The following is a 144,179-nucleotide window of genomic DNA, read 5'->3' as shown; positions in this document are numbered from 1 at the left end:
AGTTTAATCTCCAGGCTTTAAGCAAAAGTGGCTAGCATATCGCTTACAGTGAAAAATTAGCAAACAAGAAAATATTTGGCATTTAAAGACATTTGTTGTCTATTCTTTTCTCAAGCCCAGTGAGTATTCTTATGATTGTTGCTTTGAATTTTCCATGAGGCATGTTACTTATACCTATTTCACGTAGCTCTCTGGACATGGCCTTATCTTGTTCTTCAATTTGGGATAAATTCCTCTATCTTGGCATTTTTGTCTAAGTCTCTACCTTCTTCTTTGTGTTAGAAAAGCCAGTTATGTCTCCTGCTCCTAAAAGTAATGGTCTTATGAAGAAGTTATGTAGTGCCCATAGCCTGGTGCTTCAGGAAATGTCTCCAGTGTGTACTGTATATGCTCTGCTGTTGTGTTTTGGCAGCTCTATCCTTCTGGCCAGTTGTCCAAAGATGCTCTCCTTGCCTGCTCTGTGAAGTGCTTCATCCCTGGCCTGAATATGGTGAGTTTTAACTAGGTGTTCTCCGGTCTGCTTGTGAAATGAGACCTGACACCACCTCCACTAGGGGCCCTGTAGAACTTAGGCCCTGTACAACTCTCTGTTTGGTAGATGTGGTATGGGCAGGGGCTTGTGCTGGCTTTCTGGGAAAGGACCACCATGCTAGGACTAAGGCAAGTGTGACTGAGAAGGGCAGTTTCACTGGAGAACAGGGGAATGGTGATTGATGTAAGCAAGTTAGGCAGCCAGTGTCAGCACTGGGCAACTTCTTGCAGGTGACTCTGTGTTTATAGCTAGGGGCAGGGGAAGGAAATGGTCTAGCCAGCTCCTTTGTTGCTGGAGAGGTGTCTCCATAAATGCTGCCTCTCAGGGAAGCCCTCCTAGAATACCGAATTATCTTCCCCTGTGTGCGCCAGGCATTTTTCATATCGCCGTTACCACACTTTCTATCCTCAGATTGTTTGCCTGCTTTCTCTCTAAGAGCAGGGCAGTGCCCTCCAGGTTCTATATCAGCAAAGCCTGATGACCTTAAAAACTCCAGGCTTTGAGCCCAACTGGTTGCAAGAATTCACAAAATATGTTTTCCAAGCCTCTTTCATTTTCCAAGCCAATGGTTTTGGAGAAACATTCTTCTTATGAATTTTCCTGTGTGCTCCTCCCTCTCTCACCCTACTCCATGCCCATGGCTCCCTCCCCTCCACTGCACCCGTGATCCATTTATCCCCTAAACCATGTTTCTACACTTCCTACCTTCTTCAATGTCGCCTCTTCTCTCCCTTTAGTTGTGGAGTTTGTTCTGTCAGTCTTCAGGTCAATTTCTGGGCTATTTAGGATGATTTTATGGTTATCTAGTTGTGTTCATCGTATGAGATGGGCCAAAGGTTTTTCTACTCCACTGCCATCTCAGTGATACCCTTACCACAGAGATAAAAGAGTTAAAAAACGAATCAATCAGAGATGAAGAATGCAATAAACAAGATTGGAAATAGGTTTGTTACAATGAATAACAGGCTGGAAGAAGTAAAGGAATGAATTAGTGATCTAGAAAACAAAATAATGGAAAAGAATGAAGCTGAGTAAAAGAGAAAGAGAGTATTATGCAACATAAGAATATACTAAGGTGCCTCAGTTGCCTCTATCAAATGTAATAACATTCATATTATAGGAGTCCCAGAAGAAGAAAGAGAGACTGAGGCAGAAATGTATTTCAAGAAATAATAGCAGAAAACTTTCCTAATCTGGGGAAGGATACAGACATCCAGATCCAGGAGGCATAGAGAACTCGCATCAAAATCAACAAAAGCAGGCCAATAACAAGACATATTGTAATTAAATTTGCATAATGTAGTGGTAAAGAAAAAATCATAAAAGCATCCAAAGAAGTCTTTAACTAACAAAGGAAAAGCTGTAAGGCTAGCTGGGGATTTCTCAACAGAAATTTAGCAAGGGAGTGGCATGGCATATTCAAATCAAATAGTTTTACTGGATAGAGTATTCTTGGCTACAGATTGAATGGGAAAAATCTGCAGCCAATAATACTCTTTCCAGTAGAACTATCATTCAGAATAGTAGGAGAGAGAGAGTTTCCCCAGACAAAAACTAAAGGAGTTCATTACCACTAAACCAGCCCTGACAGAAATATTGACAGGGACTCTTTAAGTGCAAAGGAGAGATCAAAACTAACAGAGAAGAATCAGAGAAAATCTCTAGAAACAATAAAAAACAAGTAATAAAATGGTAATAAGGACATATCTATCAATAATTACTTTGAAAGTAAATGGGCTAAATGTTCCAATTAAAAGAAAGGGTGTCAGAATGGATTAAAAAAATTAGTTCCATCTATAAACTGCCTACAGGAGTCTCATTTTAGACCTAAAGACACATGGAGATTGAAAGTGAGGGGAGGGAGAAACATTTGTCATGCAAATTGGCATCAAAAGAAACTTGGAGTAACAATACTTATATTGGACAGACTAGACACTTTTGTTCTTGTATTGTTTTTAACCTGCTTTGGTATTAGGTAATACTGGCCTCATAGAATGATTTTTTTTAATTTAATTTTTTTTATTTTTTTTAATTATTTATTTATTTATTTATTTATTTATTTATTTATTTATTTATTTATTTGAAATTTATTGTCAAATTGCTTTCCATACAACACCCAGTGCTCATCCCAATAGGTGCCCTCCTCAATGCCCATCACCCACGCTCCTCTCCCTCCCACCCCCCATCAACCCTCAGTTTCTTCTCATTTTTTAAGAGTCTCTTATGTTTTGGCTCCCTCCCTCTCTAACCTTTTTTTCCTTCCCCTCCCCTATGGTCTTCTGTTAAGTTTCTCAGGATCCACATAGGAGTGAAAACTTATGGTATCTGTCTTTCTCTGTATGACTTATTCCACTTAGTATAACACTCTCCAGTTCCATCCACGTTGCTACAAAAGGCCATATTTCATTCTTTCTCATTGCAACGTAGTATTCCATTGTGTATATAAACCACAATTTCTTTATCCATTCATCACTTGATGGACATTTAGGCTCTTTCTATAATTTGCTTATTATTGAAAGTGCTGCTATAAACATTGGGGAACAAGTGCCCCTATGCATCAGCACTCCTGTATCCCTTGGGTAAATTCCTAGCAGTGCTATTGCTGGGTCATAGGGTAGATCTATTTTTAATTTTTTGAGAAAACTCCATACTGTTTTCCAGAGTGGCTGCAACAGCTTGCATTCCCACCAACAATGCAAAAGAGTTCCTATTTCTCCGCATCCTCACCAACATCTGTTGTTGCCCGAGTTGTTAATGTTAGCCATTCTGACAGGTGTGAGGTGATATCTCATTATGGTTTTGATTTGTATTTCCCTGATGATGAGTGAAGCTGAACATTTTTCATGTGTCAGTTGGCCATCTGGATGTCTTCTTTGGAGAAGTGTCTGTTGATGTCTTTTCCTCATTTCTTCACTGGATTCTTAGTTTTTTGGGTGTTGAGATTGATAAGTTCTTTGTAGATTTTGGATACTAACCCTTTATCTGATATGTCATTTGCAAATACCTTCTCCCATTCTGTTGGTTGCCTTTTAGTTTTGCTGATTGTTTACTTCGCTGTGCAGAAGTTTTTTTTATTTTGATGAGGTCCCAATAGTTCATTTTTGCTTTTGCTTCCCTTGCCTCCAGAGACATGTTGAGTAAGAAGTTGCTGCGGCTAAGATCAAAGAGGTTTTTGCCTGCTTTCTCCTCGAGGATTTTGATGGCTTCCTGTCTTACATTGAGGTCTTTCATCCAGTTTAAGTTTATTTTTGTGTATAGTGTAAGAAAGTGGTCCAGGTTCATTCTTCTGCATGTTGCTGTCCAGTTTTCCCAGCACCACTTGCTGAAGAGACTGTCTTTATTCCATTGGGTATTCTTTCCCCCTTTGTCAAAGATTAGTTGGCCATACATCTGTGGGTCCATTTCTGAGTTTTGTATTCTGTTCCATTGATCTGAGTGTCTGTTCTTGTGCTGGTACCATACTGTCTTGATGATTACAGCTTTGTAATATAGCTTGAAGTCTGGGATTGTGATGCCTCCTGCTTTGGTTTTCTTTCTCAAGATTGCTTTGGCTATTCGGGGTCTTTTCTGGTTCCAAACAAATTTTGGGATTATTTGTTCTAGCTCTGTGAAGAATGCTGGTGTTATTTTGATAGGGATTGCATTGAATATGTAGATTGCTTTGCGTAGTATTGACATTTTAACAATATTTGTTCTACCTATCCAGGAGCATGGAATATTTCTCCATTTTTGTGTCTTCTTCAATTTCTTTCATAAGCTTTCTATAATTTTCAGTGTATAGATTTTTCACCTCTTTGGTTAGATTTATTCCTAGGTGTTTTATGGTTTTTGGTGGAGCTGTAAATGGGATCAATTCCTTGATTTCTCTTTCTGTCACTTCATTGTTGGTGTATAGGAATGCAACTGATTTCTGTGTGTTGATTTTGTATCCTGCAACTTTGCTGAATTCATGAATCAGTTCTAGCAGTTTTTTGGTGGAATCTTTTGGATTTTCCATATAGAGTATCATGTCATCTGCGAAGGGTGAAAGTTTTATCTCCTCCTGGCCGATTTGGATGCCTTTTATTTCTCTGTGTTGTCTGATTGCAGAGGCTAAGACTTCCAATACTATGTTGAATAACAGTGGTGAGAGGGGATATCCCTGTCTTGTTCCCGACCTTAGGGGGAAAGCTCTCAGTTTTTCCCCATTGAGGATGATATTAGCATTGGGTTGTTCATATATGGCTTTTATGATCGCGAGGTATGCTCCTTCTATCCCTACTTTCTTGAGAGTTTTTATCAAGAAAGGATGCTGTATTTTGTCAAATGCTTTCTCTGAATCTATTGAGAGGATCATATGGTTCTTGTCCTATCTTTTACTGATGTGATGAATCATGCTAATTGTTTTGTGGATATTGAACCAGCCCTGTATCCCAGGTATAAATCCCACTTGGTCCTGGTGAATAATTTTTTTAATGTATTCTTGGCTCTGGTTGGCTACTATCTTGTTGAGGATTTTTGCATCCATGTTCATCAGGGAAACTTGTCTATAGTTCTCCTTTTTTGTGGGGTCTCTGTTTGGTTTTGGAATCAAGGTAATGTTGGCTTCATAGAAAGAGTTTGGAAGTTTTCCTTTCGTTTCTATTTTTTGGAACAGTTTCAAGAGAATAGGTGTTAATTCTTCCTTAAATGTTGGGTAGAATTCCCCTGGAAAGCCATCTGGCCCTGGACTCTTGTTTTTAGGCAGATTTTTGATTACTAACTCGATTTCCTTGCTGGTTATGGGTCTGTTCAAATTTTCTATTTCTTCCTGTTTCAGTTGTGGTAGTGTATATGTTTCCAGGAATTTGTCCATTTCTTCCAGATTGCCCATTTTATTGGCATATAATTGCTCATAATAGTCTCTTATTATTGTTTGTATTTCTGCTGTGTTGGTTGTGATCTCTCCTCTTTCATTCTGGATTTTATTTATTGCAGTCCTTTCCTTTTTCTTTTTGATCAAACTGGCTGGTGGTTTATCAATTTTGTTAATACTTTCAAAGAACCAGCTCTGGTTTCATTGATCTGTACTACTGTTTTGTTGTTGTTGTTGTTGTTTTGATAGCATTAATTTCTGCTCTAATCTTTATTTCCTGTCTTCTGCTGGTTTTGGGTTTTATTTGCAGTTCTTTTTCCAGCTCCTTAAGGCATAAGATTAGGTTGTGTATCTGAGATTTTTCTTACTTTTTAGGAAGGCCTGGATTGCTATATACATTCCTCTTATGACCACCTTTGCTGCATCCCAGAGGTTTTGGGTTATGGTGTTATCATGTTCATTGACTTCCATATACTTTTTAATTTCCTCTTTAACTTCTTGGTTAGCCCATTCATTTTTTAGTAGGATGTTCTTCAGTCTCCAAGTATTTGTTACCTTTCCAAATTTTTTCTTGTGGTTGATTTCGAGTTTCATAGCATTGTGGTCTGAAAATATGCATGGTATGATCTCAATCTTTTTCTACTTACTTAGGGCTGATTTGTGTCCCAGTATATGGTCTATTCTGGAGAACGTTCCATGTGCACTGGAGAAGAATGTATGTTCTGCTGCTATAGGATGAAATGTTCTGAATGTATCTGTTAAGTCCATTTGGTCCAGTGTGTCATTCAAAGCCATTGTTTCCTTGTTGATTTTTTGATTAGATGATCTGTCCATTGCTGTGAGTGGGGTGTTGAAGTCTCCTACTATTATGGTATTACTAGCGATGATTTTCTTTATGTTTGTGATTAGTTGATTTACATATTTGGATGCTGCCACATTTGGCACATAAATGTTTACAATTTTTAAGTCTTCTTCGTGGATCCCTTGATTATGATATAATGCCCATCTGGATCTCTTGAAAAAGTCTTTATTTTTAAGTCTAGATTGTCTGACATAAGTATGTCTACTCCAGCTTTCTTTAGTTGACCATTAGCATGATAGATGGTTCTCCATCCCCTTATTTTCAATCTGAAGGTGTCTTTAGGTCTAAAGTGGGTCTCTTGTAAACAGCATATAGATGGATCTTGTTTTCTTATCCATTCTGTTACCCTATGTCTTTCATTGGAGCATTGGGTCCATTGACGTTTAGAGTGAGTAGTGAAAGTTATGAATTTATTGCCATTATGATGTTTGTAGTGTTGGAGTTTCTGGTGGTGTTCTCTGGTCCTTTCTAATCTTTGTTGCTTTTGGTATATATATATATATTCATTCATCTTTTCTCCCCTCAGTGAGTCCCTCTTAAAATTTCTTGCAGGGCTGGTTTAGTGGTCACAAACTCCTTTAATTTTTGTTTGTCTGGGAAACTTTTAATCTCTCCTTCTATTTTGAATGAGAGCCTTGCTGGATAAAGAAATCTTGGCTGCATATTTTTCTGATTCAGCACACTGAATATATCCTGCCACTCCTTTCTGGCCTGCCAAGTTTCTGTGGATAGGTCTGCTGCAAACGTGATCTGTCTTCCCTTGTAGGGTAGGGACTTTTTTTCCCTTGCTGCTTTCATGATTCTCTCCTTGCCTGAGTGTTTTGTGAATTTGACCATGATGTGCCTTGCTGATGGTCGTTTTTTTTTTAATCTAATGGGGATCCTCTGTGCTTCCTGGATTTTGATGTCTGTGTCTTTCCCCAGGTTAGGAAAGTTTTCCACTATAATTTGCTCACATAACCCTTTTACCCCTATTTCTCTCTCTTCCTCTCCTGGGATCCCTATGATTCTCATCTTGTTCTTTTTTAATGAGTCACTGATTTCTCTGATTCTTAAATCATGCTCTTTTGCCTTAATCTCCCTCTTTTTTTTCTAGGCGAAGTTGGCCTAGTTTGGCGGGGCTCAGTGTAACGGCTCCGTTCTCCACCAGATGGCTCTACTAGCCTACTGGGGTGGATGGTTGCAGAGCTGGTAGATGCGTCTGTGCCTGCGCTGGAGTGGTGCTTCAGCTTTCGTCCACTCTCCGCTTTTTCACTCTCCGTGACCAGGCCCCAGGCAGTACCTCTTTCCTGAGTTTTGTCTCAGATGCAGCTGTTTTCCCCAGCCCTTTACTTCTGAAGGACTGTGGCTTTGACCTGTTTCACACCTCTGTGGAAGGGTCTTAACGAGCAATGGCCGAATGTCGGCTGCACCCAGGAACGCTTGCTGGACCTTGCTGCTGCCGGAGCCCTGAGACTATAGCCAGGTGCCAGCCCGCCCCAGAAAAAGCTCGCGAGATAGTGTAGCAGCAGCATTTCAGGGACTATGGAAAATCACAACACATATCTGGCACCAGGCTTTACCCTTAAGGACCTTGTTTCAGCACCAGCGAATGTGGCCGTTTTCTGGGGTCTGCTGGGACCAGGTGGCTTCAACAGTCTCTACCAAATATCCTTCCAGCAGTGGAACCGCTTTTCCCTGTGTGGCCCGAGAACCTTCTGGACCCCACTGAGTTCCTGGGGATTCGCCCTTCCCACCAGAGCACCGTCAGGTATCAAGCTGCAGAGTTGCAGATTGTGCTCCCCTTGTTTACAATCTTAATGGAATTTAAACCCTCTCCTTTCTCCTTTCTTCCTTTTTAATTTAGTTCCTGTAGCTGTTTCCAGTTTTCCACTTCCTCTCCAGCTGCTTTTGGGGAGGGGTGCTTTTCCTGTATTCTCCCCCTCCTCTCAGTCTCAGTCCTCTCTCTGGTCACAAAAGCACCTCCCTTCCTGCACCTTCTCGCTCCCCAAGTTCACTTCTCTGTGTCGCGTACCTGCTGAATTCTATGGTTCAGGTTGTGCATACTTTGTGTTAATCCTCCAGACAGTTTTCTGGGTGTGCAGGATGGTTTACTGTTGGTCTGGATATATTTCACGGATGCGAGACACACAAATAACTTCCATGCTGTTCCTCCATCTTGGCTACTCTCATAGAATGATTTTGAGTGTGTTCCTTCTATTGTGTTATTTTTGAGATTTTGGTAAAGATTTTCATTAAATATTGTTTTTAAATGTTTGATAGTATTCACCAATGAAACCATGTATTCTTAGGCTTTTCGGTGCTGGAAGATTTTTGATTCCTAATTCAACTTTAATTCTTTTAAAGAATTCTTGGTCTAAGATTTCCCATTACTTAGATTCAAGATTCATGATTCAATCTTGGTAACTTGTATGTTTGTAGGAATTACCTGTTTTTTTTTTCTATAAGTTATCTGATTTGTTAGTATATAATTGTTAATATTAATCTGTTATCACCCTATGTATTTCTGTGGTTATCTGTTGTATTGCTTTCTCTTCCATTTCTCATTTTGGTTTTTGAGTCTTTTCTCTTTTTTTTCTTAGTTAATGTAATTAAAGCATTGTCAATTTTGTTTATTTTTTGAGGGGAAAACTGGCCATTACTTTCAATGTTATGTTATTGTTTGTTATGGTATCTATTTTGTGTATTTAAAAATTTTTCTCTGTGACTTCTTTTACTGAATTTCAGGTAAGTTTCTTCTTTTTCTAGTTTCTTTTGGTGTAATTTTAAGTTTTTTATTTGAAGTTTTTCCTAATACAAGCATTTATAGCACAAATTTCATTCTAATATCTGCTTTTGCTGCATCTCATGGGTTTTGAATATTGTGTTTTATTTTTCTTTTGCTTTGAGACATATTTTGATTTACCATTTGATTTCTTACTTGGTCCATTGTTTGTACAGTACTGTGTTATTTAACATTTACATATTAAATATTTATAGTGTAGATTTTCCAGCTTTGTTTTATTGTTGATCTTTAGTTTTGTACTATTGTGATTGGAAAATATACTTGATATATCAGTCTTCTTAAATTTGTAATATTTGTTATGTCTCTTTTTATGTGATTTAACAAGGGGATTTTTCTGTGTACTTGAGGAAAATGTGTATTCTATTTTTCTTGGATGGAATGTTTTATATATATATATATATATATATATATATATATATATATTAGAACCTTGTATTCTGAAGTATGCTTCAAGTAAAACAATGTTTTTGTTTAAAAAAATAAAATAAAGTAAATTAGGTATTATAAAAAAAATAAAGACATTTGTTGAATGTCAATCTAAAACAGACATTATTGACCATGTTCAAGCCTCATAGTCAAAGGTAGCTTTTAAGCTTTCAACTTATCTTTTTTTTTTTTAACGTTTATTTATTTTTGAGACAGAGAGAGACAGAGCATGAACGGGGGAGGGTCAGAGAGAGGGAGACACAGAATCTGAAACAGGCTCTGAGCTGTCAGCACAGAGCCCTACGCGGGGCTCAAACTCACGGACCGCAAGATCATGACCTGAGCTGAAGTCGGCCGCTCAACTGACTGAGCCACCCAGGCGCCCCTCAACTTATCTTTTAATTGAAGTTTGCTATGGACTGAATTGTGTCATGTCCCACCCCCAATTTATATGTTGAAGCCTTAACGTTTAATATGACTCTATCCGTAAATAGGGCCTTTAAAGATGTGATTAAGATTGAGTCAGGTCATAAAGGTGAATCTCTAATCCAACAGGACTGGTGTTCTTATAACAAGAGACATCTGGAATATGTGTGCACAGAGGAAAGTTATTGTGAAGACACAGTGCGAAGGTAGCTTTCTGCAAACCATGAGGTAAGGTCCACCAGACCTGCTATCACCTTTATATTGCACTTCGAGCCTCCAGAACTGAGAAAATTTTTATTGTATAAACCACTCAGTCTGTGGTATTTTGTTATGGCAGCCCAAGAAGACTGGTATGAATTTCTTACTTTACATTTACTTAAGAACCGCATTATATGGTTCTTCAAGTGCCAGAATTTTTCTCTACACTGATCTGATGTAACCAGGGAGGAGGGGGCATGAAAATACTAAAATGTTATTATTATCTCCAGTTTACCACTGAGGACACCAAGGCTCAGAGACATTATATGAACCCGGTCTTCTGATGCTATGTTAGGAGGTTTTACTACTATAGACATGCTGCTTCCTCATCTTTCTCTCTGATTTAAATGTTTTCATCATTCACGTGTTTTGTAATTTTGATGTGTCTGTATAATTATCTCTGCCCATGTTAATATTATTTTTCTGGTTTAGAATTTTACATTAAAAAAAATTTTGCCCAGGGGACACCTAGGTGGCTCATTGGTTAAACATTAGACTTCAGCTCAGGTCATGATCTCACAGTTCATGAGTTTGAGCTCTGCATCGTGTTATCTGCTGTCAGCACAGAGCCCACTTTGGATCCTCTGTGCCCCCTCTCTCTGCCCCTCTCCCACTCGCACTGTCTCTCAAAAATGAATAAACATTTTAAAAAAATTGCTCAGTAAACAAAGGTCCACTTTCTTAACAATTGAGTGAAGGTATATACTGGAGGGGTGACATGGGGTGGTTTATATATGAAGGTCAGAAAGACTCTTTCAGGAGATGACATTTGACTAGAGGACATCAGATATTTGGCCTTACTTGAATGAAAAGAAGAGGAGAGCCAGGTGAAGATGTGGGCAAATTGATTCTAAACTGAGACAAGGGAACATTCTGTAGAGTGGCGTTTTTCAAACTTGTTAAGCCCATTACAATCCCCTGGAGAAGAAAGAAAAGAAAGAAAGACAAAAAAGAAGGAGGGAGGGAGAGAGGAAGGACAGAAGGAAGGAAGGGGAAAAAAGAAAGATCCTGATACCCATGCTGCATGTCTGACTGATTACATCCAAAGCTCCAGGGAGTAGAACCCAGGCATCAGTATTTTAATAGCCGTGTAGTTGCTTCCAATGCCCAGCAAGGTTGAGAAACACTGCATCAGATGACAATGAACTTGTATTCTGGAAGTTGAAAGAAAGTCAAGGAGGCTAGAGTGGATAAAAGATGACAGGGAAAGAAAGAAAAATAAACGGTAGATTACAGGTCATGATGCATTCTTTGGATTTTATTTTGAATGTTATCAAGGTTTTGAGCAGGGGTCATTACATCATCTTTTTTGGAAAAGATAACTTCATCTGCAGAGTCAAGAACTGATTAAAGGGGGGGGTTGAGAAGTGTGGAAAGTGGGAATCAAATCTGGATGCTATTACAATAATTATCCTTAAGTGATCATAATAAAGGTAGAAGTGAATTTCAAATGAAATCTGATATTAAGTTGACAGTTATTCTTTTGTTATGTGATCTGTGTTTCCCTACAAGAAATTTTTAGAATAATTTTTTTTCCATCTTTGGTTTGTTAATTTGCTAGGACTGCCACAAGAATATACCACAGATTGACTGGTTTAAACAACAGAATTTTTTTTTTTCTCATGGTTTTGGAGGAAAGAGGTCCAAGATCAAGGTCTCAGCAAATCTGGTTTCTTCTGGGGCCTCTCTCCTTGTCTTGCAGATGGTTACCTTCTTGCTGTGTGTTCACATGGTCTTTCCTCTCTGCACATGCAGTCCTGATGTCTCTTTCCTACAAGGACACCAGCCCTATGGATCAGGGCCCATCCCCAACAACTTCATTGTAACTTAATGCTTTAAAAGCCCTATATCCAAATATAGTTATATTTTGAGGTATTGGGGAATAAGCTTTTGAGATATAAATTTTTTTGGTGAGGAGACACAGTTCAGGTAATAACATTTAGTGTTCTGAGATTTCATGATTGTTTCACTTTTTTTTTCACGTTTTTGTTTAGATTCAGTTAGTTAACATACAGTGTAATATTAGTGTCATGTGGAGGATTTAGTGATTGATCAATTACATATAACACTCAGAGATCATCAGAGGTGCCCTCCTTAATACCTATCATGCTTCATTAATTTTACTTCAACCTTTAGAAACTCAGATGTGCTCACCTTTGCAACAGTGTGCTTTTGCATCTATTTTAGAGTAAATTTTTCTCTTATGTTCTTTCCTTTGGATCTGATGTTATTTACTTTCTATCTTTTAGGTATTCCTCACAAAACTGGACTATCATGGCACTTTTAATTTTGTTCTTTTCCACTTTGGGTTTATTCTCCATTATGCATATGCATATATATATATATATATGCATATATATATATATATATATATATGGGTTTAGAAAATTACATGTATATGATCTCATATAAAATATTTTCCTCTTCTTTCATGAAATCTTGGATGAGTGGGGATGTTGTAGCATTTTCTAAGCCTATAACCTTGATTCAATCTCTATTATTTTGGAATATGTTTATATTTTTATTGCTTTTTGTACTTATTTGTGTTTTATGAGCTATTTAATTATAGAAACGATCTTGTTTTCTGACTAAATACTTCTAATTTTTATTCTGAAACCATATTTATTTTTCTAAGTTTATTTTCAATATATGTATCTTTTAAAGAAAGGATATCGATATTTTGTTTCATCAAGATAAATTTTCTATACACAAGTGTTTTGTCACGATTAGTAAGATAATCACTACTCCTTTCCCTAATGAAATTTAATGTCTTAGTAGAAAATTATGCAAGGAATTTTGGGTATGTTGAGTAAAATGTAAGGTAAATATTCTTAAGATAAGAATAAATTCATTAAGGGGCACCTAGGTGGCTCAGTCAGTTAAGCAGCTGACTCTTGATTTTGGCTCAGGTCAGAATCACAATTTGTGAGGTTGAGCCCCACATTGGGCTCTGCACTGACAGCATAGAACCTGCTTGGGATTCTCTCTCTCCCCCTCTTTCTGTCCCTCCCCTGTTCATGCTCTCTATCTCTCAAAATAAATAAATAAACTTTAAAAAAAGAATGAATTCATTCAAATTACTTTGAATATTTATAGAATAAATAGCAATAAAATTTGAAATACAATTAAACAATAAATAGGTTAGACAATAAATGTTGCATTGATATTTTTAAAATATAGATTTAGTAATTTTATTAAATTAATTTTGCAGAATATACAGATTATCTTAAGTAGAAACTATAATAATGAAATAGAGATTTAAATATTGCACAGGAAGAACATAGGAGATGTGGCTTACCTTCAGATATTTGAATAAAACCTTTCATAGATTAAATATGAGTTCACTAGAAAAGTGAAAGGAAATAAGAATACTTAAAATTTCGAGTCTCAATTCAAAGTAAATAAAAGAGTTAGGAAGATCTTTCAGTGACTTGCAAATGAAAATTTGGAAAGAGGCCATCCACAGTGGAAGGTTATGACAAAGAACCTATAAACTAGAGTTCTAGTCCTGGCTATGCTCTTTGCTAACTTGAAGAATGGAAGGTGAATCCTTAAACATCTTTGGAGTTTTCTCTCTTATTTCTCTTTATAATTCCCGTCTATCTTTCAGGATTGCAGGAGATTGAAATGAGATAATAATGTATGCTAAATTGCTTGGTAAATTTTAGAGAATAATAAGGATCAATGAGTTTTTTATTCATTTACTTAATAATTTTAATTTGTTTTATGATTCTGTACTAAATGCTTAAGCCTCAGACAAACAAGCACAGTCTTTTTACTCTCTGTCTCTGTCTCTGTCTCTGTCTCTTTCTCTCTCTAGGAAGTTATAGTCTTTAGGAGAGTTATAGATGTAAACCAATGTCCCTGGGTGTTAGGAGTCTTCCTTTCCATAACTTGTCATCTATCTATAAATACTCTTTGTGAATAGAGAGGAAAAGAGTTGGAAGACCCATTTAACTGAATGTTTCTCCAGCTTGATTAGTAGGTTAGATACACTGCATCTTTTTTGTCCAGTCAGCTAAGTACAGGCACTGCTGAAACCCTGTACTCTACAGTGATGGTGGTACTGCTGCTACTCATGGATTTTACAAGGGTCGAGGGCTTCTACTCCTTCTAACATACTTCAGTGTTTAAAATTTATTTATTTGTGTGTTTATTTATTTATAATAGACATGTATTTCTCATAGTCTTAGAGGCTGAAAGTTCAATATCAATACACCAGTCTATTTAGTTCCCTGGTGATGGCTCTCTTCCTGGCTTATAGAGAGCTGCATCCTCACATTGTGAAGTAAAAAAGAGCTCTGGTCTCTTCCACTACTCTCCTTTATTCCTCCAGCTTTATTGAGGCTTAATTGACAATTAAAAATAAAATTCCATATAAGTAAGTATACAACTGGATAATTTGATATATGTATACATCGTGAAATAATAATCACAATCAAGGTAATTAATATATCATCTTACATAATTACCTTTTTCATTTGTGTATGTGTCTGCATGTGCATACTTAAGATTTACCCTCTCAGCAAATTTTATTGCTAATTATAGTCATACTATTGTACATTAGGTCTCCATAACTTATTCATCTTGCATAACTGAAACTTTGCACCCCTTGACCAACTTCTCCATTTCCCCTTTCCCCCACCTCCTGGAAACCACCATTCTACTCTATGTTTCTATGAGTTGGACTATTTTAGATTCCATATGTAAATTAGATTATATATTTTTATTCATAAATATAATGTATCTAAAGTACTCAGACTGAGAGAAACAGAAAGTAGAATGGTAATTTCCAGGGGCTGGAGGGAGGGGGAAATGGAAATTGTTGTTCAATGGATATAGGGTTTCAGTTTTGTAAGATGAAAAGTTCTGGAGATCTGTTGCATAACCATGGGAATATACTTAACACTCTTGATTTAACATTGTTTTAAGCTCATTTTTTCTGAAATTAATATGCTCCTGATATTTTTGAAGGCTTAAGTAGTTATTCATTAAAGGAATTTAGGATTTTGGATGAATTTTTAAAAACTATGGATATATGAGATATATGACATATAGAATGGATATATGAGAGGTGGTAGGGAATTGAGTGTCATATGCCCAAGACTCTATTTTCTCTTAATGCAGAAGGCACAAAGCATCACCGCTTATCCCTGGTGACAACAGAAGGCTTGATATAGAGACCACTCAGGAAACTGAATCTTTCCTTCTCTATCACTACCCTCTTAGCATACATGCCCCTCTGTCATATACTGAGAGATTTTTTTCCCTTTTTTCCTTACGTAGGCTCCATGACCAATGTAGGGCTTGAACTCATGACCCTGAGATCAAAAGTCACATGCTTTATCAGCTGAGCCAGTGAGGCACCCCCTGGAATCTCTTGAAGGAAGAAATACCTCAATTTTTTTCCACATTCTTCCAGAGAGGGATTACTTCAGTCTACTGGCTTATCTAGTAATGTGTGTGTGTGTGTGTGTGTGTGTGTGTGTGTGTGTACATGTGTATGGACATGCTTTAAGCTATGGTGTCATGGGTGGAGAGATTTGTAGAGGGGACAAGAAAGACTAGATGAGTTATTTGATTTTATATCAAAGTTTCTTCCACTCTGGTCCATCAAAAATCAGACATATCTAATTAAGGATGAATGGAATTCCTTCCCATATATCTCATTTTGTTTCCCTAAAAAATTTTTTATTTCTCTAATTAATGTGACTTTGGCTTTATTTCTTATGAACCATTATTTTGGCCTTATATTGTTAAAGCAGCATTTAATCCTCTCTATTAGAAAACATTTTTATGATTAATAATAATTTCAAGTCTTCTCTCCTGACTCAGGGTGAGGACATGGAAGGCATAAGGAAAATCTTAGCTCACCATGTCAGTCAAATAATGATAAGATATATTAAGTTTAGCAATGTAACTTTATAGTAGGCACAGAAGTAGCAAAAATTCTACTTGTGAGAGTCAGGGAATGCTTAACAAGTGAGGGAGTTGAACTAAATTTTGAAATATGTATAGACCTTTTTCAGGAGGTAAAGGCACAGTCAAGGAAGGTGGTAATTAAGGATTCTCTCTGCTAACAGTGACAAAAATCTAACTCAGACCAGTTTAAGATAAAAAGAATGCTCTGACTCACATAACTGAAAAGTCCAGGATTGAAATAATGCCACCAGAGCTTTCTCTCTTGGATGTGCCTTCTTGTATTGATTAGATTCTTGGAATACTGAATTCCATCTGCTACTTTAATTCTCTTCATGTGGTGGCCTAGGATTACTCTGTCACTAGGGCTGCATTCCTTTCTGGAAGCTCAAGGGAAGAATCTATCCCCTTGAATTTTCCAGCTTCCAGAGGCTACCTGCATTTCTTGGCTCATGGCCCCTTTATTCATCTTCAAAGCTTGTAATGGCTAGTTGAGTATTACTCATATTACATCACTGACACTTCTGTCTCCTTCCATATTTAAGGACCCTTGTGATTACATTGGCCTCACCTGGATAATCCAGGATAATCTCTCTATATCTGCTACCTTAATTCCCCTTTGCTACATTATATAACATATCCACAGGTTCCAGGAATTAGGAAATGGGCATTTTTTGGAGGCCATCATACTACACGCCACACATGGCCATCTCTTATGCAAAGAAGGATGAAGTACCTTGTGGGACCAAGTCTCAGACCAGTGTCTATACCTGCTATAGAAGGGCAGTAGCAGGATTACAGAAATTAAGAAGAGATTAAAAAGAACTTTATATTCATTTTCATAGAGAAAGAGAATATATAATATAGATGTTAAGTAAAATAAATCAGGAAATCAAGAATGTTGAGGGTAGAATTGGGATGAGAGAGTTGCCCCTCTGCCTACATAGATATCATGTTGTTTAGAATCCAGAGAGTGAAATACAAATGAAGAGTTCTGGAAATCTTGTCATGCTTGACTTGAAATGGATAAATTACAAAATGAAATGGTGGCCTCAAATAAGCGGGGAGGGGGGTGGGCAGGGAGTGAAGCTGTGAGTATTGGCTGGGAGGGAGTGAATCTTGCAAGGATCATAGAGTTCCATGGTCTCTTGTTCACTCTTGCCAGTGGGTATGTGGAATTTGTAGGAAAGAAGGTTTTATTTAGAGTACATGGAGTTCTTGGATTCCTCTTAATTTCTCCCCATGGATATGCAGAAGCTAGGGAAAGGTGGTCTTGTCTGAGGCATCTTGACACTAGATGGTCTCTGCTGACACGCAGAGAATGTACTTTAATATAATCTTTTTCTCCTCAATATCACTCTGGTGACATTAGATTGAAACAAAGGGTTAGGCTAAGGAGCAAGAAATTCTATTCATAGGCTATTTTGAAAACCCATCTGAGAAACTAAAATAAGACAGAAGTCACCATAATGTGAAAAAAAAATAGTTATAAAAAAGTTGAGAAAATAGAATCATTAATACTAGATTTTTATGTTATTTCCATAAAGTGGAGAAATAATGTATGTATTACTCAGGTTCTTTCAGTGTCTAGTGACAGAAACTCTCCTCAAACTACATTCATTCATTTGTTCATTCATTCATTCATTCATTCATTCATTCATTTATTCATCCACTCAACAACTATTTATTGAAAGCCAGTCATGGTTCCAGGCTCTGGGGCTATTATAGTGAACAACACAAAGATTCTGCCGTAATGGATCTTATATTATTATGAGAGAAAAAGACTGTAAACCATAAATGAGAGAATACAGATTGTTATTTTTATTATGAAAGTGGGCAGTGAAAGAGTAACTGGTGGGTTGTTAAAGAAGATGGTACTTTAGTTACTGTGAGAAAGTAAGTCCTCTCTGCAAAACTGATATTTGAGCTGAACTTGAGAAGAATGGCTTATATTAGGACATGTCACTTAAATACTCATGTATGACGTTGCTTTCAGATATACATAAAGCTGTCTTTATGTCTTTAGCTCTTGTGGTTCAGCTCATCTCTATCTGGCACCATCCTATAGACAAGCACTCCATGCGAGAAAGCTGAGACTGCATGTGCTTCATATCTATATTCTCTTTGCAGAAAGAGATCTTTCCCCCTAAGAATTTCCTACCTCTGAAGGGATAATATGGTCAACCCTGAAGCAATCATTGGGGTCAGAGGGATAGTACTTTTGGCCAACCTGGGTTGGAGGACTCTTCCTAGAGCTGGGAATGGGTATCATAATGGAGATATGCTTCAGGAATAGAAATAGAGGGATTCCACAGAGCAACTAGATAAAGGAGGGTAAGGAAATCATAAAAGGCAGAGAAAAACCCTGTGGTCCCACAATACACAATATTGATTATCTATAAATATCAAAAGAATGTTGTATGTTCTACGCACCTGGATGGGGGAAAATGTCTACCTTTTTAAAAACAAAAATTTAATGTGTGAGACCTATGGCAATAATGTGGTAGAAATTACTAACTAGACAATGCTGACTATAGTCTTGTAATTAAATATAATCAGAAAATAGTATTATTAAATCTTAAAAAATATTGCCAAGCTTTTGCCTTGCAAACTTTGCTTAAATGCATGGAATATCTATTGTAAATTATGTGCAAAAGTCATTTTTTGAACTATAAGCAATAGAATTAACAAATTTCCTTTAAATGGAATTCCAAACCAAAATAATCTGATGAACAAATACTATTGGGCACCACTGGCTATCAGATGCAAATAAATATGATAGAATGGAACTTGATAAATCATAAATAGGTAGGTAATATGAAAAGAAAAAAAAATATTTGTTTTTGGCAGGCAAGTTCAGTTAAAAAACTAATCCATCCTTTGTCAGGAATAATTACATTTAGACAATTGGAAGGATTGATAACTGCTACACATAAGTAAGAGGAGACTGTAAGCTAAAGTGTTTATGTACCAAGTAAATCAATTTACCTATAATTGTAAATCTATATGCTCTTTTGATTTTTTTTCTTTTACACCTTAATGATAGGTAACTTTAAACAGGGCATGCATTTAGAGTCGGTCTGACAACCAAGTTAATTGAAATGTTAAAAGTCCAATGTTTTCAATGGGAAAAAAAATCTTTTAAAAGGTGCTGTGTCCTTCTCAAAAGAGAGATCACAAAGCAAGTGAGACATATGATGGTGGCCATTAGAGAGAAAGATGAATGCCAGTTTGTGAAGTGCTGCTTCAGCTGTCTCAGGAGAGTAACTGCCAAGCACACTCAAGAAGAAAATACAAAATCAGACATCTGTATGTGTGCAGCATCCACCATGTTTGCTCTGAGGAGAGAGAACCATATAAAGCAAGACAGCAAAGGTGAAATCTAGCAAGATAGCCTACTTTATTGCCATGGCAACCTAACCCTGATGAAAAGTAGAAAAACAATAAAATACCTCTGGAAAAAAAAATCTGTGCTATGAATACCTACTGGGTTGAAGAAAGATGCACTCACGGAAAAAGTACTTGACGTTTTTACCATTTGGTGGTTCCTTGTAACAAAGCTATGGGTGCTGCTTTGGGGAAATGCTGACTTAAAAAGAATCACATTTGCTAAATTATTTAATTTGTCCTGTTGCTAAATTCAGATTTAGAAGTGAAAGCTGTAGTTTCAAATTAAAATCTTTAGTGCCATTGCAGAGGTCAAAACGTTAACATTGTCACTTTTTTGATGCCTTTTGACAATCTTTTGCCATCATATTTCACATAAACCATGTGTTCAGGAATAAATAGGAATTCTGCTATTTTGGTTAAAATTAAAGTTATATTTTATTTGCCTAGATTGAATTAATCAAATTCCACCCATTATTTTTTTAAAAATGCTCTTTCTTCATCTTGCTCTTTCTTGGTATGCATGCAGTTCAGTATGGAAAGAAGACATTTTCTTTTTTTCTGCTCTGAAATTGTTTAACTCACAGCTTTCTAAAAATTTCCAGACTGTAAGAAGTTTTTAGTTGTTCCTATGATTATTTTTATTCAAATAAGACTTTCTGGGCACCAGGGTGTCTCAGTCGGTTAAGTGTCAGACTCTTGATTTCAACTCAGGTCATGATCTCACAGTTACTGAGACTGAGCCCCATGTCTGGCTCTGTACTGGTGGCACAGAGGCTGCTTGGGATTCTCTGTCCCTCTTTCTCTGCCCCTCTCCCCCACCCATTCTCTCTCTCTAAATAAATAAATAATAAATAAATTAAATAAGACTGCCTGTTTTGTGGAAACGTCTGGGAAAGCTTGTTTTGATTTTATTTTTTTTAAGTAAGCTTCACTGAGTTAATTTACACACAATACAATCTACCTTGTTAAAGTGTACAGTTAGTTGAGTTTTAGCAAATGTATGCAGTCATCTAACTACCACCATAATCAATTTCTTTACAATATTATTTTAGTGTATATCAATACCACTTCAAGCTTGTACTGACTTGCTCTTTGTAAAATATAGAAATTTTGTATTCTATCCTACTCCGTTAAGCTATTTTTGTCATACGCATTATATCCATATGTTACACTCAACAATAGGGTGTTATAATTTTTGACAATAGGGTGTTATAACAATAGGGTGTTATAACTTTAGCAATAAATGCCATTAAAAAATTAAGAGTAAAAACACACAAATCTTTCATTTATCTTATATTTACCTTATATTTCCAGTGCCTTCATCACCCCTTCCTTTGGATTTTAATTACAATTTGATAAGATTTTCTTTCAATCTAATGGACTTCTTTTAATATTTCTTATAGTGCACTTGTCTTATTATTGATTTTTTCAATTTTTGTTAATTGGAAATACCTTTATTTTATATCCATTTTTAAAACATAATTTCAGTATATATTGAATCTTATTTGGTAGTCTTTTCCCCTAAACATTTTAAATATGTTTTTTCAAAGTCTTTCTGCTTCCATTGTTCCTGATGACAAGTCAGTCATTAACTATATCATTTTATTTATTTTTTATTTTTTTGACAAATCTCATTTTTTATTATTGTTTTATTTTAATTTTAATTTTTTTACATGCAAATTAGTTAGCATATAGTGCATCAATGATTTCAAGAGTAGATTCCCTAGTGCCCCTTACCCATTTAGCCCATTCCCCCTCCCATTCCCCCTCCCATAACCCTCAGTTTGTTCTCCACATTTATGAGTCTCTTCTGTTTTGTCCCCCTCCCTGTTTTTATATTATTTTTGTTTCCCTTCCCTTATGTTCATCTGTTTTATCTCTTAAAGTCCTCGTATGAGTGAAGTCATATGATATTTGTCTTTCTCTGACTAATTTCATTTAGCATAATACCCTCCAGTTCCATCCACATAGTTGCAAATGGCAAGATTTCATTCTTTTTGATTGCTGAGTAATACTCCATTGTATTTTTATACCACATCTTCTTTATGCATTCATCCATCGATGGACATTTGGGCTCTTTCCATACTTTGGCTATTGTTGATAGTGCTGCTATAAACATGGGGTGCACGTTTCCCTTTGAAACAGCACACCTGTATCCCTTGGATAAATGCCTAGTAGTACCATTGCTGGGTCGTAGGGTAGTTCTATTTTAAGTTTTTTGAGGAACCTCCATACTGTTTTCCAGAGTGGCTGCACCAGCTTGCATTCCCACCAACAATGCAAAAGAGATCCTATTTCTCCGCATCCTTGTCAACATCTGTTGTTGCCTGAGTTGTTAATGTTAGCCATTCTGACAAGTGTAAGGTGATATCTCATTGTGGTTTTGATTTGTATTTCCCTGATGATGAGTGATGTTGAGCATTTTTCATGTGCCTGTTGGCCATCTGGATGTCTTCTTTGGAGAAGTGTCTATTCATTTCTTTTGCCCATTTCTTCACTGGATTCCTTGTTTTTTGGGTGTTGAGTTTGATCAGTTCTTTATAGATTTTGGATACTAACCCTTTATCTGATATGTCATTTGCAAATATCTTGTCCCATTCTATCGGTTGCCTTTTAGTTTTGCTGATTGTTTCCTTCGCTGTGCAGAAGCTTTTTATTTTGATGAGGTTCCGGTAGTTCATTTTGACAAGTCAGGCAAAATGGAGTCTCCTTGCCTCTGAGTGTGTAGAGTAAGAAGTTGCTGCAGCCATGATCAAAGAGGTTTTTGCTTTCTCCTCAGGATTTTGATGCCTTCCTGTCTTACATTGAGGTCTTTCATCCACTTTGAGTTTATTTTTATGTAAGAAAGTGGTCCAGGTTCATGCTTCTGCATGTTGCTGCCCAGTTTTCCCAGCACCACTTGCTGAAGAGACTGTCTTTATTCCATTGGATATTCTTTCCCGCTTTGTCAAAGATTAGCTGCCCATACATTTGTGGGTCCAGTTCTGGGTTCTCTATTCTGTTCCACTGATCTGAGTGTCTGTTCTTGTGCCAGAACCATACTGTCTTGATGACTACAGCTTTGTAATATAGCTTGAAGTCTGGGATTGTGATGCCTCCTGCTTTGGTTTTCTTTTTCAAGATTGCTTTGGCTATTTGGGGTCTTTTCTGGTTCCATACAAATTTTGGGATTATTTGTTCTAGCTATCTGAAGAATGCTGGTGTTATTTTGATAGGGATTGCATTGATTGTAGATTGGGGATTGTAGATTAGGGATTGTAGATTGCTTTGGGTAGTATTGACATTTTAACAATATTTGTTCTTCCTATCCAGGAGCATGGAATCTTTTTCCATTTTTTTTGTGTCTTCTTCAATGTCTTTCATAAGCTTTCTATAGTTTCAGTGTATAGATATTTCACCTCTTTGGTTAGATTTATTCCTAGGTGTTTTATGGTTTTTGGTGGAGCTGTAAATGGGATCAATTCCTTGATTTCTCTTTCTGTCACTTCATTGTTGGTGTATAGGAATGCAACTGATTTCTGTGTGTTGATTTTGTATCCTGCAACTTTGCTGAATTCATGAATCAGTTCTAGCAGTTTTTTGGTGGAATCTTTTGGATTTTCCATATAGAGTATCATGTCATCTGCGAAGGGTGAAAGTTTTATCTCCTCCTGGCCGATTTGGATGCCTTTTATTTCTCTGTGTTGTCTGATTGCAGAGGCTAAGACTTCCAATACTATGTTGAATAACAGTGGTGAGAGGGGATATCCCTGTCTTGTTCCCGACCTTAGGGGGAAAGCTCTCAGTTTTTCCCCATTGAGGATGATATTAGCATTGGGTTGTTGATATATGGCTTTTATGATCGTGAGGTATGCTCCTTCTATCCCTACTTCTTGAGAGTTTTTATCAAGAAAGGATGCTGTATTTTGTCAAATGCTTTCTCTGAATCTATTGAGAGGATCATATGGTTCTTGTCCTATCTTTTACTGATGTGATGAATCATGCTAATTGTTTTGTGGATATTGAACCAGCCCTGTATCCCAGGTATAAATCCCACTTGGTCCTGGTGAATAATTTTTTTAATGTATTCTTGGCTCTGGTTGGCTACTATCTTGTTGAGGATTTTTGCATCCATGTTCATCAGGGAAACTTGTCTATAGTTCTCCTTTTTTGTGGGGTCTCTGTTTGGTTTTGGAATCAAGGTAATGTTGGCTTCATAGAAAGAGTTTGGAAGTTTTCCTTTCGTTTCTATTTTTTGGAACAGTTTCAAGAGAATAGGTGTTAATTCTTCCTTAAATGTTGGGTAGAATTCCCCTGGAAAACCATCTGGCCCTGGACTCCTGTTTTTAGGCAGATTTTTGATTACTAACTCGATTTCCTTGCTGGTTATGGGTCTGTTCAAATTTTCTATTTCTTCCTGTTTCAGTTGTGGTAGTGTATATGTTTCCAGGAATTTGTCCATTTCTTCCAGATTGCCCATTTTATTGGCATATAATTGCTCATAATAGTCTCTTATTATTGTTTGTATTTCTGCTGTGTTGGTTGTGATCTCTCCTCTTTCATTCTGGATTTTATTTATTGCAGTCCTTTCCTTTTTCTTTTTGATCAAACTGGCTGGTGGTTTATCAATTTTGTTAATACTTTCAAAGAACCAGCTCTGGTTTCACTGATCTGTTCTACTGTTTTTTATTGTTGTTGTTGTTTTGATAGCATTAATTTCTGCTCTAATCTTTATTTCCTGTCTTCTTCTGGTTTGGGGTTTTATTTGCAGTTCTTTTTCCAGCTCCTTAAGGCATAAGGTTAGGTTGTGTATCTGAGATTTTTCTTACTTTTTAGGAAGGCCTGGATTATGACCGCCTTTGCTGCATCCCAGAGGTTTTGGGTTATGGTGTTATCATGTTCATTGACTTCCATATACTTTTTAATTTCCTCTTTAACTTCTTGGTTAGCCCATTCATTTTTTAGTAGGATGTTCTTCAGTCTCCAAGTATTTGTTACCTTTCCAAATTTTTTCTTGTGGTTGATTTCGAGTTTCATAGCATTGTGGTCTGAAAATATGCATGGTATGATCTCAATCTTTTTCTACTTACTTAGGGCTGATTTGTGTCCCAGTATATGGTCTATTCTGGAGAACGTTCCATGTGCACTGGAGAAGAATGTATGTTCTGCTGCTATAGGATGAAATGTTCTGAATGTATCTGTTAAGTCCATTTGGTCCAGTGTGTCATTCAAAGCCATTGTTTCCTTGTTGATTTTTTGATTAGATGATCTGTCCATTGCTGTGAGTGGGGTGTTGAAGTCTCCTACTATTATGGTATTACTAGCGATGATTTTCTTTATGTTTGTGATTAGTTGATTTACATATTTGGATGCTGCCACATTTGGCACATAAATGTTTACAATTTTTAAGTCTTCTTCGTGGATCCCTTGATTATGATATAATGCCCATCTGGATCTCTTGAAACAGTCTTTATTTTTAAGTCTAGATTGTCTGACATAAGTATGTCTACTCCAGCTTTCTTTAGTTGACCATTAGCATGATAGATGGTTCTCCATCCCCTTATTTTCAATCTGAAGGTGTCTTTAGGTCTAAAGTGAGTCTCTTGTAAACAGCATATAGATGGATCTTGTTTTCTTATCCATTCTGTTACCCTATGTCTTTCATTGGAGCATTGGGTCCATTGACGTTTAGAGTGAGTAGTGAAAGTTATGAATTTATTGCCATTATGATGTTTGTAGTGTTGGAGTTTCTGGTGGTGTTCTCTGGTCCTTTCTAATCTTTGTTGCTTTTGGTATATATACATTCATTCATCTTTTCTCCCCTCAGTGAGTCCCTCTTAAAATTTCTTGCAGGGCTGGTTTAGTGGTCACAAACTCCTTTAATTTTTGTTTGTCGTGGAAACCTTTAATCTCTCCTTCTATTTTGAATGAGAGCCTTGCTGGATAAAGAAATCTTGGCTGCATATTTTTCTGATTCAGCACACTGAATATATCCTGCCACTCCTTTCTGGCCTGCCAAGTTTCTGTGGATAGGTCTGCTGCAAATGTGATCTGTCTTCCCTTGTAGGGTAGGGACTTTTTTCCCTTGCTGCTTTCATGATTCTCTCCTTGCCTGAGTGTTTTGTGAACTTGACCATGATGTGCCTTGCTGATGGTCGGTTTTTTTTTAATATAATGGGGGTCCTCTGTGCTTCCTGGATTTTAATGTCTGTGTCTTTCCCCAGGTTAGGAAAGTTTTCCACTATGATTTGCTCACATAACCCTTCTACCCCTATTTCTCTCTCTTCCTTTTCTGGGACCCCTATGTTTGTGATGTTCCTTTTTAATGAGTCGCTCGTTTCTCTAATTCTTAAATCATGCTCTTTTGCCCTAATCTCTCCTTTTTTTCTGCTTCGTTATTCTCCTCTATATCGCTGATACTCTGTTCTGCCTCATCCATCCTTGCTGCCACTGCATCCATACATAATTGCAGTTCAGTTATAGCATTTGTAATTTCATTGTGGCCATTTTTTACCTCTTTTATCTCTGCAGAAAGGGATTCTAATGTTTTTCGACTCCAGCTAGTATTCTTATTATCATGATTCTAAATTCTGGTTCAGACATCTTGCCTGTATCTGTGTCGGATAAATCCCTGCTGTCATTTCTTTGTGATCTTTCTCTTGGGGTGAATTCCTTCATTTTGTCATTTTGAAGGGAGAAAAGGAATTAATGAGGTAGAAAAATTAAAATAAAAAAAATCAAAATTAAAAAAAATTACAAAATTAAACACACACACACACAAATGAATAAATGATGCTAGATCTAGATCCTACATGTGTTTTGGTCTAGGTGGTGAAAGTGGTTTGACAGATAAGAAAAAAAAAACAAGCGGGGTTGCAGGTGTAAGGAAATAATTTGAGAATTTGAAAAAATGAATTCACTGAAGTCGACTAAAATGACATCATGGGAGTAAAATAGAATAAAAAAAATACACAAAAGTAAAGAATATACTAGAAAAAAAATAAAGAAAAATATTTTAATAATAATAAAAATGATTTTTTTCTGTATTCAAGAAAAGAAACGAAAAAGAGAAAAAAGAAAAAAAGGAAATCATTGAAAAATTGAAAAAGTGAATACATTGTAGTAGACTAAAATAAAATGATTGAAGTAAAATAGAATTTGAAAAATTTACCCCAGAAATACAGTAAAAAATGAAAGAAAAATATATTTAATAAAAATTGAAAATAAAAATGAATTTTTTTCTTTCTGTATTCAAGAAAAAGAGAAAAAAAAGAAATAAAGTTGAATAGATGGGCCTGCTATCAGATTGATTAGGACTGAAATTACTGATTTCCCCTAGTAGTCAGACTATGAAGCGCTTTATAGTCCACAAACTAAGCAGGTGGTGAAACTTGTGTTTTTGAAGAGCGAGGTTGTCCCAGTTGGGTGGGGCTCAGTATAATGGCTCTGTTATCCACTAGATTGCGCTGCTAGCCTATTGGGGTGGATAGTTGTGGGGTTAGTAGGTCCATATGCACATGCGCAGGAGCGGTGAAAATGGCATCACCCAGCTACCCAGTCTCTAGTATCAGAACTCTGTTCTCCCTGATCAGCAATTGTGCACCTGTCCTCTTTCTTTAGCTTTCATCCACTCCCCGCTTTTTCGCTGTCAGTGACCAAACCCCAGGCAGTACCTCTCCCCTGAGTTTTGTCTCAGATGTGGCTGTTCTCCCCGGCCCCTTACTTCTGAGGGACTGTGGTTTTGACCTGTTCCGCTCCTCTGTGGGAGGGTCTCACTGAACAATGGCCAATGTTGGCTGCACCCAGGAATGCTTGCTGGACCCTTGCCAGTGCCCCAAGACTACTGCCAGGTGCCAGCCCTCCCCAGAAAAATATAGTCAATATATTGTAGCAGCAGAGTTTCAGGGATTATGGAAAACCACAACACACATCTGGCACCAGGCTTCATCCTTAAGGACCTTGTTCCAGCACCAGCGAATGTGGTTGTTCTCTGGGGTCTGCTGGGACCAGGGGGCCTCAATAGTCTCCACCAAATGTCCTTCCAGCAGTGGAACTGCTTTTCCCCATATGGCCCAAGAACCTCCCTGACCCCACTCTGTTCCTGGGAATTCGCCCTTCCCACCAGAGCACCACCAGGTATGGAGCTGCAGAGTTACAGACTTTGCGCTCCCCTTGTTTACAGTCTTAATGGAATTTAAACCCTCTCCTTTCTCCTTTCTCCCTTATAGGTTTAGTCCCTGTGGTTGTTCCAATTTTCCACTTTCTCTCCAACTGTTTGGGGAGGGGTGCTTTTCCCGTATTCTCCCCCACCCCCCAGTCTCCATCCTCTCTCCACCTGCACAAGTGGTTCCCTGCCAGCCGCCGCTTCTCACTCCCCAAGTTCATCTCTCTGTGCCACGTACCTGCTGAATTCTGTTGTTCAGGGTGTGCAGATTGTTGTGTTAATCTTCCAATCTGTTTTCTAGGTGTGCAGGATGGTTTACTAGGTTTCTAGGTTGTGCAGGATGGTCTGACTGTATTTCATGGGCACGAGACACACAAAAAACTTCTATGCTGTTCCGTCATCTTGGCTCCTATGACCTTAACTATATCATTTTAATATATATGATACATACTTTCAAGACTTCTCTGTTTTTGGCTTTCAGCTGTTTGACTCTTGGGTATCTAAGTGTGGTTCTTTTTGTATTTATACTAACTGAAGATTCAAAAGATTGTTGAATGTAGAAATTAATATTTGTTGACATATTTTGACAGTTTGGAGCGACTATTCCTTCAAATATATTTCTACCCCTTTATATTTTTATTTTCTTCCTGAAAGTCCAATTATGCATGTGTTAGAATACTTGCTATTATCCCACATACTTCCAAATAGCTGTTATTTTCAATCTTTTTTCCTCTTTATGGTTCAGATTTGAACAGTTCTATGGCTTTATCTCAAAGTTCACCAATTTTTTCTTCTGACATCTCAAATTTGCCGTTGAACAGAGAAATTTTAATTTTACCTGTTATACTTTTCAGTCCTAGAATTTCCATTAAGCGTTTTCCCCTTTTTTTTTTTTTACAATTTCCAGGCCTCTATTGAGATTCCTTATTTGTATGATTGTTTTGATTATACTTAGCATATTTTCTTTTATTTACTTGAAATAAATAATGTAATATTTAATTGAATATGCATTCTTTTAATTCTTTGATTCACACACACACACATATATATGTGTGTGTGTGTGTGTGTGTGTGTGTGTGTGTGTATATATATATATATATATATATGTATATATATATATATATATATATAAAATCCCATGACCCTGATACCTGAGCTGATATCAAGAATCAGATGCTCAACTAACTGAGTCACCCAGGTGCCCCTCATTATAGCTTTAAAACCATGTTACCAAAAGATGGATACACATGAAACTTTGATTTGTGGTAAGGAAGGAAATATAGAACAATCACCTCAAAAAATATATATATATATAATATATACATATTATATTTATAATAGTATGTATAATATATATACATATATATTATATATACATTATATATATGTGTGTGTGTATATGTGTGTATATATATATAATTTGCCTCAAAGTCTTTATTAACATCAGAACCCACTTTAAGTCAGTTTCTGTATTGGCTATTTTAAAATCCTGACTATTTCTCACAGTTTCCTATTTTTTTGTCTAGTTTTTTTTTTACTTAAATTTTTTTTAACGTTTATTTATTTTTGAGAGAGAGAGACAGAGTGTGAGCCGGGGAAGGGCAGAGAGAGAGACACACACAGAATCTGAAACAGTCTCCTGGCTCTGAGCTGTTAGCACAGAGCCCAATGTGGGGCTCAAACCCACAAACCATGGATCATGACCTGAGCCAAAGTCAGACGCCTAACTGACTGAGCCACCCAGGCACCCCTCTTTGTCTAGTTTTAAAAGAACAATTTGGTTGCTAACTATATATAGTAGATAATACACTGTGGCTATTCTGGACTCTCTTTTGTTCTCTGGAGGCTGTTTGTTTTAGTAGTCAATTATCTCACCTATACTCACATCATAAAATATTCTTCACGTGGTATGCAGCTCCTGATGTCTCGGCGGAGTTGTTTTGTTTAGTTCTGTTTTGTTTTGTTTTGGCTTTTTTTGTTTTGGCTCAATTTCCTTGTGATCTTCCTGTGTATTCCTAGTTTAGACATTAGTCAATGATTCCAAAAGAGGTCATCCTCAGAATTTAGAATCATGATAATAAGAATACTAGCTGGAGTCGAAAATACATTAGAATCCCTTTCTGCAGAGATAAAAGAAGTAAAAAATGGCCACAATGAAATTACAAATGCTATAACTGAACTGCAATTATGTATGGATGCAATGGCAGCAAGGATGGATGAGGCAGAACAGAGTATCAGCGATATAGAGATTTCATTGAGCACTCCAGGGTCTCTTGCATATTCGTAGGTTAGCAGCCAGTGAAGGATATGTGAAGAGTTTATCATCTCTGTTCTTCTCTGGCTCTCTTGCTTCCAAGAGATATTCCCGTTGAATTTCTCCTTGTTCTTCTAGCCACCTTGGTATTAATCCACCACATGAAACAAGTAAAACTGTGTTTTCACTGAGATGGGAATACCTCTAGGCTAGAATCTCACAGACTAATTTTTTCTATTGCAGGAAGAATTTTTTTCTGAGTAAATACTTCTGGAATAGCTGTAAGCTTTTTAGTCATTTTTCAGCATTCCTTAAATTTTTTTAATCATTTGACCTGTTTTAAACATTTTTTTTCCTGATGAAGGGAATTGTTCAACCTCCTTATAGCAAAGAAAGGCCTTTATTTACAATAAACTAGAAAACATATTTGATACAGTTAATACATCAAGGGAAAAAAAAACCTCTTATAGTGCCATATACAAACTAATGTAATTCTCTAGGGAAATACTTAATATAAGCTATCAGAACAGTTAAAAGTCTTTTAAAGAAAACTTCATTTTTGAATCCAAGTCTTTCATAGTTTAGCACAATATCTATTAATGAAATATATTCACCTTAAATAGTCCATACAACACTCTTAATATTATGGAATGCCCTATCCTATAGCACAATGCAATCATTATAGCTTTTTCTATATATTTTTTTTATTTTAGAGAAAGAGAGCATGTGAGCAGAGGAGAGGGGCAGAGGGAGAAAGAATCTTAAGAAGGCTCCATGCTGAGTATGGAGCCTGACACAGGGCTCGACATGGGGCTCAATTCCATGACCCTGGGATCATGACCTGAAGTGAAATCAAGAGTCAGACACTCAACCAACTGAGTCACCCAGGTGCCCCTCATTATAGCTTTAAAAACATGTTACCAAAATGTAGATACACATGCACACTCATTTGTGGTAAGGAGGGAAATATAAAATAATCAACTCTAGAAAATATTGAAATACACAGACATCAAATTTCCTTCTCATATTAACGAATCATGTCTGGGCACAAAACTATCATAATTTTTGAGGGAAATAAAAATATGTTTTAGGAAAACAATATATCTTGATAAGAATCGTTATGATCAACTTTTATTGGGTGCTTACTATAGAAAAATTCTATACTAATCTCCTTTACTGTTTGATCCTCACGATAACCCCGTGGTGGGTTCCATTAATAGAAACGCTAATTTAGACCTTTGGAACAGCAGCATTGCCTTCCTGTTGCACAGTGGTAATGTTATTTTCTGCGGGGAGAGGTCTGTTATGTCTCATTTTTCTCTCTGTACATTGGGGATAATTTAAATTACTAACTAAATGTTCTTGACATTTGATGTTAATATATCCTTAAATGTTAGTCTTTGTTTCGCTTAAGATTAGTAATTCTAGAGTAATCATCATTGTGAGGGAAAAACAGTGCAGGGACCTTAGAATATGAACAGTAATCACTTGGTGATTGATTTGAGTAATCATGCAAACTTTAGCAGGAGACATGCAGTTCAAATCTTTTATTTGAAATGCATACGACTGTGTCTGATCTAAATTTCATAATACTGAAAGTTAACAGTAAAGACAACTCCAGAAATTGCTAGCTTTTGTATTTTGTTTCCTGAGTTCTTACTGTATTCCATTTATGCCTTAAACTAATGGAAAGCCTCAGGCAATCTCCTTCCTCTTCTCCATCCTCTGAATTTTTTTATATAAAAATTTTTTAATGTTTTATTTATTTTTTGAGAGACAGCACATGTAAATGGTGGGGTGGGGTGCAGAGAGATGGGCGGGGCAGAGGATCTGAAGAGGGCTCTGCACTGACAGGTTGACAGCAGCAAGCCAGATGTGGGGCTCGAACTCACAAACAAACCACAAGAATGTCACCTGAGCTGAAGTCAGAGGATCAACTGACTGAGTCACCCATGTGTCCCCTCCATCCTCTGAATTTAATCTGTACTGCTCTGGGCTCCACTTTTCTGGACACTGAGACTTTCTTTGTGATTATGGGCACTCTTAAGTTTTATTTACTTTATTTTATGTAAGATGGGGTTTGGATGTTGTTTGTTTGGGTTTTTGTTGTGTTTTTTTTGTTTTTTGTTTTTGTTTTTGTTTTTTTTTACAAAAAGTATCTGCTAGGACTCAGATATGCAGAGAAGTTACTTCAAATCTCCACACTGTGTTTCACTTGAATGAAAACTCTGTAGGAAGTAAGATCTCTAAAGGAAGAATGCTAAGTAAGAAACTAAAAGAAATAGTATTTTCTAATGAGAATATAAAGAATTGCCAGCTTGATGGATAGCTGACTAAATCTCTATAATCTACCTCATCATTTTTGATTTATTACTCTTTCATATGGCCCTTGCTTCCTTTTACCTGTATTAGTCTAACGTATGCACCATTGACCTCTATTCCTTCAGTCTATTATTAGCTAATTTTCCAGGAATGACATCTGGATCCTAACTGTTGTGTCTCCTCCTCCATCTCTGCGTTTCTCAAATATTCAAAATAAAGACCTCGGTCTGACTTTCAATGCTTTTCTTTATTACTTTTCCCTTTCACCTTTGATGCTCATACATACAGTTTTCTCTAGTGTGTCACGTGATTGCTTTCGTGATGGCTCCTATGTTTGAATCACTTCTTCATCTGTCTGTCAATTTTCAGTCTTTAGTAAAAATCAAACTCCAGGCTCATTAATTTTAAGAATACTTCTCCAACTGAGGAAGAGATTTTCACCAGGTTTTTGATATTCTTTTTGAACTGTTGTAGAATGTAAAAAAAAAATTTATATTCAGGATCTTATTTAATCACCTTAGCAACACTGTGTAGTGGAGATATCATTAAATCCGTTTTATATGTGAAGAATTGAAGTAATAACTGAGTTTTTTTAAACCACATTGTTAGTAATTGACAAAGAGTTATCTCAAATCTAAGTCCTCTTTCATGGCAGCAACTTTTCCATTATGCTACTCTACCCTCACTGTAAGGTATATTGGAAACTTATTTAGTATAATACACCTGAGACATTCATTTAATTAATTAATTAATTAATTTTTATTTAAATCCAAGTTAGTTAACGTATAGTATAATAATGATTTGAGGAATAGAATTTAGTGATTCATCACTTACATATAACACCCAGTGCTCATCCCAACAAGTGCCCTCCTTAATTCCCATTGCCCATTTAGCCCACCACCCCCACCCAACACCTCACCAGCAACCCTCAGTTTGTTCTCTGTATTTAAGAGTCTTTTATGGTTTGTCCCTCTCCCTGTTTTTATTTATTTTTGCTTCCCTTCCTGTATGTTCATCTGTTTTGTTTCTTAAATTCCACATATGAGTGAAATCATATGTTTGTCTTTCTCTAACTTGCTTTGCTTAGCATAATACACTCTAGTTCCATCCATGTTGTTCCAAATGGCAAGATTTCATTCTTTTTGATCATCGAGTAATATTCCAGTGTGTGTGTGTGTGTGTGTGTGTGTGTGTGTATCACTTCTTCTTTATCCATTCATCAGTCAATGGATATTCAGGCTTTTTCCATATTTTGGCTATTGTCGATAGTGCTGCTATAAACATTAGAGTGCACGTGCCCCTTTGAATCAACATTTTTGTATCCTTTGGATAAATACCTAGTAGTGCAATTGCTGGGTTGTAGGGTAATCCTATTTTTAATTTTTTGAGGAACCTCCATACCGTTTTCCAGAGTGGCTGCACCAGGTTGCATTCCCACCAGTAGTGCAAAAGTGTTCCTCTTTCTCCACATCCTTGCCAATATCTAATATTATGTGAGTTGGAAATTCATCTAATTAAAATAGAAGTCAGTTTCTTTTTTTGTAAACTAGACACCACATTAACACAACTCATTTGTTTATGGGAAGGATACTTATGTTAATAATAATATCTACATCTCATTGGGTAGCTATTTTGTACAAACAAGTGGGAATTTTATTTTTATTAGATCTTTAATCCTTATAATAACATTTAAACTGCCCATATTCTTACCTAAGGTCCATCCTTTGACTTGTACACTGGATTCCATTCCATTTTGCATACTTAGGATATTGTGTCCTGACCAGTGCCTCCATTTTCTCTCCACCTATTTTTTTACCTGAGCCCAAGTCAATTTGACTTTTCTCCTTACCTTCACCCAAATAGGTCTTAAAATTACAGTTTTAGTGCTTATCAAATATATGATTGATCCCCATATTGCTACATTGATTGGTCAATTTTCAGTCCTTGCTTTAACCTATCAGCAACATTTAACACAACTAATTACTCCCCTTTCCTTGCGATATTTTCTCCATCTGGCCTTCAGAGCACTAGTCTTTTGTCCTCTGCCTACTTCTTTGGCTACTGCTTTTTTGAATTTCCCTGAGTTTTCTTTCTGTAAACTTTGAAGAATCTCTGGATTCAGTATTTTGATATCTTTTCTCCAACTCTACTTATAACCTGGGTGATTTTCCTCAAACCTATGGATTAATTATCAAACATATATGCCGATTACTTCCAAATTTATTTCTCCAGCAAGGAACATTCTATTGTATATATATTAACTAACATCTTACTTGACATTTCTACTTTGATATCTAGAAGTCATCTAGATGTAACATGGTCAAACCCAGACTCACTGATTTCCTAACACAGGTAGAAACCTGGTTCTTCCTGTCTTCCTCCACCATCTCTATACTTTCAGTTCCTTAGGCCACATATTAGTGTCCTGTTGTCACTCTATCAAATTACTATGAATTCTTGGCTTAAAATAGCACACATTTATTCTTTTATAGTTCTAGATCTGAAAATGAGTCTTAACAATTTTAAAATCTGCAAAGTGTTGGCAGGACTGGTTTTTCTTTGGAAGCTCTAAGAGGTAAGACATTCCCTTGCCTTTTCCACTTTTTATAGGTCTCTCTTCATTCCTTGGTTCCTGACCCTGCATTATATAGCATTTTCTCCTTCTGCTTCTGTCATCACATGTACTTCTTCCTCTCTTTGATTTCTCTTGAGTCTCTCTTCAAAGAACCTTTCTGATTACATTAAGCCTCCCCAGATAATCTAGGGTAATTCCCTCATCTCAAGATCATTAACTTAATGTCATCTGCAGAGTGCTTTTTGGTCTATAAAATAACAGTTCACAGGCTACAGGGATTAGGACATATTTGGGATGTCATTCATTCAGCCTACAGCTGATCATAAGCTTTGGAATCATTCCTGACTCCTCTCTTTCACAATTTATATACAAATTCATCAGAAAATCCTGAGAATTCGTCTTTTGAAATATATCTATAAGCTATCTATCACTTACCACCTTTTCTGATCCCAAACTTGTAGAAATCACTATCATATGGATTAGAACAATACCTCCAACTAGTCCCCCTGCTTCTAAACTTGCCACAGCTATTAAGTTTGTTCTTCACCCACCACTAGAGTGCTGAAGTGCTCCTGTTACAACTGAAGTCTTACCAAATCATTTTTCTGCTTACTTGCTCTAAGGGTTTCCAACTTCACTTAAAATATATATCCAAAATTCTTATTATGGTTTACATGTCTAGGAATCATCTGCCTCCAGGTTGACTATCTGTTCTTATCTTTTGCCCCCTGCCCTTTGCTTGTGCTTAGAACAGTTTTCAGTGGATCTCTCATTACCTCTAGGTTTCTCTCTTCTAGTCAGACAGGCTTCCCTGACAACATTACCTTGAATAGTTGAATGCCCCAAATGTTTTGTCCTATCCTGTTTTCTTTTTCTTTTTCTTTTTAGCACATATTACCAATTGACACATTACAAATTTTTATTTTAATGATTTTCTGGTGATCTTTCTCCAAAGTCCATGACAGCATTTCTCCTTACATGTTTAGAACTGTCAAGTGAATATCTTTTTACAAGCATTACACCAATTTATGAAGAGGCAAGAACAAAGAATATAATCTTATTCCCAGATCCAGGATGATGCTTGTTGTGCTAGAAGCAATTACTACATATGTGTGAAATGATTAAATAAATGTATGCATGAATGAATGAATGCATAAACAAACAAACAAAGGTAAAGATCATTTTCCTTGCCTTACAGGTCAAGAAACTGAAGTCATATTAAATTAGGTTACTTACTCTTATGAGAAGACACACAACAAAGCTTGGATTTGAGTTCACATTTGTCTGACTCAAAACTCTTAACAAGCTGTATATTATACCAAAATGCCCAGTGAGTGATGCAATCACTTTATATGTAAAGCATTTTGTATACTCTAAAACAGTGTACAGATTTCAGGTTTTGGTACTATTTACTGCATATGTGCTATATATATGGTTGATCTTTACACCAAATCTTTGATTTGTACTGACTTTTTTTATTCATCATAAATTGTTTTTATTTAACTAACATATGGCTCTAAGAGGCCACTAGAATATTTAATTGAAGTTTGGTATACATCAGGCTTATTTACTCTTGACTTCAAGACTGCCTGTCATGTTCTTCTCCAGATATGTCCATGGGTCCTTTCTCTACCTTAAATGTCTGCTCCACTGTGTCTCCTCTATCCCATGTAAAATAGCACTCATATAGTCTCTCTTTCTATCCCTTATCCTACTTTATGTTTCTTCATAGATTTATTTCTACTAATTGGTATTGATTTATGACATATTTACTTATTAATTTGTTTAGTGTTTATCTCTATCACCAGCCTGTAAGCCCAGAAAAGGCAGGGATTAACAATGTTTTTGAATTATTAAATACTGTTTTACATTATTTTTTTCATTGTATGAGTTGACCAAGAGCATTGATTAAAAAAAATTGAGAAATCATCTTATTATAAGTGAATATAAGATAATTTATTTAATAGTTTATTGGCCATAAATTAGCAGACATTTTGTACTTTGTTAGAGATGTATTAATTTATTTCACATAGTGTTACTTAGAGCTAATATATGCTAGGAACTAAAATATATTTTGGAAAACTGGCATGAATTAAGTGACAAATGGATGCTGATACCATGGAGCCTTTTTCTTATCTGTGGAGCTTCATCCCCAAGTTTTATGAAATTGCCCTCAGTCTGTGCAGTATTAACAGCAATGTAGACTGTATTTCAAGGACATGTTTTTGTATCTGGGAACATTGATTATGCCTGGGAAATACTAATGCCTAATGGGTTTTGAGCTTGGTTTTTAAAAATTGTCTGTGTGTGTTTTTTCCACATTAAGTATCATTTTAAAAATTAGGTTTACCCATGACATATTGTATCTTTGTTTGATCTACTTGTCAAATTTGCATTTTGTAGGTCTCAATGGTAGCTCATGGATGTTGAGTATAAAGCCTTTAAAAATGTACTTAAAAAATGCCATTTACTTGAACAACAGCTTTCAGGTTAAAGCGCCTCTTTTACCCATTCCATATATTTAGATAATGCATAGACTAGACGAATAATGAAGTCATATATCATGGAAGTAGAGATATATCATTTAAGATAAAATAAGATTGGACTGATGAGTGGTCAATTAATTTTATTAACTTGGAAAAAGCAAGCTAATATTCCTTAGCCAATTCACCATTATACTAAGGAATGTATCTCTGGAGATTATCTCTGAGCTGAAATAATTTTATAAGTCTGTGGTTAATTAGCTTCATTCCTGAATATACCAACCATGAAGGAGGGGCTGAATGGCCTCTGAACTGTGTGAGCATCTCACTTTACAAGTGGTCCAATAGGAGCAGTGTTTAGCATGCACACAGCTGATATGAGGCTGTTGGCATCTCCTTTGCATTCCATGCTTGCTTTCTGGGTTAATGGAGGGCTTACATGTTTAGAACTGTCAAGTGAATATCTTTTTACAAGCATTACACCAATTTCAGAAGAGGGTAAAAGAACAAAGAATGTAATCTTATTCCACATAACTCAAGAGCACTCAATTATTTGGGCACTCAGAGATCATTATTTTATCATTTTGAAGAGCATGAAATTAATTGAAGGATAAAATGGATCTGAGTTAGGCAAACTACATAATTTTATTTTAAATTGCTTCTCAGTGGAGATTCCTGTTGCTACTCCAGGTTTTCCAAATAGCTTCTTTTTTTCTTAAGACTATTACTCTAACTTTCACTTTTAAGTCTTATTGATACATGCTTTCTCTAGTTTTCTCACTTAAACAAATACATTAGTTGATATATTTGGTATATTTAGTAGCTGCTTTATTCAATATTTGAACATTCCTTCAATGCCTTCTCTCTTCCATCAGAATGACTATAATTTATTTTTCCCAATGGAATACTGTATTCTTCACTGCTCCATGTCTCACTGACTCTTTCTTGGTAGTTTTATAATTGAATTGGGGATTATAAAACAAAAATGTTGCCAAAAACTTCCATATTTTGTCGAGAATGGTGAGGGTTTTTTTTTTAAAGCAGTTAAGAGCTTTGCGGTTTTCCTAATGTTGTATTGTGAAGGTAACATTTAGAACAGTGTCTATTCACGGGGAAATTACACTCTTAAATGAATAGTTAGAAGGGATTTATGACATGAGTATGTAACTATAATAATAGAAAATGTGAGCTAGTGGAGAAAGTACAGTTTTTACTACAAGCAAAAACATTTTTTAAGTTGTAAATGGTTGATAATAGATTGTTAGGGGTGGGTTACTTTTGAGATCATCTGGTTTCACCTCTTTATTCTCAATAGGACATATATCCAGAGAATTTAAGCAATACATCAAAGTCCCACAATTCCAACAATCTTTTGACTTTGTCCTGCTCCTGCTGAGATCTTCCTTTCTATGAATTCTTATTCATCGGGAGAAGACACATTATTTGTTTTACTACTTGAGCTCTGAATATTTTTTTTGTATGTATACTCTGTAGTGTCCACAAGAAAGAGGTTCTCATAGTCCTTAATGATAGGGGTCATCATTTATATGTTAATCTTTTGGAAGGTGTTTAACTACTACTTTTAAACTAATATGACAAGTCAAAGCCATCAGTAAAATGTGATAAATTAGCCTTCTGTGACTTGGGAATAACTACAATTTAAAATAGGGTGGGGGCAGCTGGGTGGTTCAGTCAGTTAAGCCTCCAACTTTGGCTCATGTCATAATCTTGTGGTTAGTGAGTTCGAGCCCCACATAAGGCTCTGTGCTGACAACTCAGAGCCTGAAGCCAGTTTCAGATGCTGTGGCTCCCTCTCTCTCTACCCCTCCCCCACTCACTCTCTGTCTCTCTCTCCTTCAAAATAAATAAACATTAAAAAATTAAAAATAATAAAAATAAAAATAAAATAGGGCAATAATTGTTCAATTTTATTGAGACTCTTCTAGTTGGTCACTGGCTTGAAACAGGTAAGGCAAGGGAATTAGCTATGCAGACACCTAACAGAAAAGCCTTCCAGGAAGATGTTTCAGGCGGTACAATTGGCCTAAGGTGCCATCATTCCTGTTGTATATAAGAAGTAGTAAAGAGGCTGGATAACTAGAACAGAGTAGCCAAGAGAAAAAACCAGCAAGAAATAAGGTTGGGGGAATGGGAAGTGCACATTACACAGGGCCCTTAAGGTATTCATTTTCTAGGGCTGCTGTAACAAATTACTGCAACTGGGTGGCTTAAAATACAAAATTTAATCTCTCACAGTTATGGAGGCAGGAAGTGCAAAATCAAGGTGTCAGAAAAACCATGCTTTTTCTCAAGGCTGTAGGGAAGAATCCTCCTCTGCCTCTTCCTAGCTTCTGGCGGTTGCTAGTAGTCCTTGACATTCTTTGGCTTATAACTAAGTCACTGTAGTCTCTGCCTCCACAGTCATATGGTGTTCTCCCTGTGTATCTTTGTGTTCAAATTCTTATGATAACAATTATTGAATCTAACCCAGTATAACCTTATCTTAACTTGATTTCGTCTGCAAAGGCATTTTCCAAATAAGCCACATTTTTTGGTTCCAAATAGACATTGTTTTGAAGACGCTATTTAATCCAATACATACATGATTCAGAGACCTCTGGGGGTTTTTACAATGAAGAGAGTGAAGCTACAGTAGGATTTTGAGCAGACAAGTCACATGATGTGACTTTTAAAAGGACATCTCTGCTTAGCAGAGGAGGCCATATCAAAAGACAATATACTGAATGGAATCATATATATCTGATAAAGTGTTAATATCCAAAATATATAAAGAACTCATACAACTCAATAGCAAACAAAACAAAACCAAAAACAAACAAATAGAAACCTCACAACAATAAAACATTCTGATTGAGAAATGGGCAGAGGATCTGAATAAACATTTTCCAAAGAAGACATACAGAAAGTCAACAGGTACATGAAAAGATGCTCAACATTACCTATCATCACGGAAATGCAAATCAAAACCACAATGAGATATCACTTCACATTTGTTAAGATGGTAATCATAAAAAAGATAAGAAATAATATGTGTTGGCAAGGATGTGGAGAAAAAGAAAACATTGTGCACTGTTTGTGGGAAGTAAATTGGAGCAGCCACTATAGAAAAAATTATGAAGTTTCTTCAGAAAATTAAAAATAGAACTACCACACGATCCAGCAATTCCACTTCTAAGTATTTGTCCAAAGAAAACAAAACACTAACTCAAAAAGATAATCTGTACTCCCATGTTCATTGCAGTACTATTTGCAATAGCCAAGATATAGAAACAACCTAAGTGTTCACTGACAGATGATTGGTTAAAGAAAATGTGATATATACACATAAGGGAATATTGTTCAGCCATTAAAACAGAATGAAAATTTGCCATTTGCAACAACATGGAAGGGCCTTGTAGACATTATGCTAAGTGAAGTTAAGTCAGACTGAGAAAAGCAAGTACCATGTGATCTTAATTATATGTGGAATCTAAAAAACAAAAACAAAACTAAAAACCAACTTCACAGATACAGAGAACAGACTAGGGGTTTCCAGAGGTGTAGAGGATGGGGTACGGGCAAAATGGGTGAAGGGCATCAAAAGGTACAAACTTCCAGCTAGAAAATAAATAAGTCATGGGGATATAATGTATTGCATGGCAACTATAGTTAATAAAGCTATAGTACCTACTGGAAAGTTGCTAAGAGAGTAAATCTTAAAAGTTCTCATTACAATGTATGTATGTATGTATGTATGTATGTATGTATGGTGGCAGAAGTTAACTAGACTAATTGTGGTGATTACTTCACAATATATACAAATACAAAATCATAAAAAAAGATATCTTTTCTGGTGAGAATGGACTATAAGGGAGCAATGGTAGGTTAAGGAAAAACTTCCAATTAGGAAGCTATTAACCATATTCAAGGTAAGAAATAAAGATGGTTCAGACCAAGGTTGTGGCTGTGCAGAGGGTGAGAAACAGTCAGATTCTGGATAACTTTTGAAGATTAAACCAATAGGATTTTATGACAACATTGGACATAGAGTATGAGAGTTAAGAAAGAAGCCAAAGATGATCCGAAGTCTTTATGCTGAACCACTGGAAGGGGAGAGTACCATCAATTGAGATGGGAAAAGCTGTCAATGAAGCAAGTTTCAGAGAATATTAACACTTCATTTGGGTCATAGGAGATGTCCAATAGGTACCAATATATAGAAGTTTGGAATTTGTGTGAGAAGTCTGAGAAGCAGATATGCATTTGGAGTCACAGCATGTAAAAGTATTTAGTCATTAAAAAGAATAAGATCATCTTGGGTATAAGTGTAGATGAAGAGAAGAGGACTAAAGATGGAGTCTTATCTCATTTTAAACTTAAGCAGTAGGGGAGAAGAAGATAAATAAAAAAGGAGACAATAAGAATAATTATCATCATAAGCTTGTTAAGAGGGTTAAATAAGATGAAGCAAGAAATGAATTCAGTTCCATGACTGATTTATAAATGCTAGCTGTTTTTACCATTTAACCACTATTCCTATTTGAGTTTCCCATGATATTGTATTTCTTGAAGACAGATCCAAACATGTACTTAGTAATGTATGAAACAAAGGAAAAAGAAAAGAATTAAAATTCCTTACAGGTTACAGCCCATTGACAAGTCCTTGAAAGAGGCAGAACGACCTTCCTTTGGGAGCTCAGCTGCCTTGATGTTGACCCTTTGCTAAGAGCAAAAGGCAATCAGTTTAACATTATGCTGACCCTACAACATCCTGTGGATCTACTTTAAACATATAAAAATTCTTTTGGAAACTTCCTTTATCTCTAGCCCCCCAAATATATGTTAGCAATCACCCTCCAAGCATATGGCCCACTGATATACATCTGAAGGGTCTCATGATGGAGGGTTTACTAAACAGTAGTAAATGACCTTTCCCTAACAATAGCTAGCTCCCTCAGTATCCTGAAAACCTTGTTTCCAAAATACCTTGGAGGTTTGTGCTGTTCCTGACCCCCTCCCAACTTGAAGGTATGTAATCGGTCATCTGTCACAACCCCAGCACAGCTCTTTCTGCCCATGGGTCCTGGCCCTGTGCTTTAATAAAACGACCCTTTTTGCACTGAAGACATCTCAAGAATTCTTTCTTGGCTGTTGGCTCTTTACCCCAACATTTCCATATTACTCAATGGGTATCAATGATGGCTTTCAATCAATATCTGTTGAACAAATGAACAAATGAATTAGGTTCCTTATGCCTCTGTGTTTTTTGTACTTTGTTATAGCTTTTAGACTATGGTACTGTAATAATTTGTTATTATGTTTGTGAGCTTCTCTACATCCTCTGAGCTTAAATTAGATATTCAGGATATTTTTATTGTATAGAGAGACTGACCAAGGCAGAATCAAAGTAGGGATATTTGTCTTTTTTGCCTTTTTCTTTAATTTAGCATTCCAAATATTTCCAGAATCCATCCTCTACTTTTCATATTTACTACTATACCTTAGACTAGGCCACCATTATCATCATGAAGATTATTGCAACAGTTTTCTAACTGGTGTCTTTTCCTTCTGGTAAGATGTCCTCCAAATTCTTCTTTACTCTCCAGCCAGAGTGCTCGTCCCAAACTGCCAATTGTAATCATCTTAGTGCTTCCCATAAAATAATTCAATAGCTATCCCATAAATTAGAATAAACATCTGGCCTCTGGCCATATTTCCAATATCATTTCTCTCCAAGATACTTTTAGTGCTTTCACATCTAACTCACTAAATTTCTTTCATTAACTCATTGTATTTAGCCTTTATTTATTGGGCTTTTTTATACAGCCATTTCTGTATTAAGAGATGGAATACAGTGATGAATGGGGTAGTTTTCCTGCCCTTATGGAGATTCCAAAATGTTTGATAAGATAGGCATTAAAATATAATTATAAATATGAGGAGTGTTACAGAAGTACAGAGTGCTATGGTGGTGTTTAATAAAGAAACTCTCAGTTATATATGGAAGGGGGAGGTGGAGTCCTTCCAACTTGTCTGTATATAATTACACAGAAATGTTCTCTTCTTAGGACAATCTTACCTTTCATTTTATTTTATTTTTTTTAAATTTTTTTTTCAACATTTTTAATTTATTTTTGGGACAGAGAGAGACAGAGCATGAACGGGGGAGGGGCAGAGAGAGAGGGAGACACAGAATCGGAAACAGGCTCCAGGCTCTGAGCCATCAGCCCAGAGCCTGACGCGGGGCTCGAACTCACGGACCGTGAGATCGTGACCTGGCTGAAGTCGGACGCTTAACCGACTGCGCCACCCAGGCGCCCCTTACCTTTCATTTTAATGAATCACTCTTCAGGTGTCAATTTATGTTTTAGTTCTTCTTTTCACCTTCTCTGACTCTTAAATTTAGGTTTATGTTCCCATATTATTCTGCATTTCCCAATCGTAACAGTCAGATTTTTAAAAAAAAATATTTTTAAACATGTACTTAATGATCACTTTATAAGTCCTGAGATAGCAAATGTAATGCTAATCTTATTCATTGCTATGTCTCCTTTGCCTAGAATGGTTCAGGGTACAATTAATTTTCATTGAATGAATACATATAAATGTGCTTTCTATGTTTTTCCACTTTCTCATACTTTTCAGATATGGAGCATTCTATCAGGGCTACCACATGCCTAGCAATAAAAAGGAACTCAATAAATAATTTGTTGAATTGATAAATGAGGAGAGACGTGTGAATATGACTTCTACCTTCTTTAAAAGGACTTTTCCTCTTTAGGCAGAGATTTTTTTTTGCCAATCCTTTTAAGCAAGAGCATGACAAGATAACAATACATTATCACTAAAGGGCTAAGTATATAATATGTCATTTATTAATTCTCCCACGAGTTTATTATATACTAGGAGGTAAGCATTAGGCATATATTACACATAATTCAGACTTTGTTCCCACCAACCCTGACTCTCATCTACCCAGTTCTCTTTTCAAAAAAAATTTTAAAAAAAGAGTACAAATTTTTACTTGGGTTATTGTAACATTTTAAATGATTTTATAGATTGTTGTGACATCCCTGTAGGTCAGACAAAAAGAAATAAAAAATTTTTCTTTGAGCATTTATAATCTATTTTGATACTCTACAATCAATGTTTTTAATAGTGGAAGTAATAATATACCTTACATTTAGAAACAACTTACTGTTCTCAAGGTTCTTGTAATTGCATGCTCTCATTCAACTCATATTAATAGTGCTACACAGGGGGAAATGTTATTATCAGTACTTTTATTTTGCAGAGTAGGAGCTACTCAGCTTAATGTTACCTCATTACCTAAATTTACACGCTCAGAAATTGAGGACCCTAGGTATTCTGATTTCACGAATTTCCTTCTATTCCAAAGCATTGCCCTTCACTGAAATGATTGTCTTAGCTCTATCAACACCAACCAGGAAGTTGAACAATCATTGAATAGATTCAACTAGTGAAGACAGCCCTTCTGAATGATTTACTAACTCAAACTAACTTCCTCAGTGGGGGATTTTTATAGGACAAAATAGCATCCATAATTATTTCAGGTTGTGGTTTAGCTATGTAGATGTTTACTTTTGCTTGCCTTTAAAATTCCTGTTTCCTAATAGAATATGTTTCATGCTAACAAAATAAAAACCAATTTGGAAGATAAAATCACTCCCTCATGTATGGCGTAATTGGGCTGTCAAGAACTAGTCCCAGTGCTGGCCCAGAAATCAGTGAAAGAGCTTGCATATTTTTATTTCCCTGTTCTGAGAAAACTAAATTGTGTTGTTTCAAGAGGTTCGGAGTTATACGGGATTGTCACCAGAGTAAGTTCACACAAACTATCTGGAGTGATGATTATGTTAAACAAAATGCTCACTTAGCTCGTGAGTAGCTATTGGTTTCAATGAGGCTCAATACTCTTATTAGTATTCATTTTTCAGCTAAAGCCTGGACTTTTCTGGATTCCAGATAATGGGCATGGATTCTGCTTTCTGTACCCTTATAAAACTCTAACACAGGTAACCTCCCTGATTCCTATCAGAAAAGTTAGACAGAAAGTTTGAGACTTAGATTGGGAATGACCAATTATTCCTGTTTTTCCTACCTTGGAAAAAATCACCCAAGATATTTTACTTTTTCTTCTTTTTTAACTCTTCTCCCCTCAATAAAAAAAAAAGCTACAAAAGGCACCATATAAATAGTGGGGACACAAACTTTAATAAACAATTTTAGAGCTTGTTTTTAGTATTTTGGTATCATTGTCATTATTTATTATCATGTACATATATGGTTTCATATATTTTAGCATTAAATATGCTATTCATAATGGTGAAGTTTAGACTTTGATTTGATAACCTATAAAAATACTCCCCCAAATTATTTAAAAGTGAATAAATCAGCTTTGCATCTTTTATACTAACTGAAAACCTAGGAGAATTATGAAACATGTAATTTGAATTATCAGAAAAATTTTAAAAGACTTTCAAATTTGATAAATAGCATCAGTATTATTTATTTTAACTTGTTAGGGTCTATGCTTATGTCTGGAAGACAGGAAAGAACATTTAGTTGAATGAATACAAGAATGAAAGAAAGAATGAATAATTTTGGTTTACATTTTAGTCTTCACTACTGCACATTCTGTAAGCCATCATCACCTATCTCAGAATACCAAAATAAGTTCATAACTATTTTCTTTGATTCTATCCTTGCCCTTGTCTGGGATATTTAATTAAAACACAAAACATCTTTTTTACCTAGAAAGTCTCTTCACAAAGATAGAAGAGAAAGAAAACAATTTTATTATTGAATAAGCATTAAACCAGAGTTTGATGAACATAACAGGCAATTCACTGAGGGATTGCAAAGAAAGAAAGAAATCTCCCCTTTTATATAGCTAAGCAAATTACATACATGTTTCCAAGATAAACAACAAGGAGTTCTCAAGAGGACTTGACAGCACCATTTGTCACATAGTTCATCCTAAATTCACTTGGTAGTTGGGGTGACCATCTGTGTTAGTTAATTGGCTTTATCCAAAGAGGGTTAAGGAAACCTTCTCATACCTTTATTTCCAGAGGTTGTTTAACAGCTCAGAGCAAGGAGCCTGCTGAAGTTAGGCTCCTGCGCCCTCCCCTCCCATGGCAGAGACTGGGAGTAGGGATACTATCGTTCTTGATGATTACTTTTCAAAGAGATGGTTCCCAGGCCCTTGAGAAAGACATTCCTGGGTTATAAAGCTGGAAGGAGGTTTATTAACCTTTTGAAAAGATTCACATAAATTTCAAAAAGACAATGAAAGAACTTACCAGTTTTCTAAGAAAAATGCTCTAAGAAAAGGGATGAGGGGACTCCCTTCCCTGATTTTCAAGGGAGAGTCTTAAGCTTCTTATTTTAAATTTGTATCTGTCCTTATACCCCTTCTAATCTTCATGCAGAAGCCAGAAAGATGCTTTAAGAAAAATCCTTTTCGAAACCATTCTAAACCTTCCCATCTCACCCAGAGTGAAAATAAAAGTTCTTAGAACAGCCTATAGTAGTCCACATTATTTAGGTTTCTTTTTCCTCTTCTCCATCCTCTCTTTTCTGTGATCTCTTCTCCATCACCTTCTCTCTCATTCTGTCTGTTCTCATGTCCTGAACACATACCAAGCATTCCGGACTTACTTCAGTCTTCCTATCTACTGTTTCTGATTTCTGCAATGCTTTCTCCACTTTCCTGCAGGGCTGCTCCTTTACTTTCTTACCTCTGCTCAAACATCACTCATCAGTAAGACCTCCTCTGACCAGCTTACATAGTACAGTACTTTTCTCCCCTACAATTCCTAACCCTCTTAGCTCTACCCTCGTTTATGTTTTTCCTTAGTACTTTATCATTGACTAACTGTATATTTATTTGTTTGTCATTGTTCCCTTTGTCTATTGCTGCATAACAAATCACACCAAAATCTAGAGGCTCAAAAGAAGGATGATGATTTTATTAACTCTCATGGTGTCTATGCATCAGGATTTCAGAAAGGCTTTCCTGGGTCATTCTGGCTCTGGGTTTCTCATATAGTTGCAGGAACATAGTGGATGCAGCTCTAAGAGTGGGGCTGAAACATCTTGGAATTGGCCAGGTATCTCTCTCTCTCTCTGTTTTCCATGTAGTTTCATGGTGTTTCCACATGAGCTCTCAGCAAGGGCTAATTTGGGATTCCTTACATATGAGTGCTTCAGGGCAGCCTGATCCTTTACAGTGTGCTTGAAAACCTCAAGAAGTTTTTCCAGCATACTTAATTGACCAACATAATCACAAAGCATGCCCGTTTTCAAGGGCAATGGACATAGATCCCACTACTTGACAGGCAGAGTAACAGAGTAACACTGTTGGAAGAGCCTAAGACATGGAGGTGTTGTTGCTGCCATCTTTCTAAAATGCAAATTATTACATAGTTTACTATCCTGTGCACTTTGACTAGACTATAAGCCTAATAAGGGCAGGGACTTTTTTTCATTCACTGCTGTGTTTTCAGCACCTACAAATGTGCCTAAAATAATGTATGTACTGGATACATAGCTAAGTAAATGAATGAATGAAATATTGCATAAAGAAAGATCCTCATGGAAACTTGGTTTTTTTTCTACTTTAAAAAACATGCACATTCATTTGCATGTCAAATGACCGGATTTTACTTTAAATATATTCAAGTGAGGCTTATAGATCTGCCTACAAACAATTTGTGGAAGAGGCTTTCTGCCCTGTAGGCCTTTTAACAGATAAATCTGAAATTCAATCTGATCCTGCCATTCATATGCTTAAAAATCCTTCAATGGTACCACCTAGCCTAAGGCAGTGATTTTCAAACTTTTAAACCATGGCTCACAGCAAAAAAAAAAAAAAATACATTTTATATCTTCCTGTTACCTCCCAGAACACCAGCCTACACAAATACATACTCATTTATTTATAAACATACTTATTGGAATCAAAGTCATGTACCTTGCAATGCATTTTTATATTCTCTTTTCTGTCTTCTCTCTTCTCCTCTCCTTTTGTTCCCTCCATTCTCTCCCCCTTTTATCTCACACTCTTTTTTTTTCCTCCTCTACTATGTATTTAATTAAAAATAAACAAACAAAAAACCTCAAACACTGGTATGTGAGGGCCACTGGACTGATTTTCAGATCCATTAATAGACCACAGTTTGCACCAGGTCCATGGTTCTTATCCTAATCCTGAAGAAGTAGAATGCTGAGAAAAGCATCCTGAGATGCTACTTTAAAAGGATCCCAGGTGTTTCTTATAATTAAAGATCTCAGCTAAATCTAAGGGTTAGTTAGTAGATACACTAGACTCTCCATGATACGATGCTTGTCATCCTCTTTAGCCTCATTTCTCACCACTACTCTTTTCCCCATTTACTGCTATAAAGTTGTAATCTTATTTATGATTTTTGCACCATACTAACTTTGCCTTCATTTGTGCTTGTGTCACCACCTGGATCAGTTTACCCTTTTACTCACCTGCCTCTTATTGTTCATCCAGACCTGCAAAAGATGCAGAGAAGTCACACAGGAGAGAAACAAATGTGACTTACACATATGAAAATGTGATCTATGTGACTCATAATATGGGAAGTATGCATTGAAACTACAACAAGATTCAATTTTCTACTTCGAGAAAGAGAAATTTTCATCACATTGCATGGGCCAAGATGAAGGAAAGTGGATATTTCTGTACTTTGCACATGACCATGTAAAAGGGTAAAACTAATGACAAGAACAACTTGGAAATATATATCAGAATTCTAAAGTCACATTCCCTCTGACCCAGTAATTCTACTAAAATCAATATATTACTTCCTATTGCATTGATTAATTCCAATTAATTAATTATAATGTGTGAAATGATTTTTATACAGTGTTGTTTGTTGCAACATTATCTTTACTGTTTTTAAACCTCCTAAAATCTATCAATAGGTATTGTTATGTGTAGTACATCTGTACAATGCAATATTATGCAACGCATAAAAAGAATAAGACCAATTATGTACTGATAATGGAAAACTATCACAGATGTCCTGAAATGTTAACGGAAAGTAGGATTCAGAACACTGTGTATAGTATATGATCATTTGTTTAAAATGATTTAAAATGATTTATTTGATTGTGTATGCATGGAATCTCTCTAGAACTATAGCCACTGGTGGGAGAGAAGTGTAGGTGATAAGGGACACTGGTTAAGAAGACACACTTTTCATTATGCCTTTTGTCATGTCTACCGAATTTTGCACATTTAAAAAAATTATTAAAATATATGTAATACATTTAAGTCCTTTTGTGTTACCTATTTTATTAAAGAACTGATCTGATTCCTTGATAAAAAAAAATATCCTAGTTTAGCCTAGTTAGGCAAGAATAAAGATGTTGCTGTCATCTTGTAATTGTGATATCCAGAAGTAAAACCAATTGCCATTTAAACTGCAACAGGGTAGAGTAAGTCCAATAATTTCCTAAGTTGTTCTAAGCTTAGAAGAAGAGTGCGTGTGTGTGTGTGTGTGTGTGTGTGAGTGCATTTAAATAAAATAATGTTTACTTAGATTGAGATTATTGGTCTGCTGAAAGCACTAAGCTTTTTTTCCTACATATAAACTGCCCATTGCTTTGATCCTAACAATTTAGGATAATAATTAAGGTGTTCTAAATATAGACTTAATATTTGTGAAATTTAAATTTTTATTTTTCTAGTTTTCATGCACTGATTATTGAAATCTCTTTATATAGTGATTTTACTCTGATAATTGATATTTTGGGGTAAGTTCCTCTTCCAACTATAAATCAACCTAATCATCTCATCTATTTTTCTCCATCTTGCTTATAATTGTTCCAGATAACACAACATCAAATTTCTCGTTGAAACTAGAAAAGCTCATGTGTATGAGCTCCTCTGATCTATTTGTAGGATAGAGCTGATTTGTAGCTGGGCTGGAAAATTCTAGCCTTATCTTTGGAGATGCCTAGATGTCTGATTTTAATTCTTAGTTGAGTTAAGGGCAGTGGGATTTAAAGTCTGAAACTACTCTGGTAACTTCCAGGACCAGTATGTTTACTGACTGGTTTCATTTGACACAATCTGTTAGCCCACCTTGCTTGTCTCTGTGACCAGAGAGGCCTAAAAGAATCTACTGGGAATTTATCTCTTAATAAATTGAGATCTCCTGAGGTCAAGATTCATTACTCAGATCTTGAAGGTTCAATCTGGACAGGAAGCCCCTTGGTATCTTAATAAGGAACTTTAGGAGCTTGCACATGGGATGTCTCAAGGATCTCCAGTGCCTGCCTGCACTCTTTCTTGTCTGCACTGCATAAAACCTTTGCCTTTATATTAAAGCCTTATGTGAATACTCCTTTTGTATTCTGGTGAGTTCTTTCAAATATCCAAATTTATAAAATCTTTGTGAACTTTCTGGACAACTTTCCTAAAAACCTCAAATTATGTTAGTCTGGGATTTGCTTACTGAATCTACACAGGCTCCTAATGTTCACATCTTTTTATAGGTTTAATAATTCTCTATTTAATTGCTTTTGTAAAAGTTCCTGAGGATAAACACCAAATTTATAGGCTTATAGCTCTCAAATTACAATATTCTTCCTCTTTGACAATTTGTATGTTTGTCTATCATTTGTTGTTGAACTTTTGTACAACTGACCATGATTTTCAAAGATTTCTCCAATCTCAGAACAATGTTGAGTTCTTATTTTAAAGCTCTGATGGTGAAACCTGGGTTAGATGTAATATCATCTGTGGCCTGGTGATTCACAAATTTATATGGCATTTCAAGGCACCAGGGACTCACCCAACAGGTCCAGGTTTGGTCTCAGAGACTAGAAAATGGGGCTTCTATTATTCTTTTCTTAACTCTAAGAGTTTCAAGTATTTATGGGCTTAAACAACAACATCCTGTATCACCTGCCTGCTTCCCACCAGAGTTCTGATCACTATTCTAATTGCCTATTTGATGTTAATATTACCCCAAACTCAACATATATAAAAGTAATCCCCTGTGCTTGAAATATTGTAACATTACTAATAATAATAGTGTTTTATATTTATCATATGCAAGGCAACACTTATTTGCATCCATAATATCATTTTGTGTTCATGCCATCCCTCTGCAGTAGATACTTAATGAGCTCTCTTACAGATGGGGAGATTGAAGCACAGAGATGTCTGTTCTTTAAGATCACAAATTTGATCAGTAGTGGAGCTGCAATTTAAATTCAAATAATTTACATTCCAGTGCTTACAATTGTAAACACTATTTTACATAGCTTTTTCTAAAGTATTTTTCTTTTTTAAGTTTATTTTATTTATTTTGTGAAGAGAGAGACTGTGAGCAGGGGCAGGAGCAGAGAGAGAGGGAGAGATTGAATTCCAAGCAGGCTCTGTGTCGTCAGCACAGAGCCCAGTGTGGGGCGTGATCTCATGAACCGTGAGATCATAACCTAAGCTGAAATCAAGAGTCTGACGCTCAACCCAATGAGCCACCCAGGCACTGTGGGGTTTCTTTTTTGAATTATGTTTTCTCTAAATTTGTAAGATTTAATATCCCATTGTCATCTTCAATTTAAATTTTCCCTGGTTTCTCACAATGCCATTAGCCAACAACTTTGGGTGTCTTCACACACGCCTCATCCGTGCTCCTGATTTCACTGTTGCTGGTTTAGACCCTTGTTCCTGGGGAGCTAGGCAGCTGCAAGGGCTTCTAGATGGACTTCCTCTTTTTATTCTTTCCTGTCACCTCCTCTCTGTACAGAACTAATAGTATGATCATGTCTTAAATTTTCTTTGGAAACCTTTTAATGGTGTCACATTACCTGCCAAAAGATGTCCAAACCTCTGTGTGTGGCCGGAACATGCCAATACAGATCACAGCTCCTTTTTGCTCTTATCTTGTACTGTTACAACACTTGGAGGCTCAGGTCCTCTCCCTCTTGACTGTTCACTTTACCTTTCCTTCATTCTCTGACCATCAAAAAAACCCCTTGTATTTTCTCACGTCTGCTTCCCTTGTTAATGGTATTCTTCCTCTGTGGAAAGCACAACTCAAGTCCTTTATCCCATCCAATCTTTTAGACTGCTTCTTTTCTGTCTTCTTTTACTGAGCAACTACCACCCACTTAATGCCTTTAAGGCCTTGTGATATTAATTCTATTTTCCTTTGTCTATATCCCTTAAATGGCACTTCATCCTGCTCAGAGTCTAGTTGAACAATTTGTATATGACATTTAACTAACAAATTCACTAACATTTATGGATTGATTGTTGTGTGTTTCATAAACTATGATACTTTATCATAAGATAAGGACAGATATCTCAAAACTTTCAGTGTGGCAAAAAGCAATTTAAAAGGCACTTGTCAACTGTTTCTTAGCTATCACAATGGAAACATCTGGGGTATTTTTACTATGTGTTCAATCAACCTAAGACTGTATTCTAGGGGCATAAAATGACTCTGATTGCAGCTGAGGCACAAAGAAGGGTACTCAAGCATTCATTTCTGAAAGCCATGGAGTTAAGAAACTAGATAGAAGTCCTTTGTGTCTGTGGAATTAAAGGTCACTAAGCTCCTGCATCATGCTGACTTGGAATCTACCAACCTGTCAGCCATGAGGGCTTGACTTTGTGGAGTGCACTCAAGGGATTCACTTCTCAGTGTGTAATGGTCTTTACTCTAAAGTGAGTGGTTTTGCTTTTACAAACAAATTGAAGCCTCCTCATTCTATGCCTAGGTAGCCTGGAGTGAATAAACATTCTCTGAGATACTTCTTTCCTCAAAAATATCATCACATTGATTTATTAATCCAACTTCATCAGAACTTATTTTTCTTTGTATGAATATGGTATATATATATATATATATGTATATATATACATATTTATATATATATATAGTATATATGTTTGTGTGCTGTAGCAATATTTGCCTTAAAGTAGCATTACTATGAGTACATTTATGCTGTATAGGTATAAAGAACATATTTCATTATATAGGTATAATATAAATTTATTATGATGGTTTAAATATAAAATAAGTAGATGCTAGAGTAATATATCTGTAAATACATCTTAATGAAGCATCAGTGAAGAACACATTCTTATATTTTTTCTAAGCTTTGAAAATATTTATTTACACTATAACATTATTTGAAAAATTAATAAATTAGAAAGTGACCTAGGGACTGTCTAATTCCAATTCACTACACCAGTGTCAGTGTATCCTGTACAACACTCCTCCTTGATAGTATGTGTTTGTCTGTACATTAATGAAGTTACTATTTGGGGCACTGAAGCATCTCTCTGAATGGTGACATACTTTTGTTCCTGTGACCATCCAACAATGTATAAAGTACTAGAAAATGATCTTAAGAAGACAGATGAATATTATGTAGTATAAAACTTACTGACTTAAAGATTACAAGAGAAAAGCAGAATAGTCTTACCTAAATCTTCAATCAGACCAAATTGCAGTAAAATTCTATGTATATGTAATGTATAGCATAACTTTCAACATTTGGCCATTTTCACTAAGGATGAGTAATTTTTAAACAGGCATTTGCACTTTGGCTAATACAGCAGGACTTGTGCTATTACAGTACTGACTGCAGGAGCTTAGAGGCCAATGCATTTAGAGTGGGTTCAAAATTGATTTGATAACTCACTTGAACATAAGGATTATATTTTACCCAAGATGCTAGCTAATATACCATAGGCAATTGATTTTCTAGTTTAATGTAGAAATTTCCCAAATTACTCCATTGACTCTCAATTTGGGTTGCCCAGAGTAGAAATCCCCTAGGACACTTCATTAATCCCCAATAAGGGTGCAGCTCTTTGAATCATTAAACCATTCAGTGTTTCAGTTTTTTACCTACAGAATGAAGAGTACATAGTCCCTGAGGTCCCTCTGGCTCTAATGCTTAGATGCACTTGTCTCCAATTAATTCTTAGCTTTATGGTAATTCATTCACTTGCTAATATATGAAATAACCCTGTGAATTATGAAGACCCAATGCAATGCTTTCCATATAGAAAACCTTAAGTAAATATTTGCTGAATTAGTGATTTTCTTTGAGATAATCACCTGATTATAGATATAACAGCATTCTTAAAATAAGCAAAGATCTTTTCTCTAGTCTAAGCTGTGTTTATCCTAAAATCTGACAAGACTGGAGGATGTGTGAGGTACACCTATAAAAGGATGGCTTGATCAAGATGTCAGATAAATACTTGAGAAAGGACTGCTTTTAAAAGGAGGGCAAAATGGGTCCAAAAGAAATGCCTTAAGGTCAAAGGGTTATGAATATTTTAATAAGGAATTCTACTCTGTTTCTTAGTCAGATTGCCGTCTGTTCTATCTCTCTCAAATTTATATCCAGAGTCTGAGAAGTAGAGACAGCAGCAAAAATAAAAAGAACATTTTGAAATTAATGTCATAGACTGAATACACATAAAATTTTTCTCCCTCTTAAAACTACACTAAAACTACAGTGAAGACATTTTTTAAACACATAAAGTAACAAGTACAAAAGTATAGGGGCAGAGACAAAATTTTGAAATCTAGAAAATGTAGATGGAGGAGTGTCAATTTACCTAGCATCCAAATAAAACCAAATCCCGTGATGGCAATAAAGAAAAGTAAAATCACCCTGATTCACACTAAAGAATAATCAAAAGCCTCAGCTACTGAGACAGCAAGTCCTGTGGGACTGGGAATTAATTGGACATGAGTTAAAATATGGAAAACTGGGGTGAAAACTACTTGAAAAGTTAGATACATATATTCTCCCACTTAACACAGCCAAACAGAAATCTGATGCTTCACTAGAGAAAATTCAACAGACATGATTTGAGCTGAGTATTAGGGCATGATACAGAATTGAGGTTGTGGGTCCCATTTCAAAAACAGGGAAATTAATTTTTTTAAACATACTGAATGGGAATATAGAGAATCCTCAGTCCACTTTTCTTACCTCTATCTTTGAATACAGGCAAAAAGTTTTAAAGATTGTGGTGTAGGGAATTTCACCAGTCTCGAAAAAGGTACTTAAAGATGTAGAGTTCTCTAATAAATGGATCAACATACATCTTGATTTGTCTGGCACAATCTTAATTTATATTTGTAATATTGGTATAGTATAAACAGTGCCTCCTTAATCTCAAAAGTTTAGACAATGACTTACATGCTTATCTACACTTTATTAAAGCTCAAAAGTTGACAGATGACAAAACCACCAATCAGCTTTCAACTCTCTCATTTTTTGTTATAAGCCAAGTATTATAATATCTCTGAATTAAGGCTTCTCGTAGAATATTGAAATATGTGCATACACACACACATACATGCATACACATCAAATTAGCAGGGGGAAGAAAACTGAAAAAGAACAACTATTTGCAATATTTTTAGAGAGACAAGACAATTTAATACATTGATGGACCAAATAAAGATGGCTTAAAAAATCCAAAGGGAAAAAAAAACCCTTGGGTATTAATTTTTAAAATAGTAGAAATGAAAATGATGCAAAAGAAGAGCTCAAAAAAGAAAGTTAAAGACATTTCCCCGAGCATACATAAGAAGAAAGAAATTATACCCCTACATTCCCCCACTTTACATATTCAACTGAAATCTGAAGCTCTACTAACTGAAGAAATTTCAACAGATGGTCTCTGGAATGGGATGGGGATTGAAACTACAGAAAAAATAAGAAAACTATGAGAACTACTCAGGATGTCAATATCTGAGTAATGGATAATTCAAAAAAAAGAAAACATAGAAACGAGAAGATTTTGTTATAAAAAATTATTCAAGAAAACTTTCAGAATGGAATGCTATGAATTTCCATACTGAAATGGCTACTGAGTACTCAGAATAATGGATGACATATGAAAGTCATTGGGAAATTTCAGAACAAAGGGGACATCTGCTTTTGGTCACAGAAATTTAGCTTTCAATAGACCAATCCTCCGGCTGAGCGCAATTAGAACATCTAGAGAAAATCTAGATACAACACAAAACATAACAAAAGTATGTCTTCAGTTTGGAAACACTGGCAAACTATTAAGGTAGTGAGGACTTGATGGTTCAGGATTCTCAAAAGAAGGCAAGCACAGTGAGATGTTTCTGATGTTTGCCATCATCTTTCTCCTGACAAATTGTGAATTCTTAAGCCAAGGGACTAAGAAACTGAGCAAAGCTTTTCTTGTTCCTTCAGGCTAAGGAGTCAATATTCATAAGTTAGAGTTCACTAAGGAATAAAGGCCTTGATAAGCTTCCCAGGCATTTAAATGAGACCCCTAAAAGTTTGTTCTCAAAGAGTAAGAGCAAACCAGAAATAGATCAAAACCAACTTCTGATCAGCTCAAATTCAGATTGGGTTAAGGAGGTATTCCCCTAGCCTAAATATCTCTGGAAGAATTTAACACTCAGAGTCCTAATTTATCTCTAAAATTTTTCATGTGCCACATATAGAATTTGAGCAACAGTCATCAGGAATATAATGGATAAAGAAGTATAAAATTTTAAGATTTTTATGCTATATATCAAGTAGTATAATATCACTAGAGTGTGATCAGTTAATGATATATCCAATAAACCTTAAAGGATTCACAAATTAACAAAACAAAGATACTAAGTTATAAACTAACAGACAAAATACAGTAATACAAATATTTAATTAATCTGAAAGCAGGCAGAAAAAGAGAAAAGGTAAATTAAAAATATATAGTACAAATAGAAAACAAAGAGCAATATGATAGATTTAACTCTAATCATGTCAATAACAACATACCAAATATACCAAATGGTCTAAATATTCCAACTAGGAGACAGAGATTGTCAGATCAGATTTTGCTTTTTAATTTTTTCAATGTTTATTTATTTTTGAGAGACAGAGAGGGACAGAGCATGAGCAGGAGAGGGGCAGAGAGAGAGGGAGACACAGAATCAGAAGCAGGCTCCAGGCTTCGAGCTGTCAGCACAGAGCCCGATGCGGGGCTCAAACACATGAACTGTGATATCATGACCTGAAGTGAAGTCAGACTCTTAACCAACTTAGCCACCCAGGCACCCCAGATTGGATTTTTTTAAAGAGCATAATTAGGTGCTATAAGAAATGTACTTACATGCTTCAAATAAAAAGAAACCAAATACATTAAAAGTAAAAGGATAAGACCTATATATACTTCATATTTCATATATATATATATATATATATATATATATATATATATAAAGCTTAAGTGGCAAAATTAAATATTGGGAAAAGTATATTTCAAAGCATTAGTATTACCAAGGATTAAAACAGCCATTCAACAATGATAAAGGGATGACTTCATCAGGAGGTTTTTAACAATTCTAAACTTTTATGGACAAAAACAAACAAGAAAACAGATTTCAAAAAAATGAAGAAAAAGCTAACAGGACTACAAAAATAAATACACAAATCTACAATTCTAAAGATATATTTCAATACTCCATTATCAATAATTGGTAGGATAAGGAGAACAAAAATCACTAGGCATATAGAATATTTGAATGGCACTATCGGCCATTTTGACCTAATGTAACATGATGGAACACTCTACATAACAACAGAATACACACTTTTTTCTGTGTGTGGACACAGAACTTTTTAAGAAGATACATTTTATTCTGGACCATAATAAAAATCTAAATAAAAGCAAAATGATTCACCACTTTTTCTCAGTGTTGTACCATGTGCAGAGATACTCAACATCATTAGTAATTAGAGAAATTCAAATTAAAACCACAACAACATCCCATTACACATCTAGTAAAATAACTAAAATGAAATGATTAGTCATGCCAAATGTTGTCAAGGACATGAAAGAACTGGCATTAGAACTTTTATACACTGCTAGTGGGGACACGAAATGATACAACTACTTTGGGAAACAACATGGCATTTTCTCAAAAACTTAACACATACATGCCAGATGATCCAGCCATTCCACTACTAGGAATTCACTCAAGAAAAATGAAAGCCTAGAATTTTAAATAAATGGGGTCATACAGTATCTATTCATTTTGTTTACCTGGCATTTTCAGCCAGCTTAATTATTAAGAGACTCATCCATGTTTAGTAAACATCAATTGTGCATGCCTATTTATTTCCTAACAGTATCAAGATTATCAAACCATTAAGCAAAATTGCTGCTTATTCCTAACTTGAAAGATATATCTTCTTCATGATCCAAAAGGAAGGTTTGAATTTAGGAATTCTATGCTCTAACATAATGATGTAGAAAAAGTTAGACTGTAGACCCATGGCCTCTGGCTCATCCCAATAGTGGCCCACTCAATTCTGGTCCCCCCTAAGGTCTGTGCATTGCAAAGGGTATCACAACACTTCTAGTTAAGCTTTGCCCACACCTCCCCTAAGTATCTGTCTCTTGAACACTCCTGGGGTTTAGAGTGACATATCCTGGTAGTATCTGACCTGGGAGAGAGTCAGATCAGGCTTCAGAAGCAAGGTCAGGGACATCTGGGCAAGGAATTGTGGGGTCCTGGGTGCTCAGAGAAGTGGGCACTAGGGCTTCATGTGCTCGTGCTCCCGTGGTTCCTGGAACTCCTCTCCTAATGGGGAGGGGAGTAGCCAGAGCAGGCCCAACAGATTCCATAACTGGAAACCAGCCCAGTGGGCAACTGGTATATATACTTTTTATTTTCAAACTGCTCATATATGCTGTGTACACCTTTCTGTACGTGTAATATAATATATAATGATATATTAATTTATAATGAGCTGCTTTGTTAATGTTCTGAAGACTTTGGCTGAGTAGAAAGCCATGTTTGGGGGGGCCCAAGTAACTGGTAGATCAGAGTGGGGTGGGATTCACCTCATTTTGTGAGAACACAATGGGGCTCTGGTGAGCTGACATGGTAACAGGAGCCTTGTGAGTATCAGGAGATGATGTCAACAGATGAAAGTCAAAAAACAGGGGTGGTGACTTTGTGTGCATAAGATACTTCAACAGCACCTCACCAGAGTGAACTGTAACTGTAGGGGAGAAAAAGGAGACAGTCCTGGAATCTAAAGACTCTTGTTTCTGCATACATGTCAGAAACAGGGACAGAAGGAGGGAGCAGGAAATGTATTTATGCTTTCCTTGGCTTCAACTGGCAACCAAGCTTCACAGAATATAGCAAGTGTTTTAAGGTTGTTGGCCATATTGTTACATATGTTTTGTGCAATATTAATTATATAATTTTGAATCAGAATTGATGCAAAATTCTTCTTAAATCTTATCACATTTCATCCATCTAAATACCTGAAATATAATTTTCTTCAGATAATCTTGAGGATAGAAATTATGTCATTGCACTCTATATGTATATCTGCATCTTGTTTCTGAATGAATGAGTGAATCCTATTTCTATTTTTCAAATAGACAACCTGAAGTTCACTGATTTTAAACATATATGATTGAGTGTTTGACTGAGACTTAAGCTATTTTTGAGGGCAAACATGGAAAAGAATTAAAATAACTTTAAGCTGTCAGTTTTTAAAAATTAAGCATTTTCCATGAATTAAAATTGGAAACGGTTATAAGTACAAATGTAACGTAAACAGAAATATTAGATGAACCCTCACCAGGGAGGAATGAGAGTTGAAATAGATTGTTGTTCTCATGGGTTTGACACAGACCAGAGCCTATCTATTAGGAAGTTTTTGTTCCTCTGTGGTGAAATGAGTAGAAAATAAAAAGAATGCAGGGAGTTTTAAAAGAAGATCATTTTATATAATATCATATAATGTTCTTAATTTAAGATCACATACTTTCAACTTTTTTGTCAAAATTTGTCAAAAATTCCTTCATTTTATAAAATCATGGCCAGCGTATTGACTGATTGATCTGTTTATCTATCATCTATCTACCCTGCATGTATCTTATCTATTATATTATTTTGGCAACAAAAAAAGAAGGAAATCTCTTGTCAGCTCCTTTAAAAAAAAATTACCGCACTAAAACATTCACATTTGAAACCACATATGCAATCACCCATTCAATCCTGAAACTATGATTTCTCACTAGAAAAGTGATAGATGTTATTGTGAAGATGTTTTTTGTATTTTCTGGTTCAAAAAAACCCCCAGATGTTTAAGGTTAAATTGTTTGCATTTTTTGTCATAAAGAACTGGGGCACAACCTATCTCCATGATGAATGTTTGTGGAAGGAAAGATGTGGCTACATAGAAGACAACTATATCCAGGAGAAAAAGTACCTCGGGAGGAGAATTGTTTGCTGACATGTGCAACTAAAATTTTTTGTGAGAGTATTAGAACTCAAATAAAGTTTGGTAAGTTATTTAAAAATAACCGGTTCCTGTGTTCTCATTAGCACACCTGGGTGATCTTTTATCAGGAAAGATATGAACAATTTTATTCATATTTTTTAAATTCAGATTTTGATTTTTTTTCTGTTATTCTACAAAAATGAGACATTATTCAACACTGTACCCTGTTTTTTTTTCTGTTTCAAATTTAAACTTGAGTATAAATTGCTTTTACTTGGGGTCTTTGTTTTCTATAGTCAGTTTAAGTTCCTATCTGTCAATGTAATGCCTTCAATCAACATTGCTATTTCATTTTCTCTGATTGAAATAATCCCATTTCCAATAGTAGTAGTGATAATAATAATTTTTATTTAAAAATCCTACAGTGGCATTTTTAAGAAATTATTACAGTCAAGAGCAGACCAAAATCCTCCTTGGGTAATGGAGATATAGGAAATTTTCAGGTAGAGCACATCCGACCGGCTTCATAGGCCTCATAATCTTACTGCCTTACAGACACATCTCATATATGCATATGTATAACAACAGTAACACACTTAAATTGAAAGCTGTTTCAGGAGCGACTGGATGGCTCAGTTGGTTAAGTATCCGATTCTTGATATCGGCTCAGGTCATGATCTCAGTTAGTGAGTTTGAGCCCAGCATCAGGCTCTGCACTGACAGTGTGGAACCTACTTGGAATTCTTTCTGTCTCTCTCTCTCTCTGCTCCTACCCACCTCAAAAATAAAAATAAATTTAAGAAAAGTTGTTTCAGAGGACATTTATGTGGAAAACTGGGACAGTAGGAATGGAAATATTAAACTGATTGAAAAAGTTTTTCTTATAATGGGAAGGAACACTGACACCATACTGCATTTTCTTTTTCTTTTTTTTTTTCTGTTCATGGAGCATTTGAAAAAGACTGTATCTGCCAATCAATAACACAACTACCTGCAATCCTGTTGTATTGCTCACACCTAGAATATGAGCAGGAGAAATGACATAATATTTACCCCCCCAGAATTGCTCCATGAAGACTCAGAAATTTCTTAAAGAGTAAAAAAAGGAAATTAAAACGTAAGAATATCTATGCGACTTATGAAACAATATTTCAGCAAATAATCTCCATTTTCTGTATATACCAGTAGACATGATATTTGTTCTGTTCTTAAGAATTCTTTCTTTTTGGGGCACTTAGGTGGCTCAGTTGGTTAAGAGTCTGACTCGATTTCAGCTCAGATCATGATCTTGCAGTTCCTGTGACTGAGCCCCATATCAGGCTCTGTGCTTGGGATTCTCTTTCTCCCTCTCTCTCTGCCTCTCTCCCGCTCTCTCTCTCCCTTTATCTCAAAATAAACAAACATTTTTTATAAAGATTCATTTCTCTTTCTCCCTTTGTTTTAATAGAAAGAAGAAAAGGGGAAACAATCTAAATTATTTCAAAGTTATTATGATAACAGACTAAGCTCAGTCATCACCTCCATCCATGCCTTTCTCACTGGCTCTTTTTTATCCTCTGGAGTGAGGGGCATTTAGTTTATCTTTTTCTGTAACAGTCTGTTTACATTCCATCAGAACAGTTACCACAAATTGGAATATCCAATTTTTATATTGACTCCCCTTCCAGAATGTGGGCTCCTTGAGTGTAGCTGATATGTCTTAGTCATTCTTTTTAATCTTTAACATCTAGCACAGTGTCTAAGACATAGTAATAATCAACCAGTGTTTCTTAAATATCTGTCAGTGGGTGATTATTGGAAGGGTATGTTCTAGTTGAAATCTTGGGCCATTTGAATATGAGAATAACTTAAAAGTCAGATGTTCAGATGCCTTAAAATGTCTAAGTAGTCAACCTTGCATCATTGTTGTAGGCCGAATATTTGTTTATTCATGGAAAGAATATCTTTAATCCTACCCTCTTCATTGCTATTTTAAATATGTCCTGAAGGTGGCAACATTGAATAATGTTCTGCAAATGATTCTAAGTAAAGCTTTTATGGTCACCTTTAATTAAAGTTTTATATTTTAAAATAAATATCCTTCCCCCAACACCCTATTTATTCTAGTGTAGAAGAAAATATAATACTGATGTTTTACTTTTGTATCCGGTAACCTTGAATGTACATGTTGAAAGAAACCATTTACAACTTTGAAGAATAAAAGTTAACCTAGATAAAAGGTTCAGGGTAGCTCAGCTCAAATTTCTAAATGTAAGATCAGTTTTAAACACAACATATGTTTCCTGCTAAGCAATTTATATCAATAGATGGGTTTAACTACAAAAGTAAATCAATGCTTGTTCTTTGAGGTAAAAATTTATATTCCTGCTATATTTATTTAAATTCAACATTTTTAGTATTTAATGTGAAATGTTAATAAAGGTACAGTTATTTTTAAAAGAGCTGCTCTAACAAATAACAAAAACAACAAAACAAAAAAGCACAACAAATAAAAGAAATTCTGCAATCAATAAATACCCTTAAAAAATACCAATGGTGCCATATGTTTGATTATCATACCTGGGCATGCATTGTTATATATTTTTAAATTTTTTTAATGTTTATTTATTTTTTGAGAGAGAGGGAGAGACAGAGCGTGAACAGGGAAGGGGCAGAGAGAGAAGGAGACACGGAATCTGAAACAGGCTCCAAGCTCCCAGCTGTTAGCACAGAGCCCGATGCGGGGCTCAAACTCGTGAACCACGAGATCATGACCTGAGCTGAAGTTGGACGACTGAGCCACTCAGCCACCCTAACATTGTTACATTTTCTATTCTCAATTTTTTTTTGGTTCTTAGCCACTTAATAAACAAAGCTATACTAATTCATATTCATCCAAATTTTCAAAACCCTGGTGTGAAATAGAAAGGTAGCAAGTCATGTTTTACAGAGGTTAATTGACTTGTATATGATCTGTTAGTAGCAAAGCCAAAAATGGAACTCTGTATTTTATCTCCAGATAATGACAACTGCTCATGATTATAATTCTGTCATTTCATTTATAGACTGTTCATCCGCTTTACATAGCTTTTGGGAGACAGGCTAATACCTGCTTTCATGCTATTTTATATTAAGATTTCGTTATATGTACAATTTATGTTTTGGCTTATAGCTTTTCGGGCTCTATGCACTAGTGAAGCATGCGGTAAGAGAGTTCTAACGCATTACTTGTCAAAGCTAATATGCATATTCCTTCCTATTCCGTTCTGTAAAACACATTTAGAAAATTGTCTTAAATTCTTTAATGAGGCTATTCTGAGTCAAATGGGATTTTCCAAAGATAATTTTAGGATTAGCAAGTAGAGAAGCTACACGGTCAGATGAAGACAATGTGGAGGAATCATCAGAGCCACGTGGAATTAATTAGGTGTGTGTGGTGGGGCGGGGGGGGGGGGGGGTGGCGAAATGCCGAAAGGCAGGCAAGAAGAAACTGGTGTGTAGGGAGGGAGCTGAGCGGGAACTGGACAGTGCCTGTGGCAGCGTGAAACAGATGGAGCTTTCTGACAGATGCGGGAAGAATGTACCCCAGACAGTATATTCACAGGTTTTAAAGATTCTGCACACTGATATTCTATTAGCAAGGAGAACATATTCCAACATCATAATTTGCCAAAATAGAGTTGCCAGATGAAGAAATCAAATAGGCGGCATGTTCGGGGTATAAATTTCCCCACCACTGAATCTTGGAGGGGCCGTTTCCTCTTTTCTTGGCCTCATGTCAGGCTTACCGATGCTTGCTGGCATTCTTGCTGCATGCAAGAAGCTCTTCTACCTCTTTCAGGAAAAGTAGAAACTGCGTGTGACAAAGAGGTCATCGATGGTTTTCCTTTGTGCATGTTCCTCTAATTTCAATGATCAGGACACTGACCACATTTCTACATTGGGAAATCCACAGACTTTCCAGTGGGCCACAGGTCTTCAACCAGCCCCCTTTGTTAGACATGTGCTAATAGTTCTTTAATTCTCCTAGGATTTGTCCCATTCTGTTTTGATGTTGAGATAAAAATAGTGCTTGAAATATATTTCTTTCTTCAAATATTGCTTCTAAGGGGGAAATTTAACTTCTAAAAATAAGACTACTGGGGGTATTTGGTAAAAATAGTAGCTATAATTTTTAATTTTCCACAGAAATAACCGCTCAATACTTATATATTTGTTCTACTACACTTAAAATTCTAAAAATAATATTGAATCTCAGCCAATTAATTTAACTTAAATAGACAATAAAAGGAACCTAGGGAATAAGCAGGTTTGTAAACACATGTTCTCTGGTTATCTTTGGACTTCTGGGTCCTCAAGAAATAATCATTTAGTGATCAAGTATAAATAAAATTGCCAGACATGCTTTATGTATAACCATGAAGCAACTTGTATATGCGAAGACTGGCTTATTCCTTAAACACACACACACACACACACACACACACACACACACACACACACAGAGTACTGCAGGATGGTGAAACACTTTCCTATGAAGTGCCCTCTGGATTTTCATAAAAATCCCTCTCATACTGTATTATAATTGTTTATTTACTTGCTTTATCTTTAAAAAAATTTTTAACATTTATTTATTTTTGAGACAGAGAGAAAAAGACAGAGTACAAGTGAGGGAGGGGCAGAGAGAGAGAGGGAGACACAGAATTCCCTACGCAGGCCCAGGCAGTGAGCTGTCAGCACAGAGCCTGATGAAGGGCTTGAGCCACAAACTGTGAGATCATATCCTGAGCCAAAGTCGGAGGCTTAACTGACTGAGCCACCCAGGTGCTCCAACTTGCTTTATCTTTTTCATTTTACTGCAAGTTCCCTGGGCCAGGGTTTTATTTTCTTCTTTTATCCTCAAAACCTCATGGTATATGGCACATAGCTGAACTAATGAATCTTCATAAGAGAAGTTGGCATGTGAATTCAACAAGGTGGCTCTTTATAAAAGGAGACTTTTGAGATGATAATCTGGTTGATAGAGTGGGCTATATATTTGTTCTATAGGTTAGCAAGTCCAACTCTTCTCCTTTGAATGCATGCTTGTTTGGAGTGGCTACACAAGGAAACAGGACTGATGTTTCAAGTCTTGAATCAGCCCTTTTCTCCTGGAACTAATGGATGAAAAATTTGACTAAATACTTCAGCATTCTAAATACTTCGGAAATTTTATCTGGGTTTTGTTTGTTTGTTTTGTTTTATTTTATTTTGTTTTTTGAATCAAAGGGGAATAAGTTTTGAATAATAAACAACATTTGCATAGACCTTTCTACATTTCTTGAAATAATTTTTGTATAATAAGGTGTAATTTATTGCAAATGACAGGCACTGAACTCAACCAGTTTAAGTTGAAAGTGAAACCATTGATTCATACCAGATAACAAATCTACTTTTAGAAACAGCTAAATTCAGGGATTCAAATGAAGAGGTTTCTTTCTGTATCATTTTGTCCAACTTCACACTGTATTGGCTTAATTCACAGACTGGCTGTACATGCAGTAAAGATTAATTCTGGTAGCTCCATTCTAATATCCTTATGGCTCTCCATCCATGTATTTTTTAAATTGTTTATTTTTTGAGAGAGAGAGCTCAAGCAGAGGAGGGGCAGAGAGAGGGGGACAGAGGATCCAAAGCAGGCTCTGTGCTGACAGCAGTGAGCCGGATGTGGGTCTTGAACACAAACTGTGAGATCATGACCTAAGTTGAAGTTGGACACTCAACTGACTGAACCACTCAGGCACCCCTCCTTCCATGTATTAATTAGTGAATACTCTACTTTTGCTTGGCTTAGTTTGTATTCTGCACCATTCCTGAACCCAGAACCATCCCTGAGTAAGAATTATTGTTTATGGTGAAAGGAATCTTCTCATTAACTTGGCCCAGGTCAGGTGCTTTCTGGCAGTGAAGGGGCAATGTCAACCATCTCTAAAAATATGGAATGGGTTCTATACAGGAGGTGTTCAGGTTTTTTCTGTTGTTGTTTTAGTTTGTTTTGGGAGGAAGCAACAGAGAGAGATCGTGCTGAGATAAAACAAAAATTATGCACTTGAAATTTTGAATCTATCATCTAATTTATATCACTCATTGATTTATAATACATATGTTGCTTGTCTACTTAGGTCCAGTTATTGGGATAGACCTTGAGGTGACAAAGATCTTTTATTCTTCAGCACTTACTTCTCTACTTCACTGGATTCCTCTCATTTCTCTCACTTTCTTTGCTTAGTTGTCTCTGTCCTTTCTGGACTAAAGGCTAAAGCTTAACTTTTAACAGCTACTGATGTTTACTGAAAGGGAGATGTTCTTTTCTCTCCCAATTTCAGAACCCTGGTGAAGGGATTCATCAACTCAGTGTGTTCTTGTGCCCATCCTTGAACCAGGCCTGTGTCTTGGGGAGCAGGATAATACTATACAAAATGGTTAGGCCATCTGTAACTATGATTCCTAGAAAATCAGGAGGTTAGGCAAACAAAACAATGTGTGCCTTACAAAAGAATCAGAGCACCTTTTAGCAGGTGGTGTAGTTATCCTTGGTTCCTAATGTTCTTGCATTGACCAGATGTATCCACTCTCCAAGACTTCTTACCTTGTGTTCATTATCCTCAGAGTAATTATTTGTTTCTCGAAAGAAGAAAAAAAATCAAAACAGTTTATCTTAATATATAGAGCAGATGATTCCCATTTACCACATGACAAAACTGATGTAGAGTTCCCCAAGCATATACAGTAAAATCTTGGTTTGCGATCATAATTCATTCCAGAAACATGCTTGTATTCCAAAGCACTTGTATATCAAAGCAAATTTCAAGAATCATTGGCTCAGTTGTGATCACGTGATGCTTGGCTTCACATACTAGTATTGCAAGACATTGCTTGTTTATCCAAGTTAAAATTTTTTAGAAATGTTTGATCACTGGGTGGCTCAGTCAGTTAAGTGTATGACTTTGGCTCAGGTCATGATCTTCCAGTTCATGAGTTAGAGCCCTGTGTCAGACTCTGTGCTGACAGCTCAGAGCCTGGAACCTGCTTCAGATTCTGTGTCTCCCTCCCTCTCTGCCATTCCCTGCTCATGCTCTGTCTCTCTCTGTCTCTTTCAAAAATAAATAAACATTAACAAAAATTTTAAAAAAATTAAAAAAAAGAAATGTTTGTTCATCTTGTGGAACACTTACAGGACAAGTTTCTATCAATTCTGTGGCAAAGCCAGTATCCAAAGTAAGGGTTTTCCTCCCCAAAACGTGTCATTTCCTCTAAATCAGAGATTATAAACTAGCAGCTCACAAATGATTCTGAATCACAAAAATATTTTGTTTGGTTTGCACCAAACTGCACTGCAGTGTTTATACGGAGTTAATTTATTTTTAAAATTTAATTTCCAGCTTTTAAAAACCAGGATATTGGTGTAGTGAAAGTGGGACCACGACAAAGGCATCCTTCCCTGCAAGGGTTGGCAGCCATTCAAAGAATCTCTGTTTAGAGATGGTATAGCACAGGGGGTGGAACATTTGACTGCAAAGACCTTAAGTCTACTTTGCCAGGGCTCCATAGTAAGGTTTTAACCATTTATCTATTCACCCATTCAAAATGCAGAAGATCTGGCTTGTGGAAAATCCATGAGCTCAGGCTAACACTGAGGAGCAGAGATCAAGATAAAGAAAGGATTCTACAAAGATTTGCAGAGAGAAACTTCAGTTACCCTTTGGTCATTATCAGCTTACAGTGAAATCCAAAGCAGCTTCCTGTTGGGTCCTAAAGAAACCCTGTGCTTACAACATACACTAGATGAGGGGAGTTTATGGCAACATAAATGCTGAACCCTCTTCACAGGCTATCAACGACTACTAAAGTTATGACACAAGCTGTTTTCTACTAGGTTATGTGACTTGCTGACCCCACTAAATTAAAATTCTTCACCATTTGTTGGAAATGATTTTCAAAGTATGGGTCAATCAGCTAGACTTCATCTGCTCAAACTACCTACTACAAATGTTAATCCAACTTCAAATATAAATCTTATTACTTTGCTCCTGTGATACATTGAAAACAGTAAAAATGACTAGGTAGCTTCATAAGTCCTACACCATAAAGAATTTTTAGTGAAGGATAATAAGGGAAAAACTTAGTTTGTCTAAAAGTAAAGAGGAAATATTACAAATAATAACAACAGACCCAATTTTAAGAGCCTTCAGCACTCAAACAATATTTCCATGGTTAAAGTAAGCATTTTACTTCAAAAAAATTCTGGAAGAGTATGGTAAACCTTGCCTATAAATTAATGTTGATTCAGATTTCAATACTCGCTGGCATTCCTATTCTAAAAACACATAGTATTGATGAAGTCAAGCTTTCGCTTTTTGCAGATGACATGATATTATACATGGAAAATCCGATAGACTCCACCAAAAGTCTGCTAGAACTGATACATGAATTCAGCAAAGTTGCAGGATACAAAATCAATGTACAGAAATCAGTTGCATTCTTATACACTAACAATGAAGCAACAGAAAGACAAATAAAGAAACTGATCCCATTCACAATTGCACCAAGAAGCATAAAATACCTAGGAATAAATCTAACCAAAGATGTAAAGGATCTCTATGCTGAAAACTATAGAAAGCTTATGAAGGAAATTGAAGAAGATTTAAAGAAATGGAAAGACATTCCCTGCTCATGGATTGGAAGAATAAATATTGTCAAAATGTCAATACTACCCAAAGCTATCTACACATTCAATGCAATCCCAATCAAAATTGCACCAGCATTCTTCTCGAAACTAGAACAAGCAATCTTAAAATTCATATGGAACCACAAAAGGCCCCGAATAGCCAAAGGAATTTTGAAGAAGAAGACCAAAGCAGGAGGCATCACAATCCCAGACTTTAGCCTCTACTACAAAGCTGTCATCATCAAGACAGCATGGTATTGGCACCAAAACAGACACATAGACCAATGGAATAGAATAGAAACCCCAGAACTAGACCCACAAACGTATGGCCAACTCATCTTTGACAAAGCAGGAAAGAACATCCAATGGAAAAAAGACAGCCTCTTTAACAAATGGTGCTGGGAGAACTGGACAGCAACATGCAGAAGGTTGAAACTAGACCACTTTCTCACACCATTCACAAAAATAAACTCAAAATGGATAAAGGACCTAAATGTGAGACAGGAAACCATCCAAACCTTAGAGGAGAAAGCAGGAAAAGACCTCTCTGACCTCAGCCGTAGCAATCTCTTACTCGACACATCCCCAAAGGCAAGGGAATTAAAAGCAAAAGTGAATTACTGGGACCTTATGAAGATTAAAAGCTTCTGCACAGCAAAGGAAACAACCAACAAAACTAAAAGGCGACCAACGGAATGGGAAAAGATATTCGCAAATGACATATCGGACAAAGGGCTAGTATCCAAAATCTATAAAGAGCTCACCAAACTCCACACCCGAAAAACAAATAACCCAGTGAAGAAATGGGCAGAAAACATGAATAGACACTTCTCTAAAGAAGACATCCGGATGGCCAACAGGCACATGAAAAGATGTTCAGCGTCGCTCCTTATCAGGGAAATACAAATCAAAACCACACTCAGGTATCACCTCACGCCAGTCAGAGTGGCCAAAATGAACAAATCAGGAGACTATAGATGCTGGAGAGGATGTGGAGAAACGGGAACCCTCTTGCACTGTTGGTGGGAATGCAAATTGGTGCAGCCGCTCTGGAAAGCAGTGTGGAGGTTCCTCAGAAAATTAAAAATAGACCTACCCTATGACCCAGCAATAGCACTGCTAGGAATTTATCCAAGGGATACAGGAGCACTGATGCATAGGGCCACTTGTACCCCAATGTTCATAGCAGCACTCTCAACAAGAGCCAAATTATGGAAAGAGCCTAAATGTCCATCCACTGATGAATGGATAAAGAAATTGTGGTTTATATACACAATGGAATATTACGTGGCAATGAGAAAAAATGAAATATGGCCTTTTGTAGCAACGTGGATGGAACTGGAGAGTGTGATGCTAAGTGAAATAAGCCATACAGAGAAAGACAGATACCATATGGTTTCACTCTTATGTGGATCCTGAGAAACTGAACAGGAACCCATGGGGGAGGGGAAGGAAAAAAAAAAAAAAAGAGGGTAGAATGGGAGAGAGCCAAAGCATAAGAGACTGTTAAAAACTGAGAACAAACTGAGGGTTGATGGGGGGTGGGAGGGAGGAGAGGGTGGGTGATGGGTATTGAGGAGGGCACCTTTTGGGATGAGCACTGGGTGTTGTATGGAAACCAATTTGTCAATAAATTTCATAAAAAAAATAAATAAAAACACATAGTATTGGGGCACTTTGGCTCAGTCGGTTAAGTGTCCTACTCTTGATTTCAGCTCAGGTCATGGTCTCATGGTTCGTGAGATGGAGCCATGCCAGCAGTGCAGAACTTGCTTAGGATTCTCTCTCTCCCTTTCTTTCTGCCCCTGCCCCTCCTAACCCACACTCTCTCCCAAAATAAATAAAAAAACTTCAAAAATAAATAGATACATAAATAAGAACACATAGTATCTACATTAGTTTTCTAGGGCTGCCGTAACAGTCTACCACAGACTGGGAGACTTACATAAGTTTGTTATCTCACAGCTCCAGTGGCTAGAAGTCCAAGGTCAAGTTGTCTTCAGGGTTGGTTCTTTCTGAAGGTCATGAGGGAAGGATCTTCTCTAGGCCTTTCTCCTTGGCTTACACATGGCCATCTCTTCTTTACATCTTCATGTTATCTTCCTTCTTTTATGTGTCTGTGTCCAAATTTTCTTCTTAGTTATATTGGACTAGGGCCCACCCTAATGACTTTATTTTAATTAAACCAATTCTTTATATACCCTTTCCAAATGCAGTTACTTTATGAGGTATTGGGGGTTAGGACTTCAACATATGAATTTGAAGGGAACACAATTAAGCCCATAACAGTATTTATTCTACTTACATTGTATGTTCAAAAAATGAGATGACCTATGTTAAAAGTGGGTAAATATTTGCAAAGCTGGCTGCCCTTTCCTTTTTAGTATTTTGCTATACACAAAGGCAAGCTTGAAAGCAAACACCTGAGAATTCCAGATAAGAAAATGGATGTAAGAGATTGATGAATGGATAAGGAAGATGTGGTATATATACACAGTATAATATTACTCAGCCATAAAGAAGCAATGAAATTTTGCCATTTACAGCAATGTGGATGGAGCTAGAAAGTATTATGGTAGGAAAAATAAGTCAGAGAAAGACAGATACTATATAATTTCACTCATATATGTAATTTAAGAAACTAAACAAATGAACATTGGGTGAAAAAAAAAGAGGAAAACCAAGAAACAGACTCTTAACTATAGAGAACAAACTGATGGTTACCAGAGGGGAGATAGGTAGGAGGATGGGTGAAGTAGGTGATGGAGATTAAGGAGGGCACTTGCTGTAAGAAGCACCATGTGTTGTATGTAAGGGTTGAGTCACTAAATTCTACACCTAAAAATCAATATTACATTGTATGTTAACTAACTAGAATTTAAAAACTTGGAAAAAAAAAGAAAATGGATGCAATAAAACATGTTGCAGAGATCAAACAATTATGAGTGTCAGCTTGGCAATGTCACAGTTTTGACCAATGAAAAAATTAATAAAGTACACAACCCTATGTAAAAAAAAATATCTTTGGAGGAATCTGACCACAATGTAGAGAAGAATAATTCAGTTAGTTTCTCAGGTACCTTGGTGGATTAGAGAATGAAATAGAGATTTATAAACATATCTTAAAGTGCAAAGAAAAAATTTGTATCAGGGACAAAGATGGCTCAAGCAATCCCCCACTAAAAATACAGAATCATTAGGTCCTTTTCTACCAGCTGAATGCTAGAATCATTTGAAGAATTTACCTGAAGTTTTCATAATAACAAAGATGAAGTCTAGCAAAGCCAAATATGCCTCAAATCTTGGGTGCATAAGAAATATACCCTGCATAAAGAAAGTATTGTTTACATTTGTAAGAGAAATAATCAGATTTAGCATGAAGGAAAGCACTAGAACCAGGTGGCAATATTTCCACAGATCTGTGTAGAAAGTATTTCTCAGGCTAAAGGACCAGCACAAATACACTGATGATAGTGTATTTTACAATACTAAAGATTTTATTTTTGAGACACACAGGTAGAGTCCAGGTGAAATATTCTTCAGGTAAGGTGTGATGATCTTACTGCTTCTAATGATGAATTCCAAGATTTCCCATCAAGGCATAATATCTATGCATTCATAGACATCTTTAGGTAGCATTAGGTAAAAAAATCTGTAGAGTATATGAATCTGCCTTTCTTCTTTTCCCCAAATGTATCCACTCTGTCACTGAACCTCTGATGTTCATGCATTTGGAACTGTTCTTATAAAATCTGCAAAAAATAGGTTGATCTTTATAAATATCTATCATCCCTGTCTCTATCTGCATATTTCTCTACTTTATCCCTCTGTATACACATTCATATACTATAAAATACTATTTTCACCCAACTATTTATCTTGGAATTTTAACTATGTCAATAAATATAGCTCTACTTCATCTTCTTTAATGACTAGATACAATACTGTAGTATAAACATAATGTAATTTATTCAAACTTCCTTCTTGAAGGGTAAAACAGTTTCTTTTTTTTTTTTTTTTGCTTTTAGAAGAAAGAAGCAGGAAGGCATTTTTGAACTAATAACTTTATGTTATTTAGTGGCATAGGTTTGTCACAAAAGGACAGTGATATGATTCATAAAAAGATACCAATAGAACGAATAAAAAGATATAAGTTTCTTGAATGAAATGAACAAAAAATGTATTTATTCCCTGAGCTATATAAAGCAGTAGCAGTATGGCATGTGTCAATTGGAAGAACAGACTCCTTACATTTCCCAAATTTTCTTGTCACGATACCTGAGAGAACCAACTGGGTTAACCAATATGGATCACATTGTAATTTCTTCATTTTCACGTTTCAAACCACCTAGAGCTACAGATAAGTAGATATATGCAACTAAGCCTATCCTTTCCTGATATATCCACAAAAATTTCATGATTTTACGCAAGGAGGTTTTTTGGGTTTTGTTTGTTTGTTTTATTTTGTTTTACCAAGCATTCCATTATTGTTTCTTTCCCCTGATATCTCATTCTAATCAATTTAGCCAATAGGATCTGGCATCACTGGGTAGTCTCACTTCAGACACAAACCCAGGAGATTGTGCTATGCTTATGTCTCTTATGTGATTGATACCCATAGAGGGCAAATTGCAAGGTAAATAGGGCCCATATAATTGTGCAATGGAACATCCCATGCTAAAATTTAAGGAAAAATCCTAAAAATACAGGGCAAAAATAATGATGCTTTGTTTATGGCAGTGAAAGGAGACTTTTCAGAAATGGTGACATAAATACATCATGCTCTCAGATGAAAAGATTTTCCAAGAATTACCTACAGGGCTGTACAACTATTGATAGTATTAACTGTAAGGGGTGGGTATTTTTTTTCTGGAGTAAGAAACTCCTCTTTCCTGTATTAAAAATAATTTATATTAGACTTTATTTTTTAGAGCAGTTTTAGGTTCACAGCAAAACTGAGCACAAGGTAGAGATATTCTCAAGTACCCCCTTGCTCCCACACATCCATCTTGACTATATTTTAAAAATTACTTTTCTAGTCTCATTCTGACTCTGAACTTTTTCCTATGCCCTTGCTTGCAGACTAGTTGCAGGTAATTGTTGCTAAATGGGTCCAACACATTCCTGGTTGGTTATTGCATTTATATAATAGATGAGTAGGCCAATTTTTTTCTGTTGTATCACTTAGCAAAGCCACATTCAAGGCCTGAGGTGTGGATCTGCAGATGGTTTTTAAAAATGAAATTACTGGGTCAAAATTTTGATATATCTAACTTAAAATTTTGATAGATACTAAAAAAATGGTTTCCCAAAAGGCTTAAATTATAGTTTTGCTCTAAGAGACTTCCCATTAATCTGTGTCTTTAAATCTCTTTGATGTTGTCAATAATTAATTCTAACCCTTTTTGCTAGGTTGACTGGCAAATATTGTATACTATTGCTATGTTAATTTGAATTTCCTTGAATAGATTAAGACTGAGCCTCTTTCCATGTTTATTGACCATTTGTGTGTCTTTTGTAAATTGCCTGTTTATATCTCTTCTCATTTTAAAATGAAGTTGTTAGTCTTTTTCTCTTTGAGTTAAGGGAGACTAGATCTATCAAATTTGAGGATGCCTACCCTGTGTATAAGATACCTACTTTGATTCTTTTGATGACAATGAAGTGGTAATTAAAAGATTTAATGAGATATGGGCTCTTCAGATTGTCTTCATTTATTCTGTTTTAATTATAATGCTAAGAGTTAGCCAAATACTTTCATTTTCTCACTCCTTTCCTGGAGATGGAATTCTTTGGGAATTTTCTCAAGTTCCCCCAAACTGGTGTTAATTGTCATTTGATGATTGCTTAGCAAATGCTGTGATGGGTGAGGAAGTGGGATATATTAACTCTATTTTTGTATTTGTTAAAGGTGAAATGGAGAGTTCATAGTGATCTTTTATTTTTACTTATGTTATTCCCTGAAATACTTTATCCATATTATATTATAGATATGTATAAAGGAACATGCATTTTTTGTTTGGGTTTTTTTAATCAAAGAGAGCTTTGTTTACCAGAGAATTTGTAGGCACTTAAAGTTTTCTACCTGTGACATATATAGTCATCCTTTCTCTAGGAAGGGGCATGTGTTGACCCTAGAATAACTTGTTTAATACGAACAGATAATAATCACATTTTACTAATCATTTCAGCTTCCCATGAGAAAGAGTCATGACATGGGTTTTCCGGTTCTCAATCCCATGAAGGAAATTTTTCCAAGAATTTCTCATCCCAGTACTGTCTGTCTGTCTATCTATTTTTTTTTTTTTTTGGTATACCAGACTATAATTTAGAGATTTTTCTCTCATGTCTTCCTGGCTCCGACTTTTGTTTATTTTACTTTAACTACAAACTTGTATGCATCAATGCACAGAGTATTTAAATGACTTACCCTTTGCTGCATTAATAACAGACTTTATTTATTTATTTATTTATTTATTATTTATTTATTTATTTTTGAGAGACAGTGAGCAAGAACAGGAGAGAGGCAGAGGAAGAGGGAGAAAGAGAATCTTAAGCAGGCTCCACACCCAGCGCAGAGCCCATCACTTAGTTGACCTCACTACTGTGAGATCATGAAATCAAGAGTTGACCATTTAACTGACTGAGCTACCTAGGTGCTCCAAGAGATTTAGTTGTAATAGTGTAAACCTTTTGGTTAGAATTCATCAATTTGTTTAGAAACATTGTTGCATCAAACTGTAGTTTTGTTTAAATGGAATTCATGAAAGACATTCTGAACATACAGCTAGATAAGGAAGTAGGGTGCATGCTGAAGTTGATTTTGTTCCTAATTATTGAAATAAAGTTATTCAAAACTTTTTAAAACTTTTTCAAATGTAAAATAAATGGGGTCCTTTTTAAAAACATAATTATATATTTGCTTTCAAAACATTTTTTTAATCTTGAGTAGTTTGTATAATGCTACCTAATTGTTCTTAATTTATTAGTAAAAGTACCTGCTCCAGGGTCTTCCTTCTGAGATTGAGTTTAAAAATTTTTAAAGAAGTATGTATTAGAACCAATTTCCAATTTTGTGGAGACAGTAATTTTTGGACTAAAAGACATCATTTCTTCAGCAGTTAGTATGTGGCAGTCACTATACTAAATGATTCCATACATGATGATACTAAATCCTTGCAGAAATTCCATGGGGAACTTATCATAATCTCTATCCTACAGTTGAGGAAACTGAGGTTCAAGGAAGTAAAAATACTTTTCAGAGTCTCACAGCTGGTAAATGATGGACTCATCCAATTCATCCAATTCTCAACCACTGAGCTTTATGCCTTTCCTGACTTAGCAGGCCTATAGTAGAGATATGTTTGCTATAAGAGAACCTCCTAGATTCAGGTGGCTTACATTTTCTCCATCTTTCAAATTGAACAAGTTGTTTTTGTAGCTCATGTTAAATTAGTCTGTTCTTCTATGAAATAAAATAATATTCATTCTACAATGATCTCCATTACCTATACAACTTTTTATAATTAGGACATTTATCCATATATAAATGTTAAAAATAATTACTTAAAAATTAACAGGGGCCACCTGGGTGGCTCAGTCGGTTGCATGCCAGACTTTTGATTTCAGCTCAGGTCATGATCTCATGGTTCTTTGGATTGAGCCCCATGTCAAACTCCAAGCTGACAGCACAGAGCCTGCTTGGGATTCTCTCTCTTCTCTTCTCTCTTCCCCTCTCCCACTCTTTCTCTCTCTCTCAAAATAAATAAATAAACTTTAAAAATTACAGGCTTTTTTGTTTTGTTGTTATGATATTATATAAAGCATAATTGTTATGAATATTTATAATATAATATATCACATATCATATATAAGCACGTATATAGTATGTAAAGCATAGTCTGTACATATGTCAAATATGCTTATTAAGTATACTTTAACAAAATGTGTATAATTCTGCACTATGTGCATTTTATTTTAACAGTGCTAAGATCAAAAATTTCAAAAACTAAGTTCTTACTCAATGATATACTTTTTATATTGGAGAAAACCTATCATTTTCTGTTTCCTATGAAGATTTTTTGGTTATCTTTTAAGTGATTCATGACCAGACATTGGTACTCTATCTCAGAGTGGAACAAAGAACTATTTCTTTGACAATTGAATGGCTTAGAAACTAGCAGGGTTTTAGAACCCAAAAATAGATCACCAATTTCCAGAGCAAGAAGACAATAGTGACTTCTTGCTAATGTTGAGTCTGTTCATAGGGCAGACTTTTCAAATATCAGCAATAAATGATACATGGTAAAGGAAAGAACATAGAGATAAAGGCAGAAAAAATACTCTTTGCAAAAATGAAATAATGAGCAAATTTCTCTCTGGGATATAGTTTTATATACTGTAAAGATTGTTAAGTCTTCTAATGTAAGATTCTATTGTTTCAGAGATTTATATTCTGTATAATTTATAGACACTGTAAAAACATATTGATGTAAAATTACAATATAAAGTGTTTCAGTGGTATATTACAGAATTTGATTTTTTATTTCTTTACATTTTTGTTTTGGTCTTTTTTGGGGAGTAGATTCTATGCTTTAAAAAATTCATTTCTGAGACATCTGTGATCACTTGCACAATAGTTTCTACCCTTTACAGTCTCAGACAATTCCTCCCTCTTAATAAAAAAATAATTCATAAATTTATTCATTGTACTATATTGTTCCAGTTTATGTGATTGAAAAAAAAAAACTTCTATTAAAGTAAGGCAGAACATTTTGGTGTTCTTTGGCTTACTATATCAGTGTTTCATCATAAAACCTTTGTAGTAAGTAGGCAAACAAGGGCATTTTAAGTTCTTTTACCAACTGAAAGCACATAATATTTTGTTCTGTTCAATTTATTTGAGTTATTTTGGGGCTCTTAAACACCTTCATCTATATCTTATGCCATGATCTTTCAACTTTTTAGGTTTTATAGTATGTATTTTTTTATTTAACCAACTGTACTGTGATATAATTTGCATGCAATACAATTTGCATACACGAAGGTCAACCATTTAATGACTTTTGAGAGTCATGTACACCTGAGCATTCCCTCAATTGAGATGGAGAACATTACCATCACCTTCAAAACTTCTCAAATCCCATTCCCTTTATCCCTTTTTTCTGCCCCTGGCTTCAGAAAACCATTGATTTGTTTTCTGTAACTGTAGATTGTGTTGTACTTTCCAGAATTTTCTAAAATGAAATCACGTCATGTGTATTTTTTTTAGCTTTCCTGGTTCCTTACATCAGCATTAAGATTTATCCATCATTCTGTATGACTATATGCAGAATAATCTGTTCTTTGATATTACTAATATTCCATTCTTGTTATAAACATTCCCTTACAAGTGGACATATATTTTCATTTCTTTTGGATAAATACTTGGGTGGAATGGCTGGGTGTAAGGATGGTGTTTTTGTCTAACTTTTTAAGAAACTGCCAGATACTTTCCCCAGTCATATCATTATTAATTTCTACCAGCAGTGGGATGTATTGAAATGAGATAGTAAGCAGCAGTTCCATTTACTCCATATCCTCACTAACACTTGTTATTGTCAGTCTTTTTTTTTTTTTTTAATTTCAGCGATTCTAGTGTAATAGTGTATAATGGATAGGCTGCATGTACATGGCCAGTAAACAGTAATGGACAGGAGTGTGTATGTGTGTGCATTTGAAAGGGGGGAAGATAAAACCACCAAATTTGAAATTCACTGTCTTTTCATGAGTCATTATGTTCTTACTGGATAATTGTTTATTTTTTCTGTGTGTGTATGAAATGATTTTATAAATCGGTATCCAATTATTCATCATTTATTATTATTAGTATTAGTATTAGTATTATTGAACATAAGAGTTCTTTATATATTCTGGGTACAAGTCCTTTGCCAGATAAAAGTTTGGGGAATATTTCTCCCATCTAGTGGCTTGTATTTTAATTTTCTTAATAGTTTCTCTAAAGGAGAAGTTTTTAATATTAATAAAGTCAATTTATTAATATTTTATGGTTTGGATTTTCTGTCTTATCTAAGAAAACACTGCCTACCTTAAGCAGAAATGTTTTCTGTTTTATCTTAGAAATATTATATTTTTAACTAATACATTTATTTTATTATTTTTTTAATGCTTATTTATTTTTTGAGAGAAAGAGTGTGAGTGGGGGAGGAGCAGAGAGAGGGAGACACAGAATCAGAAGCAGCCTTCAGGCTCCGAGCTGTCAGCACAGAGCCCAACGCAGGGCTCAAACTCACAAACTGTGAGATCATGACCTTAGCCAAAGTTGGATGCTTACCAACTGAGTCACCCAGGTGCCCCTTAACTAATACATTTAGACTTATACTTTTGATTTAATTTTTATCCATGAGTTAAGTAAAGATTGATGTCCCTTTTATACATGTGAATATCCAGTGTCCCAACACCATTTATTGAAAACTTCTCTGTCCACATTGAATTGATTTTTAACCTGTCAAAAATCAAACAACCTACCATACAAATCTACACACAAACACACAATCACTAATTCTATTTCCTTGAAAATCTTTTTTGCTCCACTGATATATATGTCTGTTTTTATACTCATATGACAGTGTCTTGATTTTGGTAGCTTTCCAGTTAGTCTGGAAATCCAGTACTGGGATTCCTTTAGTTTTGTTCTCTTTTGAAATTGCTTTTGTCATTCTATATCACTTGCATTTCCATATAAATTTTTAAGTGACTTCAATTTCTACAGAAAATCTATTGACATTTAGTTAATATCGCACTGATTCTATAAACCAAGTTAGTGAAAAGTGACATTTTAACAATACTGAGTATTTCAATCCCATTGTTGTCCTGAAATCTTTAAGAAAATTATCTTATACATCTTTTCTTATATTTATTCCTAAGAATTTTATTCTTGTCTGTATTGTAAAGGTTAATATATAGTTTACATTTTTAAATTCAACTTTTCAAGTTTTTTTCTAATATATGGAAATGCATTGATTTAAAAATTTTTTAAATGTTTATTATTTTTGAGAGAGAGAGAGAGGAAGTACAAGCAGCACAAGCAGGGGAGGGGCAGATAGAGAGGGAGACACAGAATCCAAAGCAGGATCCAGGCTCTGAGCTGTCATCACAGAGCCTGATGCGAGGCTTGATGTGGGGCTTGAACCCATGAATTGTGAGATCATGACCTGAGCTGAAGTCGGATGCTTAACTGACTGAGCCACCCAGGTGCCCCTGGAAATGCATTGATTATTGTAGATTAGACTTATATCTTGCAACTTTGCTAAATTCACTCATTAATTCTCAATAAGTTTGCTGATTCCTTAGGATTTCATATTCAATAATTATATAGCTTACAAATATAGACAGTTTTAACTTCCTCTTTAATGTATAAAACTTTGGGGTTTTTTGCTTGTCTTATTGCTCTTCAGTACAATATTGATTGGAAGTGGTGGGTGCAGGCATTTGCTTTTTTCCTCTTTTTAGGGGAAAAGTAGCAATATTCTACAGTTAAATATTATACTAGCTGTAGGTTTTTCATATATGTCCTTATTAAGTTACAGAATTCCCTTCTAATCTTACTTTGCTGAGAATTTTTAATCAAATGGCAATTGAATTTTGTTAAATGTTTTTCTCTTCACCTATAAAAATTATCATAACATCTTGTCCTTTTTTTTTAATTGATGTGGAGAATAACATTGTTTGGTATTTATATGTTAAGCTATTTTGCATAGTAGCGAATGCCCTACATGGTTATGGCACATTATCCTTTTTACATCTTGTTGGCTGTGATTTATTAATATTTTGCCAAATATTTTTGCACCTATATTCAAGGACTCTGTTTTAATGTTTATTTATTTTTGAGAGAGAGACAGATTGTGAGTGGGGGATGGTTGGAGAGAGAGGGAGACACAGAATCTGAAGTGGGCTCCAGACTCTGAGCCTATAGCACAGAGCCCAATGTGGGGCTTGAACTCACAGTGAGATCAGACCTGAGCTGAAGTTATATGCTTAACCAACTGAGTTACCCAGGTGCCCCATCAGGGACTCTGTTTTAAAAAATATTTGGAATATCTTTGTCTGACTTGCATGTTACACAGATGTAAAAGACAGATAAAAAGTATTTCTTCATTCTACAATTTTGAAAAAAGTTTATGCACGTTTTGCATTATTTTCTTCTTTGCATGTGTGAAAGGATTTGCAGGCGAAGGGCGCCTGGGTGGCTCTGTCGGTTAGGCTTCCGACTTCGGCTCAGGTAATGATCTCGTGGTTTGTGAGTTTGGGCCCCGCGCTGGGCTCTTTGCTGACGTTCAGAGCCTGGAGACTGCTTCAGATTTTGTCTCCTCTCTCTGCCTCTTCCCACTTGTGCTCTGTCTTTCTGTCTCTTAAAAATAAATAAATGTAAAAAAAAAAAAGAATTTACAGTGAAACAATCTAAACCTAGAGTTCTTTTGATGGAAAAGTTTTTACAAAGGAATATACTTTCTTTAATAGGTATAATCTATATGATTTTCTACTTTATATTGTTAGTTTTATATATTTCAAAGAATTTTTCCATTTTGTTTAAGTTTTCAAATATGTTGTTATAAAGTTGTTTATAATCACCTCCTGGTATTTTTCTTCTACTTTTTTTTTTTTTATTTAGTAAAGTGTACATAATATGATCTTCACTATCCTAACCATTTTTTAAATGCACAGTTTACTGACAAAATCATATTGTTGTGCCACCAACATTGCCATCCAGCTTCAAAACTTATTTCATGTTGCAGAACTGGAACTCTATACCCATTACACAATTACTCCCCATTTCCCCTCTTACCAGCCCCTGATAACCATCATTATGATTTTGACTCTTAAAATTTTGACTCTTCTAAGTACCACCAATACGTGGAATCATACAGAATTTGTCTTTCTTGACTGGCTGTTTTCATTCAGCACAGTGTCTTCAAGTTACATCCATGCAGTCATATATGTCAAAATTTGCTTCTCTTTTATTTTCTTCCCATTGTGTGTAATACCATATTGCTTATCCTTTCATCTACTGATGTACACATAGGTTGATTTCATGTTTTAGCTATTGTGAATAATGCTGCTATGAAAATGGGTGTACAAATACCTCTTTGAAATCCTACCCTCAATTCTTTTGAGTATACATTAAGAAGTAAAATTGTTAGATCATTTGATAATTCTATATTTATTTTGGTTTGGAACCACCACATTGTTTTTATAGTGGCTGTACCATTTTAAATTTTCACCAGCCACAAGTGTTACAATTTTTTTGTCTTCTCTAACAATTGTTATTCTGGTATTTGTTTGTTTGTTTGTTTTTTGTTTTGTTTTTTTGACAGCAGCCATTCTAATGAGCATGCTGTAGCATCTCATTGTAGTCTTGATGTGCATTTCTCTAATGACTGGTGATGTTAATCATCTTTCCTTGTACTTATTGATCATTTGAATATTGTCTTTGGAGAAATTTTTTTTCAAGCCCTTTACCCATTTTTGAGTTGTTTGTTACTGAGTTTTATGAATTTCCCAAGTAGTTTAGATATTGATCACTTAACAGATTTATGATTTGTAAATATTTTCTCCCATTCTGTGGGCTGCTTTTTTTTACTCTGTTGATAGTGTCTTTTGATAGTGTCTGTTGGTAGTGTTTTTTAAATTTTCTTCATGAAGTTCAGTTTGTCAATTTTTCTTTTGTGCCTTTGGTGTCATATCCAAGAAGATATTGTCAAATTCAATGTCATGCAGCTTTTGTCCTTTGCTTTCTTCAAAGGTTTTATAGTTTTAGGTCTTACTTTTAGGTCATGGCTCTATTTTGAGTTTTATATTTTTGTATTTTTTTCATAATGTATTGATATTTTGCTATTAATACCCATTGTTTATTTAAAAAGTCTTCAGAATTCAGAAAAATGTTAAAAATCATTAAAACTAAATATTTGGTATACTTTGCATATAAAATGTATAAACACATATTATATAATGTTGAATGAATCTTAAAGTTCAAAACCATAAAGTTAAGTATATATTACCATTCTAATTTAAATTACAAATAAAAAAAGCAATAAAAATGACTATACAAAATAAACTAAACACTGTATAAAATGAAGAAAATCATTCCTGAAAATTGAAAATGAATTAAATTATTTGATTTTTTTTAAGTAAGATCTTATAAAAAAAAGTGTATCAATGCTATTATATTTGATGATGAATCTAGTTTTGGGGAAAATTTTCTCCACTACTAGAAAAGCTTATCATATTTTGTACTAGTCATTGGAATAATAAAGAGGTAAATATAAACTAATCCAAATATTTCTCCAGATTTTTAATACAAAATAATCTCATTACTATGTGATAATATAAAGACATAATATGAATTATATGAATATTACTAGGGTCTGATCACAATATCAATGTGTGTACGTTGAGGGAGGTGTTTCCCCACACCTCCGAAAAGCATTTTCTGACACCACCTAGGTGTCCTACAATTCAACTCATTTCTATTTCTATGAAGATAACATCAGATTTCACAATTTAAGGATTCATTCCTACAAGACTGCCCCACTTCAGATGCCAGTCACAAGTCCAGGTTGTCACCTCAGTTTCTGACTGACCCAGGCTATGGATCAGATATTCCAACAACTCACCTCCTCCTTGGGTTCAATTAGTTTGCTAGAGTGGCTCACAAGACTCAGAAAACCAATTTACTTTCTAGATAACTAGTTTGTTATGACAGATTATAACTCAGTAGCAGCCAGGTGCATAGGGCAAGGTATGTGAAAAGGCATGTAAGCTCCATGCCATTTCTGAGCATCACTCTTCCTACATGGAGATGAGTTCATCAACCAAGAAGTCCTGCAAAACCCTGTCCTTTTGGATTTTTGCGGAAGCCTCACTACATAGGTATGATTGATGGAATCATTGGCCATTGGCAATTGATTCAACCTCCAGGCCCTCTCCCCTCCCTGGAGGTCAGGGAGGTGGGAATAAAGATTCCAACCCTCTAGTCATGTGGTTGGTTCTCCTGACAACCACTTCCCATCTTTGGGTGCTTTTCAAAAATAACCTCATTAGCGCAACAAAAGATACCTTGTTGTTTTCATCTCTAAGGAATTCCAAGAGTTTTATTTTATTTTTAATCTCTTTAACACTTATTTGTTTTTGAGAGACAGAGAAAGACAGAGTATGAGCAGGGGAGGGGCAGAGAGAGAGAGGAAGACAGAATTCAAAGCAGGTTCCAGGATCTGAGTTGTCAGCACAGAGCCCAATGCAGGGCTCAAACCCAAAGAACCGTGAGATCATGGCCTGAGCCGAAGTCAGATGCTTAACCAAGAGTTTTAGAAGCTCTGTGCCAGAAATGGAAATGAATATGAAATATATATGTTATATATTATATATATTATACATAAATATATTATATTATATATAATATATATCAAATATATATGTATATATATGTGTGTGTGTATATATACATATATATATATATATATATATATATATATATATATATATATTAAGTTTATTTATTTACTTTGAGAGATCACATGCAACCGGGGCAGAGGCAGAGAGAGAGGGAGAGAGAAAATCTCAAACAGACTCTGTTTTCTTCTGTCAGTGCAGAGCTTGACTCAGGGCTCAAACTCTTGAACCATGAGATCATTACCTGAGCCAAGATCAAGAGTCAGATGCTTAACCGACTGAGCCACCCAGGTGCCCCTATAAGTCTTATTATAAAACACAATGGCACAAAGATTTACTCTATTTTTCCTCTAGTACTTGTGTACTTTCCTTTTCTCCTACTTACAAATCTACAGTTGATGTAAGTTAAAGGCTTAAACTAGTTTTTTCTTAGAAAGTTTAGCTAGTTGTAAACACATGATTAATTTAATTATCTATCTTTGGCCTGCACCTGAAAAAATTCCTTTTCATATAAATTAACATTATAATACTTGAGTCTGTTTCTATACTTTCTGTTCAATTCCTGTATCAATAGTATATTTTTATTTAATTTATAACTTTATAATGTTAAAAAAGTTCAACTGAATAAATTTTAATGATCTCATTGGCTTTATTTAATGATTGATGAATTGGGCAGCATTCTCATCTGGCAGATAGGAAAAGAAATTTGAGAAGCTGTGCAAAAGGAAAGATAAATCAAGTACCTTTGGTTACTTACTTTTTCAAAATTTAATTTTCAAAATAAAATGTTGAATACATTTAAAACATTAAGAAAAAAAAATCATGTTACCTCTTGGTTTTACCTGTCTCTCTTTCCAATTGTGGCTGTATTGACCACCATAGTGTGAGCTTTAACCAAATTCTAACATCTGTAGTTGGACAGCGCATTGTCTAGTGACTGTGAGCCTATGCCCTCCCACTAGGGTTTGCTTATTGGTGCTGCTAAGGCCAGCATGCAAAGAACTAAATGTCCATGAGGTAAACTTCTGACCAGAAATATTTGAAAACTACTGGACACATTTGGTAACTACTGGATATATACATTCTAGTCTCCTTCTTGCTCTTATTGAAGATGGTTGCTCAATTTAGTTTATATGATATTTTAGGCTATTGATTCCATAGGAGGGATAACTCAATTACAGAATCCTCCAATTACATAATGTATCCTTCCCTTGGGTGGGACTCCCTAATAAAGTAATGACACAAAGGACACATGCCTCAGGCTCCATTTAATGAGGATTCAGGCTAACTTAACACTAAAAAAGATTTTTTATCTGTTTTAGGAGTACTGTTAAATGTTTTTCTAAGATGTAATCTCTATTGCTACATATTATATAGATATGACTTCATGTTATAATTATGTTAGCAATGAAAACTAATTGGAAAAATACTGTATTTTTTAGAATCACTTTTTTAGTGGAAAGGGGAAAAAAACTCTATCTCATGCATTATAAACCTTGGCTATTGCCATTTAAGCTTTAAAATATTAATAACTACAACAGTGAAACAATTGTAAAGTACAAAAAATGTATGAATATACAGGTGGCTGAAAGGGATAGAAAAATTGAGCTATTTTACAATTGAGCAGCAACAACAGGCTTATTCAAGAAACAGACCATTAAAAATAAACTCTCTGAGTTGTTTTTTCATTTGTTGCTCAGTTTCATTAATGATTTTGTAAAGTTAATCTTGAATACAAGCTTTTATATCATTTGTAAACAAAATATAACTCTAGAATATGGAAGACAAGGGAAAATGACTACAAACAAGAAAGTAAAAATTTTTGTGATAAATTTGTATAGTCTTATTGAATTATTCTTAAAGACCACTTAAGCTATATGTGAAAGAAAATGGTTGAAATATATCTACTGATAATTGGAAGGTTAGTAGAAAAAGTGTTAAATTAAAACATATAAAACTTGTTTATCATTATGTCACATAAATGATGTTATTATAATATTATGTATTTATAATGAAATTAATTTCTGTATGTCAAAAATCTCAATTTCAAAGCCTGCTGTCTCTTTATAAGACAAAGAGTTGGTGGCTTTGAAAAATTTCTTAAAATGTTTAAAAACTTATTTTAAGTTTATTTATTTATTTTGAGACAGAATGTGGGGTAGGGGCAGAGAGAGAGAGAGGGAGAGAGAGAATCCCAAGCAGGCTCCATGCTGCCAGAGCAGAGCCTGATGTGGGGCTTGAACCCACAAAACCGTGAGATTATGACCTGAGCTGAAACCAAGGGTCGGAGGCTTAACTGAGTGAGTCACTCAGTTACCCCAAGAAAAATTTCTTTATTTTCTAATTATCTGTATAATATAATGATTAATGTTATAACAAAGATTATGGTTTTAAACCTAAGAACACACATTGTATTTATTTCCCACAAAATGGAGCTTCACTATATATTATAGCCAGAATAACTTAAGTTCATTAATATCAGAATATACAGTTTCTTGGGGCGCCTGGGTGGCGCAGTCGGTTAAGCGTCCGACTTCAGCCAGGTCACGATCTCGAGGTCTGTGAGTTTGAGCCCCGCGTCAGGCTCTGGGCTGATGGCTCGGAGCCTGGAGCCTGTTTCCGACTCTGTGTCTCCCTCTCTCTCTCTCTCTGCCCCTCCCCCGTTCATGCTCTGTCTCTCTCTGTCCGAAAAATAAATAAAAAACGTTGAAAAAAAAAAGAATATACAGTTTCTTAAGGAAGATAGATAGGGAGCTTGTTTATTCAAAATGTTTGCTGCCAGACCACATTATGTCCAGCCTTTGTAGAGCGATTATTGTCTTTGCTTGGGATAGGCCTGTTTCATGCTTGTTCTAGCATAATCCTTAATAGTTTCCTCTTATATTCCCAAGTTATTCCAATTTGGATGATAAACTACATTATCAGACTAGATACCAACCTACGTGCTGGGAAACTACTAAATGTATACACAAGAAGCATAGCTGGTAGTTATAACTGCTATGCATTGTATAAGTTAGCCACATGGGATGTGTGGGTTTTAGCCAGTGCAGATCCCAAAGAAGAAATGCCATCTAAGCTGTTCACTGGAGCTAGTCATAAGAAGATCAAGAGAAAGAATTCAAGAGAGAAGGAAAAGCTAGCTGGACTACTTTAAGGTGGAAGCAAGAAAAACAAAGAAAACCAGTATGGTGGCAGACAGCAATGAGATGATGGTAGATGAGCTAAAATAATTCAGAGGTAAACAGGGACCAGATCATCTGGGGCTTTGTAAGCCAATGTAAACAACATTAATTTTATTCTAAATGTAATAAGGATCTATTGTAGAGTTTTAAATCAAGAAATGATGTAATCTAATTTATGTTAAAAAATAAAAACACCCTGCTAAGTGGAGATTGGTTTATGGGACAAGAGAGAGCAGTCGAAAGTAGAAGACAATGAGGATGTGGATGAGGATGCATGTAGTGGCTTGAAAAGTAGATGGGTTCAGGAAGTCTTGACATTTGACAGACTTGCTGACTGATCAGTGGGAGGACTTGTGAGAGAGAGTTAGCTCATAGAGTTTTGGTTTGAGGAATTTGGTGCATAGAGAAACCATTTATTTAAAGCTTGAAAAAGTGAAAGAATATCTTCCGAAATGTGAAAATTACATAAATAAAGTTTCATTGGAACACAATCACACTCACTTGATTATGATCTGTGACTCTTCAACTATCTATTGTCTGTACTCTTGCCTACAATGGCAAACAGTAGTTGAAACAGACCACATAGTTCACAAAGGTTAAAATATTTACATACTGGCTCTTTGCAGAGAAGATTCATGATCCTTGATACAGACAATAGTTCGGAACATTGTGAAGAGAGGAGATGGCTGGTTTTGGAAAGGATTGGGAGAGTAATTTCTTTTTTTAATTTTAATTTAATTTTGTTTGAGAGAGAGACAGAGCATGTGAGCAGGGGAGAGGGTTGTGGGGGGAGAGAGAGAGAGAGAGAGAGAGCGAGAATCTTAAGCAGACTCCATGCTCAGAGTGCAGCCCAACACTGGGCTCCATCCGCAACCCTAAGATCATGACCTCAGCCGAAATCAAGTGTCATACACTGAACATACTGAACCACCCAGATGCCCCTAATTTTTTATTTTTCTAAAGAAAGATACTTGAACATTTTAAAATGTCAGAAAAGAGTCAAGAGGAATAGAAAGGAAGTAGTTGAAAACTATTAGGTAGTAAGAAAGTAAAGATCCCAGAATAGATGAGAGAAGAGCATTTAAATAAGTGGTGTATCTATCCTTTGGATCTTGGTGTTGGGGGGGCAGGGGTTAGTGGCTGCACTAAGTGTGGTGATTTGGTGGTAGAAAGAAACTTCTTGTTTGAGAAATACTGGATGTGAATGTGGGGGAAGGTATGTCCACTTTAATCTTTTGACACTTTTTACAATAAAACAAAGATTTGAAAATGTACTGATCAAGTCTAATCTCATTTAAAGAATAAAAGGAATATCCAGAGTTGAAAAGTTAAGATATGTTGCAAAATTTCTAATTTGTTCTAGCAAAATATTCTGGAAGAAGAATATTTATGTATCTGTTTATTTTTATTTATTTATTTATTTATTTTTTATTATTTATTTATTTATTTGAGAGAGAGAGAGAGAGAGAGAGAGAGAGTGAGAAAGCATACAAGCTGGGGACAGGGGCAGAGGGAGAGAGAGAAAGCAGAGCTGATGCAGGGCTAGATGCCATAACCCTGGCATCATGACCTGAACTGAAATCATAAGTAAGATGCTCAACCAACAGAATCACCCTGGCTCCCCTGGAAAGAGTATTTATAGGCTTGATCTTTTTTTATTGAATTTTTCTGTTAGTAACACAACACTGGCAGGTGTTTTAGGTGGTGTTTAAAATTTTTTTAATGAATAAAAATGTTTTCCATGTTTTCTCAGTTCAGTGATTTCATTCCTGCTATATTTCCTATGTAGCACCCATCACTGACAACCTTGCTTCAAATTGTTTTACAAGAAATACTTTTTGTGTGGGGCGTCTGGGTGCCTCATTTCATTAAACATCTGGCTTCAGCTCAGGTCGTGATTTGGTGGTTCATGAATTCCAGTCCCATGTCAGGCTCTCTGCGGACAGCTCAGAGCCTGGAGCCTGCTTCAGATTCTGTGTCTCTCTCTTTCTCTTTGCCCCTCCACTGCTTGTTCTCTGCGTGTGTCTCTCTCTCAAAAATAAATAAACATTAAAAATTTTTAAAAAATACTTTTTGTGTAAAATACTGTAGTTTCAGTTCCTAACTCACTTCCCATTCATTTTACAACATATTTTAATAAAAAAAATCAGTTAAAATGAATTTTTAAAACTGACATCTCCCTGAACATCTAGTAATGGAGTATAATATAATTTTATATAACTTTTAAGAAATTATTTTAGGGGTTAATAAAAAAATCTAGCTAAATCAATATCTGCTACTTGAAATTAAAAATTTTTTTTTAATTTTTTTTTTTCAACGTTTATTTATTTTTGGGACAGAGAGAGACAGAGCATGAACGGGGGAGGGGCAGAGAGAGAGGGAGACACAGAATCGGAAACAGGCTCCAGGCTCTGAGCCATCAGCCCAGAGCCCGACGCGGGGCTCAAACTCACAGACCGCGAGATCGTGACCTGGCTGAAGTCGGACGCTTAACCGACTGCGCCACCCAGGCGCCCCCTTGAAATTTTAAATTTTAAAATCATTAGTAATTTTCTATAAATAATAACAGTAAAGTGTTAACCATTTTAGAAGTATTTTGATTTTGATAATTGATAGGCTACTTATTAATCTTACATTGGATAGTTATCTCGTTATCCATCAAACAGCTTTCTGGGCACAGATATATAGATATATAGATATATATATATAGATATATATATCTATATATAGAGAGAGAGAGAGAGAGAGATATTTGGAAGACGTTATTTTAATATTATTTTTTATTTTATTTAATTTTATTAATTTAATTTAATTTAATTTAATTTAATTTAATTTAATTTTACTTCATCATGGTAAATGTACTCTTTAATTGCTGTCCCTTATTTCCACCCCCCCATCTCCCACCAACTTCCCCTCTGGTAACCATCAGTTGTTCTCTATAGTTAGGAGTCTGTTTCTTGGTCTCTTTCTCTCTCTTTCTTTCTCTTTTTCCTTTGCTCATACAAAGGAGGAATGAAAATTACAATGGAAAAAAAAACAGTCTTTCCAGCATTTGATGTCTTAAATTCCACATATGTGTGAAATCATACAGTATTTGTCTTTCTCAGAACTGACTTATTTCACTTAGCATAATACCCTGTAGATTCATCCATGTTGCTGTAAATGGCAAGATTTTATTCTTTTTTATGGCTGAGTAATGTGATATATTATATATATCACATATAAATTAGTATAATTTATTAATATAATTATATATCTTATATAAGTTATATAAATATAAATATAAATATAAATATAAATATAAATATAAATACATATATAATATGCCATATCTTCTTTATCTACTCACTTATCTATGGATACTTGGTCTGCTTCCATTGTTTGGCTATTGTGAAAAATGCTTCAATAAACATTGGGGTGCGTATATTCCTTTGAATTAGTGTTTTTGTATTTTTTGGGTACTCAGTAGCATGATTACTGGATCATAGGGTAGTTTTGTTTTTAACTTTTTGAGGAAACTATACTGTTTTCCATAGTAGCTACCACAGTTTGCTTTTCCATCAACAGTGCACGGAGGTTCCTTTTTTTCCACATCCTCACAAACACTTGTTTCTTGGGGTTTTGTTTTAGCCATTTTGAGAGGTATGAGGTCATATCTCATTGTAGTTTTGTTATGCATTTCCCTGATGATGAATGATGTTGAACATCTTTTCATGTGCCTATTGGTCATCTGTATATCATCTTTGGAGAAATGTCTGTTATGTCTTCTGCCTAGTTTTTAATTGGATTATCTGGGTGTTTTGTTTTGTTTTGTTTTGTTTTGTTTTGTTGTTGTTTTTTTGGTATTTAGTTGTATCAGTTCTTTATATATTTTGAATAGTAACCCTTTATCAGACATGTTATTTCCAAATATCTTCCCCCATTTTGTAGGTTGCCTTTTAGTTTTGTTAATTGTTTCCTTTGCTGTGTGGAAGCTTTTTATTTTGATGTTGTCTCAATAGTTTATTTTTGCTTTTATTTCTCTTGCATCAGGAGACCTATCTAAAAAAATGTTGCTATGGCGGATGTCAGAGAGATTACTACTTGTGCTCTCTTCAAGGATTTTTATGGTTTCAGGTCTCACATTTAGGTTTTTTATCCATTTTGAGTTTACTTTTGTGATCCAGTTTCATTCTTTTGCATGTGGCTGTCCAGTTTTCCCAATGCCATTTGCTGAAGAGACTGTCTTTTTTCCATTGTATATTCATTCCTCTTTGTTGAAGATTAATTGACCATATAATTTTGGGCTTATTTCTGGATTTTCTATTATATTCCATTGAATGAGGTGTCTGTTTTTATGTCAGTATAATACTATTTTAATTACCACCACTTTGTAATATAACTTGCAGTTTGGAATTGTGATACCTCCAGTTTTGTTTTTCTTTTTCAAGATTGCTTTAGCTATTTGAGGTATTTTGTGGTTCCATACAAAATGGAATGGTAGAATTCCATTTGTAGGATTTTTTGGATTCCAATCCAATGGTAGGGTTGTTTTTTCTAGTTCTGTAAAAAAAATGATGTTGATATTTTGATAAGGATTGTATTAAATGTGTAGATTGCTTTGGGTAGTACAGACGTTTTAACAATATTTGTTCTTCCAATGCATAGGCATGGAATGTCTTTCCATTGAGTCATCTTGAATTTCTTTTATCAGTGTTTTATAGTTTTCAGAGTACAGACTCTTTTATTTACACCTCTTTATGTAAATTTATTCCTATATATTTTATTGTTTTGGGTGCAATTATAAATGGCATTGTTTTCTTAATTTCGCTTTCTGCTGCTTCATTGTGTAGAGGAATGCAACAGATTTCTGCACATTGATTTTGTATCCTGTGACTTTACTGAATTCATTTATCAGTTCTAATAGTTTTTTTTTGGTGGAGTGTTTAGGGTTTTTAATTGTTTCTTGAACAGTTATGTTTCATTGATACTCAATGAATCAATCTGATTCAGTTATTTTAAAGACGACTAGCACAGGGGCTATCACAAAATGCCAGCCAATAAGTGCAGGTTTACAATAAAAATAGTTTCCTGGAGGCACCTAGGTGGCTCAGGTGGTTGAACAGCTGATTCTTGATCTGAGCTCAGGTCATGATCCCATGGACATGGGATTGAGCCCTGCATTAGGGAATCTGTTTAAGATTCTCTCTCTCTTTCCCCCTCTGCCCCTCTCCCCCCACTCATGCTGTCTCTAAATATTAAAATAAAATGAAATAAAATAAAATAATAGTTTCTTGTTTTTTGTTTTTACTTTTGAGAGAAAAAAATATTTACAGACTAAATTTATATACTGAAAAGAGTTTTTAGTCAGATTTATAAGGAATATTTTTTTCATAAACTTTTAGAAGAAATAGAAATAAAAATTTAACTGCAGTTAAGAAAAGAACTTTTGAACAAGATAATCTAAAGTTAATGTCTCTGTTATATGAACTAGAAATAATGTTTCACCCTATTTTATATAGAAAATTGTGTTAGTTTGATACCAATGAGGAGCAGAAGCCAAAATGTAATTATACCTGCAAAAGACACATTTCTGGGGTTGGGAGGGGCACGGGGAATCTGTGGAGGATAAAATGAGAGGGAGTAGAAGCTGTTGGGTGAGAATTCAGACTGTGATTCAGGTCTGATCCCTATAGAAGAGGAGACAACAGGAAGACAAAGAGTATTGAACTGCAGTGTAGTTCTGTATTAGTTTGCTAGGACTGCCATAACAAAGTACCACAGGCTGACTGACTTAAACAATAGAAATGTCTTAACAGTTCTGGAAGCTACAAATACAAGATCAAGGTGGCAAGCAGGATTGGTTTCTTCTAGGGTTTCTTCCCTTGGCTTGTAGATAGCAGTCTTTTTTTTCCTGTGTCTTCACATGGTCTTCCTTTATGTTTGTGTCCTAACTTCCTCTTATAAGGATGCCAATCATATTGAATTAAGACTCCACATGACTTCATTGTACCTTACTTACCTTTTTCAAGACCTTATATTCAAAGACAGTTACATTCTGAGGTACTGGAGGTTAGGTCTTCAACATATGAATATTGGGGAAACACAAATTAACCCATAGCAAGTTCACAGCAAAGTTCAGCCAGACCAATGAGGAGGAAAAGTAGTTGAGAAGTTCCCTGTTTGACAGGAACGGATCCACATTAATACCCCTATCCTGCTCAGTCACTGCCAGAGCAGTCCCTGGAAAGTGTGGATCTACACATAGTGTGGCATCCATGGAGGCAGTAGCTGAGATCATAAGTAAATTGTTTACCCTTAACAGGAGAGCTAAGCATTGTATTTTCATGGCTGTTATAAAGGAGCACCTTTTATAAAGGTGCCCAGGCAGTTAAACACTCTATTCTTGATATTACCTCAGGTTGTGATCTCATGGTTCGTGAGATTGAGCCTCATGTTGGGCTCTGGGCTGACAGCTCAGAGCCTGCTTGTGATTCTCTCCTTCTCTCTCTGCTCCTCCCTGCTCGTGCTTGCTTTCTCTCTATCTTGAAATAAATTAATAAAAATTTTAAAAAGTGTCTTAAGACCATGTATATTCATTTTACAAAAAAGGCATTGAATTACCAGTATTTTTTATTAAAATGGATATTAATAACAGCAAAATTTATATTAAATTTATAAATATCTCAAAATCTTTCCAAATATTATAAATTCTGAGATATAATTTAGAGTGGTACTGAAAAATCTGGGATGCCTTGGCGGCTCAGTCAGTTGGGCATCTGACTCTTGATTTTGGCTCAGGTCATGATCTCACAGTTCATAGGATTGAGCCCCCCATCAGTCTCCATGCTGAGCATGGAGCCTGCTTAAGATTATCTCTCTCTCTCTCCCTCTGCCCTTCTTCCCCACTCACTCTCGCTCTCTCTCTCTCTTTAAAAAAAAAAAATCTATGGACTCCATATATGCCTTTGGAACAGAACAATGATTTTCATATTGACATAAGCACCTTATTTTTGAAGAATTCACCAAGGAAGACTGGCAACTACCAGAAGCCGAAAGAGGCAAGGAATGGACTTTCCCTTACAGCCCCCAGTGGGAGTGAGGCCCCATTTGACGTATTGGTTTTGGCCTTGTGATATTGATTCCAGACTTCTGGCCTATGGAACTGTGAGAGAACAAATCTCTATTGTTTTAAGATACCGTTTGTAGTAATCTGTAACAGCAGTTTATAGGAATTTAATACAAAAAGTATAGAGCAAAATTTATTTTGAGCAAACATTAGTTTTACTGCTCATCCTAAATGTAGTTTTTAGCAAATGTATGGTAAGCTGCTTTGCAAAATGAAAATTTCCATCCAAATGGCGTGTCACTGACAACATAAATTTTCAGAAACTTTCATTTATGAGTCAGAATATAACTAGTAAGCAGAGTACATCAAGGTGTTTAACAAAATCATTTTGTTTACCGAGTATTTTTTAGTCAACTGGTAATTTTTTTCATCTGAAGTGTTTTGTTGATCTGCCAGTGAGTTTTTTTTTTTTTAATCTGTCAAGCACAGTGAAACTCAATGAACTATCTGATAGAAGAATAAACCTTTTAAAAATATCTTTTTCTTTTGCCACAGTATCTACTGATCTTATTTTTATTCTGGACTCTTTTGAAACTAAAACCTGACAGGGAAATAAATGTATAACATGAATCTACATTCTAGCAAAACACAGTCAGTTAGTATTTAAAAGTGTTTATTCTTAAATAAAGTCTTTAAAATTTGGCCTTTTACTGAAAGAAGTGATAACAGTTAGAGGAAGATTTGTGAAAGTTGAAAAAAAACAAGATGCTTGTAGCAACCACTGCAACAAGAGAGAAGAGCTAATTGCCTATTTTTCAAGAATCTTCTCAGTGGTGTTCTTGATCTTGGTAATAAATATACCCCTAAATTTATGCAGTTTCAGAAACTTGACCTGTTGGCTACTCCCAGTGGACCCAGTACAATAGTCAGTAATAATCAGTACAACAGTACATCATTTATTTTTGGGGGCCCTGGGAATATAGTACTAAACAAACAAACAAAATGTGGGGGAAAACATACAAAAACAAAGAAGTAATTATCAATCGTGATAAGTACCGTGCAGAAAAATTAGGCAGGGTAATGTAGATAAAATATGCCTTAGGATAGTTGCTATTTTATAAGGCTGGTCAGGGAACTTCTCACTACTGCAGTTAATTTGAGGATGTAAATCAAACAGAAATCTGGAGACTATTCCAGGTGAAGGGACTAACAAGAATTCAGAGGGCGAAGCCAGGTCATGCATATTCTTGTAGGCCATTATTATGACTTTTACTATGAGTGAGATGGAAAGCCATGGTATAGGGTTGGATATGCTAATAATATTCAGTAGTGGGAAGTGAGAAGATTAAGATTATGAGCAATCATATTATTGATTGGATAAGTAGATCCTGAGTTTGTCAAAATGCTATTAGGAATCTGAGAGGTTAAGGTAAATACTAAAATCATCAGTATATGAGAATATGTATCCATAAAGGTAACAACATGAGAGTTTGTAGATGGTAAAATTTATTCACATAAAGTCAAATATGGGATTTGAAGAGGAAGCATAAAGTTTTGGGAAATGGCTTTGAAGGATACATACTAAACACCCAGGTGTTGAGGTACATGGGATTGAAAACAATAGCCTCCATCAGAAGTACTACAGGAATAGCAATATTATGAAGTGGACAACCCAAGTTTTTGTTTTTGTTCTTAATATATATATAGAGAGAATGTGCATGTGAGCATGAGAGAGAGGCGGAGGGAATCTCAAGAAGACTCAAGAGTCAGACACTTGACTGACTGAACCACCCAGGCATCTGCAGCATCCCAAGTTTTAATTAGGGCAATAAATAAAGGAAACATTCAATAAATGATTTAGAATATGGCATAGCATGATTTTTCTTTGTCATCATCAATAGACTATTCAGTGAGCTTTGTACACATAAAAACCCCAATTCAAAGTAAATATAAAAGTAAGCATTTATTTAAATATACATGTAATAAGGTAAAAATGTAGAATTATAAATACTTGTAACAATTATGATAGTTTCTTATTCATGATAGAGATGATATGGTAGATTAATAATATACTTCAATCTTGTTTGATATTGTGGAGTTTTAGACATATATGACCCTGTCACTGGTTGGTTTCTTTTCTTACATTCCTAACACTTCACTTCTATTTTGTGAACATTGAGCTAGCACAGATTATTGAGTAAGTCAGAAAGTTCTTTGTGATTCTAATAGATAATTCTGACAATAGACCCACAATCTAGAGACTTCTCACTGAATGTTCTTTGCAGCATTTGATCTGTGTCAAATGCTAAGGTGATGGTTGTGTATCAGACTAAAAGCTTTAATGTGTGTTTCAGCTGAGGAAATAGAAACAAATAGATCTGTTACTTAGTTTTTGGTGTCATTTGGCTCTGGAAAAGTATCTAGGAAGTGGAGAAAATCAAGACAATTTTCAGTGAGTCTTTATACCACTAATTGGCCCTTTAATGATTTCTGATTTATTTGCCTAAATTAAAATTCATGAAAGTTCTCAACTTAAAAGAATATTCTAAAAAATGCTTATGAGACTGTTTCGTACCTAAAATAATAATTTAATCTATTCAACATATTGAGGTATTCTGCTTTATCAAGCCACTTGGAATTATGGATAGGGTATTTGCAAGAATACAGACAGGCTTCAACTCAAAACGTGTAAACCTCTTCCTCTTTGAGAATGAGTGTGGACTTGTGAGACCCCTGAAACAGTACTTTGCAATTAGACTCAGTAGTTATGATTTAATGATGCTCACACCTCTCTCAGTTATTTTCAACAACAAAATCCATATTTTCTGCCCTCTGTGAATAAAGCTGCTTTGGACTGACATTCAGGTGCAATCTACTTTAGTTGAGAAGCAACTTCCATTCATGTTACTCACACAAAAGTGCTCCATTCCATCCCTCGGGAACAATCTAATCATTAAGTGAAACAAGAGGAAACAAACACTTTCCTTTTTAATGTGAGTTTCCAGGGATTGGAGAAGAAAAAGTGATCGAGTACTTCTATTTCATATTTGTACCACAAATACGTGAAGAATTCATTCATACCATTTATATTGGCTGCTTTCCTTAAAATGTAATACAAAAATGCCTGCTGTAGCACCTCTTTTATAGTTATTGCCCTCCTCAGTTTTAATCATTGTTTTTACTTAACAACCAGTAATATTGCTTAAGAAAGTGATTTTGCCAATAATCCTATGTGTTTTGTCTGGAGCATCAGTGTTTGTCATATACTGTACTTTTAATGAAAAAGATTTGGTGCTTTATGACTATTTGACAAGTTTCACAAAAGGCAAGGCAAAGGGAATACTTCAAGTGGATTCGGCTCACTCAGTAAAATAGAATTGTCAAGTTGTCATGACCATACTAGTGTCTAGCTACAGTATTACAGTTTGAAAAGCAATCGTTTTGGTTCCAGACTCAGGTAGACCTGAGTAAAAGTTCCAGCCCTAAATGTCCATGGGCTTATTGTCTGGTTCCTAATAATAGTTCTTAACTTGTAGGGTTTTTACAAAGTTGAAGTATAGAAGTTTATTTTTTTCAACAACTGAGAGGATAGATTCATTTAATAAACACTTGTAACGGAAAATATTTAGGTCACATAAGATATTTAGCATAGAGTTTGTACATCATACATTTCATGAAGTACTATTAGTTTCTAGTCAAGCTCCTGAGACAGATGAATAAAACTAGAATCAAATGTATCATATCCCAAAGGAACTATATATGTCATATGCATCATAAACCTCACATTGACATGACGCGGTAGCTTCCTTCTCGGCGTTAAATTTGGAACTCCAAATAATAAACAGAAAGTGAATTGACAAACAAATTAGAGGAAGGAGAGTTAATTAGATGAGTCAAATATTTCTCATCATACCAGTGTAGCCTGAGGCACCATGCACACGTTAGAATGGTCATGTAAATGAAACTGTAATTTCCTTGTTTAAGGTTTTCCCTCTCTAAATAGCATTTAAATGTGCACTGCAAAAGTTACTTCACTTTTTCATGTTTCTAAAGCTCCCAGTATTTCTTTTTGACTATCACAGTTACTGTTGTTGTTGTTGTTTTTTAATAGATACATGACTGCATTCTACCCACAGTCAAACCTAGCACCTTTAGGAGTAGATAGTTTGGGTTCTAGTCCCATCCAAACTACTTCTTAAGTTCTGAAATATGGGAATCTTCTCTGTTCCTCAGTTTCCTTTTCTATAGATTGGGTATAGTAGCTGGACTTATTTATATTGGCCAAAATGTTTTATTAAATAATGAAATGCATGTTGAGTGGCAAACATAGCACCTGGCTTGTACTGTCTCTAAAGGTGACTACCACTGATGAGATATCAAATTTATTAGATTCCTGCTAGTTCTGAGTCATTCCATTTTATTCTGTTCCTTTTGCTCATTGCTATAAATATCATTTATATGTTGAATTTATACTAAGGGAAATTATATGTCCAAATTAGGGAGATAGCATATTTTAGTCTCTAAGAGCTAAGGTACTTTTCATTAAACTGTCAGTTAATTCCAGCCAGTGTTTAGGGAGCTCAGTAGCAATTTATTTTATTATGTGTTTTATGTATTTTCTCTCTTGAAGAGACATTGAAGCATTAGAATGTTAGCTCACGTGGCAGGAATCTTTGTCTGTTTTGTTTCCAAGTGCATAAAAGTCACTCTCTAGCTATTTATTGAATAAATGAGTGAATGAATGAGGAAAGTGGCATGAAATCAGTTCCAGGGAGTACACATTAAAATTTCATCAACTCTGTACTTAAAGAGCAAATATTATTTTTAAAAATGCCAAATGATCGATTCCTTTTGTGGATAGTATTGATCCAATGAAGTGATGATGAAGACTTTTGCCATTTTCTACCACATCTAGTACTTTACATATGACAGACTAGGGATTTAGGACACTCTATTTGCTTTGTTGCATTTTTGTTTGTAGGAAAAGAATATTAATTCTAGATCTTTTATAAAATAATCATCCTACTTTGCAAAAAGTAATTTTATTTAAATTTAGATCAATCTTTTAGTCTGTAGCAATGCTGGTTGTTATGATTAACAGGTGAAAGAAAATGTGTGAAAGTTAATTCCCTGTCTGAATTTTAAAATAATCACACTGAAGGTACACGTGAGAAAAGATCAAAGCCCTAGAAGGAAGCGGTCATTTCTGACTTAATAATCCAAAAGGACAAGAGTAAAAATAGATACAGGTATTTTACCTAAGAAAAATAAATTATAAATGACAACTAAATGAGATTTATTTTAAGAGACACCATCACTTTCAATATTCTTTTGGTTTATATTTATTGAAATCTAATGACAACAGGAGAAAAATAGTGTTCTGCACTGGATAATACCGGTCTAGTAATGTTATTACAATTTTATTCTTGGTATAGGATTGGCAATAACAGAGCAGGGGATTTATAAAAGCTTGCTAGAAAACACTGGGAGAAATTCCTGGGGAAAATAATGAAAATAGTTAAGGATGGTAGTGGATTGTGTATGATGTACTATGTCCTTCAGAATTTTGTTTCCAACATTATCCCTCACGGAATCTTTCAAAGGCCTGCTGATAAGAGTTACACTGAACTACTTTCTATCACCTGCTCATGCTTTGTCTTTTTGAGCCTTTTTACTCTGAAATGCTGTCTCTTTTGTCTGAAGTGTTAACTGAAGTGCTCTGATATCAAAGTCAAATGTAAGTCCATTCACGGAGATGCTTACAATAACCTGGGCCAAATGCGCCACTCATTTCAGTTCCATGCTATGTGACTACATGCCAGGCTCTGCGCTAGAGGCTGCAGCTGTGACATGGCAGTGACAGCCTCTGCTCATAGAAGGGTTATTTATATCAGTCAGGTGTCACTCCAGGAAACAATAGCCCCTTATAGTTAGTAGGCATTTCCTTCCAAATAAGTTACTGACTTTCTCTGTCGTCTTTGGGCCACCGATACCCATTCTGCAGTTATACTGTTATTTTCACTGCCTTAAAATTTAGTGTAGCCAGATAACCAATCCAAAATTCCCTTTCTTGAGAAAATGTTGTTGTCTGAAACCAATCCTGGTATAAAAACTCTGGCAGGGCACAGTACGGGAGACTGAAACAATTCTAAGTATTCTATGCAAAAAAAGGAAATTTAATATAGGGAATTGGGCACTTACAAAGTCATTAGAAAGGATGGAGGAATGGACTCAAGGCTGGATCTCATGAAATGAGTCCTAGAAAAGTGCAGAACCGACTTGCCAGGTAGTTATTAATTCTGCTAAGATCAGGGAGGTGAGAAGTGTGTTCCAACCCACTTAGCGGTACCAATGATCAGGAGGTCAGGAATTTGGGATTAGGAGGCAACTTCAATCCTGCATCTCAATCCTATGGAGCTGGTGCCTGGACACAGGAACTTAAATTCTGACTTCTGCCTCTGCCCAAACTATATTTCAACACTTGCAACAATGAAGACTGGACCTTGCTGCATAATAGCTCCTTTCTTGCCAGGAGTAAATAGCAAAAGAAGCATAAAGATATCTTGTACTTCATCTGCCTTCAAATTTCATAAAAGTGCAGTTTAAAGTGTGGCAGAATCTAATTTGAATACAGAAGTATGCCTGAAGTCTGCAAAGCAGGAAGATATACTAGAAGGTATGGGAAAGGACCATATTCACCACAGGGAATTTTATACTTTGTCTGGCAATATGGAAGTGAGACAAATGCCAATGCCAGGTAGCAATCACTGGATTGAAACGTTTCACATAACCACGTGGTGCCAATATGAAAATCACGAATCACTCGGTTTATTGCACGTTATCACAAAACTGTGAGAAGAGAGAAGTAACAAAGCACTCCAAAGAGGATCTAGAAAGGAGGTGTCACAACATGAGCAGCAAAGCACCGGTTTGGTGGTGGGTAGTGCCACAAGCATTGGTCTGGATTGCAGTCAGGTCACCTTTTACGCAGACAGAGCCTCTGGCAGCACCCATCTGGAGCAACATCTCTACAGGTACAGTGTGGGAAGTTAACCAGCCTTGCAGGACACTGCCCCAGACAGCTCCTTCTTTTAAGGGGTCTGCTTAGCTGGGTGTAAAAGGTTACACCTGAGAGTCTTCTGTTACCAGTTTTGTCTGCTTGGTCTCACCAAATTCCCCATGGACTTTTCCAAACAAGTTTTTGTTTTAATTTAATTTAATTTAATTTTATTAGAGAGAGGGGGGGAGAGAGAGAGAGAGAGAGAGAGAGAGAGAGAGCGAGCTAGCATAAGCAGGGGAGAGGGGCAGAGGGAGAGAAAGAATCTCAAGCAGGCTCCACACCTAGCATGGAGACACACTGGGGGATGGATCCCACCACCTTGGGATCATGACCTGATCGGAACCACCTCAGCTGACTGAGTCATCCAGGTGCCCCAAACAAGTTTTACTAATCTATTGGTCACACAGCTCATCTGTATGGACACACTGGAAGTGCTGCATCAGACGTTGACAAAAAAAATTAATATGGAAATTGACATTGGCCACTGTGACTCCCATTTTGTCTCACTCTAACTTAACTTATTTTCTGTGAGTAGGAATTGCGTGCAAAATATCACACCATGACAAATATAACCAGAAATATTATGGAAGGTGGTAAAATAGAGATCAACACAGTGTGTTATAAAAAAAGGCAAAGGAAGGCCCTTTAGTTTCTCAAAATTTCTTAGATGATATAAACCTTATCTAAATCATGAAAGAAGAGAAAACATAAAGAGAGTTAGGTTAAGTATGGAGAAGGCATCCCAGAAGGAAGGAATAGGAAAGATGTAGAATAGCATGATGCTTCTAAATCCATAACCAGGCTGGAGAGAAACATACTAAAAGTTGGAAAGCCTCATGGGCCCTGCTAGGGAGTATGAACTGTATTCTGCACATAATGAAGAGCCACCAAAGGTCTTTACATGTAGAGTAACAAAATGAGATCTGCATTATATAGGTCATTCTGATAGTAATGTAAAAGACATTAAATAGTTAGTGGGCAGGGGCGCCTGGGTGGCGCAGTCGGTTAAGCGTCCGACTTCAGCCAGGTCACGATCTCGCGGTCCGTGAGTTCGAGCCCCGCGTCGGGCTCTGGGCTGATGGCTCAGAGCCTGGAGCCTGCTTCCGATTCTGTGTCTCCCTCTCTCTCTGCCCCTCGCCCATTCATACTCTGTCTCTTTCTGTCCCAAAAATAAATAAACGTTGAAAAAAAAATTAAAAAAAAAATAGTTAGTGGGCAGAGACTAAAGGCAGGAAGAACAACGATTACATTACACCAGCTTTCCAGGTGAGAGACAATGAGGTTTAAACTAGGGCATTTGAATATACTCTAACACTTAACACATTGGATTTCAATTATGTGTGTATTTTTACTCTCTGATAGATTGTAAATTCTCATCAAATGAGGCCAGTCTTATTATTATTAAATGTTTTGTCCTTGGGATTTAGCAGAGTGATTGACCCATGATAATCTCACTAATTAATCAGACTGACTTGAATTTAAGATTTCTTAAAGTATCCACCAACATCATATTAAATATGGAATTAAGAATGCAACATTTGTGAGTCTAACAATACAATCTTTCCTTCCTTCAACAAAACTCGGGGTGCAGAATGGAAAAGGAAATTAGTAAATTGCATGAAATTGCTACAATTCTGCTTTAAAATAGGATGGTAGCTAATTATTGTAAATTAGCATAATTTAATAGAGTAATATATTGTCTCAGTTTATTCATATTTTTCTCCTAAGGGTTCAAGCTGTTTTGTAGGCATACTATATTTTGAGATCTGAATGGTTCTATCCTGATTCATGCTTTAACTGGGGGCAAGTAATTTAATCTCTGCTCTTTATTACCAAACCTGAAATTTAAGACAATAATTTTCCTTCTTTTTCATCACAGGCAAACACTGCAAGTTAATGAACTATTCATTATGTAATGCTTGAATTTTCTCAACTGAAATGGAAACTCCTACACCTACAAAATATCATTATTACACTGTAGTATCAATAAATGTCTTTAGCTAGTATATTGAAAGTGACTGTTGTAATTGGTTTTTGTTGAAAAGAACTATCTGGTCATTTCTAAAAGGAAGTTATTACCTATCTACATCGCTAAGAAAATAGAATGAATAGGACATGTTGCTAGAATTTTATGAGGCACCTTTGAAAATGGACAGTTTATGAATGAAGATTCATGTTTGGAAGGTAAAGGGTAGTATCCTAAGGTGAAAGGTAAAGTGGAAGAATAGTCACACTCCTTAGAATATTCTCCTTTTTCTTTTTCCATAAATATTTGGAAACTCAGTTCAAAAATTTTTTTCCATAAAATCTTTTTTTTATATGTCAACTCAGAATAATTTTATTCAATATATAAGAACATCTTTGGTTATACTTATTTTGCAGTTATGGATTTATTCTATTAATATTTGAGTTTTGGGGAGACCCTGTGTATTGCTCAGCTGGCTGAGTGGCCAACTCTTGATTTTGGCTCAGGTCATGATTCCAGGTCCATGGGGTTGGGCCCCACATCAAGTCTCTGTGCTGAGCATGGAGCCTGCTGAAGATTTTCTCCCTCTCTCCCACTGCCCTTCTCTCCCCCTCTTCTGCTCTCTAAAACAATAAAAAAATTGAACTTTGTTATTTCTTAACTTAGACAAAAACTTTTGGAGAATAAATTGTTTGTTGTTGTTGTTGTCCTTCCACATCCACACTTAGCATAGTGCCCTACAAGTGCTGATTCTTTAGGTAGCATCAGTTTTTAGATAACATCACAAAAGGCATATCTAGAAAACAGATGCATTTTGTTTTAGCTATGCTTTCCTCCCTCCCCTTAGCAGATACCTGCCTTTGGACACCTACAAATGATCTTTTATTCCTTGTCGGAGACCTTTGCAAGCTAGAAGCAGCATGGGATAGTATAAACTGTGCTGTAAAGAGAATCAGAGAGCTTAAGTTTGAATCTTATGTCCATCAGTTAATATCAGCTTTGGGGCACCTGGGTGGCTCAGTTGGTTAAGTGTCTCACTTCACTTCAGGTCATGATCTTACAGTTCATGAGTTCAAGCCCCACACTGGGTTCTCTACTCTTGGTGTAGAGCCCACTTCAGATCCTCTGTCTCTTTCTCTCCCTGCTTCATGTGCTCTCTCTCTCTCTCTCTTACCAATACATAAAACATTTAAAAAATTAAAAACTATCAACTTACATCCTAGGCAAGTCATTAACATTTCTTGAGATTTGATACCCTTAGCTGTGAAGGATAACACTTGATTTGTGATTTTTGAATGAAGAGATAATAATAATTACATTATTACTTATAGCTACCATGATTGAACGCTTATCATGTGCTTGCTTCTGTGATAAATATTTTACACATATTTTCTTATTTAAATTGCATGACAGGGGCGCCTGGATGGTTCAGTTGGTTAAGTGTCCAACTTCAGCTCACGTCATGATCTTGTAGTCCATGAGTTCTAGCCCTGCGTTAGGCTCTGTGCTAACAGCTCAGACCCTGGAGCATGCTTCAGATTCCGTGTCTCCGTCTCTCTGCCCCTTCCCCACTTGCACTCTGTGTGTGTGTGTCTCTCTCTCAAAAATAAGTAAAAACATTAAAAACATAAAACAAAAAAATAAATCGCAAAAACAATTAGACGAGATTGGCATCTTTTTACAAGTATATTGTATATGAGAAAATTGCTATGTATAGGTTAATTACATTGTCTCAAATTATAGTTCTAGTAAGCATTAAAAATAGAATTATAATATAGGTTAGTTTACTCCAAAGCTCATGCCTGTAACCACTATCCTGTATGTAATGAAAATTCTACTATATCAAAACATGAGCTTTCCATGAACGCTGACGTACATCCTTAAGAAGTCCTTTCACTTGCTGTACATAAAATATATGCACTGATTTTCTCTTATATTCCTTTTCTATCCCAATTAAAAAAATTGCTCTATATCTTATTTTAAATTTAGAGATAATTTCTCTACATCTTCTAAGGTCATAATTGGCTAATCTTATAAACTAATTTATGATTTGAAAAAAAAGTTAGAAATGAAATAGATTTTTCAGTACCATGTAGCACATTTTTTAAGCATGGTCTGAATAAGAAAATAGCCCACTTTGGGTCAGTGGGGTTATTGTTAGACATTTCAGGTAACAAGGAAAAGAAAATATTATCATCTCATGCTGATACAGCAGATATTTTGAAAAAAATCAGAGACTAGTGATTATATTTAAATTATACCCTTTACATAAATACTAGGGAAATTACATATTGACAGATGCTGCAATTGTTTTCTTGGTAAATGAAGTTCTACATAACATAACCTTATCATGGAGGAGCTCAGAGTCAAGGGAAGAGGGAGAGAAGGGAGAAGAGAGACATTTCTAGAAATTCAAGGGATTAATAGGGTCAGGTTGTCATAAGAGCATGATGGGGAGAAAAATTAAGCTTTTGCTGAAGGGTGACATTTGAGTTAAAGTTTGCTGTATAAACAGGGTTTTTCCAAGGACATTATAGAAGTTCTGTATATTTAACATGTGCAAAGCTTTTACAAGATATCTAGTATTTAAAAAATGGACAATTCTTATGATGACTCTCAGGAGGGTTGCAGGTATTTAGTTCCATATAGTTCAGAATCCTTTGAAAATAAATGAGTACAAGTCAGAATGGTAGAATATAATGACCACATAAGGGCATAGAGGCTTTTTGTGCTTTTTGTGAGGCCCTAAAAAGAGAAGAGGACTTAGTCTTAATTTTAACCAACAAAAGCAATATTCTCAAATTTGCCATTTAGAAAGATCATCATGAAGAAACTGGAAACATGGTAAATTGTGCTTTCTGTTTACCAGATACTATATTAAGTGCTTACCATGTATCAGATACTATAACAATAAGTTATAATAGATACTTCATTAGATCATCACAACAAATTATGAAGTAGTGATTTTCTCTCTTTCATAGATAAGGTTTATTAACAGATCTGTCTATGGTCAAGTAACAGTGGGTTCAGAAACTGCACTCAACTTTCTAACACCAAAGACATGCTCTTTTTGTCTTTGACTTTTTATAAAAGGAATAATCAAAACCTCAACAATAAATGAATAAACTAAATCTACCACCTCAGGAATAGCAAAAAAAGGCAATGGATTTGAAAGATATGAATAAAATGTGAATACAATTTGGCAGTTTTCTTTACAAATAGAGTTGTATAACCTCTAAATGACTATTGCTTCAAGTAAAAATACATGTATCTTCAAAAATCTGTTAGAGAACAAAGTGGAATTACTTAAAAGTCCTTTGATCTCAAAGATAACTTTTGAAAATCTCTGGCTTTCAAAAACAAATGGAAGGTTTAAAACAATAAATTGTAACTGAACATAGAGGCACATCTTGAACATAAATTGAATAGTCAGGTCAGGAATGTGCTTAATCAATCTGAAGTGCACTCTGGAAAAGATGTTAATAACGACTAACAAAAATGGTTACTAAGCACTTTCAAATATAAAGTGCCATGCAAGGTTAATAATGATGATCATCATTACAATAATACTTTTCAATTGCATAGCACTTCTAATCTGAAGAGTTCAGAAAATTATGGAGACATTAACACATTAATGCTGCAATATCCTGAACAGACAGCAAAAGTTCAATATTTATAATGAATGATAGAGTGATCCAAACTCATATAAGAGATGATAAAATTAGAACAATAGCTTCAATTTTTTTTATTTTTCCCATGTCTTTATAAACTTATGCCATGTCTTAAATAACAGAAAAAAAACTTCATAAAATCTTGGCATGAAAAGCATCCATTTTATTTCTTTTTCCTTAACTTTGTCCTTTTTTTCCCCTCTCAACTTTATTATGAAAACATGCAGGAAAACAAGTGCATAGAACAGTATACCTCTGTACATTACCTCCTTATTTGACAACTATTAACATTCTCTCTTTCCTGCACATCCATCTTTGTTGATTTATTAGAAAGTTTCAGATATCTAAACTTTTCACCCCTCAATATTTCAGCACACATATCTCTACAATAAGAACATCATATAATATAACCACACTTTCATTACCATATATGCAGAAATTAACAGTTTACTACTATCATGCATATTCAATTTTCTTCAATTGTCTCAATAATGTTCTACGTTGATCTTGGCTCAGGTCATGATCTCATGGTTCGTGAGTTGGAGCCCTGCATTGGGCTCTGTGCTGATGGTGCAGAGCCCGCTTGGGATTCTGTCTCTGCTTCTCTCTCACCCTTCCTCACTTGTGCGTGCTCCCTCTCTCTAAATAAATAAATAAATAAAACTAAAAAAAAAGAAAAACAACTAAATATGTAGACATAAACATTTTATTTCTTTATTCTGCCTACTTATGTCTTTTAATCTCGCTATATTGATCAAAACTAATTGGATTAACAATGATAATGTGGTAAAGGGAAACATCTCCAGGCTTGTTGCAAGAAGTCCAGTAGCTATAAGCTACCTGGTATAAGCATTCTACCTGTTGGAAAAAATTCTGTAAAATACTATTTTAAGAAATTTAGAATCTAGGTTTTAAAAAAAAGCACAGGCAATGCAGAAGCCGATTAGGGAGAATGAAGAATTTAAGCAGCAGAAGTACACAGAGAAACAGATTTAGAACAAATCAGAGGTAGGGGAGCTGGGTCATGGGGTCACTAGAGTAGTAAGAGCTAGGTGTCCCCTTGACAAATGGATTGGGTTACCAGAGTCACAGCTGAGTTAGCGAAATTACTGCTGAACCACTACAATTGCTGTTGAATCCAAAATAGCAACAGCTTATGGCTTTGACTCTTCAGGGGAACTGTTTGACTCGATACACTGTCTTTGTTTCTTATATTTGTATCTTTATCTACTAAGAAACCCCATCACTAGAAATATCTCAATATATCTTTTTTCCTTGTGGCCTAGAAGACACAAATGAAAACAGACTTCTCACTATTCTCTGCCTTTAAATACTCTGAGCTGCTGTGTCTTATGCTGCCTGTTCTGGAACTGAAAACCTGATATTAGTCACCATAACTCTATCTAGCCTTCACATGGAGAAGATATGATACTTTTATTTATTAATTTAATATTCATTGAGGAATTAATTATATCCCAGGAGCTTTGCTCTAGGGAGGATGTAATCCATGTCTAATAAGAGAAACAGCAAAATTGTTATAATTAATAATATAATCTGTTATGTGCTATAATAGATAATGAATTTAGGGCTGTGACATCAACAATAATGTAAATAATCCTTATTTAGTAAGTCAAGAGAGGGCAAATAGAAGCCATAACACCTATGCTTGATTTAATGTAAATATGTAGTAAAGAAGAAGTAAAAGAGACTTTTGGGCAGAGGAATGTCCAGAGTTATGGTGTTGTGAAAGGGACATATTTTTGGAAAATGAGGGAAAACAGGATAGTGTGTGGAAACAAGTAATAATATGTAAACAAGTAATAACACTAAGGAAAATAGAGGCTTCAAGTTATTTTAATTGGACTGGATAATACAGCTATGCTACAAAAAAGACCTAATACTTTAGGTCATTTGTACAAGAGCCACTTTGACTGTAAAGTTTTTCAAATTACTTGTTACTCAGGAGCTGGTTATGTTTTTAACCAAAGTGTGTCAAAAAAATTTTTTTTCTGTAATTAAAATCAAGTGAATTGGTTTACATTGGTAGATATGTTTTGGGGTTTATATTAAACATGTTTATTTTGAACATTGTCTTATGACCTATTATAGGCTTAATTAATTTCAACTGACTATATCTCAAGTAATATGTTAATGCTTTTAACTAACAATCTCAAATGATACAGGAAAAGTATATTGCTAAATATAACCTTGTATGCCTTGAGGTTTTGGATAGTGATTCCAAAGAGAAGTGGGGGTTAAATATTTTTATATGCCAAAGAGAAGTCCCAGATAATCTATTGAGATTCCAGTTACCCTAAACTGCTTTTGAGACCTGTAGCCCTGAACCTATCTCCAGGTTATATAAAGGGATAAAGAATAATCAGAAAGAAAGATTGGTAGTGAGAATTTCCTTGGAGAGTTTGGTTGGAATGCTATGATTTTAGGCGTGTGCATCCATTTTTCCTGTTCTCCAACGAGGCCTTCATCCCAAAGCAAATAGGGCAAGAGGGCTTTGAAGAGAATGGTTTGAAGTATATAAAAATCTATTATCTGGAATTCAGAGTAGAATGTTTGACTTTAGAAAGTATAAAGTTCAGAACTGGTTGGAACTGCCCTGATAAGAGAACATGAAGGAAGGACAGAGCTTCTAGAGTTTGGCAGAAAAAAGTGTTGTATTTTTTTTATGGGCCAAACTGAATAATGTAGATAGTGTTTGCGTGTTTGGGCATGGATCATGTCAAATAGACCCTTGCCATCATTTGAGACCTGCTAGAGCAAAGGTTAGTGCTATAAGGAGGAACATAAGAGGTATCATAGGTAATAAGTTGGAGAATTGTGCCAGAGAATGGTGCAAGGAAAAATTTTGATAAGTTCCTCTGAAAAATGCAGAAAGTGATGTTGAGAGTAAGAGCTTTAGCAGTTAAGAATTAAAACAAATCCAGTAATAAAATAAGAGGTTGGTTGGGTTTGCCTTACTAGTTTGCTAAAATTATTATAAATCTGAAAATAATTAAGGTATAATCAAATACAATGGGATAGAGCTCAGAAAAGCACCAGCCACAAAGCAGCAATGAGTTTGACTCATTACTCATTTTATTTTTGAAGAAAAATAAAAACTGTTCATCGAAAGAGGTTATAAAGAAAATTAAAGGATAAGTACAAAATAAATCACTGAATGGAAGACTATTTACAACACATATCACTGACAAAAATCTTACAATATGCGATGGATTCCTACATATTAATGAGGAGAAGAAAACCCATCAGAAAAATGGTGGAATATTTCTATAAGCACTTGAATAAAACGGAACTCCAAATGATCTATAAATATATCAAATGATATTCATCTTCATTGCTCTTCAGGAAAACACACATTGGTAATGAGAGAAGTCCACACTGAAGCCACATAAGCTACAATTACACACTCACTAGATCTACAAAAGTTAAAAAAAAAATCTAATGATACTGTTGTCAAGGATATGGCAAAATGAGAATTCTCATACCATGATAGGAACATGTACTGTTGCAACTATTTCAGAAAACTAGTTTGGCATTATTTAGTAAAGTTGAATGTAAATATACCATACGGTTCAGCAATTCCTTTGTTGGGTAGGGAAACTTTTTCACCATGCACCAGAAGGCAGGTACAGGAAGTTCATAGCCACTTTGTTTGTAAGTGTTCCAAACCAGAAACAATTACTAGCTGACCAACAGAATGAAATAAAATGGACTATATTCTTAAAATGACATAGAATACAACAATGAAAATGAACAAACAACAACTATTCACCAAAACATGCATGAATCTCATAAAATAATGTAGAGAAAAATAAGCATACAATATTTATGTTGTGATGTTCATGTAAAGGTTGGAAATGGCGATGTTTATATAAAGTTTAAAACTGAGCAAAGCTATACTTTTTGGGACACAATCATAGGAATTAACACACTTAAAAAAAAACAATTAAACAAAGAAAACATGATCACAGGAGCCAAGATATAGTTACTTGAGCAGGGAGAATGTTGCGATCAAGGAGTAAACAGAAGGTATATCTGACACCTTTCTTTGTTTTTTTAAACTTGGGTAATGAATATATGAGTATTCCCTTTGAAATTATATTTAAACCTTACATATGTCTTATGTGTTTTTCTGAATACATATTAAAGTGAAAAAATTTTAAAAGTCAGTAGCATGCCTAGTGCTGCCGAGTTGATAAGCAAAACACATTTCCTTTTATTGTCGATTTAATAGCTATGCTTCATTTCCTAGACTTGCTTACAGTTAAGGATGGGTGCGAAGCAGCATTCTAGCCAGTAGAATGTGAGTAGAAGTGACATGCAGGACTCCATGGCTTGGAGCATAAATATTTACTATATGTGGTCCTCCATGTTTTTTCTTGTTCAGCTGATATAATGGAAACAACACCTATTAAGATCTTCAAGGATACCATTTGATGTTGGCAGAGCCCCTAGCATCCTGAATGCACCTGTATTATTGCTTGTAAGCAAGAAATAAGTATCTATTATGACTGAAATTTTAAATATTTTAGCCTACCTTAAGTAATACATATAATATCCAAAAATTTTCATACTATTAGAAGGACGAATACAGGTTTTATGTTTGCATAAAATTCTCTCTTAACACTTAATTTTTGTAGGCACTAATAATTTTTTTAACATTTATTTATTTTTGAGAGAGAGAGAGAACACAAGCAAAGGAGGGGCAAAGAGAGAGGGAGGCAGAGAATCCCAAGCAAGCTCTGCACTGTCAATGTGGAGCGTTAGACGTGGGGTTCAAACTCACAAACCCTGAGATCATAATCTGAGCCAAAATCAAGGGTCAGATGCTTAACCAACTGAACCACTCAGGTGCCCCAAAGATAATTATATTTTAATTCCCAATAAGTAAGGACAAGCCTCTGATTAGGTGTTTTAGAGATTTTTATTTACTATCCAGGATAATCTGTATCTATAATTTAGGTAAAGAAGCAGTAGTAACACAAGTTAGTGCAATAGGGAGAAGTTTGATCATTTTGTGATTTAAACAATGTTTACATTTCTTACTATGTTCTGATATAATTAAGGATTTAAATTCCTTTTTGTCCTGATCCATCATAGTCTCAGAGAGGACTTGTCTGATGAACTGTGAATTTGTTCATGTTTAATAAGAAAACACCAATTTATTCTGCCTCAGTAAGCTTTGGTAGCTTGTATCTTTCAAGCAATTTGTCCTTTTTATCTAAATTATCAAATTTATTGTCATAAAGTTGTTCATCCTATTCCTTTACTGACCATTTAATATCTGTAGTACCTGTAGTGATGACTCTCATTCCTGATATTGGTTATTTGTGTCAACCCATATTACTTTTGAATTAGTATGGCTAGAGTTATATTAATTGTGCTGATCTTCTGAAAGAACCAGATTTTGGTTTTACTGATTTTCTCCACTGTTTTCTATGTTGTAATGCATTGATTTTCTCTTTTATTTTTTTATTATTTATGTCATTCTAATTACTTTGGGTTTCATTTTCTCTTCTTTTTCTAGTTTCTAAAGTTACATTGCAGTTACTGATTGTTCTTTTTTAACACGTGTATTTAATCCTATAAATTTCTCTTTATGTAATATTTTAGCTGCACACTTCAAATTTTGATATGCTGTGTTTCCATTTCATTCAGCTCATATTTTTAAATTCTCTTTTCATCAATTTTAAGACTCATGGACTATATAAAATTTTTGTTGTGTCCAAACATTTATAAATTTTCCAGATCACTTTTTGTTTTTTTCATAATGTAGTTCTATTGTTGTCAGAAAACATACATTACACGGCTTGAATAATTTTCAATTTATGAAGGCTTATTTTATGGCCCAGAAAATGGTCTACCTTGACAAATGGTTTATTGCACTTGAAAAGAATAGGTATTCTGCCATTGGTAGATGATATGCTCTACAAATATCTATTAAATCAAGCTGGTTGATAGTGCAGATCAATTCTTTTATACTCTTAATTTCTACTTGTCCTATTAATTATTGAGAGAAGGGTATTGAAATATATGATTATAATTGTGGGCCTTCGGTTTTATCACTTTTTGCTTGATATGTTTTGAATCTCTGTTATTAGGTACATAAACATTTAGGATTATTATATTCATTCTTCATGATTATGGAAATGACTTTCCTAATTTATGACAATAGCCTTTCTTCTAAAATCTCATTTTTTCCTAATATTAATATAGCCACTAAAGGCTTTTTGTGTGTGTGATTAGTGTTAGCATGGCATAACATTTTCTATCCTTTTATTTTTACCTTATTTAGATCTTTATATTGAGTGAGGTTTCTGCAGGTAGCATATAGTTGAGTCTTGCTTTTTTGTAAATCTGATCTCACAATCTTATTTTAATTGTGCTTAGACAATGTACATGTAATGTGTTTACTGATAGAGTTACATCTACACCTCCAATCTTGCTATTTGTTTTTTATTTGTCCCATATATTCTATTTTCTCATTTCCTCATTTTCTTCCTTTTTATTTTAAATTATGTGTTTTTTTTAAATTTTTGTTTATTTTGAGAGAGAGAGAGTGAGTGTGTGCATGCAAGTGGGGGAGGGGCAGAGAGAGAGTGGGGGAGAGAGAGAATCTCAAGCAGGCTCCCTATTGAAAGCACAGAGCCCAATGTGGGGCTTGAACTCACAACCTGTGAGATCATGACCTGAGCTGAAACCAAGAATTGGATGCTTAACCAACTGGGCTACCTAGGCACCCCTAAAATTATGTTTTTAATGATTCCATTTAATCTCCTTTGTTGGCATATTAGAGTGCTTTGTTTTGTTGATTTAGTAGTTGCTGTCATGTTTATAATATGTAACTTTCATTTATCAAAATCTGCCTTCTGGTGATATTATGTGATTCCTTGTATAGTCAAATATACAACAATATACTTCCATTTCCCCCCTCCTGGCTATTGTGCTATTTTGTCACACATTTTATTTTATTTCCACATAGGTAATAAGCTCCACGATTCATTTTTTATTATTTTCTTTATTCAATTATCTTTCAAATAAATTAACTAATATGAGACTTTTTTTATTGATGTTATTACTATTTCTGGTATTCCTCATGCTTTATGGAGATCTAGATTTATTTCCTATATCATTTTCTTCTGCCTAAAATAATTATTTTAATCTATAAGTACATTTTAATGCAGGTCTCTTGATGATGAAGTCTGTCAGTGTTTCCATGCTGAAAAATTCTATTGCCCTCATGTTATCAAGATATTTCACTGGGTATAAAATTGATTGTTTGTTTGTTTTTTCTTTTGAGTACTTTAAAGATCTTGCTCGTTGTATGCTGGATTGTATTGTGCTGACAAAAAAAAAATCTGCTGACATGCTTGTCTTTATTCCTCTGTGCATAATGCATTTTTCTTCCCTTACCCCTGGCTGTTTTTAAGATTTTTCTCTTTATCATTGGTTTGAGGCAACTTGATTGAGATGCATTGCTACAGAGTTTTTAAATTTTTTTCCCTCTTCTGTTTAGGGTTTATTTAACTAATTGGCTCTGTGGGTTTTCATCATCTTTGGACATTTTGGTACCATTATTCCTTCAAACTTTGTTTTGTTACCCTCTCCCTCTACTATATGTATATTACATTACTTTAAGTAGATGTATATCAGGCTTCATAAAGTCTTTCTAGAAATCACTGATGTTATATGTATTTTTCCCCCCAGGGGACTTTCCTGTGCATTTAGTTTTTGATAGTTTCTGGTACTGTAATTTCAAGTACATTTATCTTTTCTTCTGCCATGTCTATTCTGCCATTAATCCCACATAGTTTTATTTTTTATTTCATATGTTATACTTCTCATCTCTAACATTTCATTAGAGGATTTTTTATATCTTTCCTGTCTCTACTTAACATATTCAGTTTTTCTCTAGCTTTTTGAACATATGGAATCAGTTATAAAGGTATATTAATGTCCCCATTTATTAATTATGTTAAATGTGACAATTCTGGATCAGTTTAGATTTATTGATTTTTCTACTCATTATGACTTACATTTTCCAGTTTCTTTGAATGCCTGGCAATTTGTTATTGGAAATAAATCATTGCGAATTTTACTTTTTTGTACTATAACTATTCATGAGCTTTGTTCTGGAATGTGGTAAAGATATTTGGAAATGCCTGACCCTTTTGGATCTTTATTCTATAACTTACTTGGTTATACCAGGCCAGCCTTCAGTGTGAGGCTTTTTTTTTTCCATTCCTGATGCAAAAGCATCTTTTGTGATCTATCCAATACCCTGTATATTGTGAGATTTTCTACGTGGTTTGTGGGAACAGGGGCTATTATCATCCTGTGTGAATTCCAAGATCTTCCCCCCTAATCATTCCGGTGATCCTTTCCCTGCAGTTTCTTCATGTATGTGTACTGATCAGACTCAGCTGAACCTTCAATTGAAATTCTATTCAGTTCCCTGTCAGTCTCCTCTTTCCATTTTTCTCTTGTCCAGTGTTTTTCCTGCATATTCTAGTTTCTTTGTCCTCCCCAGATTCCCATTTCACCTTTGGAAATTGTTGGATTCTGCCTGGCTTCTTTCTCCTTGAACGGAGTCCCAAAAACTCTCTAAGGGCATGGGGTGAGGCTATCTGAGGGCTTACAGTATGATTTCCCTTTCTCTCAGGGTTTGTTGTGCTTTGTTGTGGAATGCCTAGCATCTTGAAAATGATTACTCAATATATTTTTTTGGTTTCTTCTTTGTTTTAGGTGAAAGGTAAAATCTTGTCTCTGTTATTACACATTGGGCCAGAGCAGAATGATAATTTATTTTTAATTGCCTGTTAGTTATAGATGCTTTTGCCCATATGATCTCTAGGAAACTAACACTTTCAAATTATACATCTGTTTGAGGGATGGTAATATTAGAAGTTAAAATTTTCCATGTATAATTTACATCTGTATTTAAGCATGAGAGACAACACTTCCTTCAGATTTTGAATAGTTCCATACCCGGACTATTGTACTGTCAATTCTGAGAAAACCACCTATCACCAATACACGAGAAGTCTATGCCATCTTTTGCAGACTCTGATTCATTTGGGACAATGCTCAGAGGTTATGTTGCTGTGGTTTAGGCATCAGCCCTGTGTTGTGGTCTGCCACTGTGCCTTTCCCAGTGCACAGCTGTAGTTCCTGATAAAAGTAGTTCTCACGTGGATTTACTGAGGCCGGGTCCAAGGACCCAGAGAGGGTTTCACAGGACCAGCCAAGATGGTCCTTGGCTTCTTGCAGGATAGATAAAATGCAAGGCAACAGGAAGTGAGTAAAGGGTTTTTTGAAGACATAGGGAAGGCAGATACAGACAGACCATCTGGGAGATAAGGAAAGAAAAGGAGCATGACTCTTGTCTTTGTCCAGGGCCTGGTGGGTGAGTTATTGAGGATTGGGGGTCCAGTGTACATGTCCTCTCAGGAATCCAGGAGCTAGCTAGAACAAAGACAAAGACCTAGGTGTTTGTACCTAGAGTAAGAAGACCTTGGCGTTGAGAAGTCTAAAGCTGCTGGTCAGGAATACACATTTATGATAGTTTCACCTGGTCATTCTCACCTGGTCTTACCTTAGGTGTTCTCTGTTCTAAAGAAATCATTAACTCCGTGTCCCTGACAAGGATGCCATACACTATATGCATTCTGAGGCATGTGTAAAGTGGGGTGCAGGTCCTAACAAGAAAAGAAGCAGGGAAAGAAGCAAAGAGCAGATTCTTATGGAGTCCTTCATTTTCCCTGTCTCATTACCTTCTATTTCATCTTTTATTTGTTTTTTTTTTTATTTCATCTTTTAAATATGTTCTCCTTTGAAAGTAAATTCATAGCTCTTTGCAAAATAGTTTTTAAAATATGAAAAAATTTATAATTAGTAATCTTTTGGGGCACCTGGGTGGTTCAGTCAGTTAAGCGTCTGACTCTTGATTTCGGCTCAGGTCATGATCTCACCATTGATGAGTTCAAGCCCCGTGTCAGGGACCAGTGTGGAGCCTGTTTGGGATTCTCTCTCTCTTCCTCTCTCTTTACCCCTGCTCGCTCTCTCTCTCTCTCTCTCTCTCTCTCAAAATAAATAAACTTAAAACAATTAGTAATCTGTTAAGGAACTAATTTTATCAAACATTTAAGACCTTTCCCTTTCTCACTCTCACTCACCCTTTCAGCTTATAAACTAGAGAAGCTAACTTCAAGTCAAGCCAGAAAACAGATCTTCTTTCCATGAGATGTGTAACCTTATATAATCTAGGTTCACTGCCAGCCTCTCCCTTTAATTTTAGTTAGTTTATGCCATTAATGTTAAATTCTTCCCTAAACGTATCTAACACAGAGGTCAATTATTTTACACTTTCATGAAATTATCTCAAGACCTCCTCAGTGTATTTTGGATCACCTGAAAATGATGGTTTTTAAAGTAAAAAAAAAAAAAAAAAACCAGAAATTTGTACCAAACATGTAAATACTTGACTAACCCAGACCAAAGTCACATGCATTTATCTTGAAAACAGAATTTCACAAAAAAGATTAACATTTTTTTCTTGTGAGTATTTTGGTGTATTTATTCATGACAGTTTTATATCTCAATTACATACTTTTAATTTTCCACTTGGAAGACACCTATTCTAAATAAAAATTTATTTTCATGACACTGTCCTCTGAATACTATATTGAAAAAATCCAATTAACTTACACAAATTACAGTGCTCCAAGGGCATTCTTCTTTTTCAGAGGAGAAGACTATAAAAACAAAAATTAATACTCACAAATGAAAACATGGTTACACAGAGTTCTTTTTTTTTTCTGTTGATTTACCTCCCCTTACCAGCCCAAATTCTCATAGCACATTCTTATTTCTGTATTTCTAAAATTACTCACAAGTAATTTTCAGGTCTCTTTTTACCCCTTTCAAGCCCAAAGTTTGATAACTATTAGATAATGTATCTAGAAGGAAAAAAAAGTCATATCTGTTCCCCTCTAAGTTTTGCTATCCTTAGTGTAAATCAATAATTCATTTCTAATATATTCTGGTTAGTGAAATTTATTTGTGCATGTTTGTTTCTAGTAATGTCTTGAGCTATATAGTGTTTTTTTCAAGTAAATTTGTAATTATTTTCAAGAAAATTTTTTTTCTTTTGTTTGGCATAAAAATCTATATATTTACATTAGGTCAAATGTGTTAATTATTTAATTAAATCTTAACTGTGCCTGTGCTTATTATTTATCTACTTAACCTATTGGTTTATGAGACAGTTATGTTAAAATATTCCACTATGGAGGCGCCTGGGTGGCTCAGTCGGTTAAGCGTCTGACTTCAGCTCAGGTCATGATCTCATGGTTTGTGGGTTTTGACCCCGTTGACAGCTCAGAGCCTGGAGCCTGCTTCGGATTCTGTTTCCTTCTCTCTCTGCCCCTCCCCAGCTCACACTCTGTCTCTCTCTCAAAAATAAATAAACATTAAACAATTAAAAAAATTTCCAATATGTTTGTAGCTTTATCAATTTGTTCTTTCATTTTTTAAAGTTTTTGGTATATTTCAAAGTTGTGTTGCTAGCTACTTAAAGATTCATGACTATGCTACCTTAGAGATTACTTCTTTGTGGAATTTGTTCTTCCCCTCCTGGTTATGCTTTCCACCTTCAATTCTATTTTGTCTGGCAATAATATTGTTTTGGCTACTTTTACTTAATGTAATTTCTGTGAATTAGTGCTAGGCAAGGAGAAAATTGCATATGCTCTGTCTGCTATCTCTATCCAAAATCTTTAGTAAGTTTTATTTATAATTCTCTCAGACTTTGATTGTGCGTAGTTCCGAAGAAGATCTTTTGTTTGATGGTTTTATTCTGAGAAGAAAGACACCTATTGGGATAGCTGAAAGAAAGCTAAACTGGAGGAGAGGAGGATGAGATCACCATATAAGGGGAAATCATAGGTAAGGGAAATTTTCAATAATAATTTTCTTTGGTGGTGTAGGCAGGAGGGGAGAGTCATAAGGAGACTGATTACATATCTTTAAAAACATTTCGGTATGTTTGAATATTTGGTGTTTGATAATTTTCTCTCTCATTTATCACAAAACCCTCAGTAATATCTATACTTTCCATCAATCTTTTAAAATGCCATATGCACATGTGTATATGTGTATCTTTTTATTTTGATGAGAAAGTTGAGATTCATCTCCTGTTAAAAATAGATACTGACTGTGGAGACCTACTCTTATTTGAGTCACAAAAATAAATAGGTTAGAAAAATGTCACAGTTTCTGACTTTTTATGTCCATTTTTATTTTTAAAAATCCATGGCCCACTGGAAAAAATAGATTTGAAATCTCAGCTCAAAATTTTTTTTTAATGTTTTTTAATTTTTTTTTTTTTAGAGAGAGAGAGAGAGAGACAGAGCATGAGCAGGGGAGGGGCAGAGAGAGAGAGGGAGACACAGAATCCGAAGCAGGCTCCAGGCTCTGAGCTGTCAGCACAGAGCCCCACGCAAGGCTGGAACTCACAAACCATGAGATCATGACCTGAGCCACGACTGAGCCACCCAGGCACCCCTGAAATCTCAGATCAAAATTAAAGCAAATGTGATTTTCATTCTCTATCACCTAATTCTTACTAAACGTTTCATTGAAATATTTACTTTCAAGTCTACTTTTTTTTTTTTAATGTTTATTTTTGAGACAGAGAGAGAACATGAACGGGGGAGGGTCAGAGAGAGAGGGAGACACAGAATCGGAAACAGGCTCCAGGCTCTGAGCTGTCAGCAAAGAGCCTGATGCGGGGCTCAAACTCACGGACTGCGAGATCATGACCTGAGCTGAAGTCGGTCGCCCAACCGACTGAGCCACCCAGGCGCCCCAAGTCTACTTTTTTAAAAAGTTTTATTTATTTTGAGAGAGAGAGCATGAGCAGGAGAGGGCAGAGAAAGAGAGAGAGAGAGAAAGAGAATCCCAAGCAGGATCTGCACTGACAGTGCAGCCCTCATGTAGGGCTTGACCTCACAAACTATGAGATCATGACCTGAGCTGAAATCAAGGGTCGAAGGCTTAACTGACTGAGCCACCTAGGTGCTCCTAGAGTCTACTTTAAGTATACTCTTCAGGAATCTAAGACAACACCAAGCATAGTGATAGATAAATGCTGTACTGATTCTTTCATATATAATGATACTATCTTAAATTTTACATTGTGGGCCAAATGATATAATGTGCACAGACACATTTACATAATCGATCCATATTTTCTCTTTGAACTTTAAAATGACCCATGCTGAGACAGAGAGGAAAAGCTATTTGGCACATTTTAAGATGAGGTTAATGAATGCAATTGTTAAGCATTTTACCAAAAGTTGCCTACTAGCCACATAGTGAAGCCAAATCTCAAAACAATTTTTTCCTAACACTCAGAATTCTTTCTTTCATCACGTAATTACTCTTCATTGAGTTAGCATTAAAATACAAATAAAAAGTTTCTAATATTCATAAAAAACAAAAGCACATTTAGTGAGAACAATGTAGGAAACCAGAAAATTTTACATTAATACAGCTCATATGTTTTTGAAGACTAAAGCTGCTATTTATTCTTTTGACTCTACCATTTGTGAGTTTACTTAGACTCATAACTCTGGTCAAAAATCAAGTTATTTTCATGGTCATGAAATGATATTTGCTTTCATCTTCCTATGGCCCTATCTGCATATAACTTGCAGGGGAGTGCTCATAACACAATGTATATTAAATCATCAGACATAATACCCTACAAATAACCTATGAAAATGATAATGACTATTCCTAATTAGCTAATCATTGAGCTGTAATTACTCCAAGATAAATTAGACTATGAGTATTAAAGAAAAGTTGTGAAGTGCTTGTGACACAGTTTTTTTGTTTTGTGTTTTTAATTCACTACATTCAGCTAAGAAGGACAGACTAGGTTTAATTTGCCCCTTATTCTGTTTGCATAAAGAAAGCAAATCAGAATTTTCAAAACCTAACCTGAAAAGTGCAATTAAAGATTTGATTTCAGAACAGCTTTCTTTATGTTGAAGTACTATTTATCACCGTCAGTTTTTACCTCACTTGTTTTAATCATGCTATATTTCACATGGAAGACGTTCATGATTACCTTTGAAGGAACACCAATTTGTTGTTTTCAAAAAAAGGCAAATGGAGCTCTTAAACCTAAGATGGTGGTTTTGGAAAAGATCAACCAAAACATATGATCACATTATATTTAAATGATTGACAGCTTGGTATTTGGAATTTATGTCACAAATGGTATTGTATTCAATTATATTAATTAGCCTAATAAAAATCAAAAAGTGACATCAAGTACTCATATTATGAAAAATAGTCTTGCTATATTCCCTTCATTTGCATGCATAATTAGAAGATTTAGGTGACACTCTATTGTGACATCTGCCAGTTAACATAAAAGGTAATATAAAATGAATACGTTAAGCACATGAAAATGGGTATAACTTTCAATGCTTTAAAAATTAATTTAGAAGAATCCAAGTTAAACTATAGTAACCAACATGAATCATATAATCGGGGGATGCTGGACCACTTAAAGACATGACCTTATTTGTATAGATTCTCCCTAATTGTATTCTCTGTGTCCATATAATTTTTGGCAACTTTAATTTAGATTTCTGTCTTGCTTAAGATTTAACTCTCAAGTAATTATGCTTTATAACACATTTGGGTCCTTAAATTTGAATGGGTCCAGCATGGTAGATTAGTTCATGCTAGATTCATCTCACCAATGTATTAGAAGCTTTCCATTCTGACATCAAGTGAAAGAAACTTTAAATGATGATGAACTTAGAATTTTAATAGACTGTAATTAATCTTCTGTAGCTTTTTTGTAAATGTGAATACAATATATCTGCTTTCTATCCTAATTATAATATTGGTTACAACAGTGTAATTTGTCATGCAAAACAGCTTTTACATTACACAAAATCAAAGTAGTACAGTTGGTAGAAGTTTACCAGTTTTGCATACTAACACATAACAAATCCTCTAAGAAGTTCTGCAGAAGCCTTCTATTCTTGAAAATCTAAAGATGTCCCTTTGAATTCAGCAAAGACTCTTACACTGTTATCCTTTTACACTCTCAAATATTCCTGTTTCCAAGGATAAAAAGAGGGCAGAATACAAGGCCAAATGAGAATGGCATCATTCTCTTGGGCTTGGTTTTTCAATACATTTGAAGGACATATTCTGTTTTGTCTGCTAAGTCAAATAAAAAAAAGTCAGCCTTTCAGAAGGATACATTGGTTACATTCTCACACCCTAAATCAACCTTTGTCTGTCACAAGGAGACAGACATCTCATCTAATATTGGAATTCTTCTAAATATTCTTCAACTTAACCTAGCAAAGTCAGTATCTATATCTTGACATAGCTGGAGTTAGCCCAAGCTCTTGAGATGCTAGTTTAAGGCCTTTCAAATGCTCAGTATAGCCCTTAAAGCCTGAATTTATTTGTTCAAAAATATTTATTGTCTGTCTATAATGTGCATGGCTCTTGCTAGGAGGTGAATGAGCCACAGTGAACGTGTATATATTAGGCTGACCTGACAGAGCTTGCAGTTTGTTGAAGATAGATATAAAAATGCCTACAAAAACAAATGTAGTATTGCAAATGATAATAAATGTCATTAACAAAGAAATAGGAGGGGCTAAAGGGAACTAGGAAGGATTTTTATAGAAGACATATTCAATCTTAAAACTGAGTGGTGAGGGGCGCTTGGGTGGCGCAGTCGGTTAAGCGTCCGACTTCAGCCAGGTCACGATCTCGCGGTCCGTGAGTTCGAGCCCCGCGTCGGGCTCTGGGCTGATGGCTCAGAGCCTGGAGCCTGTTTCTGATTCTGTGTCTCCCTCTCTCTCTGCCCCTCCCCCGTTCATGCTCTGTCTCTCTCTGTCCCAAAAATAAATAAATGTTGAAAAAAAAAATTAAAAAAAAAAAAAACTGAGTGGTGAGAAAAATTAGCCAGGAATACAGAATAAAGAATATTCCAGGGAGTAAGCACAACATGAACTCCTTTTGACATCTGATATCTCTACAACTATTGGGATGACCACCCCACCACAGGGATTGTATTTTGTTTTAAATGTGCTGCAATGTCATGTTTCCAATATTTGATCAAATTGAACAAACATTGCTTCATTGTTTCTATCTATGTAGGATTCTGTGTGTTGAGCAGATTGTAGATAGGACAGTTTGAAATATTTGACATTTAACACAAATGAAGGAGAGTGGAAATATTAAGTTCCTTTATATTTTAAGGTCAATGTCACATTTTTTTGCACTTTTGTCCTCTGATATGTTCTAGCATACTGACTTGTATTGGAACTGCATCCTGAAGTTTGGGATAGACAAAATAACACTGAAAGCACACATTTATTTTTATTCCTTGAATGAAAAGAAAGCAGTGATAGTAAAGCATATGTGCTTTATTATTGGAATCAAATTGGTCATTGACAACTCATCTGGAGCGAGCTTAAAAAAAAATTGGTGCTATGTAACTGTGCAAAGAAAACACACGCTAGAAATGAGTCTAAGAATGAAGCTGGAGGCGTGTTTCAGAGGCTAGAATCTAGAGAAGAATCCATGTTTTTTCTTGCCAAATTTAAATTATAATTCTTTAAAATAATTTATATAGATGTTAGTCAAGATGGCGGCGTAGGAGGACGCTGGGCTCACCGCGCGTCCTGCTGATCACTTAGATTCCACCTACACCTGCCTGAATAACCCAGAAAAATACCAGAGGATTAGCAGAACGGAGTCGCCGGAGCCAAGCGCAGATGAGAGGCCCACGGAAGAGGGTAGGAAGGGTGGCGAGGCAGTGCGCGCTCCACGGAATGGCGGGAGGGAGCCAGGGCGGAGGGGCGGCTCGCCGGCCAAGCAGAGCCCCCGAGTCTGGCTTGCAAAAGCGGAGGTGCCTGACGGACTGTGTTCCGACAGCAAGCGCGACTTAGCCTCTGGGAGGTCATAAGTTAACAGCTCTGCTCGGAAAGCGGGAAGGCTGGAGGACAACCAGAGGGAGAGCTGCTGAGCCCTGGGACGACAGAGCTCAGTTTGGTGGGGAACAAAGGCGTTCGCCAGCGCCATCTCCCCCGCCCATCCCCCAGCCAAAATCTCAAAGAGAACCAGTTCCTGCCAGGGAACTTGCTTGCTCCGCGCAAACACCCAACTCTGTGCTTCTGCGGAGCCAAACCTCCAGCAGCGGATCTGACTCCCTCCCGCTGCCACAGGGCCCCTCCTGAAGTGGATCACCTAAGGAGAAGCGAGCTAAGCCCGCCCCTCCTGCCCCCGTGAACCTTGCCTACCCACCCAGGCTAATATGCCAGATCCCCAGCATCACAAGCCTGGCAGTATGCAAGTAGCCCAGACGGGCCACGCCACCCCACAGTGAATCCCGCCCCTAGGAGAGGGGAAGAGAAGGCACACACCAGTCTGACTGTGGCCCCAGCGGTGGGCTGGGGGCAGACATCAGGTCTGACTGCGGCCCCGCCCACCAACTCCAGTTATACACCACAGCACAGGGGAAGTGCCCTGCAGGTCCTCACCACGCCAGGGACTATCCAAAATGACCAAGCGGAAGAATTCCCCTCAGAAGAATCTCCAGGAAATAACAACAGCTAATGAGCTGATCAAAAAAGATTTAAATAATATAACAGAAAGTGAATTTAGAATAATAGTCATAAAATTAATCGCTGGGCTTGAAAACAGTATAGAGGACAGCAGAGAATCTCTTGCTACGGAGATCAAGGGACTAAGGAACAGTCACGAGGAGCTGAAAAACGCTTTAAATGAAATGCAAAACAAAATAGAAACCACCACGGCTCGGATGGAAGAGGCAGAGGAGAGAATAGGTGAACTAGAAGATAAAGTTATGGAAAAAGAGGAAGCTGAGAAAAAGAGAGATAAAAAAATCCAGGAGTATGAAGGGAAATTTAGAGAACTAAGTGATAAACTAAAAAGAAATAATATACGCATAATTGGTATCCCAGAGGAGGAAGAGAGAGGGAAAGGGGCTGAAGGGGTACTTGAAGAAATAATAGCTGAGAACTTCCCTGAACTGGGGAAGGAAAAAGGCATTGAAATCCAAGAGGCACAGAGAACTCCCTTCAGACGTAACTTGAATCGATCTTCTGCATGACATATCATAGTGAAACTGGCAAAATACAAGGATAAAGAGAAAATTCTGAAAGCAGCAAGGGGTAAACGTGCCCTCACATATAAAGGGAGACCTATAAGACTCGTGACTGATCTCTCTTTTGAAACTTGGCAGGCCAGAAAGAATTGGCACGAGATTTTCAGGGTGCTAGACAGAAAAAATATGCAGCCGAGAATCCTTTATCCAGCAAGTCTGTCATTTAGAATAGAAGGAGAGATAAAGGTCTTCCCTAACAAACAAAAACTGAAGGAATTTGTCACCACTAAACCAGCCCTACAAGAGATCCTAAGGGGGACCCTGTGAGACAAAGTACCAGAGGCATCACTACAAGCATAAAACATACAGACATCACAATGACTCTAAACCCATATCTTTCTATAATAACACTGGATGTAAATGGATTAAATGCGGCAACCAAAAGACATAGGGTATCAGAATGGATAAAAAAACAAGACCCATCTATTTGCTGTCTACAAGAGACTCATTTTAGACCTGAGGACACCTTTAGATTGAGAGTGAGGGGATGGAGAACTATTTATCATGCGACTGGAAGCCAAAAGAAAGCTGGAGTAGCCATACTTATATCAGACAAACTAGACTTTAAATTAAAGGCTGTAACAAGAGATGAAGAAGGACATTATATAATAGTTACAGGGTCTATCCATCAGGAAGAGCTAACAATTATAAATGTCTATGCGCCGAATACCGGAGCCCCCAAATATATAAAACAATTACTCATAAACATAAGCAACCTTATTGATAAGAATGTGGTAATTGCAGGGGACTTTAACACCCCACTTACAGAAATGGATAGATCATCTAGACACACGGTCAATAAAGAAACAAGGGCCCTGAATGATACATTGGATCAGATGGACTTGACAGATATATTTAGAACTCTGCATCCCAAAGCAACAGAATATACTTTCTTCTCGAGTGCACATGGAACATTCTCCAAGATAGATCATATACTGGGCCACAAAACAGCCCTTCATAAGTTTACAAGAATTGAAATTATAGCATGCATACTTTCAGACCACAATGCTATGAAGCTTGAAATCAACCACAGAAAAAAGTCTGGAAAACCTCCAAAAGCATGGAGGTTAAAGAACACCCTACTAACGAATGAGTGGGTCAACCAGGCAATTAGAGAAGAAATTAAAAAATATATGGAAACAAACTAAAATGAAAATACAACAATCCAAACGCTTTGGGACGCAGCAAAGGCAGTCCTGAGAGGAAAATACATTGCAATCCAGGCCTATCTCAAGAAACAAGAAAAATCCCAAATACAAAATCTAACAGCACACCTAAAGGAACTAGAAGCAGAACAGCAAAGGCAGCCTAAACCCAGCAGAAGAAGAGAAATAATAAAGATCAGAGCAGAAATAAACAATATAGAATCTAAAAAAACTGTAGAGCAGATCAACGAAACCAAGAGTTGGTTTTTTGAAAAAAATAAACAAAATTGACAAACCTCTAGCCAGGCTTCTCAAAAAGAAAAGGGAGATGACCCAAATAGATAAAATCATGAATGAAAATGGAATTATTACAACCAATCCCTCAGAGATACAAACAATTATCAGGGAATACTATGAAAACTTATATGCCAACAAATTGGACAACCTGGAAGAAATGGACAAATTCCTGAACACCCACACACTTCCAAAACTCAATCAGGAGGAAATAGAAAGCTTGAACAGACCCATAACCAGCGAAGAAATTGAATCGGTTATCAAAAATCTCCCAACAAATAAGAGTCCAGGACCAGATGGCTTCCCAGGGGAGTTCTACCAGACGTTTAAAGCAGAGATAATACCTATCCTTCTCAAGCTATTCCAAGAAATAGAAAGGGAAGGAAAACTTCCAGACTCATTCTATGAAGCCAGTATGACTTTGATTCCTAAACCAGACAGAGACCCAGTAAAAAAAGAGAACTACAGGCCAATATCCCTGATGAATATGGATGCAAAAATTCTCAATAAGATACTAGCAAATCGAATTCAACGGCATATAAAAAGAATTATTCACCATGATCAAGTGGGATTCATTCCTGGGATGCAGGGCTGGTTCAACATTCGCAAATCAATCAACGTGATACATCACATTAACAAAAAAAAAGATAAAAACCATATGATCCTGTCAATCGATGCAGAAAAGGCCTTTGATAAAATCCAGCACCCCTTCTTAATAAAAACCCTTGAGAAAGTCGGGATAGAAAGAACATACTTAAAGATCATAAAAGCCATTTATGAAAAGCCCACAGCTAACATCATCCTCAATGAGGAAAAACTGAGAGCTTTTTCCCTGAGATCGGGAACACGACAGGGATGCCCACTCTCACCGCTGTTGTTTAACATAGTGCTGGAAGTTCTAGCATCAGCAATCAGACAACAAAAGGAAATCAAAGGCATCAAAATTGGCGAAGATGAAGTCAAGCTTTCGCTTTTTGCAGATGACATGATATTATACATGGAAAATCCGATAGACTCCACCAAAAGTCTGCTAGAACTGATACATGAATTCAGCAAAGTTGCAGGATACAAAATCAATGTACAGAAATCAGTTGCATTCTTATACACTAACAATGAAGCAACAGAAAGACAAATAAAGAAACTGATCCCATTCACAATTGCACCAAGAAGCATAAAATACCTAGGAATAAATCTAACCAAAGATGTAAAAGATCTGTATGCTGAAAACTATAGAAAGCTTATGAAGGTAATTGAAGAAGATTTAAAGAAATGGAAAGACCTTCCCTGCTCATGGATTGGAAAGATAAATATTGTCAAAATGTCAATACTACCCAAAGCTATCTACACATTCAATGCAATCCCAATCAAAATTGCACCAGCATTCTTCTCGAAACTAGAACAAGCAATCCCAAAATTCATATGGAACCACAAAAGGCCCCTAATAGCCAAAGGAATTTTGAAGAAGAAGACCAAAGCAGGAGGCATCACAATCCCAGACTTTAGCCTCTACTACAAAGCTGTCATCATCAAGACAGCATGGTATTGGCACAAAAACAGACACATAGACCAATGGAATAGAATAGAAACCCCAGAACTAGACCCACAAACGTATGGCCAACTCATCTTTGACAAAGCAGGAAAGAACATCCAATGGAAAAAAGACAGCCTCTTTAACAAATGGTGCTGGGAGAACTGGACAGCAACATGCAGAAGTTGAAACTAGACCACTTTCTCACACCATTCACAAAAATAAACTCAAAATGGATAAAGGACCTAAATGTGAGACAGGAAACCATCCAAACCTTAGAGGAGAAAGCAGGAAAAGACCTCTCTGACCTCAGCCGTAGCAATCTCTTACTCGACACATCCCCAAAGGCAAGGGAATTAAAAGCAAAAGTGAATTACTGGGACCTTATGAAGATAAAAAGCTTATGCACAGCAAAGGAAACAACCAACAAAACTAAAAGGCAACCAACGGAATGGGAAAAGATATTCGCAAATGACATATCGGACAAAGGGCTAGTGTCCAAAATCTATAAAGAGCTCACCAAACTCCACACCCGAAAAACAAATAACCCAGTGAAGAAATGGGCAGAAAACATGAATAGACACTTCTCTAAAGAAGACATCCGGATGGCCAACAGGCACATGAAAAGATGTTCAGCGTCGCTCCTTATCAGGGAAATACAAATCAAAACCACACTCAGGTATCACCTCACGCCAGTCAGAGTGGCCAAAATGAACAAATCAGGAGACTATAGATGCTGGAGAGGATGTGGAGAAACGGGAGCCCTCTTGCACTGTTGGTGGGAATGCAAATTGGTGCAGCCACTCTGGAAAGCAGTGTGGAGGTTCCTCAGAAAATTAAAAATAGACCTACCCTATGACCCAGCAATAGCACTACTAGGAATTTATCCAAGGGATACAGGAGTACTGATGCATAGGGCCACTTGTACCCCAATGTTCATAGCAGCACTCTCAACAATAGCCAAATTATGGAAAGAGCCTAAATGTCCATCAACTGATGAATGGATAAAGAAATTGTGGTTTATATACACAATGGAATACTACGTGGCAATGAGAAAAAATGAAATATGGCCTTTTGTAGCAATGTGGATGGAACTGGAGAGTGTGATGCTAAGTGAGATAAGCCATACAGAGAAAGACAGATACCATATGGTTTCACTCTTATGTGGATCCTGAGAAACTTAACAGGAACCCATGGGGGAGGGGAAGGGAAAAAAAAAAAAGAGGTTAGAGTGCGAGAGAGCCAAAGCATAAGAGACTGTTAAAAACTGAGAACAAACTGAGGGTTGATGGGGGTGGGAGGGAGGAGAGGGTGGGTGATGGGTATTGAGGAGGGCACCTATTGGGATGAGCACTGGGTGTTGTATGGAAACCAATTTGTCAATAAATTTCATATAAAAAAATAAATAAAAATAAATAAAAGGAAGAGAAAGAAAAAAAATAAAATAAAATAATTTATATAGACTGACCTAGACCTAATAGTTTAAGTATAATATAAATGTACTTTAAATTTTGATTTTAACAGAATACAACAAAAATTACTGTCAAAAAAACCAAAATGGTCGTTGGGACACAGAATATTTCTCCTCAGTTAAGTATTCTGTGTCCTTAATTTTTAGATGTGTCAATCCCAACTGGGTATATTATTTTTCCATTTGGGTTTGTAAGTATTCAGTGTGTTACTACAAATACTGATGGAAGAACTATACAAATCACGACTTGTAATCCTATGTCGTGTTTATTTTTCAGAAGTGAAATAACTTTATCACCATTCTTCATAACATTTTTTAAAAAAGCCTTATTGGCTTAAATTATTGCCAGCTAGATGGCACCATCCCCACCTCAATTTGCTTTTCAAGAAGTTGGCTTACATGGATGTGTTGGCTTAGAGAATCATGCTGATGGTGGTGCTGGTGTATAAATTCATCCAGAGCTGATGTCCTCCCTAAAGGCCTCTTGAGTCACTACTCTGGCCATAAAGTTGCTATTATTAGATGACCAGTTGGCACTTCCTACCTCCTTGTAATTTTGTTATGACTATAAAGCAGCATGGGAGTGGGATCCTTCTGTTGGTGGCGATCCACTTTGCATGGGGTAATGCAAGCCCAAGAACATCTCTTTGTGAGCACCATGCTTTATGTCTGCACTAGAGGATTCTACTATTTGTCCTCATCCTCTGGCTCTACATTTGAAATTTGGTTTAACCTGTTACAGAATATAATTAAAATCATCAATTTCTATATATTTTATTGTTACAGCAACTACTTGGTGCCCAGGAAGAGACAAACGACATGCACTCTGGCAATCAGTAAAGACTGTTCATTCTGCACTGGTGCCGGCCCAGCAGAATCACCTCCAAAAGCTGAGCCCCGGCCCTGGTGCTGGCCTACTTTATGCCTGGCCAGCTTCTGGGAACTTGGAAACTTTCCATCGGCTGCACAGGTGGGCGGGATTGCAGGGACTCAAGGGAAAAAAAAAGGGTGGGGGTTGTGCTATGTGGGCAGTCGGCTAATCGAGGCAAGCAAGAGTATAGAAGCCAACATCATGCAAAGGGAGTATCCAGCCTCCAACATCTGGCTGGTTCTTTTTTATCTGTTTTTGTCAGCTTTCCTTCTCATCATGTATTTGTGTATTTCTTTATTTTTTAGTTTATTAACACAAAATTTTCATATGCATTGAAGTTAATTTGGTCCATACTGGAACATAAAGTTAGAAGTGTAGAAGCCATGTTTTTTTACTTATTATTTTTTATAAGGTCAGGTGTAGAATATTATGTGCAAAAGAGAATTCATGGTTTTACAACATGCTTCTGTTTACTGAGTAGGTCATTTGAAAGCAAGCCTTACTATTTCTAAATAATAATAAAATTTAGGAAAAGCATTTTTTTAAATTTATTCTCAAGTTGTTTAACGTTCAGTGTAGTCTTGGCTTCAGAAGTAGAACCCAGTGATTCATCTCTTATATATGACACTGAGTGCTCATCCCAACAACTGCCCTCCTTAATGCCCATCACCCCTTTTCCCCACCACCATCAACCCTCGGTTTGTTCTCTGTTTTTAAGAGTCTCTTATGGTTTGCCTCTCTCTCTCTCTCTATTTTTATCACATTTTAGCATTCAGCTTATGTTCTAAGAAATTTGCAATGAATGTCTAAGTCAATTTCTCTTCTTCCTTTTCTTCTCTTTGTTCTAGTTCTAATAAATGGTACCTTTGTTACTCTCTGGCAAAGATATAGCTGATGTGCTTTAGGTAATATCTACTCAGTTAAAGCCTGAAATGCATTCCTTTAGGCATATAAATTCTTCAAAGTTAAACGTATTTTAACCAAGTTCTTCTGCTTATTTCAGTTTAATCCTCTAAATATTCATTTAATATGTCATATAAAAATGCCACAATTTTAAATACTTTTATTAATTATCCACAGATGAATATTGTTTACATAGCAATAAGTACTTTAAAAATAAAGATTAAGTGATTAAATATATTGCTCTAAATAATAGTTTCCATGAGCAGCAGTGTAAAATGTCAACACCGGAAATTAATAGTATAACAAAGAAATAGGGTCTGATATTGCATTCATTTTTTCATCATTTGGCGTTCCATAATTTGCTTTCTCTTTTTTTAAATTTTTTAATGTTTATTTATTTTTTGAGAGAGAGAGAAAAACAAAGTGTGAGCCAGGGATAGTCAGAGGGAGAGGGAGACACAGAATCTGAAGCAGGCTCCAGGCTCTGAGCTGTCAGAACAGACCCCGATGCGAGGCTTGAACCCACAAACTGTGAGATCATGACCTGGGCTGAAGTCGGATGTTTAACTGACTGAGCCACCCAGGCACCCCCCAGAATTTACTTTCAATAAGATCCCTCATGATTTCTTTCTAATATATATATTTTTTCTCTTATGGTAAAATGTCCATAAGTATTTCAAATATGAGCAAATAGCTAAAATAGCATTTGCAATGTCACTTCAAATAATATTCAGATATACCAATTGATCTCTAACACTTTAAAATGTTTATACATACTGAAAATTCATTTTATTTATTAGTTATTAGAACCATGTCACTCTAGTGGGAAGGAATATTTCAGGTAAATTCATTTACAAAAATCTTTAGAAAAATAACACAAGTTTTAAGAATTTTCCCGAAATGAAACAAAATGAAAAGGAAATTATCTACACTGCTTACATCACCCTCATGAACTCAGTGTGCTTATGCAAGTAGGAAGATGATTCCAAAATCTCAACTCTATCTTGTACCTAAAGAATGGTGAATTACTTTAAATAAATCAATAGTCTAAAGGAAATTGTTGCCACACTGGAATAGATTCCATCATTCCACATTTATCATTTGATTTATTGAGACATCTCTGGGATAAATACGTGCATCCATCTCACTTGTCATGTCAGCTTTAAAAATAGATCTCAGACCTCTTTGCACAAGAAAACAATTTGCTGACTCATCAAAAACATTAATCAAAGCTCATAAGAATTTGTAGTTTATATTTCTGTAGAATTTACTAAGTGATTTTGTAACAGCACTAAGAAGTCAGTCAGGCAAACACATTATACTTATTTTTGCATAGTTAAACTTAACCACAGAAACATTAGTGATTTGCCTAAGGCACAGCTAGCAACTAGCTGATTTGGGATTTGAAGCCAAATTTTCTGAATGAATTGAATAATGCTTATTCTATTCACCTCACACAAGCTAAGTTTCTATCATGAATGCTTTATCTACAAATTTATACCCCATTTTATAACAAAGCTTTACATTTATATCTCTTTTGGAGATTCCCCATTTACTTTGAAGTACTACTAAATTGTCCAAGCTTAGGGATGTCCTGACCAAAAGTTTAGTTTTAAGCAATATTACATTAAAATAATATGCTGGAATATACCATTTTCCCTATCACTGGTAACAATGTAGAATCCCCAAACAACATCAAAACAATAAATAAATAAAAATGAAATAAGAGAGAGGGGGGAGAGAAAACAACTTACAATTTGTTTAGTTAGAATAGTTTGTGATAAAGATTATAATATTAATCAAGATTATAATAAATTTTAAATCTATTTGTAGTTTCTAGTTGGTGAGAAATATAGTTGAACATCGATAAGGGGCTAAAAGGTCCATCAGGGTCTACTGCCCAGAGAGATGAGTACAGGCTGACAGGAGAGGAAAGCCTATCTTGGAAATCCATATTGAGGTTGCCTTTATATTCTTATAATTGTTGATCATATGTGACAAAAATACGCATTGCCTCTGGTTTGTTAGCTTCCAACTTTGAAAATGTCGAGGGCTACAGCTACACTTCAGTAGTGCAGAGAGCATTAGTAGTGAGTTTCTCACCTGCAGTCACATCCTGCACCCTTTGACTAAATGTGTATATTGTGAATTAGAGATTCTATTATCCAATTGATATGAACAAAATAACCCCAAAGACTTGTAAGAACCCATGCAGTAAGGCAAAGTGGGACATGTTTAAAATTATTCTGATCTTCAATTTTTGTTGCTGTTTTTTAGTCAAAACTATACCAGTTTCGAGTGATGGATGTTGGTCATTTTGCTCATGATCATCATCTTATTTCATTTTTGTTTGTATTTAAAACACTCCCACTATCCACATTCTATCCACTGAATGTAGCCATTATATGGAAACATTTGAAACCAATTCTCATTAATCATGCTTTTCTACCATGATTTCAGTGAGTAATTTGTATCTATGTGCTAATAGTCTTAAAAGAAACTCATTTTCCCTCTGTGTAGTCCAATGCAGAAAACTTGATCATGAATAAATATTAGCTCTAACTCACCATGTTCCATAATACATGTATTGAGGGATTTCTTCATGATGGTTTAATTTTTAAGAGCCCCTTATTTATTTATATATTAGGCAATTCCAACTAGGAATTTAATTTATTTTATATTTGCAGCTATTTTCACATACATGCTTTTCCATCAAGAAAATTTAACTTCATGAAAAGTCCTTTCTTTTCATTTCTCTTAGGCTATGGAGATATAGCAGCTAATTCCTCAATATCTGGAGCCACTAGAAATAATTATTTAGAGCTTTTTAAAAAAACACATACTTTAAAAAATTATAAATGGGTATGCTTAAAAATTATTATCTTATTGAGCAGATATGCAATTTAATACACTTTTTGTATTAAATAAAACAAGAAATAGAAGTTCAAACAAAAAATTGTATATTGGTACAATTATATTTTGAAATCTAAAATTTCTCTGTGCAGGCAATAATGTGGAAGTTGGTTAAAGTATTTTTTAAGTTTTATTGTTAACATTTATTTATTTTGGGGAGAGCATGATCAGGGGAGTGGCACCGAGAGAGGGAGACAGAATCTGAAGCAGGGTCCAGGCTCTGAGCTGTCAGCACAAGCCGGATGCAGGGCTCAAACCCACAGACTACAAGATCATGACCTGAGCTGAAGTCGAACACTTAACTGACTGAGCCATGCAGGCACCTGGGTTAAAGCATTTTAAATAACTTCAGCTGATCATAGTATCTCTAGTTTTTTGTTCTTCTATGAGAGGCAGTTCTTAAATTCTATTCAATATATTTTTTTTCCTTTCTGTGGGGGAGGACACTGTAAGTAATTAGAGGATTTACAGGAGCTATAATTTTAGACTGGGCAATTTACTAATATAGGTACTATTCTTCTTTATATGTGCTGCCGAAGCGAGCACAGTACTATTCTTCTTTATTCACAATTAAACCACTGCCAGCTTTGTGTACAAGAAAATTTGATTTCTTTAATCAAGGAAAAAAGTAAGAAATTCATCTCTTTCCTCTCTGTGTCATAGTAAAGACTTTGATAATTTTTGCAGTAAAACAAAAACAAAAGTAACTTTGTTAAACTTCATTTGCAAAGTATATTTGCTCTTGGAAACCAAGTTAAAAATGACAACAGCAGTAAAACCACTAGCACTTTGTGGGAAAACCAGTCCATGGAAAAAGCTTTGAAGAATACTAAATAAGTCTCTATGAATTATTAAAGTGTGTTAATATGGACACAGACTTAAGACCTGTTAGTAAAAGTCCTGGTTTAGTTAAAGTTTGAGGACTTTTTCTAGCTCAGGAATGTCCTGGTGGTGGGAGAGATGGCCATATACTGGGGGAAAAATGCCTGAAAGTGTCCTTGTGACATATGCTTACATTGATATCTAAGAAGATTATGTTCCATGTTGGGACTTATTAAAATTTATCACTAGGAATTATGGATTCTTGAGAATAAGAGTGGTCAGTGTATTATAGTTCTAGACACATTGTCTTCTTAGTCTGATGCCAACATAGACAAACTTGAAAAACTAAAGCAAGATATTGATTCAAAGGCAGCTCCAATAAGATATCAATGTAAACAAAGATGACGGCTCCAATGTTCTTCCATTTTCATGCAAAAGTAGAACAGATACTTAGTTTAAAGAAGAGATATATTCAGGATTTTGGATTGAGCTTGTTTTTTTTTTTGAAAAAAAAATTTTTTATGTGTATTTAGCTTTGAGAGAGACAGAGACAGAGCATGAGCAGAGATGGGGTAGAGAGAGAGGAGGGAGACACAGAATTCCAAGCAGTCTCCAGACTCTGAGTTGTCAGCATAGAGCTGAGATGGGGCTCTAACTCAGGAACAGTGAAATCATGACCTGAGCTGAAGCCAGAAGATTAACTGACTGAGCCACCCAGGCACGCCGCCCCCTCTTTTTTATTTTATTTTATTTTATTTTATTTTTTTTGGATTGAGTTGTTTTTGGAAGGCTGCAATTCAGACTTCATAACCCTCTCCACTGGGCATTGTATTAAGGACATTGTTTAAAAGGAGAGCATATTGTAGTCAATATAAATGGAACCATAAATACCTCAAATTGCCAAAACAGCAACCCTGTGAAACCAGAGTAAAGTTGGAAGCACTGCACTTGTTGATTTCAAACTACCTTACAAAGCTGTAGTGATCACGGTAACACTACCAGAAACACTGACCAATGGAACAGAATTGAGAGCCGCCAAATAAACCCGTTAATATGTGGCCAATTAATTTATGACAAAGGAGCCAAGACTATATAATGGTGAAAGGACAGTCTCTTTGTAAATGGTGTTGAGAATATTGGGTATCCACATGCAAAGGAATGAAACTGGATGCTCAGCTCACACCATATGCAAAACTCAACTCCAAATAGATTACAGAGTTGAATGCAAGACCTGAAATCATAAAACCCCTAGAAGGAAACATTAAGAGTAAGCTCTTTGACACTGGTTTTGACAATTATTATTATTATTTTTTAGATTTGACATCAAAAACAAAGGCAAAAAAAAAGCAAAAATAAATAAATGATACTGTATCAAACTAACAAACTTCTACAAAACAATGAAAATTCAGCAAAATGAAAAGGTAACCTATGGAATGGGAGAAAATATTTGCAAACCACATATGGATAAAAGGTTAGCATACAAAATACAGAAGGAACTCAAACAACTCAATAAATGATTAAAAAAAATTAATCCAATTAAAAATGAGCTACAGACCTGGCCAGATACTTTCCCAAGAAGACATACAAATCATAATACTTACACAAAGAGATGCTAAACATTGCTATTCATCAAAGAAATGCAAATCAAAACTGCAATGAGCTATTACCTCACACCTATTAGGATGTCTTTTATCAAAAAGACAAAATATAACAGGCATTGGCAAGGATGTGGAGGAAAGGGAATCCTTGTAGACTCTTGGTGGGAATGTAACTGGTGCAGCCACTATGGAAAACAGTATGGAGTTTCCTCAAGAGATTAAAAATAAAACCACCATATGATCCAGTAATTTCAGTTGTACGTATATATCCAAAAGGGACTAAATCACTATCTCTAAGAAATATCTGTACTCTCATGTTCGTTGTAGCATTATTCATAATTACCAAAGTTGGAAACAACCTTAATGTCTGTAAATGGATGATGGGTAAAGAAAATATGAGGTAGGTATATGATAGATCAATCAATCAATAGATAGATAGATACATAAGTAGATAGATAGATAAGTAGATAGATAGATGATAAGTAGATGGATAGATAGATAAGTAGATAGATAGATAGATAGATAGATAGATAGATAGATAGAATGGACCATATTATTCAGCCTTCAAAAAGAAGGAATTTCTATTTGTGACAACATGGATGAAGCTGGAAGGCATTATGCTGAGTGAAATTAGTCAGAGAAAGACAAGTACTGTGTGGTATCACTTGTATGTGGACTTCAAAAAAAAATTGAACTCTTAGAAGCAAAGAGTAGAATGGTAGAAAGAGTAGCTCATATCTAGTACTAGGATGTTGGGGGAAATAAGGCCTGTAAAAAGGGTACAAACATTCAGTTACAAGATGAATAGGTTTGAGGATCTAATATATAACAGTGAATATAATTGATAATACTGTATTATATAATGGAGATTTGCTAAGAGAGTAGAACTGAAGTGTTCTGACCAAACAAAAACAAACAAACAAAAACCAAAATAAAACGGGGATAAATATATGAGGTGATTGATGTATGGATAAACTTAACGGTAGGAGGCCTTTCACAATGCACACATATACATTAAATCATCACATTGTATACATTAAATATACATATATATTATAATTTTGGAGCACTTGGGTGGCTCAGTCAGTTAAGTGTCCGGCTTCAGCTCAGGTCATGATCTCACAGTTCGTGAGTTAGAGTTCCATGTTGGACTCTGTGCTGACAGCTCTGAACCTGGAGCCTGCTTCAGATTCTGTGTCTCCCTCTCTCTCTCTGCCCCTCCCCTGCTTGTGCTCTGTCTCTCTCAAAAATAAATAAACATTAAAAATTTTTTGAAAATTAAAAAATATATTATAATTTATTCAATTATACCTCAGTAGGGTGGAAAAAAACAAACAGAATTTTATGCCACAACCAAGTGGAATTTATCTAGAAAATACAAGGATGGTTTAACATTTGAAATTCAATTAATACAACACACTTTATCAGTAAAGAATAAAACAAGGTGATCATGTCAGTAGACAGAAGAATATCAACTGACAAAATCTAACAGTTTAATGATTAAAAACACTTAACAAAATTGGAAAAGAAGAAAGCTTCCTCAACCAGCTAAAAGGTATCAATGAAAAACCCACCACTCAAATTATATTTAATGGTAAAAGATAGAATTATTTCTTCTAAGATTAAGAAGAAGAAACAAATGTGCATTCTTGCCACTACTTTTCAACACTATACTGAAGATTCTGCAAGAAATTAAAATAAAAGCACTGAAATTGGGGAGGAAGAAATAATGCTTTTTGCAGATGACATAATCTTATATTGAGAAAATCTAAAGAATTAACTAAAAACCTATTAGCATTAACAAATGAGTTCAACAAGTTTTCAGGCTACCTCACAAACATATATATACATATATATGCATATATATACACTTATATAAGATAATTGCATATATTTATATATAATAGTTATTTATGCATTTATATATTTATTTTAATATAGTATATATTTATATAACATAAATATATACATATTTATGACTATGTTTTCTACATATTTGAATGATAATCTGAAATGAAATTAAGAAAAGCAATTCACTTAAACAGCATCAAAAAAAAAACCCACCCAAAATCCTTGGGAATAATTTTTTAAGTGCAAAACTGCTATTCTAAAAACTAGAAAACTTTGTTGTTGGAAAATAAAAATCTAAATAAATGGAAAGGCATCTCATGTTAATGAATCAGAAGAATCACTATTGTTCAGATAGCAATACTCTCCAAGGTGATCAACAGATTCAGTACAATCTCTGTTCAAATTCCAGCCATTTTTGCAGAAGCTGATCCTAAGAACTCATATGAAAACGCAAGGAACCCAAAATTCTCAAGACAGTCTTGAAAAAGAACATATTAGAGGTACTCATACTTAATGGCTTTAAAACTTACTCCAAAACCACAGTAATCAAATAAAAGAGGTACCGGCAAAAAGGCAGACATAAATCAGTAAAATAGAATTAATACTCCTGAAATGGTCTTCTACATTTATGGTTTATGGAATGTCACAATGAGTCCAAAACAATGTAAAGTGGAAAGAATGGTCTTTTGAACAAATTGTGCTAGAACAACTGGATATCCAAATATAGAAGAATAAAATTCCTTAAACCATACATAAAAATTAATTTAAATGGGTAATAGGCATAAACTTAAGAGCCCAAACTATAAACTTCTTAAAAGAATACATAGGATTCCATACAAATTTTAGGATTATTTGTTATAGCTCTGTGAAAAATGCTGGTGTTATTTTGATAAGGATTGCATTGAATATGTAGATTGCTTTGGGTAGTATCAACATTTTAACAATATTTGTTCTTCCTATCCAGGATCATGGAATCTTTCAATTTCTTTCATAAGCTTTCTATAGTTTTCAGCATATAGATTTTTCACCTCTCTGGTTAGATTTATTCCTAGGTATTTTATGGTTTTTTGTGCAACTGTATATGGGATCGATTCCTTGATTTCTCTCTCTGTCGTTTCATTGTTGGTGTATAGGAATGCAACTGATTTCTGTGCATTGATTTTATATCCTGCAACTTTGCTGAATTCATGAATCAGTTCTAGCAGTTTTTTGGTGGAATCTTTTGGGTTTTCCATATAAAGTATCATGTCATCGGCGTAGAGTGAAAGTTTGACCTCCTCCTGGCCGATTTGGATGCCTTTTATTTCTCTGTGTTGTCTGATTGCAGAGGCTAAGACTTCCAATACTATGTTGAATAACAGTGGTGAGAGGGGATATCCCTGTCTTGTTCCTGACCTTAGGGGGAAAGCTCTCAGTTTCTCCCCATTGAGGATGATATTAGTGTTAGGTCATTGATATGTGGCTTTTATGATCTCGAGGTATGCTCCTTATATCCCTACTTTCTTGAGGGTTTTTATCAAGAAAGGATGCTCTATTTTGTCAAATGCTTTCTCTGTATCTATTGGGAGGATCATATGGTTCTTGTCCTTTCTTTTATTGATGTGATGAATTACGCTAATTGTTTTGTGGATATTGAACCAGCCCTGTGTCCCAGGTATAAATCCCACTTGGTTGTGATAATAAGCTATCTTGAAAAAGAACACCAAAGCAGGAGGCATCACAATCCCAGACTTCAAGCTATACTACAAAGCTGTAATCATCAAGACAGTATGGTACTAGCACAAGAACAGACACTCAGATCAATGGAACAGAATACAAAACTCAGAAATGGACCCACAAATGTATGGCCAACTAATCTTTGACAAAGTGGGAAAGAATACCCAATGGAATAAAGACAGTCTCTTCAGCAAGTGGTGCTGGGAAAACTGGACAGCAACATGCAGAAGATTGAACCTGGACCACTTTCTTACACCATACACAAAGATAAACTTAAACTGGATGAAAGACCTCAATGTAAGACAGGAAGCCATCAAAATCCTCGAGAAGAAAGCAGGCAAAAACCTCTTTGATCTTGGCCGCAGCAACTTCTTACTCAACACATCTCTGGAGGCAAGGGAAACAAAAGCAAAAATGAACTACTGGGACTTCATCAAAATAAAAATCTTCTGCACAGGGAAGGAAACAATCAGCAAAACTAAAAGGCAACCGACAGAATGGGACAAGATACCTGCAAATGACATATCAGATAAAGGGTCAGCATACAAAATCTATAAAGGACTTATCAAACTCAACACCCCCCAAAAAAAGAATCCAGTGAAGAAATGAGCAAAAGACATGAATAGACACTTGTCCAAAGAAGACATCCAGATGGTCAACCCACACATGAAAAAATGCTCAACATCACTCATCATCAGGGAAATATAAATCAAAACCACAATGAGATACCACCTCACACCTGTCAGAATGGCTAGCATGAACAACTCAGGCAACAACAGATGTTGGCGAGGATTCAGAGAAAGAGGATCTCTTTTGCATTGTTGGTGGGAATGCAAGCTGGTGCAGCCACTCTGGAAAACAGTATGGAGGTTCCTCAAAAAACTAAAAATAGAACTTCCCTATGATCCAGCATTTGCACTACTAGGCATTTATCCATGGGATACAGGTGTGCTGTTTCGAAGGGACATGTGCATCCCAATGTTTATAGCAGCACTATCAACAATAGCCAAAGTATGGAAAGAGCCCAAATGTCCATCGATGGATGAATGGATAGAGAAGTTGTGGTATATATATACAATGGAGAATTACTCGGCAATCAAAAAGAATGAAATCTTGCCATTTGTAACTACATGGATGGAACTGGAGGGTATTATGCTAAGTGAAATTAGTCAGTCAGAGAAAGACAAAAATCCTATGACTTCACTCATATGAGGACTTTAAGAGACAAAACAGATAAACATAAGGGAAGGGAAACAAAAATAATATAAAAACAGGAGGGGAACAAAACAGAAGAGACTCAAATATAGAGAACAAACTGAGGGTTACTGGAGGGGTTGTCGGAGGGGGTATGGGCTAAATGGGTAAGTGGCACTAAGGAATCTACTCCTGAAATCATTGTTGCACTATATGCTAACTAAATTAGATGTAAATTAAAAAAAAATAAAAAATAAAACAAGTTTTAAAAAAAAGAATACATAGGAATAAGTCTTCATGATCTTGGGTTAGGCCAACCTTTCTTATATATGACACTAAAACCACAAGCAATTAAAGAAAATTTCATAAACTGTGCCTCATAAAAACTTTTAAAAACCTCACAATTTTATGCTGTGTGTGATGTTATCAAGTAATTTAACAGCCAAGCCACAGAATTGGAGAAAATATTTGCAAATCATATGTCTGATAAGAAACTTGTACCCCAAATATATAAAACTCCTACAATTAATAATAAAAAGATGAACAAACCGATTTAAAAGTGGACAAAAGTTATAAATAGGTTTCACCAACAAAAACATAGAAATGGCAATACCACTTGAAGAGAGGCCATTAGGCACATGATAATCAAAACCACAAGACAGAGCACTTCACATCTGCTAGGATGGTTATAGTGAAAAGTTCAGGTAACTTTTTAGCTAGAATGGAGAAATTGAAACCCTCATACATAGACAGTAGGAGTGTCATCTGATACATATGCTTTGGAAAGTGTTGGGAGTTGCTCATAATGTTAAGCGTAGAATTACCACATGATCCAGAAATTCCATTCCTGGATATAAATCCAAGAGAAATGAAATCATATGACTATACGAAAACTTGTGAGTATTCATAGCAGGATTATTCTCAATAGTCAATAAGTGGAAATGTCTAAATAAATGGATGAATAGTGTATTACAACCATATGGACAAACATCAGTATTAAATTCAAATGGAAAAGTGAGAAAAAGGTTTCACATAATTTAGGCTATGAAAGGAAGGATTAATCTTACAATCAGGACATACAGCTTAAAGAGAAGCAACATTCTCTGCGAAAGAGAAGAACTCTCTGTTTTCCACAATTCTCACCAACAAATGCATAGTTTCAAATGATAAAGTCCTGTATATAAAGGTCACAGAAGAACTATTAGGAGCATAACTGTCTCCCGTCAGACCCAACCTTAGATAGATACTTAAGGTTGGAGTAGTCCCTTGTGTATCTTCTTTATTTTTACTATTTTTTAAATTAACTTTTTAACATTTATTTTTGAGAGGGAGCACAGCAGGGGGAGGGGCAGAGAGAGAGGGAGACAGAATCTGAAGCAGGCTCCAGGCTCTTAGCTCTGAGCTTTCAGCACAACGCTGGACACAGGGCGGGGCTCAAACCCACCAACTGCGGGATCATGACCTGAGAGGAAATTGGAAGCTCAATGAACTGAGCCACCCAGGTGCCCCACTTATGTATCTTCTTTTAGAGATTTGTTGGCAACCACCTGATTGGACACTGTGTGTTTCATTCATCTGGGAGTTACACATTGAACAACATGATAGTCCATGGAAGACATCTGTAATCATCATCCTAAAACTCTCCACTGTAATGCTGCCTGCTGCAAGCACATTCCTGAAAGCCATGTGGGACAGGAGCAGGTTTGTTAACCAAGTATGTCAGTTTTGCTAATAATCATTAAGATGAGATATTAGTGTATCCTGAAAAGAAAAACAATTCCAAATACTTCCAGAAAGCATATAATAGGCCCTCCAACAACAACAACAACAAAAACCAAAAAGGGTTTACATTAGGCTTAGATTTCCTTTTGGCCTCACTAAATTTTAACAGTGAAGTTTTCTTTAAGACATATGAGAGTTTCTCAGAGGAAAGTTATTTTCTGGATGTCAGGTATTTGAGGAGCTCATCAACTCTTTCAGTTCAATTGGTCTGAAATTTTAAATCAGCCATGCTTGAGGTTATTTATGA

The sequence above is a fragment of the Prionailurus viverrinus genome, chromosome C1 (assembly GCF_022837055.1).
Source record: "Prionailurus viverrinus isolate Anna chromosome C1, UM_Priviv_1.0, whole genome shotgun sequence".
Classification (NCBI taxonomy): Eukaryota; Metazoa; Chordata; class Mammalia; order Carnivora; family Felidae; genus Prionailurus; species Prionailurus viverrinus.
The sequence above is the reverse complement of the archived record's forward strand: the minus strand, read 5'-3'. Positions refer to the sequence as shown.